General features: G+C 47.7%; 2 protein-coding genes across 2 annotated transcripts; one reads left to right on the top strand and one right to left on the bottom strand.

The window, feature by feature from the left end:
• Positions 1–3432: 3432 nt before the first annotated feature.
• Positions 3433–36968, top strand: BMP3 (bone morphogenetic protein 3). The gene is made up of 3 exons (XM_038758786.1): positions 3433–3682; positions 18500–21168; positions 35271–36968. The coding sequence occupies exons 1-3, from the start codon at positions 3433–3435 to the stop codon at positions 35460–35462; spliced, it is 3111 nt and encodes a 1036-aa protein (XP_038614714.1). The 3' UTR covers positions 35463–36968.
• Positions 36969–42867: 5899 nt separating this feature from the next.
• Positions 42868–101348, bottom strand: PRKG2 (protein kinase cGMP-dependent 2). The gene is made up of 18 exons (XM_038759648.1): positions 100951–101348; positions 93852–94018; positions 87923–88036; positions 85013–85118; positions 83769–83832; positions 76952–77029; positions 76033–76127; positions 72745–72813; positions 71760–71858; positions 66808–66949; positions 61832–61968; positions 59483–59572; positions 57823–57964; positions 48915–49078; positions 46311–46433; positions 45736–45798; positions 45248–45314; positions 42868–42963 (listed from the first exon to the last, which is right to left on the bottom strand). The coding sequence occupies exons 1-18, from the start codon at positions 101346–101348 to the stop codon at positions 42868–42870; spliced, it is 2214 nt and encodes a 737-aa protein (XP_038615576.1).
• Positions 101349–144179: the final 42831 nt, after the last annotated feature.

Below are 144179 nucleotides of genomic sequence, written 5' to 3'. Positions count from 1 at the left end.
AGGTTGTCCCACGGGGGGCTCACAGTCTAAATCCCCATTTTACAGATGAGGTAACGGAGGCCCAGAGAAGTGAAGTGACTTGCCCAAAGTCACACAGCTGACAATTGGCAGAGCCAGGATTTGAACCCATGACCTCTGACTCCAAAGCCCGGGCTCTTTCCACTGAGCCACGCTGCTGTGTGACCTGGGAAATTCCTGTATTTCCTGGCTGGGAAATAATAACGAGGATGATATTTGTTAAGCGCTTGCTAATAGCAATAATAACAATAATGGTATTTGTTAAGCACTTACTATGTGCCAAGCACTGGTCTAAGCGCTGAGGTAGACACAGGGTCATCAGGGTGTCCCACGTGGGGCTGGCACTTTTGATACCCATTTTACAGATGAGGGAACTGAGGCCCAGAGAAGTGAAGTGACTCGCCCAAAGTCACACAGCTGACAAGTTAGAAGCAGCGTGGCTCAGTGGAAAGAGCCCGGGTTTTGGAGTCAGAGGTCATGGGTTCAAATCCCGGCTCCGCCGCTTGTCAGCTGTGTGACTTTGGGCAGGTCACTTCACTTCTCTGGGCCTCAGTTCCCTCATCTGTAAAATGGGGATGAAGACTGTGAGCCCCCCTGTGGGACAACCTGATCACCTTGTAACCTCCCCAGTGCTTAGAACAGTGTTTTGCACATAGTAAGCACTTAATAAATGCCATTATTATTATTATTAAGTGGCGGAGCCAGGATTAGAACCCACAACATTTGATTCCCCAGCCCTGGCTCTTGCCACTGAGCCACGATAGCTGTCTACACATCATTAATACAAATAAACAGAGTAATAATAATGATGGCATTTGTTAAGCGCTTACTATGTGCCAAGCAATGTTCCAAGCGCTGGGGGGATACAAGGTGATCATTCATTCATTCATTCAATCGTATTTATTGAGCTCTTACTGTGTGCAGAGCACTGTACTAAGCGCTTGGGAAGTACAATTTGGCAACAGAGACGGTCCCTACCCAACAACGGGCTCACAGCCTAGAAGGGGGAGACAGACAACTAAACAAAACGTGATCAGGTTGTCCCACGTGGGGTTCCCAGTCTTCATCCCCATTTTACGGATGAGGTAAATGAGACACAGAGAATAATAATGATAATAATAATAATAATAATAATGGTATTTGTTAAGCGCTTACTATGTGCCAAGCACTGTTCTAAGCGCTGGGGGGGGGGCGGGGCGGGGATACAAGGTGATCAGGTTGTCCCACGTGGGGCTCCCAGTCTTCATCCTCATTTTACAGATGAGGTAACTGAGGCACAGAGAATAATAACAATAATATTGTTAAGCACGTACTATGTGCCAAGCACTGTTCTAAGCGCTGGCGGGGGGGGGATCCAAGGTGATCAGGTTGTCCCACGTGGAGCTCCCAGTCTTCATCCCCATTTTACAGATGAGGTAAATGAGGCACAGAGAATAATAACAATAATAATAATGATGATGGTATTTGTTAAGCACGTACTATGTGCCAAGCACTGTTCTAAGCGCTGGCGGGGGGGGATCCAAGGTGATCAGGTTGTCCCACGTGGCGCTCCCAGTCTTCATCCCCATTTTACAGATGAGGTAAATGAGGCACAGAGAATAATAACAATAATAATAATGATGATGGTATTTGTTAAGCGCTCACTATGTGCCAAGCACTGTTCTAAGCGCTGATGGGGGGGGGGGGGATACATGGTGATCAGGTTGCCCCACGTGGGGCTCCCAGTCTTCATCCCCATTTGACGGATGAGGTGGTAAGAAATATGCTCAAATAAAATCAACAGAATGAGAAATGTGTCCCAATATTAGACAAGTGCTGATGGGAGGGGAAGGAGGGAGGGATGAGAGGAGGGAGGGATTCATTCATTCATTCATTCAATCGTATTTATTGAGCGCTTACTGTGTGCAGAGCACTGGACTAAGCGCTTGGGAAGTCCAAGTTGGCAACCTCCTTCCCCTCCCCACAGCACCTGGGTATATGTATATATGTTTGTACGGATTTATTTTATTTGCATATATTTATTCTATTTTATTTTGTTTCTAGACTGTGAGCCCCCTTCTAGACTGAGCCCACTGTTGGGTAGGGACCGTCTCTATATGTTGCCAACTTGTACCTCCCAAGCGCTTAGTACAGCGCTCTGCACACAGTAGGCGCTCAATAAATATGATCGATTCATTGATTAATATGTTTTGTTGTCTGTCTCCCCCTTCTCGACTGTGAGCCCGCTGTGGGGTAGGGACCGTCTCTATTTGATGCCAACTTGTCCTTCCCAAGCGCTTAGCCCTGTGCTCTGCACACAGTAGGCGCTCAATCAATCATCAATCAATCAATCGTATTTATCGAGCGCTGACTGTGTGCAGAGCACTGTACTAAGCGCTTGGTCACGGGCACTGGAGTCAGAGGTCGTGGGTTCAAATGCCACCTCTGCCAATTGTCAGCTGTGTGACTTTGGGCGAGTCACTTCACTTCTCTAGGCCTCAGTTCCCTCCTCTGTCAAATGGGGATGAAGACTGTGAGCCCCACGTGGGACAACCTGATCACCTTGTATCCTCCCCAGCGCTCAGTACAGTGCTTGGCACACGGTAAGCGCTTAATAAATGCCGTTATTATTATAAACAGACAGAGACGGTCCCTACCCAACAGTGGGCTCCCAGTGGAGGAGATAAACAGGGTTGAATGAATGAAGAGGGAGGGATGAGAGGAGGAGGGAGGGGCGGGGTCCCGGGCCTGTGGGAGGGGTCCCGGGGGGCGTGGTGTCGGCCGTGGGGGTGCCCCAGCCACCCACCCAGCCACCCAGCCACCGAGCCCCCCAGCCGGCCCCCCAGCCAGCGTGGTCCGGGCCTGGCGGGGCCCCTGGCTTGCGGCTGCCGGGCCGGGCCCGCACCTTAAGAGGCAGGGGCTCCCGGGCCGGGCCGCTGCCCCCCACCCTTGCCCCCCCACCGGCTCCCCCCGGCCCGGACCCCCTCCCCCCCACAGCCCCCGGCCCGGGGGCGGCCCAGGGCACGGCTGGGCAACACCCCCCCCGGACCGGGCCAGGACCGGGACGGGACCGGGCCGGGACCGGGCCAGGACCGGGCAGCATCTCCGCGGGCCAGTGGGGGCCCCCGGCCCGCTCCTGGAGGAGACCCCCGGCCCCCAGCCCGGATTTTCGGACGCCCCCTCCCCACCCACTCCATCCTCCCCATCCTCCTCCTCTCCCTCTCCATCCATCCATCCTCCCCATCCTCCTCCTCTCCCTCTCCATCCATCCATCCTCCCCATCCTCCTCCTCTCCCTCTCCATCCATCCATCCTCCCCATCCTCCTCCTCTCCCTCTCCATCCATCCATCCATCCATCCTCCCCATCCTCCTCCTCCTCCTCTCCCTCTCCACCCATCCATCCACCCACCCACCCACCCACCGACCCACCGTCTCATGGGCCCCCTGGGCCGGCTGGGGCTGGTCCTGGGGCTGGCCCTGGGGCTGGCCCTGGGGCTGGCCTTGGGGCCGGCCCTGGCCCCGGGGGTCCCCGGGCCGGGCGGGCGGGCGGAGAGCCCTCCGGACCGGCTGGCGGCCCACATGCTGCTGCTGTACCACAGCTTCGGGGCCGGCCAGCCGGGCCCGCCCCTGCCCACCCGGGGCAACACCGTCCGCAGCTTCCGAGCCCGACCCCCGGGGACACCAGGTGAGTCCGACTGCCCCCCCCCCCCACCCAACCCCACAAACCCCCCCCCGGTCCTCCCACCTTGGGCGACCCTCATCATCACCCTTCACTTCTCTGGGCCTCAGTTCCCTCATCTGTCAAATGGGGCTGAAGACTGGGAGCCCCCCGTGGGACAGCCTGATCGCCTGGTATCCTCCCCAGCGCATAGTAACTGCTTAATAAATGCCATTATTAGTAGTAGTATTACTATTACTCTCCATGGGGATGAAGACTGGGAGCCCCCCGTGGGACAGCCTGATCGCCTTGTATCCTCCCCAGCGCATAGTTACTGCTTAATAAATGCCATTATTGGTAGTAGTATTACTATTAGTCTCCATGGGGCTGAAGACTGGGAGCCCCCCGTGGGCCAGCCTGATCACCTTGTATCCTCCCCAGCGCATGGTAACTGCTTAATAAATGCCATTATTAGTATTAGTCTCCGCTTCAGTTCCCTCATCTATCAAATGGGGCTGAAGACTGGGAGCCCCCCGTGGGACAGCCTGATCACCTGGTATCCTCCCCAGCGCATAGTAACTGCTTAATAAATGCCATTATTGGTAGTAGTATTAGTCTCCACTTCAGTTCCCTCATCTGTCAAATGGGGCTGAAGACTGGGAGCCCCCCGTGGGACAGCCTGATCACCTTGTAACCTCCCCAGCGCATAGTAACTGCTTAATAAATGCCATTATTAGTAGTAGTATTACTATTAGTCTCCATGGGGATGAAGACTGGGAGCCCCCCGTGGGACAGCCTGATCACCTGGTATCCTCCCCAGCGCATAGTAACTGCTTAATAAATGCCATTATTAGTATTAGTATTAGTCTCCACTTCAGTTCCCTCATCTGTCAAATGGGGCTGAAGACTGGGAGCCCCCCCGTGGGACAGCCTGATCACCTTGTAACCTCCCCAGCGCATAGTAACTGCTTAATAAATGCCATTATTAGTAGTAGTATTACTATTAGTCTCCATGGGGATGAAGACTGGGAACCCCCCGTGGGACAGCCTGATCACCTTGTATCCTCCCCAGCGCATGGTAACTGCTTAATAAATGCCATTATTAGTATTAGTCTCCTCTTCAGTTCCCTCATCTGTCAAATGGGGATGAAGACTGGGAGCCCCCCGTGGGACAGCCTGATCGCCTTGTATCCTCCCCAGCGCATAGTAACTGCTTAATAAATGCCATTATTAGTAGTAGTATTACTATTAGTCTCCATGGGGATGAAGACTGGGAGCCCCCCGTGGGACAGCCTGATCACCTGGTATCCTCCCCAGCGCATAGTAACTGCTTAATAAATGCCATTATTAGTAGTAGTAGTATTAGTCTCCGCTTCAGTTCCCTCATCTGTCAAGTGGGGCTGAAGACTGGGAGCCCCCCGTGGGACAGCCTGATCACCTTGTAACCTCCCCAGCGCATAGTAACTGCTTAATAAATGTCATTATCATTATTACTATTATTATTATTAGTCTCCACTTCAGTTCCCTTATCTGTAAAATGGGGATGAAGATTGGGAGCCCCCCGTGGGACAACCTGATCACCTTGTAACCTCCCCAGCGCATAGTAACTGCTTAATAAATGTCATTATCATTATTACTATTATTATTATTAGTCTCCACTTCAGTTCCCTTATCTGTAAAATGGGGATGAAGATTGGGAGCCCCCCGTGGGACAACCTGATCACCTTGTAACCTCCCCAGCGCATAGGAACTGCTTAATAAATGCCATTATTAGTGTTAGTATTAGTCTCCACTTCAGTTCCCTCATCTGTAAAATGGAGATGAAGACTGGGAGCCCCCCATGGGACAGCCTGATCACCTTGTAACCTCCCCAGCGCATAGTAACTGCTTAATAAATGCCATTATTAGTATTAGTGTTAGTCTCCGCTTCAGTTCCCTCATCTGTAAAATGGGGATGAAGACTGGGAGCCCCCCGTGGGACAACCTGATCACCTCGTAACCTCCCCAGCGCATAGTAACTGCTTAATAAATGCCATTATTACTATTATTATTATTAGTCTCCTCTTCAGTTCCCTTATCTGTAAAATGGGGATGAAGGCTGTGAGCCCCCCGTGGGACAGCCTGATCACCTTGTAACCTCCCCAGCACATAGTAACTGCTTAATAAATGCCATTACTATTATTAGTATTAGTCTCCGCTTCACTTCCCTCATTTGTAAAATGAGGATGAAGACTGGGAGACCCCCGTGGAACAGCCTGATCACCTTGTAACCTCCCCAACGCATAGTAACTGCTTAATAAATGCCATTATTAGTAGTAGTATTACTATTAGTCTCCATGGGGATGAAGACTGGGAGCCCCCCGTGGGACAACCTGATCACCTTGTAACCTCCCCAGCGCATAGTAACTGCTTAATAAATGCCATTATTCGTATTAGTATTAGTCTCCGCTTCACTTCCCTCATCTGTAAAATGGGGATGAAGACTGGGAGCCCCCCGTGGGACAGCCTGATCACCTTGTATCCCTCCCAGTGCTTAGAACAGTGCTTTGCACATAGTAAGCACTTAATAAATGCTATCATTATTATATAGAGACCGTCCCTACCCATCAACGGGCTCCCAGTCTAGAAGCGGGAGACAAACAAAACAAAACAGGTAGACAGGTGTCAAAATCGTCAGAACAAATAGAATTAAAGCTAGAGGCACATCATTAACAAAATAAATAGAATAGTAAATATGTACAAGCAAAATAAATAGAGTAATAAATTGTCAGCTGTGTGACTTGGGGCAAGTCACTTAACTTCCGCTATGCCTCAGTTGCATCATCTGGAAAATGGGGATTGACCGTGAGCCCCCCGTGGGACAACCTGATCACCTTGTAACCTCTTCAGCGCTTAGAACAGTGCTTGGCACATAGTAAGCGCTTAATAATAATAATGATGATGGTATTTGTTAAGCGCTTACTATGTGCCAAGCACTGTTCTAAGCACTGGAATAAATGCCATCATTATTAAATACCACAATTATTATTATTACTTCGCCCTACCTTTCCTACCTAAAATTCTCGTCCTCTTCATAGCCACTGGGCTACAGTACTCTCCCCAGACTCGAAGACCTCCTGGAAGGTCCGCCTCCTCCAGGGAGCCTTCCCTGGTTACTTCCCAACACCCCAAAAGCTTATCATTCACTCATTCATTCAGTCGTATTTACTGAGCGCTTACTGTGTGCAGAGCACTGGACTAAGTGCTTGGGAAGCACTTATTATTATTATTATTAGTCTCCACTTCAGTTCCCTTATCTGTAAAATGGGGATGAAGGCTGCGAGCCCCCCGTGGGACAGCCTGATCAACCTGTAACCTCCCCAGCGCATAGTAACTGCTTTGCTCTGCACATAGTAAGCACTCAATAAATACGATTGATGATGAAGTTGGCAACTACCCAACACAGTCTAGAAGGGGGAGACAGGCAACAAAACATGTGGACGGGTGTCAAGTTGTCAGAATAAATAGAAGTAAAGCAAGATGCACATCATTAACAAAATAAATAGTAAATATGGACAAGTTCATTCATTCATTCAATCGTATTTATTGAGCGCTTACTGTGTGCAGAGCACTGGACTAAGCACTTGGGAAGTACAAGTTGGCAACAAGTCAAATAAATGGAGTAATAAATCTGTCCAAACAGATATACAGGTGCTGTGGGGAGGGGAAGGAGGTAGGGCGGGGGAATGGGAAGGAAGGAGAGGAAAAAGGGGGTTCAGTCTGGGAAGGCCTCCTGGAGGAGGTGAGCTCTCAGTCCCCTCAACCCCCTTAGTATCTGAGTCAGCCACAGGTTGGCAGAATCTCTATCAATCCATAAACGCTACTAGGAGCCCGCCTGTTAATTCTGTTGTATGTTGCCAACTTGTACTTCCCAAGCGCTTAGTACAGTGCTCTGCACGCAGTAAGTGCTCAATAAATACGATTGATTGATTGATTGATTGAATTGTACTCTCCCAAGTGCTTACCAAAGTGTCCTACGCATAGTATTATTATTATTATTAAGTGCCGCCGAGTCGGTTCCGATTCATAGCGACTCCATTAGTACAGTGTTCTGCACACAGTAAGCGCTCAGTAAATACTATTGAATGAATGAATGGATATACTTTCTCCAGAACGTCCTGTCCTCCGCCATAATCCACACCTTTTCCAATGTTTCTTCCCTTCTCGTTGTTATGGTCTCTATCCATCTAGCTGTCGGTCTGCCTCTTCCGCATTTTCCCTGGAGCGTGGCTCAGTGGAAAGAGCCCGGGCTTTGGAGTCAGAGGTCATGGGTTCAGATCCCGGCTCCGCCAATTGTCTGCTGTGTGACTTTGGGCAAGTCGCTTCACTTCTCTGTGCCTCAGTTACCTCATCTATAAAATGGGGATGAAGACTGTGAGCCCCCCCGTGGGACAACTTGATCACCTTGTAACCTCCCCAGCGCTTAGAACAGTGCTTTGCACATAGTAAGCGCTTAGTAAATGCCATTATTATTATTATTATTCCTAGCATTAGTGTCTTCTCCAGAGACTTAGCCCTCCTGATTACGTGTCCTACATTCATTCATTCATTCAATCAATTGTATTTATTGAGCGCTTACTGTGTGCAGAGCACTGTACTAAGCGCTTGGGAAGTCCAAGTCGGCAACATATAGAGACGGTCCCTACCCGACAACGGCCTCCCAGTCTAGAAGGGGAGACAGACAAAAAATCAATCAGTCAATCAATCAATCGTATTTATTGAGCGCTTACTATGTGCAGAGCACTGTACTAAGCACTTGGGAAGTACAAATTGGCATCACATAGAGACAGTCCCTACCCAACAGTGGGCTCACAGTCTAAAAGACAAAACAGGTAGACAGGCACTCAATAAATACCATTTTTTGATGGATGGATTTACCCTTTTATTCATCTATTTTATTCTACCACACACCTGCTACTTCATTCAATCATTCAATCGTATTTATCGAGTGCTTACTGTGTGCAGAGCACTGCACTAAGCGCTTGGGGAGTACAAGTTGGCAACATATAAAGACGGTCCCTACCCAACAGCGGGCTCACAGGCTAGAAGACTCCCCGAGGGCAGGGACTGTGTCTTATAATAATAAAAATGATGGTATTTGTTAAGCGCTTACTATGTCAAAAGCACTGTTCTAAGTGCTGGGGAAGTTACAAGGTGATCACGTTGTCCCACGGGGGGCTCACAGTTTTAATCCCCATTTTACAGATGAGGTAACTGAGGCACAGCTGACTTGCCCAAAGTCACACTGCTGACAGTTGGTGGAGCCGGGATTTGAACCCATGACCTCTGACTCCAAAGCCCGGGCTCTTTCCACTGAGCCACGCTGCTTCTACTTCTGAGATACTTTGCCAAGCACAGCAGCAAGGTCAATATTCCCCCAAAATGTGGCCAAAAGCCCTCTCATCGGCTGATGATAATAATAATAATAATAATAATAATAATAATAATAATAATAATGGTATTTGTTAAGCGCTTACTATGTGCCAAGCACTGTTCTAAGCGCTGGGGTAGGTACAAGGTAATCACGTTGTCCCACGTGGGGCTCACAGTCTTAATCCCCATTTTACAGATAAGGTAACTGAGGCACAGAGAAGATAAGTGACTTGCCCAAGGTCATACGGCTGATCTGGCAGCTGCACTTTGATTTCTACAAGGTCACTACACTTCTCTGTGTCTCATCTGTAAAATGGGGGTGAAGACCGTGACCCCCGGGAGGACAACCCGATCACCTTGTAACCTCCCCAGCACTTAGAACAGTGCTTTGCACATAGTAAGCGCTTAATAAATACCATTATTATTATTATTATTATTATTATTATTATTATTATTATTATTATTATTAAATAAAGTTGTCATGCCATTCCCCTCTGGTTGTCCCCAACTGACAACCACGTAAACCCATCTCCTCGGCAGCATCCCCACCCTGCCTTTTTTATGATAGCCGTTAAGCATTTACTATGTGCCAGGCACTGTACTAAGCGCTGGGTAGCTACAAGCTAATCAGTTTGGACACAGCCCCCGCCCCACATAGGGTTCACGATCTTAATCCCCGTTTTATAGATGAAGGAATTGAGGCACAGAGAAGTGAAGTGCTTAGTGCAGTGCTCTGCACACAGTAAGCGCTCAATAAATACGACCGAATGACTGAAGTGACTTGCCCAAGGTCATACAGCAGACCTTCCCCACAGCACCTGTATATATGTATATATGTTTGTACATATTTATTCTATTTATTTTATTTTGTTAATCAATCAATCGTATTGATTGAGCGCTGTGTGCAGAGCACTGGACTAAGCGCTTGGGAAGTCCAAGTTGGCAACATATAGAGACAGTCAATCAATCAATCAATCAATCGTATTTATTGAGCGCTTACTGTGTGCAGAGCACTGTACTAAGCGCTTGAGAAGTCCAAGTTGGCAACATATAGAGACGGTCCCTACCCAACAGTGGGCTCACAGTCTAAAAGGGGGAGGCAGAGAACAAAACCAAACATACTAACAAAATAAAATAAATAGATATGTACAAGTGAAATAAATAAATACAGTAATAAATATGTACAAACATATATGCATATAATATGGTTGGTTTTATTCTCTGTCTCCCCCTTCTAGACTGTGAGCCCACTGGTGGGTAGGGACCGTCTCTATGTGTTGGCAACTTGGACTTCCGAAGCGCTTAGTCCAGTGCTCTGCGCACAGTAAGCGCTCAATAAATACGATTGATTGATTAATTGATTGATTGATTGAACTGGAATTAGAACCCAGGTCCTTCTGAATCCCAGGCTTGTGCGCTCTCCATTTAGGACACGCTGCTTCTCACTGAACTGGGCCCAGGAGCCTGGGTGTGGAGGCTACCTGTGGGCTTACCTGCCGGCAGGTGATCAGTCCGCTGGGGTCCTGAGGACTCGTGGGCGGCTTGGGAAGCCCAGACCGGCCAGCTTCTAGACCGTAAGCACGTTGTGGGCAGGGAATGTGTCTGTTTTTATTGTTATTATTATTATTATTATTATTAAGAATAATAATAATAATAATGACATTTATTAAGCGCTTACTATGTGCAAAGCACTGTTCTAAGCGCCGGGGAGGTTACAATAATAATAATAATAATAATGATGGCATTTATTAAGCGCTTACTATGTGCAAAGCACCGTTCTAAGCGCCGGGGAGGTTACAATAATAATAATAATAATAATGATGGCATTTATTAAGCACTTACTATGTGCAAAGCACCGTTCTAAGCGCTGGGGAGGTTACAATAATAATAATAATAATAATGGCATTTATTAAGTGCTTACTATGTGCAAAGCACCGTTCTAAGCGCCGGGGAGGTTACAATAATAATAATAATAATGATGGCATTTATTAATCGCTTACTATGTGCAAAGCACCGTTCTAAGCGCCAGGGAGGTTACAATAATAATAATAATAATGATGGCATTTATTAAGCACTTACTATGTGCAAAGCACCGTTCTAAGCGCCGGGGAGGTTACAATAATAGTAATAATAATAATGGCATTTATTAAGCACTTACTATGTGCAAAGCACCGTTCTAAGCGCTGGAGAGGTCACAAGGTGATCAGGTTGTCCCACGGGGGGCTCACAGTCTTCATCCCCATTTTCCAGATGAGGGAACGGAGGCCCAGAGAAGTGAAGTGGCTTGCCCAAAGTTCCACAGCTGAAAAGTGGAGGTCGGGATTTGAACCCGTGACCCCTGACTCCAAATCCCGGGCTCTTTAAAAATAATAATAATAATTTTGGTATTTGTTAAGCGCTTACTATGTGCAAGGCACTGTTCTAAGTGCTGGGGAGGTTACAATAATAATAATAATTATAATAATGATGGCCTTTATTAAGCACTTACTATGTGCAAAGCACCGTTCCAAGTGCTGGAGAGGTCACAAGGTGATCAGGTTGTCCCACGGGGGGCTCACAGTCTTCATCCCCATTTTCCAGATGAGGGAACGGAGGCCCAGAGAAGTGAAGTGGCTTGCCCAAAGTCCCACAGCTGAAAAGTGGCGGTAGGGATTTGAACCCATGACCTCTGACTCCAAAGCCCGGGCTCTTTAATAATAATAATAATAATTTTGGTATTTGTTAAGCGCTTACTATGTGCAAAGCATTGTTCTAAGCGCCGGGGAGGTCACAGGGTGATCAGGTTGTCCCACTTGGGCCTCACAGTCTTCATCCCCTTTTTCCAGATGAGGGAACGGAGGCCCAGAGAAGTGACGTGACTTGCCCAAAGTCCCACAGCTGAAAAGTGGCGGAGTTGGGCTTTGAACCCATGACCTCTGACTCCAAAGCCCAGGCTCTTTAATAATAATAATAATTTTGGTATTTGTTAAGCGCTTACTATGTGCAAAGCACTGTTCTAAGCACTGGGGAGGTTACAATAATAATAATAATAATAATAATGGCATTTATTAAGCGCTTACTATGTGCAAAGCACCGTTCCAGGTGCTGGGGAGGTCACAAGGTGATCAGGTTGTCCCACTTGAGCCTCACAGTCTTCATCCCCATTTTCCAGATGAGGTAACTGAGGCCCAGAGAAGTGAAGTGACTTGCCCAAAGTCCCACAGCTGAAAAGTGGCAGAGCGGGATTTGAACCCATGACCTCTGACTCCAAAGCCTGGGCTCTTTAATAATAATAATAATTTTGGTATTTGTTAAGCGCTTACTATGTGCCAAGCACTGTTCTAAGTGCTGGGGAAGATACAAGGTGATCAGGTTGCCCCATGTGGGGCTCACAATATTAATTCCCATATGACAGATGAGGTAACTGAGGCCCAGAGAAGTGAAGTGACTTGCCCAAAGTCACACAGCTGACAAGCAGCGGAGCCGGAACTTGAACCCATGACCTCTGACTCCGAAGCCCGGGCTCTTTCCACTGAAGCCACACTGCTGCTGCTTCTTCTTGTACTGCACTCTCCCAAAGGCTTAGTACAGTGCTGTGCACACAGTAAGCACTCAATTAAAGATGATTGACTAAATTAAAGTAACAAAACCTCAGCTCCAAAACCAGGTCTCTGAACCCTAAGAGTTCTGGATGGAGATGCTCTCATTCATTCATTCATTCAATCGTATTTATTGAGTACTTACTGTGTGCAGGGCACTGTACTAAGCGCTTGGGAAGTACAAGTCGGCAACATATAGAGACGGTCCCTACCCAATAACAGGCTCACAGTCTAGAAGGGGGAGACAGACAACAAAACAAAACATGTGGAAAGGTGTCAAGTCGTCAGAACAAATAGAATTAAAGCTATAGGCACATCATTAACAAAATAATAATAATAATAATAATGGCATTTATTAAGCGCTTACTATATGCCAAGCACTGTTCATTATTAAATCGTATTTCATAATGTTCTAAGAGCTGGGGAGGTACAAGGTGATCAGGTTGTTCATTCATTCATTCAATTGTATTTATTGAGCACTTACTGTGTGCAGAGCACTGTACTAAGCGCTTGGGAAGTACAAGTTGGCAACAAGTTGTCCCATGTGGGGCTCCCAGTCTTCATCCCCATTTTACAGATGAGGTCACTGAGGCGCAGAGAATAATAATAATGATGGTATTTGTTAGGCACTTACTATGTGCAAAGCACTGTTCTAAGCACTTGGGTGATACAAACTAATCAGGTTGTCCCACGTGGGGCTCCCAGTCTTCATCCCCATTTTACAGATGAGGTCACTGAGGCGCAGAGAATAATAATAATGATGGTATTTGTTAAGCGCTTACTATGTGCAAAGCACTGTTCTAAGCGCTTGGGTGATACAAAGTAATCAGGTTGTCCCACGTGGGGCTCCCAGTCTGCATCCCCATTTTACAGATGAGGTCACTGAGGCGCAGAGAATAATAATAATGATGGTATTTGTTAGGCGCTTACTATGTGCAAAGCACTGTTCTAAGCGCTTGGGTGATACAAAGTAATCAGGTTGTCCCACGTGGGGCTCCCAGTCTTCATCCCCATTTTACAGATGAGGTCACAGGCGCAGAGAATAATAATAATGATGGTGTTTGTTAGGCGCTTACTATGTGCAAAGCACTGTTCTAAGCGCTTGGGTAATACAAAGTAATCAGGTTTTCCCACGTGGGGCTCCCAGTCTTCATCCCCATTTTACAGATGAGGGAACTGAGGCGCAGAGAAGTGACGTGACTGGCCCAAAGTCCCCCAGCTGCCGGAATTGGAACCCGTGACCTCTGACTCCGAGGCCCGGGCTCTTTCCACCGAGCCGTGCTGCTTCTCTAGTAAATGGTAGAATTAGAATCGTAAATATGTACAAGTCAAATAAATAGGGTAATAAATCTGGACGAACGTCTATACAGGTGCTGTGGGAAGGGGAAGGAGGTAGGGCGGGGGGAATGGGGAGGAGGAGAGGGAAAAGGGGGTCAGGGTGGGAAGGCCTCCTGGAGGAGGTGAGCGCTCAGTAGGGATTTGAAGGGAGGAAGAGAGCCAGCTTGGCGGATGTGTGGAGGGACGGCATTCCGGGCCAGGGGGACGATGTCTCCTCATGGGAGACGGGAAAAGAGGGAAGGAGGAAAAGAGACAGGGAAGAGGAGGAGGATTGCACTGCAGGGCAGGTGCAGTGATGCAGTACTCCAGGGACAACTTGGGATTCCCGGGAGAAACCCGCCACCCTGCCACTGCAAGACTTCCCTTCTTCCGCAAATCCAACCCCAGGGCCCCCTTGGGAACAATACTAATAATAATTGTTAAGTGTGTACTCTGTGTGTACCAGATGGGGCTCACAATCTTAATCCCCCTTTCATAGATGAAGAAACTGAGGCCCGGAGAAGTGAAGTGACTCGCCCAAGGTCACACAGCAAACAAGCGGCAGGGTCGGAATTAGAACTCAGGTCCTTCTGACTGCGAGGCCCGTGCCCTAGCACTCTCTGATCAAGTGGCTCACTGGAAAGAGCCCGGGTTTGGGAGTCAGAGGTCGTGGGTTCTAATCCCGGCTCTGCCACTTGTCAGCTGGGTGACTTTGGGCGAGTCACTTCACTTCTCTGTGCCCCAGTTAACTCATCTGTAAAATGGGGATTAAGACTGTGAGCCCCATGTGGGACAACCTGATCACCTTGTAGCCTCCCCCGGCGCTTAGAACAGTGCTTTGCACCTAGTAAGCGCTTAATAAAAGCCATTATTATTATCTCTGCACACAGTAAGCACTCAATAAATACGATTGAATGAATGAATGAATTATCATTATTATAAGAGTTTTGGTTATGGCTCCAGGCCTCTAAGGCAGTAAACTCGGGATGGGCAGGGACCATTTCGGCCAATTCTGCTGTATTATACTCTCCCAAGCGCTTCGTCCAGTCCACGAGAAGCAGCGTGGCTCAGTGGAAAGAGCCCGGGCTTTGGAGCCAGAGGTCATGGGTTCAAATCCCGCCTCTGCCAATTGTCAGCCGTGTGACTTTGGGCAAGTCACTTCACTTCTCTGGGCCTCAGTTCCCTCATCTGGAAAACAGGGATGAAGACTGGGAGCCCCCCGGGATAACCTGATCACCTTGTAACCTCCCCAGCACTTAGAACAGCGCTTTGCACATAGTAAGTGCTTAATAAATGCCATCATTATTCTGATTATTATTATTGGTCGATTGATTGAGCTGAAGGGTGGAATCTGTTCATTCCCTAGCAGCTTCACCCTTTCTCCTCTCACGTCCTGGCATCTTTCCGGCTCCTGGGAGACTAAAGGCTGGGGGTTTGGCCTGTAGTTTTTGAGGAGGATTATCCAGGTCGTTGGGATGGGGATGGAGAGACAGAGGAAGATAACCACGGTGCTGAGTTCTGAACCTCCTTGTCTTTGGCCTGAGGCCGAGCCTGCAGAACTGAAAGAGAACAGCTCCATCCTCTGGTCATCTCATTTTGGAGATTTTAATTCACTCACAATAATAATAACAATGATAATAATAATAATGATGGCATTTATTAGCGATTACTATGGGCAAAGCACTGTTCTAAGCAGTGGGGAGGTTGCAAGGTGATCAGGTTGTCCCACGGGGGGCTCACAGTCTTCATCCCCATTTGACAGATAACTGAGGCCCAGAGAAGTGAAGTGACTCATTCATTCATTCATTCAATCGCATTTATTGAGCGCTTACTGTGTGCAGAGCGCTGTACTAAGCGCTTGGGAAGTCCAAGTCGGCAACATCTAGAGACGGTCCCTACCCAACAGCGGGCTCACAGTCGAGAAGGGGGAGACAGACAACAAAACAAAACATACTAACAAAATAAAATAAATAGAATATGTACAAATAAAATTAATAGAGTAATAAATACATACAAACATATATACATATATACAGGTGCTTTGGGGAGGGGAAGGAGGGGGAAGGAGGGGGAGAGGAAGGAGGGGGCTCAGTCTGGGAAGGCCTGCTGGAGGCCTTCATTCATTCAATCATTGAATTCATTCAATCATTCAATCCATTCATTCATGCAATCGTATTTATTGAGCGCTTACTGTTCATTCATTCAATCGTATTTATTGAGCACTTACTGTGTGCAGAGCACTGTACTACGTGCTTGGGAAGTCCAAGTCGGCCACACATAGAGACGGTCCCTACCCAACAGCGGGCTCACAGTCTAGAAGGGGGAGACGACAGACAGCAAAACATACTAACAAAATAAAATAAATAGAATAAATATGTACAAATAAAATTAATAGAGTAATAAATACATACAAACATATATACAGGTGCTTTGGGGAGGGGAAGGAGGGGGCTCAGTCTGGGAAGGCCTCCTGGAGGCCTTCATTCATTCAATCATTGAATTCATTCAATCATTCAATCCATTCATTCATGCAATCGTATTTATTGAGCGCTTAGTTAATTCATTCAATCGTATTTATTGAGCGCTTACTGTGTGCACAGAACTGTACTAAGCGCTTGGGAAGTCCAAGTCGGCAACACATAGAGATGGTCCCTACCCAACAGTGGGCTCACAGTCTAGAAGGGGGAGACGACAGACAACAAAACACACTAACAAAATAAAATAAATATGTACAAATAAAATTAATGAGTAATAAATACATACAAACATATATACAGGTGCGATGGGGAGGGGAAGGAGGGGGCTCAGTCTGGGAAGGCCTGCTGGAGGCCTTCATTCATTCAATCATTGAATTCATTCAATCATTCAATCCATTCATTCATGCAATCGTATTTATTGAGCGCTTACTGTGCATTCATTCAATCGTATTTATTGAGCGCTTACTGTGTGCAGAGCACTGTACTAAGCGCTTGGGAAGTCCCAGTCGGCAACACATAGAGACGGTCCCTACCCAACAGCGGACTCACAGTCTAGAAGGGGGAGACGACAGACAGCAAAACATACTAACAAAATAAAATAAATATGTACAAATAAAATTAATAGAGTAATAAATACATACAAACATATACACAGGTGCGATGGGGAGAGGAAAGAGGGGGCTCAGCCTGGGAAGGCCTGCTGGAGGCCTTCATTCATTCAATCATTGAATTCATTCAATCATTCAATCCATTCATTCATGCAATCGTATTTATTGAGCGCTTACTGTTCATTCATTCAATCGTATTTATTGAGCGCTTACTGTGTGCACAGAACTGTACTAAGCGCTTGGGAAGTCCCAGTCGGCAACACATAGAGACGGTCCCTACCCAACAGCGGACTCACAGTCTAGAAGGGGGAGACGACAGACAGCAAAACATACTAACAAAATAAAAGAAATATGTACAAATAAAATTAATAGAGTAATAAATACATACAAACATATACACAGGTGCGATGGGGAGAGGAAAGAGGGGGCTCAGCCTGGGAAGGCCTGCTGGAGGCCTTCATTCATTCAATCATTGAATTCATTCAATCATTCAATCCATTCATTCATGGAATCGTATTTATTGAGCGCTTACTGTGCATTCATTCATTCAATCGTATTTATTGAGCGCTTACTGTGCGCAGAGCACTGTACTAAGCGCTTGGGAAGTCCAAGTCGGCAACACATAGAGACAGTCCCTACCCAACAGCGGACTCACAGTCTAGAAGGGGGAGACGACAGACAGCAAAACATACTAACAAAATAAAAGAAATAGAATAAATATGTACAAATAAAATTAATAGAGTAATAAATACATACAAACATATATACAGGTGCTTTGGGGAGAAGAAAGAGGGGGCTCAGTCTGGGAAGACCTGCTGGAGGCCTTCATTCATTCAATCATTGAATTCATTCAATCCATTCATTCATGCAATCGTATTTATTGAGCGCTTACTGTTCATTCATTCATTCAATCGTATTTATTGAGCGCTTACTGTGTCCAGAGCACTGTACTAAGCGCTTGGGAAGTCCAAGTCGGCAACACATAGAGATGGTCCCTACCCAACAGTGGGCTCACAGTCTAGAAGGGGGAGACGACAGACAACAAAACATACCAACAAAAGAAACAGAATAAATATGTGCAAGTAAAATTAATATAATAATAAATACATACAAACATATATACAGGTGCGATGGGGAGAGGAAAGAGGGGGCTCAATCAATCAATCAATCGTATTTATTGAGCGCTTACTATGTGCAGAGCACTGTACTAAGCGCTTAGAGATGCTCAGTCTGGGCTCAGTCTGGGAAGGCCAGCTGGAGGCCTTCATTCATTCAATCATTGAATTTATTCCATCATACAATGCATTCATTGATTCAGTCGTATTTATTGAGCGCTTCCTGTGTGCAGAGCACTGTACTAAGCGCTTGGGAAGTCCAAGTTGGCAACATAGAGAGTCGGTCCCTACCCAACAGTAGTCAGTATGTGGACTACGAGCGTGTCCTCTCTTTCAGGGAAGCCGGGCGGGCCGGAGCTGCATGTTTTTAACCTGAGCTCCCTGAGCAAGTCCGAGGACATCTTGTCGGCCTGGCTGCATTACTCCACGGGGGACGTACTGGACGCCCAAGAGTCCTGCCGCCCACCCTGGGCCTGCTCCCGGCCCGGCCGGCTGCGCATCGCCCTGGCGGCCTGGAGCCCTTCCCGGCCCGGCCGCCAGAGGCCGCCGGCGAGCCGCCCCTTCCCCCTCGCCGCCACTGCGGCTGCGCGGGCCGAGCCGGGCTGGCAGGCGCGCGACATCACGCGGGCCCTGCGCGCGGCCACGGCCGCCGGCCGCCGCCTGCTGGGCGTCACCATCGCCGCCGGGGGGCGCCGCGGAGCCGCCCGGCCCCGGCCGCCCGCGCAGCCGCCCTACATCCTGGTGTTCGCCAACGACTCGGCCCTCTCCGGGCCGGCAGGGGGCGCTTCGGCCTGGCCGGGGCAATGGACTGGACGCCCTGACCCCCAGAAAGAGCCACACGGGACACCACAAGTGCCCCTCTCTGGGCCCAAGCAACACGTTGCATCCCTCTCCGGGCCCGAGCGACACAACCCCCCACAAGTGCCCCTCTCCGGGCCCGAGAAACACTGGCCACCACATGTGCTCCCCTCTGGGCTCGAGCGCCACGACCCGCCACACGTGCCCCTCTCCGGGCCTGAGCGCCACAACCCACCACAAGTGTCCCTCTCCGGGACCGAGCACCACAACCCGCCACAAGTGCCCCTCTCCGGGCCCGAGAAACACTGGCCACCACATGTGCTCCCCTCTGGGCTCGAGCACCACAACCCGCCACACGTGCCCCTCTCCGGGCCTGAGCACCACAACCCTCCACAAGTGCCCCTCTCTGGGCCCGAGCAACACGTTACATCCCTCTCCAGGCCCGAGCCACACGGGACACCACAAGTGCCCCTTTCTGGGCCCAAGCAACACGTTGCATCCCTCTCCGGGCCTGAGCGCCACAACCCGCCACAAGTGCCCCTCTCCGGGCCCGAGCGACCCTGGCCACCACATGTGCTCCCCTCTGGGCTCGAGCGCCACGACCCACCACACGTGCCCCTCTCCGGGCCTGAGCACCACAACCCTCCACAAGTGCCCCTCTCTGGGCCCGAGCAACACGTTACATCCCTCTCCGGGCCCGAGCGCCACAACCCACCACAAGTGCCCTTCTCCGGGCCCAAGCGACACGGGACACCACAAGTGCCCCTTTCTGGGCCCAAGCAACATGTTACATCCCTCTCTGGGCCCGAGCGCCACGTTACGTCCCTCTCCGGGCCTGAGCGCCACAACCCACCACAAGTGCCCCTCTCCGGGCCCGAGCGCCACGTTACATCCCTCTCCAGGCCCAAGCGCCACAGGACACCGCACGTGCCCCTTTCCGGGCCTGAACACCACATTACATCCCTCTCCGGGCCTGAGCACCACAACCCGCCACAAGTGTCCCTCTCCGGGCCCAAGCGCCACGTTACATCTCTCTCCAGGCCTGAGCGCCATGGGACACTGCACGTGCCCCTTTCCGGGCCCAAGCAACACATTACATCCCTCTCCGGGCCTGAGCGCCACAACCCGCCACAAGTGCCCCTCTCTGGGCCCAAGCGCCACGACCCGCCGCATGTGCTCACCTCCGGGCCCGAGCGCCACATTACATCCCTCTCCAGGCCCGAGCTCCATGGGCCACCACAAGTGCCCCTCTCCGGGCCCGAGAGCAACGGGACAGCCCTCTCTGGGCCCGAGCTCCACAGGCCACCACAAGTGCCCCTCTCCGGGGCCGAGCTCCACGGGCCACCACAAGTGCCCCTCTCCGGGCCTGAGCGCCAAATTACAGCCCTCTCTGGGCCCGAGCGCCACGGACCACCACACATGCCCCTCTCTGGGCCTGAGCGCCACGGGACATCCCTCTCCGGGCCCGAACGCCACGGACCACCACACGTGCTCCTCTCCGGGCCCGAGCACCACAACCCACCACACGTGCCCCTTTCCGGGCCCGAGCACCACGCTACATCCCTCTCCGGGCCCGAGTACCACAACCCGCCGCACGTGCTCCCCGCTGGGCTCAAGCGCCACGTTTCACCCACCTCCAGGCACAGGCACCACGGGCCACCACACGTTCACCTCTCCAGGCCCGAGCGCCACGACCCGCCGCACGTGCTCCCCTCCGGGCTCGAGCGCCACGTTACATCCCTCTCCAGGCCCAAGCGCCGTGGCCCACCACACGCGCATCTCCCCGGGCCCGAGCACCACGCGCTCTTCCGGGCTCCCCTCCCGGGGCCTCGACGTCGAAGACGCTCCACCGGCCCCGCGCAACCCCTGCAGGACAACGAGCTCCCGGGGACCGGGGTCCGGGGCGGCAGAGGCTGGGCCGGAGGCTGGGCCGGGGACGGGAAGCAGCCCTACCTGAGCCTGCAGGCCCAGCCCGGGAAGAGCAGGAAGAAGCCCAGGAAGAAGCAGGAGCGGAAGAGCCAGATCCTGCAGTTCGACGAACGGACCCTAACGCAGGCGCGGAGGAAGCAGTGGGATGAGCCGCGGAACTGCGCCCGCCGCTATCTCAAAGTGGATTTTGCCGACATCGGCTGGAGCGAGTGGATTATCTCCCCCAAGTCTTTCGACGCCTTCTACTGCGCCGGGGCCTGCCAGTTCCCCATGCCGAAGGTACGACCTCTGGCTGAACGAATCTCGGCAGACGGAGTAGTTCTCCCAGCGTTTAGGGCAGTGCGATGTGCTCAGATGCCATCGCTGCCATTGCTCCTCTCTGGGATGCGGGATGTGGGAGCTCCCGGGGACCGCAGGCCGGTTTCTGGAAGCGCTTAGTGCAGTGCTCTGCACAGAGTAAGTGCTCAATAAGTACGACTGAATGAACGCTTTGGCTCGCAACCCTCCGGTGAGGTCGGGGTTGGGGCCGACTCAGGGGTGTGGAAGTGTGGGAGGAAAAAGAGGGCAAGGAGAGGGCACTGGGTAGGCTGGCCAGGGCTTACTGAGATTTAAAACCCAGTGGGACCCTGGATTTTCACCCCATTCCCTCCCCGTTAATTCATTCATTCATTCGATCATATTTATTGAGTGCTTACTGTGTGCAGAGCAATCAATCAATTGTATTTATTGAGCGCTTACTATGTGCAGAGCACTGGACTAAGCACTTGGGAAGTACAAGTCGGCAACGTATAGACAGTCCCTACCCAACAGTAGGCTCACAGTCTAGAAGGGGGAGACAGAGAACAAGACAAAGCGTATTAACAAAATAAAATAAATAGGATAAATATGTACAAATAAAATAAACAAATAAATAGAGTAATACCTACAAACATATATACGTATATCCCCCCACCCTAAAGAATACGGAACTGTTGTTGCTCTCAAACGGGACGGTAGTTCTGCATTGGAAACGAGCCTGCTGGCCCCGACCCCTGAAAATGCGGACAAAAATAATGAGCCCATTTGGGGGTGAGCTTGCATCATCATCAATCGTATTTACTGAGCGCTTACTATGTGCAGAGCACTGTACTAAGCGCTTGGGAAGTACAAATTGGCAACATATAGAGACAGTCCCTACCCAACAGTGGGTGCACACACACAAGCGCAAGATCATACACACGTGCGCACACCGCAGAATCAGATTTGCACATGCCTGTCCATACCCATGATGATGATGATGATGGCATTCGAGGCAGCGTGGCTCGGTGGAAATCAATCAATCAATCAATCAATCAATCGTATTTATTGAGCGCTTACTATGTGCAGAGCACTGTACTAAGCGCTTGGGAAGTACAAATCGGCAACACATAGAGACAGTCCCTACCCAACAGTGGGCTCACAGTCTAAAAGGGGGAGACAGAGAACAGAACCAAACATACCAACAAAATAAAATAAATAGGATAGAAATGTACAAGTAAAATAAATAAATAGAGTAATAAATATGTACAACCATATATACATATATACAGGTGCTGTGGGGAGAATGGAAAGAATGCAGGCTTGGGAGTCAGAGGTCATGGGTTCGAATCCCAGCTCCACCACTTGTCAGCTGTGTGAACTTGGCCAAGCCACTTAGCTTCTCTGTGCCTCAGTGACCTCATCTGTAAAATGGGGATTAAGACTGTGAGCCCCAAGTGGGACAACCTGTTCACCTTGTATCCCCCCCAGCGCTTAGAACGGTGCTTTGCGGGACTTGGTGCCTTCCAGCCTGGGGTCACAGCCCTGAAGGGGCATGAGTTTCCCTAGTGCCCCTGCCCGGTGCCTGCTACCAGACCTGCCCACGGTGCCACATGGCCGCATCTTTGCCCTCCTTGGGCATCCTGGGGCTTTGACCGGCCAGTGGGCGGGAGGGAGAAGACTGACTTCCTGGCCAGAGGAAGTGCCATCCCTGCAGCACTGCAGTGGACGGTAACAATAATAATATTTATTAAGCGCTTACTATGTGCAAAGCACTGTTCTGGGCGCTGGGGAGGTACAAGGTGATCAGGTTGTCTCCTGGGGAGTTCACAGTCTTAATCCCCATTTTCCAGGTGAGGTCACTGGGGCCCAGAGAAGCGAAGTGACTTGCCCAAAATCACGCAGCTGACAATTGGCGGCGTCGGGATTTGAACCCCTGACCTCCGACTCCAAAGCCCGGGCTCTTTCCACTGAGCCACTCTGCTTCTCTGCCGCGGCAGGGACTACGGTAGAAACGTTCCCTGCCCTCGAGGAGCTGGCAGTCGTTGCCTGTTGGGGGGCAAGGAACCCTGTGGGAAAGAGACGGGGAAATAGAAGTCAGGAGGCCCAGGGAAATGGGGAAAGGGGCTGGAGAACTAGATAGGATTACGGTCTGGTGGTTAGAGAAGCGGTGTGGCTCAGTGGAAAGAGCCCGGGCTTGGGAGTCGGAGGTTGTGGGTTCTAATCCTAGCTCCGCCACTTGTCAGCTGTGCGACTTTTTTCCCCTTCTAGACTGTCCGCCCCCCTTCTAGACTGTGAGCCCGCTGTTGGGTAGGGACCGTCTCTATACGTTGCCAACTTGTACTTCCCAAGCACTTAGTCCAGTGCTCTGCACACAGTAAGCGCTCAATAAATACGATTGAATGAATGAATGAATGAATAGTAAGTGCTTAACAAATACCACCATTATTATTGTTATTATTTGTTAAGCACTTTCTCTGTGGCAGGCACTGTACTAAGCGCTGGGGTGGATTCGAGCAAATCGAGTTGGGCACAGTCCCCGTCCCATGTGGGGCTCACAGGCCTAGAATATGAAGCCAACTGCATCCACCGTCCTCCTCAGCTTGGGTGCCCAATGCCAAAGCGCCCCTGACTCCAGGGATTCATTCATTCATTCATTCAATCGTATTTATTGAGCGCTTCCTGTGTGCAGAGCCCTGTCCTAAGCGCTTGGGAAGTCCAAGTCGGCAACGTATAGAGACGGCCCCTACCCAACAGTGGGCTCACAGTCTAGAAGGGGGAGACAAGACAACAAAACAAAACATATTAACAAAATAGAATAAATAGGGATCTCACTCCGCTCTCTCCCGTGCTTCTTCATGTGTCCTCGTGCCCTGCCCCTGATGCTCTGCCTTGCACCCCCAAATTCCCCCACCTCTGAGCCCTCAAACCCGCTCCCCTGAGGAGCTCTGAAGCAGAGGAATCAGCACTTAATCAATCAATCAATCAATCAATCGTATTTATTGAGCGCTTACTGTGTGCAGAGCACTGGACTAAGCACTTGGGAAGTACAAGTTGGCAACATATAGAGACAGTCCCTACCCAACAGTGGGCTCACAGTCTAAAAGGGGGAGACAGAGAACAGAACCAAACATACCAACAAAATAGAATAAATAGATTAGATATGTACAAGTAAAATACATAAATAAATAGAGTAATAAATCTGTACATCCCCTCTCCATCCCCCCATCTTACCTCCTTCCCTTCCCCACAGCACCTGTATATATGTATATATGGTTGTACATATTTATTACTCTATTTATTTATTTATTTATTTATTTTACTTGTACATTTCTATCCTATTTATTTTATTTTGTTGGTATGTTTGGTTCCGTTCTCTGTCTCCCCCTTTTAGACTGTGAGCCCACTGTTGGGTAGGGACTGTCTCTATGTGTTGCCAATTTGTACTTCCCAAGCGCTTAGTACAGTGCTCTGCACATAGTAAGCGCTCAATAAATACGATTGATTGATTGATTGATTGATTGTACAAACATATATACATATATACAGGTGCTGTGGGGAAGGGAAGGAGGTAAGATGGGGGGGATGGAGAGGGGGACGAGGGGGTTAAGACATTGCCTGACCCTTAGACAGCGCTTAATAAAGACCACCGTTCGTATTGCTACGATGTGGGGCAGGGCAGAAGTTCAGTCTTTATTCATTCATTCAATCGCATTTATTATAATAATGATGACGGCATTTGTTAAGCGCTTACTATGTGCTAAGCACTGTTCTAAGCGCTGGGGAGGATACAAGGATAGCTGTAGGATAGGAGGATAGGATAGGAGGATAGCTGCTATTACAGAGAAGCAGTGTGGGTCAGTGGAAAGAGCACAGGCTTTGGCGTCCGAGGTCACGGGTTCAAATCCCGCCACTTCACTTCTCTGTGCCTCAGTTCCCTCATCTGTAAAACGGGGATTAAGACTGTGAGCCCCACATGGGACAACCTGATTACCTGGTAACCTCCCCAGCGCTTAGAACAGTGCTTTGCACATATAAATGCCATTATTATAGAGAAGCAGCGTGGCTCAGTGGAAAAAGCCCAGGCTTTGGAGTCAGAGGTCATGGGTTCAAATCCCGGCTCCACCACTTGTCAGCTGTGTGACTTTGGGCAAGTCACTTAACTGCTCTGGGCCTCAGTTCCCTCATCTGCAAAATGGGGATGAAGACTGTGAGCCCCCCGTGGGACAACCTGATCACCTTGTAAATTCCCCAGCGCTTAGAACAGTGCTCTGCACATAGTAAGCGCTTAATAAATGCCACTATTATTATTATTATAAGGTGATCAGGTTGTCCCACGGGGGGCTCATGGTCTTCATCCCCGTTTGACAGATGAGGTCACTGAGGCCCAGACTTGCCCAGAGTCACAGAGCTGCTAAGTGGCGGAGCCGGGATTAGAACCCATGACCTCTGACTCCCAGCCCGGGCTCTTGCCACTGAGCCACGCTGCTTCTCCGGGTGCGGAGCACTGTACTGAGCGCTTGGGAAGTACAAATCGGCAACATATAGAGATGGTTCCTACCCAACAATAATCATCATCAATCGTATTTATTGAGCGCTTACCGTGCGCAGAGCACTGTACTAAGCGCCTAATGATACGTGAAGCAACATGGCTTAGTGGAAAGAGCCCGGGCTTGGGAGTCAGAGGTCGTACGTTCCAATCCCAGCTCCACCACTTGTCAGCTGTGTGACTTTGGGCAGGTCACTTCACTTCTCTGGGCCTCAGTGACCTCATCTGGAAAATGGGGATGAAGACTGAGTCCCACGTGGGACAACCTACCTTGTATCTACCCCAATGCTTAGAACAGTGTTTTTTTTTTCATTCATTCGTATTTATTGAGCGCTTACTGTGTGCAGAGCACTGTACTAAGCGCTCGGGAAGTACAAATCAACAGCATACAGAGACGTCCGCCACCCAACAATGGGCTCACGGTCTAGAAGGGGGAGCAGATCAACCAAATGATCAGTTGGCTCACGGTACATGTCCTACATAGGGCTCGCACAGTCTTAATCCCATTTTGCAGATGTGGTAACTGAGGCACAGAGACGTTACCTGACTTGCCCAAGGTCACACACGAGGTGGTGAAGCAGGGATGGGCACATAGTAAGCGCTTAACAAATACTATTATTCTGAAACTATAGTATTATTCAGTAAGCGCTTAACAAATATTATGATTCTGAAAAGCAAAGCAATGGGTGGCTAGCCTAGTGATAACGAGAGCGCTTAGTCCAGTGCTCTGCACACAGTAAGCGCTCAATAAATACGATTGACTGAATGAGAGGGGAGAGGGGCAGTGCCGAGCTAAGGGGTCAGGTCTCCGCACTGTCTTGTGAGAAGACTGTCTTATGAGAAGCAGCGTGGCTCAGTGGAAAGAGCGCGGGTTTTGGAGTCAGAGGTCATGGGTTCAAATCCCGGCTCTGCCAATTGTCAGCTGTGTGACTTTGGGCAAGTCACTTCACTTCTCTGTGCCTCAGTTACCTCATCTGTAAAATGGGAATTAAGACTGTGAGCCCCCCATGGGACAACCTGATCACCTTGTAACCTCCCCAGCGCTTAGAACAGTGCTTTGCACATAGTAAGCGCTTAATAAATGCTATCATCATCATCATCTTGTCCACCTCCCCCAGCTCTGTTTTCCCTTGCCCCGGCCTCAGGGCCGCACACTGACGTCAAAGAACTCAGGGGCTCTCACACCCATGTTCATTCGTTCATTCAATTCACTCAATCGTATTTATTGAGCGCTTACTGTGTGCAGAGCACTGTATTAAGCGCTTGGGAAGCCCAAGTTGGCAACATATAGAGACGGTCCCTACCCAACAACAGGCTCCCAGTCTAGAAAGGGGAGACAGACGACAAAACAAAACATGTGGACAGGTGTCAAGTCGTCAGAACAAACAGAAATAAAGCTAGATTCATTCATTCATTCATTCGATCGTATTTATTGAGCGCTTACTGTGTGCAGAGCACTGGACTAAGCGCTTGGGAAGTCCAAGTTGGCAACATATAGAGATGGTCCCTACCCAACGACGGGCTCCCAGTCTAGAAGGGGGAGACAGACGACAAAACATGTGGACAGGTGTCAAGTCATCAGAACAAACAGAAATAAAGCTAGATGCACATCATTAACAAAATAAATAGAATAATAAATATGAACAAGCAAAATAAATGGAGTAATAAATCTGTACAAACATATTCATTCATTCAATCGTATTTATTGAGTGCTTACTGTGTGCAGAGCACTGTACTAAGCGCTTGGGAAGTCCAAGTTGGCAACATACAGAAACGGTCCCTACCCAATGATGGGCTCCCAGTCTAGAAGGGGGAGACAGATGACAAAACAAAACATGTGGACGGGGGTCAAGTCATCAGAACAAACAGAAATAAAGCTAGAAATAAATAAAGCTTTAGAAATAAAGCTTCCCCTCGTACCCCTCTCCATCCCCCCCATCTTACCTCCTTCCCTTCCCCACAGCACCTGTATATATGGATATATGGTTGTACAGATTTATTACTCTATTTATTTATTTATTTATTTTACTTGTCCCTATCTATTCTATTTATTTTATTTTGTTAGTATGTTTGGTTTTGTTCTCTGTCTTCCCCTTTTAGACTGTGAGCCCACTGTTGGGTAGGGGCCGTCTCTATATGTTGCCAACTTGGACTTCCCAAGCGCTTAGTACAGTGCTCTGCACACAGTAAGTGCTCAATAAATATGATTGATTGATTGATTGATTAGATGCACATCATTAACAAAATAAATAGAATAATAAATATGAACAAGTAAAATAGAGTAATAAATCTGTACAAATATATATAAGTGCTGTGGGGAGGGGAAGGAGGTAGGGCAGAGGGGAACGGGGAGGAGGAGAGGAAAAAGGGGGCTCAGTCTGGGAAGGCCTCCTGGAGGAGGGGAGCTCTCAGTGGGGAAACAAAACCTGTAGACAGGGGTCAAAATCGTCAGAACAAATGGAATTAAAGCTATATGCACATCATTAACTTCCCAAGCGCTTAGTACAGTGTTCTGCACACAGTAAGCGCTCAATAAATACGATTGAATGAATGAATTGAATGAATTAACGACATGAGAAGCAGCGTGACTCAGTGGAAAGAGCACGGGCTTTGGAGTCAGAGGTCATGGGTTCGAGTCCCGGCTCCGCCATACGTCTGCTGTGTGACCTTGGCCAAGTCACTTCACTTCTCGGAACCTCAGTTACCTCATCTGTAAAATGGAGATGATGGGGGTAAGCCCCACGTGAGACAGCCTGATCACCTTGTATCCCTCCCAGCGCTTAGAACAGTGCTTTGCACATAGTAAGCGCTTAACAAATGCCATCATTATTATTATTAACAAAATAAATAGAATAGTAAATACGGGCAAATAAATAGGGTGATAATCCCGACTCTGCCACTTTGTCTTCTGTTGTGCCCGCCTGGCTGAATCTGTTGGGTAGGGACCGTCTCTATATGTTGCCAACTTGTACTTCCCAAGCGCTTAGTACAGTGCTCTGCACACAGTAAGCGCTCAATAAATACGATTGATGATGCAGGGCAAGAAGTCACAAACCCCGTCCCCAGCGCAGGCCGGGAAAGGAGGCTCAGAGCTGACGTCTCACACACACACACACACACACACACACACACACACACACACACACACACACACACACACACACACACACACACACACACACACACACACACACACACACACACACACACACACACACACACACACACACACACACACACACACACACCCCTCCCTCCCCCAACTTTCCCCCCGTTTAGCCTGCACCCCATCCGCTGGCCATTCTTAGAGAAGCAGCGTGGCTCAGTGGAAAGAGCCCGGGCTTTGGAGTCAGAGGTCATGGGTTCAAATCCCGGCTCCGCCACTTGCCAGCCGGGTGACTCTGGGCAAGTCACTTCACTTCTCTGGGCCTCAGTTCCCTCATCTGGAAAATGGGGATGAAGACTGGGAGCCCCCCGTGGGACAACCTCATCACCTTGTAACCTCTCCAGCTCTTAGAACAGTGCTTTTGCACATAGTAAGCGCTTAATAAATGCTATCATTATTATTATTATTATTATTCAGGCTGGGAGAGCACGTGCATTGTGTGATCAGTAACCAGCCTCCCCACCTCTCTATCAATCCGAAGCAGCGTTGCTCAGCAGAAAGAGCCCGGGCTTGGGAGTCAGAGGTCATGGGTTCTAATCCCACCTCTCCCCCTCGTCTGCTGTGTGACTTCGGGCAAGCCATTTCACTTCTCTGTGCCTCAGTTACCTCATCTATAAAATGGGGATCAAGACTGTGAATCCCACATGAGACAACCTGATTACCTCCTATCTAACCCAGTGCTTAGCACAGCGCACTGCACACAGTAAGAGCTCAATAAATACGGCTGAATGAACGAACGACTGAATGAGTGCTTGGCAAATAGTAAGCGCTGAACAAATACCGTGATTATTACTATTATTATTATTATTCTAACCGACGGGCTGGGGATGGGGCTCCGGTTCTCATCCCGGCCCTGCCGCTTGTCAGCTGGGTGACTTTGGGCAAGTCACTTCACTTCTCTGGGCCTCAGTTCCCTCATCTGGAAAATGGGGATGAAGACTGTGAGCCCTATGTGGGACAACCTGATTACCTTGTATTCCCCCCAGCGTTTAGAACAGCGCTTAGAACAGAACATACCAAGTGCTTAACAATACCATCAGAATAAATAGAGTTATAGCTATATACCATCAGAATAAAGAGTTAGAGCTATATACACATCATTAATAAAATCAATATGTACAAATAAAATAGACTAATCAATATGTACCAATATATGCAAGTGCTGTGGGGAGGGGAAGGGGTAGGGCAGAGGGAGGGAGGGGGGCGATGGGGACCGAGGGAGGAGAGGAAAAAGGGAGGGTTCAGTCTGGGAAAGCCTCCTGGAGGAGGTGAGCTTCCTAGCGCTTACAACAGTGCTTTGCACATAGTGAGCACTTAATAAATGCCATCATCATTATTATTATTATAACTCCGCTGAAGCCTCAGCGCTGTTAGCCGAACTGGACTCCGGATGACCCTCCTGTGGGCCGGAAATCTTTCTGGTGGCGTCAACCCCAGGCCAGAGGAAATCACCAAACTGCAAACTGCTCATCATTCAGAGCCTGGCTGGGCAGCAGCTCAGAAGGCCCTGCGGATATATCATCATCATCAATCGTATTTATTGAGCGCTTACTGTGTGCAGAGCACTGTACTAAGCACTTGGGAAGTACAAATTGGTAACATATAGAGACAGTCCCTACCCAACAGTGGGCTCACAGTCTAAAAGGGATAAATCCAGGATTGGTGAGAACACAGGGACCCTGAGGGCTTTTTGACTCTTAACCACTAAATCTGAGTCCAAGCAAGGAAATGCCACATCGCCAAACAATAATATAAAAGTGGTATTTGTTAAGCGCTTACTCGGTACTGGGCGCTGTGCTGAGCGTTGGGACTCAGGCAACAAAACCAAACCGTCAGAATAGACAGATAAATAGACCTTGACTCCCCAAGGTCACACAGCAGACGATAATAATAATCATAATGGTATTTGTTAAGTGCTTACTTTGTGCCAAGCACTGTTCTAAGCGCTGGGGAGATACAAGGTGATCAGGTTGTCCCACGTGGGGCTCACAGTCTTCGTCCCCGTTTTCCAGATGAGGCAACTGAGGCCCAGAGAAGTGAAGTAATTTGCCTGGTCACACATTCATTCATTCATTCATTCAATCGTACTTATTGAGCGCTTACTGTGTGCAGAGCACTGGACTAAGCGCTTGGGAAGTCCAAGTTGGCAACATATAGAGACGGTCCCTACCCAACAGTGGGCTCATAGTCTAGAAGGGGGAGACAGAGAACAAAACAAGACATATTAACAAAATAAAATAAATAGAATATGTACAAGTGAAATAAATAAATAGAGTAATTGGGATGGACTCAGTCCCTGGCCCACACGGGGCTCACAGTCTTATTTTACTTGTACGTATTTACTATTCTATTTATTTTGTTAATGATGTGCATCTAGCTTTCCTTCTATTTGTTCTGACGACTTGACACCTGTCCATGTGTTTTGTTTTGTTGTCTGTCTCCCCCTTCGAGACTGTGAGCCCGTTGTTGGGTAGGGACCATCTCCATATGTTGCCAACTTGTACTTCTCAAGCGCTTCGTCCAGTGCTCTGCACACAGTAAGCGCTCAATAAATACTATTGAATGAATTGAATGAATTCAATTCATTCCTCTCCTCCTCCTCCCCCTCGCCATGCCCCCTGCCTTACCTCCTTCCCCTCCCCACAGCGTACATATGTATATATGTTTGTACGGATTTATTACTCTATTTTATTTGTACATATTCTATTTATTTTATTTTGTTAATATGTTTTGTTTTGTTCTCTGCCTCCCCCTTCTAGACTGGGAGCCCACTGTTGGGTAGGGACCGTCTCTATATGTTGCCAACTTGGACTTCCCAAGCGCTTAGTCCAGTGCTCTGCACACAGTAAGCGCTAAATAAATACGATTGTATGAATGAATGAATGAATGAATGAATTTGACAGGCGATGTAACTGAGGCCCAGAGAAGTGAAGTGACACATTCATTCATTCACTCAATCATATTTATTGAGCGCTTACTGTGTGCAGAGCACTGTACTAAGCGCTTAGGAAGTGCAAGTCAGCAACATATAGAGACAGTCCCTACCCAACGATGGGCTCACAGTCTAGACGGGGGAGATAGACAACAAAACAAAACAAGTAGACAGTTGTCAAAAACCATCAGAATAGATAGATAAATAGACCTTGACTCCCCAAGGTCACACAGCAGACAATAATAATAATAATAAGGGTATTTGTTAAGCACTTACTTTGTGCCAAGCACTGTTCTAAGCGCTGGGGAGATACAAGGTGATCAGGTTTTCCCAAGTGGGGCTCACCATCTTCATCCCCGTTTTCCAGAGGAGGCAACTGAGGCCCAGAGAAGTGAAGTAACTTGCCCGAAGTCACACAGCTGACAAGTAGCAGAGCCGAGATTAGAACCCACCACCTCTGACTTCCAAGCCCGGGCTCTTTCCACGGGGCCACGCCGCTTCTCCAGACAAGAGGCGGAGCCGGGTTTAGAACCCAGGTCCTTCTGACTCCGGGGCCCAGGCTCTATCCAGTAGTCCACGCTGCATCTCTCCTCTGTGGGGTCCCCATGCCTCAGTGCTGAGGACCTAAGGCCTTGGTGAAGTGGGTGGGCCACTCCAGGTGACACCTTCTTACTGATACTGATAGTAATGATGGCATTTATTAAGCGCTTACTATGTGCAAAGCACTGTTCTAAGCGCTGGGGAAGTTACAAGGTGAACAGGTTGTCCCCCGGGGGGCTCACAGTCTTAACCCACATTTTACAGATGAGGTCACTGAGGCCCAGAGAAGTGAAGCGACTTGCCCAAAGTCACACAGCTGACAATTGACGGAGCCGGGATTTGAACCCATGACCTCTGACTCCAAAGCCTGGGCTCTTTCCACTGAGCCACGCTGCTTCTCTAACCAACAGCGTTCAGTGGGGCCACTTTTCCCAGTGTAATTGGGGAACCAAGCTTTAAACTCGAAGTCCTTCCCAGGCACCGGGGCTGTAACGCGCTTAGTACGGCGCTTAGTACAGCGCTCTGCACACAGTAAGTGCTCAATAAATACGATTGAATGAATGAACGCTGCTGGGCCCGGAGGGCTGGGGGTGGGCGGGATGGCTGACCAGTCTGGGAAATGTCCTTCATCCCTCCTGGGGGAGACTGAGGCTACGGGGGCCTCCACTTCAGCTCCTGGGCTAGTGTTGAGCCCGTGGGCGTGTGTAGCCGAGCTCTGCAGCAGAGAAGCAGGAGGACAGGTTTTCCGGTCGCCTGGATTTTGTAAAACACGTAACGGAAAGCTCGAGAAGCGTCCCAGCTAGACGTCTCCCTCTGGGTCTTCAGGGACCCAGAAGCTGCCCTGCCTCCATCCGCTATGGACCATCCCACAGGGGCAGGGAAACAGAAATACTCCTCTCAGAACAGAAACTGCCCTACCTCCGTCCACCATAAGAGTCAGAGGTCAATCAATCAATCAATCATATTTATTGAGCGCTTACTGTGTGCAGAGCGCTGTACTAAGTGCTTGGGAAGTCCAAGTTGGCAACATCTAGAGACAGTCCCTACCCAACAGTGGGCTCACAGTCTGAAAGGGGGAGACAGAGAACAAAACCAAACATACTAACAAAATAAATAGAATAGATATATACAAGTAAAATAAATAGAGTAATAAATATGTACAAGCATATATACCTATATACAGGTGCTGTGGGGAAGGGAAGGAGGTAAGATGGGGGGATGGAGAGGGGGACGAGGGGGAGAGGAAGGAAGGGGCTCAGTGTGGGAAGGCCTCCTGGAGGAGGTGAGCTCTCAGTAGGGCCTTGAAGGGAGGAAGAGAGCCAGCTTGGTGGATGGGCAGAGGGATTGGGGGCATTCCAGGCCCGGGGGAGGACGTGGGCCGGGGGTCGATGGCGGGAAAGGCGAGAACGAGGTACGGGGAGGAGATTAGTGGCAGAGGAGAGGAGGGTGCGGGCTGGGCTGGAGAAGGACAGAAGGGAGATGAGGTAGGAGGGGGCGAGGGGTTGGACAGCCTTGAAGCCCAGGGTGAGGAGTTTCTTCCTGATGCGCAGATTGATTGGTAGCCACTGGAGTCGTGGGTTCTAATCCCGGCTCTGCCACTTGTCAGCTGTGTGACTTTGGGCAAGCCACTTCACTTCTCTGGGCCTCAGTTACCTCATCTTCTAGACTGTGAGCCCGTTGTTGGGTAGGGACCATTTCTGTATGTTGCCGACCTGTACTTCCCAAGCGCTTAGTACAGTGCTCTGCACACGGTAAGCACTCAATAAATACGATTGAATGAATGACTAAAATGTGGATGAAGACTGTGAGCCCCACGTGGGACAACCTGATCACCTTGAATCTACCCCGGCGCTTAGAACAGTCCTTGGCACATAGTAAGCGCTTAACAAATGCCAGCATCATCATCATCATCATCACCGTCCCACGGGGGCAGGGAGACGGGGGGACGGGGACACCGGTTTCAGAACAGCAACAGCCCCAGACATCTCTCAATTCCTCGTTTTCAAAGAAACAACATGACTGAGTGGAAAAAGCATGGGCCTGAGAGCCAGGAGACCGGGATTCTAATCCCAGTTCTGCCGTTTGCTTAATGATGTGGCGCAAACACATTAAAATCATCTGTGCCTCAGATTCCTCTTCCACAAAAAAAAGGATTAAAATGACCATTTTCCTTCCCTCTTAGGCGAGCCCTACCTGGATAGGGGCTGTACCCATTCTGCTTATATTGTATTTATCTCAGCGCTCAGTACGGCATTTGACGCATTGTAAGTAGTTAATATTCATTCATTCATTCAATCGTATTTATTGAGCACTTACTGTGTGCAGAGCACTGGACTAAGCGCTTGGGATGTCCAAGTTGGCAACATATGGAGACGGTCCCTACCCAACAGTGGGCTCACAGCCTAGAATGGGGAGACAGACAACAAAACAAAACATGTGGACAGGTGTTAAGTCTTCTAGACTGTGAGCCCGCTGTTGGGTAGGGGCCGTCTCTATATGTTGCCAACTTGTACTTCCCAAGCGCTTAGTACAGTGCTCTGCACACAGTGAGCGCTCAATAAGTACGACTGAATGAATGAATGAATCAGAACAAAACCAGACACCAGAAACAACAAACACCAGACCAGAAAAACAAGAAATCACTCCTGGCCATGGCTGGAGTCCACATTTCCCCTCTCGCTTGACTTTTCCTTTTTTTACCCTGAACCTGAGGGACTAGACCAGACCTAGGGATGGATTGTCTGTCTGCCCCAGGGACAGTTCCCAGCTGGAATGCTCCGAGGGCCTGGCCTCCTCCTGCTTTGAATTTGTAAAATGACCTGGCCTTTTCCTGAATCCCTCAAAACCAAGATCCCACCTACCTGCCTGTTTCTGTCTCCTCTCCTCATCCTCCTTCTTCCCCTCCTCCTCTCCTCTAGGCCCTAAAACCTTCCAACCACGCCACCATCCAGAGCATCGTGAGGGCCGTGGGTGTGGTCCCCGGCATTCCCGAGCCCTGCTGCGTGCCGGAGAGGATGTCTCCCCTCAGCATCCTCTTCTTCGACGAGAACAGGAACGTGGTACTGAAGCTCTACCCCAACATGACAGTGGAGTCGTGCGCTTGCAGATAGCCACGGGCCTGGCCGGGCTCTCTGAGGATACTATCGTCCTGCCCGCGTTTATCAACCCAGAAGGAGAAGACCGGCACCATCTGGCAGAGGAATTTGCTTTGCGCTTGTCCCAGGAAGGGACTGGGACAAGATGGATTATTCCTTTCGGGGACGGCGGCCTCACCCTCCCCAGAGATTTCTTAGAACAGTTGCGTGGACGTGGCAATCTATTTTTGTACAGAGCTCTGAAGTCCGCTCATAAACCAGCCGTAGCTGTTGATTTTTCTCTCTGCCTCTAGAGATTGGTAGGGAGGGGGGTTTCCACTTGGCGCATCCGACCAGAGCGTATTCCTTAGGTTACCGAAACCGTCAAGGGTTCGAATCGGGACTTCTCCTAAAAGCCCTAAAAAAAAGCCTTTAAGAGCCTTCCTCTGCCATGTTTTTGAAAAGGTGAACGGTCTGGGTGGGAGAGATTCGGTAGCGAGTGTGGAAGGGAGGGTTTATTTGCGAGTGAGTGGGGCTGGCTCTTGGACATCTTAGGGAGACTTTGACCTGGTCCCCTAAATCTGTCTGTCCACCTGCCTCAGTTTCTGCTTCTCATCATCATCAATCGTATTTATTGAGCGCTTACTATGTGCAGAGCACTGTACTAAATAGAACAGTTGAGCCAGGCTTCAGAAGGCCGAGAGCCTCCTCCCCACGTTTCCTGATGTCCTAGAGAGCTTGTCTGTGCCATATCAAAATCAAACAATCCCTCTCAGGCCATTAAACCCATTTCTAATCGTTCCTCTGCTCCTGGGGACCAGGATTTGGGGGGCGGCGATCTCAGCAATCATCAGAAGGTCACTGCATCCCGCTTAAGCGCTTAGTACAGTGCTCTGTACACAGTAAGCGCTCAATAGATACAACTGAATGAATCCCGACTCAGGTAACCAGATCCTAACCCTTCGCTGGCTTGTGGTGGTCTTAGAGAGGTCTCCTGCTGAAAAAGTTTCAAATCCTCCAACCACTGAACTGATGAGGATGTAGCGTGGCCTAATTGCTAGAGCACAACCCTGGAAGCCAGGAGACCCCCCCCAGCTCCGCCCCTGGCCCACTGGGTGACCTCAACCAAGTTTCGTGACCTCTCTCTGTGCCTCAGTTTTTTTAACCGTAAAATGGGGACAATAACCGCTTCCTCCCCGAATGTGGAGAGGATGAAATGAGGTCATTGCTGGGAAAGCATTTGGGAGATTGACAGTCCTGGGCACTTCAAGGGATTATTGTTGCCACTGGCATTGCCCGTTTGGCCCTGTTTGCTTGGCCTGTCAACTCTAAGCCCGGGCCCAGGGTTTAGAGTTCCAGGAAATAGAAGAGGGAGATGGAGGAGAGGACTGTCACCCCTGCCTGAAGAACAGGGAGACCCACGAGGAATGTCTTCAGCCAGTCAGCCGACAAGTTTCCTCCTCTGTATGCTGGGGATTCAAAACCTGTTGTCCCTTCTACTTAGACTGTGAGCCCCTTGTAAGACAGGGGCTCTGTCCGACTTGATTAATTTGTATCTACCCCAGCGCTTAGAACAGTGCTTGACCCATAGCAAGCGCTTAACAAATACCTGTGTTCCCAGATGCTTTCTGAGGGCCAAGCCGGGCCAGACCAATGCCGGTCCTCAGGACCTCTAAAGACAACTGGGCTCCTTCTTATGGCTTTTCAAATGTTGGGGAACAGGGGTGAGAGACAGTGGGCCCACAGCTCCGTACCCCAGAAAGGACATGGCACCCAACATCTGGGAAGTGGAAAACACAGGGCTCCGAGTGACTTCTAGGGCCCAGTTTTCAGTTTTCTCCCCTCTCCTATTTTGTCTTTAACGCCAATCTTTCCTACTTCGGACAGCCTCTTCCCATCTGCCCACCTGCCGCCCCGGGCTGTCCATTTTAGACCAAGATGCTGAACAGGCTATGTCCCCATTTCCCCTCTACTGCCTGAAGCAAACCTCCTCCGGGGTCCCACCGGGAAACTTCTGTGCCCACCTGCCAGCTCCAGAAATTCTAGCTGTGTGCGAGGGTTCCCCCATCACCACATCTGCCACGCTCCAACCATGGCCGAACCAAGCTCAAGGGGAGAGCGGCTCCCATGGAGTGATAGAGCACGGGCCCAGGAGTCGGAAGAACCTGGGATCTAACCCCAGCTCCGTCACTTGTCCGCTGTGTGACCTCGGCCAAGTCCCTTCACTTCTCCGTGCCTCAGTTATCTCATCAGTGAAATGGGGATGAAGACTGGGAGTCCTTGTTTTTCAAGGCTACAAACTAGGTATTTGGTGAATAAATGTTGCAGGTAATTAGTGGAGGCTTTCCCCTCAAACGATTCAACCTCCAAGGACAGGTGTTAATGGCACACAAAGGCTGATTTTCTTCTCATTTATAAAAGCCAATAAATCTTCATGCCATTTCTACCTTTTGTTCCTCTTTTTGTTCCCATGGGTATGCGGTTAAATTATTTTGAATCTTGTCCTTTGTAAAAATAATAATAATAAGTACCCAGCAGTACCTCTTGTGGCCCTGAATTGTGTAATCTGGTAATTCATCATTTTGCTAGAATGTCTGTAGGCAGAGGATACCAAGGAGGAATAAAATAGGCGAAGGGAACTCTGTGGGCCTGGAATTTCCTTATTTAGGGTGCCGTTAGTGTAGTGGTTTTGCATTGTAAATAAATCTCAATGCCGTCTGATGCCAGAGAGACTGGTCTGGCATTAGTTAAGTCCTTCATTTGACCGTCAGGTAGATGGTAAATGAGACCGCTACTCCAGTAGCATAGCAAGTTGTTATTTCTCTGAGGGCAATGCTTAGTAGTGTCTACCAACTGTTACGTTGCTCTCTCCCATGTGTTTAATCCAGTGCTCTGCACACAGTAAGCCTGTCTACTTGTTTTGCTGTCTGTCTCCCCCTTCTAGACTGTGAGCCCATTGTTGGGTAGGGACCGTCTCTATATGTTGCCTATTTGTACTCCCCAAGTGCTTAGTACAGTGCTCTGCACGCCATAAGCGCTTAATTAATACAATTGAATGAATGAATGAATGACAGGGACCGAGTCCAATCCGGTTAGTTTGTATCTACCCCGGCACTTTGAACAGTGCTTGACACATAGTAAGCACTTAACGGATACCATCATTAGAGGCAGAGAAACTCCCCTCCCTCCCTCAGCCCCAGCTGATGTTTGGTTTTGTTCTCTGTCTCCCCCTTTTAGACTGTGAGCCCACTGTTGGGTAGGGACTGTCTCTATATGTTGCCAATTTGTACTTCCCAAGCGCTTAGTACAGTGCTCTGCACACAGTAAGCGCTCAATAGATACGATTGATGATGATGATGATGATGAATAGCTCAGTCCTGAGCAGACCGGCCTGGCTCAGACAACTCCATTCTCCGCATGGGGTTGACCGTGCCGTCACGCACCTGGGTATCCGCTGGCCGCCAGCCCCGCTACTAGAGATGTGACCAGACAGATCCCACTGGACCTGTGGCCTCCTCCTCCTCCTCATCAGGGGGTCAACCGCTCCCTCCACCACCTCTGCTGGGCATCAATATATGCGAAGGGGCGGTCTCTCTGCCTCGACCCCTGCCTCTGTCAGAGGGGGTTTCCATTTTAGGACCGGCAAGGTGCATTTTCGTCATCCCAGACTTCTGCTACCTAGGCAGCACACTGGCCAACGATGCAGCGATGGACGAGGAAGTAGAGAACCAGATCAAGAAGACCTTCACATCCTTTGGGAGACTGGCAGAGTATGGCAGCCATCAACCTTCTCGACGGTTGTGAGACCTGGATTCCCCACAGGCCCCGCTAACCAATTCCTCGAGTCTTTCCATCACTGTCACTTACACTACATACATCGAATGGCCAGACAGGGTTCCAAATAATGAGATCCTCACCTTAAAGTCATGCTCAACGCAGCAGAGCTACGCTAGACAGGGCGCGTGAGGAGAGTGAACGACAGCAGGACACTCAAACAGCTGCTGTATGGGGAGCTAAAATTGAAAAACCCAACGATAGGGGAGCTGAGAAAATATTTTAAGGCTGCAGTAAATCAGAACTGGAAGACAACTGTGGCAGACAGACCGATATGACGCATAGCAACCCAGAAAAGAGCAACCTTTTTTAAAGCAGGGACTTTGAGAGGGTCATGACATGGAGGCCAACGAGGGGCTGTGAACCGTGCATACACAACACAAATTTGGGTGTGTTTTGGGAAGTTAAGATTTGGGGGCCACCTTGGCTTTTTTACCCATAGATGGAATTCAGCGTCAGTGTTGTTTCGGTAAGAAGGACATTATGTATTTATATGTAAATATCTAGCACTTGAATAGTGTATAAGCTGCCCTTTCAAATAAATTTTTTGAGGCCAAATGGGTGACAGCCCTGATCTCTTTGATAATAACATCCCAACTATTGCATGGATTTAAAATTTCCTCAAGTTCTGGCGCCTGTTTAAATTTTGTGTAAAATTTCCTCAAACTGCTCCCAAGGCCTGGCCTGGCCCATTCCCTTTGCAGACTGAGCCATTAAGAGGGGGTTCCTTGTTGTACTGAACTCCCCCAAATGCTCAGTACAGTGCTCTGCGTATCGTAAACGCTCAGTAAGCAAAGAAGCAGCACGGCCTAGTCAGAGGACTGCTCTGCCCCTTGTCTGCTGTGTGACCCTGGGCAAGACACTTAACGTCTCTGTGCCTCATTACCTCATCTGTAAAATGGGAATTAAGACTGTGAACCCCATGAAGGACAGGGACTGTGCCAATCAATATCAGCGGTATTTATTGGGCACTTACTGTGTGCAGAGCACTGTACTAAGCGCTGGGAAAGTACAATATAATAAAGTTAGTTGGTAGACATGATCCCTGCTTACAAGGAGCTGTGCCACATGGTTACCTGGTACTTTTGGATAATTCTGATTTATGGGGATGGTGATTAGATTTTGGTAATTAGCCAGTAGCTGGCTGTCTTCGGAGTAGAGAGGAAATTCCTATACCCCAATCTGTAAGCCCGAGAAATTACCCAATCATCTTGTATCTACCCCAGTGCTTAGAACAGTACTTGGCGCATAGTACTTAACAACACAATTATTATCAATAAATACCACTGATTGATTAATTGGATGAGAAGGACACAATTCAGCCTTGCTGAGGGAAGAAAGGGAAGTAGCCTGAAGGGTCCTTGTTTGCTGCCAGTTAATAATAATAATAATAATAATGGCATTTATTAAGCACTTACTATGTGCAAAGCACTGTTCTAAGCGCTGGGGAGGTTACAAGGCGTTTAGGTTGTCCCACGGGGGGCTCACAGTCTGCATCCCCATTTTACAGATGAGGTAACTTAGGCACAGAGAAGTTAAGTGACTTGCCCAAAGTCACACAGCTGACAATTGGCGGAGCTGGAATTTGAACCCATGACCTCTGACTCCAAAGCCCGGGCTCTTTCCACTGAGCCACGCTGCTTCTCAGTTGACGAAGTTCCTGGCCAAAGAGAGATTGATTGGCAGGTTCTTGATGATTCTCAACTTTGCCCTCTCCCTGCCCAGCGTGGCTCAGTGGAAAGAGCACGGGCTTGGGAGTCAGAGGTCATGGGTTCTAATCCTGACTTCCCCACATGTCTGCTGAGTGACTTTGGGCAAGTCACTTAACTTCTCTGAGCCTCAGTTACCTCATCTGTAAAATGGGGATTAAGACTGTGAGCCCCACGTGGGACAACGTGATCACCTTGTATCCTCCCCAGCGCTTAGACAGTGCTTTGCACTTAGCAAACGCCATCATTATTATTATTATTATTATTCCACCTCCCATGAACCACTTCTGGCTACCCGTGGCCCCTTTTTTTCTCCGCTGTCTGGCTCCGCTAGACCCCAGAAGGTGGGCCGGAAGGGGTAGCACCCGAGACTCTCAGCCCTGAGGCTTCCCAGCCTGGGACACTCTGCCAGCCAAGGGAGGACCTGCGGGCGGGTCAGGAGCATGACACCTCTTGGCTCTGCCACGGTTCCCTCATTGCACCCAGACCCCCACATCTGGGGTCTGTTGGAGGAGACACAGAGCCCCGGAGACCTGCCGCCGGGCAGCACGGCTCCAATCTTGGGGCTGATGACTTTGGCTCCAAGGCCTGGGGCGAGCAGCGAGGGCCGATGCCACTTGCTTCGCTGACCAGCCCCCGACCGGCCGTCCACCATCAGGCACTGCTTTAAAAAGCGGGCATCCTCTGGTTCCCACCCAGGATGGCGCAGAGGGGAAAGTCGATTCGATCCAGCCTGCCCTTCCAGGAGCTGCCGTTGAACCGGATTCTTTTTCCCACCTCAATACCCGGAGCCCTATATCCACTTCCCGGCCTGCACTCTCTATGCTGTTCTCCCCTCCCCTCCCGCCTCACCTCCCTCTGTTTACCGTGCCAGAGGGAAGACCACCTAGCCACGAACCCCCTGGGTCTCGGGTCTAGGAAAACTCCAGGTCTCCCCTCCTCTTTTCCGGCCTTTCCCGTTTCCTTCCCCGTGTCTCCACTTGACGGTTGCATTAGGGGGCTGAAAGGACCTGGCCTGGGGAGGAAATTGAAAAAATAGGCCAGATGAATCAGAGCCTTCGCTCTGGCGCGAATCTGGCTGGGTGTCCTTGCTTGTCCCTGAGAGAACGCAATTGGGCTATGGCTAATGTCCAAAGATGGGGCTGGTCTGAGCCAAGGCCCCTCATCTTTCTCAGCTCCTGTCTGCTAACGGGCCTCGACAGAAAAAGATTCAAACTCGCAGCCCACCTAAGCCTATCCCAGCCGGGCCTGAGACCACAGGCAGTGAGGCAGCAGGAAGCAGCAGGGCCTAGTGGAGAGGGCACAGGCCTGAGAGTCAGGAGGACCTGGGTTCTAATCCCGGCTCTCTCCTTGTCTGCTGTGTGACCTTGGGCAAGTCACTTCGCTTCTCTGGGCCTCATTTACCTCATCTATAAAAGAGGGATTGAGGCTGTTATCTTAATCCCCATTTTTTTACAGTTGAGGTAGCTGAGGCCCGCAGAAGTGGAGAGACTTGCCCAAGGCCACACAGTGGACACGTGGCGGAGCCGGGATTAGAACCCGGGTCCTCCTATCTCCCAGGCCCGTGCTCTATCCACTAAGCCACACTGCTTCTGAATAGCATACTCTCCCAAGTGCTTAGTACAGTGCTCTGCACGCAGTAAGCGCTACATAAATGCGATTGATTGAGAAGCCTAAGGGCCGAGGTGGACTGTCCGATGGAGCCGCCAGTTCTATCGGGCCTTGGGAGGGGTTTCCTCACGGCCTTCTGGTTTCACCATCTCGCCCTCCTTCCAAGACCTGAAGCCTTTGCGGGCGGCTGTCATGGGTGGAGCGGGTCCACGGGTCCTTTCAGGGCACATCTGGTCTGCCCTCCCCTCCTCCTCGGGGAACCGGAGGGCGGGGAATTCCTTGCTCCTTCAGAAGTCACGGTCCCAGCCGGAAAGTTCATCGGGAGGAGTGCCCTTGTCAGGAGGGTAGCTGTCGAAGTAGCTGTGATCCGTGGGTCCGCTGAGCTAGCACAGAGTGATGAACCAAGTCACGGAAGCGCTGATGGCCCACCCCCGCATCCCAGTCCACGGCCCGCACGTTCTCAGAGTTGGGAGCGACGGGGGGCATCCAGTCCTTCTCCCTGGCCCCACCCCAGGTCCCACCCCCCCAGGACTCACCTCCCCCTCTTTCCCCACCATATAATAATAATAATAATAATAATGATGGATACTTGTTAAGCGATTACTATGTGCCAGGCACCATAACTAATCAATCAATCAATCAATCGTATTTATTGAGCGCTTACTGTGTGCAGAGCACTGTACTAAGCTCTGGGGAAGTACGAGTTGGCAACATATAGAGACGGTCCCTACCCAACAGTGGGCTCTAAGCAATGTAGCCTAGTGGAAAGAGCACAGGGCAGGGAATAAGAGGATGTGGCTTCTAATCCCAGCTCTACCATGTATCTGCTAGGTGATCTTGGGCAAATCACTTCATTTCTCTGTGCCTCAATTACCTCATCTGTAAAATGGGGATTAAGAGTGTGAGCCCCACGTGGGACCCCCGCACTTAGAATAGTGTTTTCATACATAGTAAGCACTTAACGAGTACTATAATTATTATTCTAGACTGCGAGCCCGTTGTTGGGTAGGGACCGTCTCTATATGTTGCCAACTTGTACTTCCCAAGTGCTTAGTCCAGTGCTCTGCACTCAGTAAGCACTCAATAAATACGATTGAATGAATGCATAATGAATGAATAAATATGCTTGTACATATTTATTACTCTATTTATTTATTTATTTATTTTACTTGTACATATCTATTCCATTTATTTTATTTTGTTAGTATGTTTGGTTTTGTTCTCTGTCTCCCCCTTTTAGACTGTGAGCCCACTGTTGGGTAGGGACTGTCTCTATATGTTGCCAATTTGTACTTCCCAAGCGCTTAGTACAGTGCTCTGCACATAGTAACATGTCGAAGACTGAGCTCCTTGTCTTCCCTCCCAAACCTTGTCCTCTCCCTGACTTTCCCATCTCTGTTGACGGCACTACCATCCTTCCCGTCTCACAAGCCCGCAACCTTGGTGTCATCCTCGACTCCGCTCTCTCATTCACCCCTCACATCCAAGCCGTCACCAAAACCTGCCGGTCTCAGCTCCGCAACATTGCCAAGATCCGCCCTTTCCTCTCCATCCAAACCGCTACCCTGCTAATTCAAGCTCTCATCCTATCCCGTCTGGACTACTGCACTAGCCTTCTCTCTGATCTCCCATCCTCGTGTCTCTCTCCACTTCAATCCATACTTCATGCTGCTGCCCGGATTATCTTTGTCCAGAAACGCTCTGGACATATCACTCCCCTCCTCAAAAACCTCCAATGGCTACCGATCAATCTGCGCATCAGGCAGAAACTCCTCACCCTGGGCTTCAAGGCTCTCCATCCCCTCGCCCCCTCCTACCTCACCTCCCTTCTCTCCTTCTACTGCCCAGCCCGCACCCTCCGCTCCTCCACCACTAATCTCCTCACTGTACCTCGCTCTCGCCTGTCCCGCCATCGACCCCCGGCCCACGTCATCCCCCGGGCCTGGAATGCCCTCCCTCTGCCCATCCGCCAAGCTAGCTCTCTTCCTCCCTTCAAGGCCCTGCTGAGAGCTCACCTCCTCCAGGAGGCCTTCCCAGATTGAGCCCCTTCTTTCCTCTCCCCCTCGTCCCCCTCTCCATCCCCCCGCCTTACCGCCTTCCCCTCCCCACAGCACCTGTATATATGTATATATGGTTGTACATATTTATTACTCTGTTTATTTATTTATTTATTTATTTTACTTGTACATTTCTATCCTACTTATTTTATTTTGTTGGTATGTTTGGTTCTGTTCTCTGTCTCCCCCTTTTAGACTGTGAGCCCACTATCGGGTAGGGACTGTCTCTATGTGATGCCAATTTGTACTTCCCAAGCGCTTAGTACAGTGCTCTGCACATAGTAAGCGCTCAATAAATACGATTGATTGATTGATTGATTGATAGTAAGCACTCAATAAATACGATTGATGATGATGATGATGATGATGATGAATGAACGAATGCATGAATTAGTAGGAACAGGAGTAACAGTAGCATTAACTGATGGTGGAGATGATTCTCTAGGGGACCTGGACAGGGAGAATATTGTCCAATCCAGGAAAATCTCTTTCCCTGCACCAAGGACTCCAAGGGTGTGTGTGCATCTGTGTGTGCATATGGCGCTTGGGTAAACAACCAGATGCTGCAGAGAGGAGGCTGCTTCTCAGCCCCAGCGGGCACGAAACCTACCTCCCTCTTCAAAGGTGACCGGACACTCCTCGCCTTGAGTCCTTCCCAATTAAAACTATTCAGCCACCTGAGAAGGCAAGATTCCACTGTTAGCTCCCTTTCCTCCAGCATCCAAGTTTCCACTTCATTCATTCCTTCATTCAGTTGTATTTATTGAGCATTTACTGTGTGCAGAGCACTGTACTAAGCTCCTGGGAGAGTACAATAGAACAAAAAACAGATATTCCCTGTCCATGAGGAGCTTACGATCTGGAAGACATAGCACCATGGCAGAATTAAGCTTTAATCTCTGACCCTCACAACTGTTGCCCTGTACCAGGAGCAAAGAAAAGAATCAGTTGGAAATCTCTGGAGGCCACAAAGTAACCTTTGACCCATGCATTGAAGGCTCAGGGGGAGGTGAATTCATCCAAATTTTCCCAAATCTTGACTTTTCTAGGGAGAGGAAGAGAGAGAGAGGGAGGGAGGGAGAGAAAGAGGACTGATACCTGTGCTTTTTAATGCCAGAAATTCCATTCTTCAGGTTCCCCAGCCTTTCTGTGGGGCTCTGTCTAGGAAACACAGAAAAATTCACACATTCGGGCCGTTTTCACCTCCCGCTGCTCACGTTAGGGGTTTTCTGAGGTTCCGTGGGGGCAACGAGAGGTGGGCTGGCCCAGACTGAGCAGAGGAGAAGCCAGGGGTTTAGGCACTTGGGCAGTTAGGGCTGAAGCTCTTTTAATGGGTCCAGGGAGGGATTGTGAGGCTGTGAGAGCAGACTCCTTTCACCGTGTCAGGCCGAGGTGGCAAAGCGGGTAGAGGCAGGTGCCCTGGCCCCGGTTGGGAGGTGGCGGATGTGAACCAGCCCGGCCCGCGCCAACCCGCAGCTCGGCCTTCCCGAGGTCATGACCTTCCCTCTCCTCCGTCACCAACTGGGCATCCGGGCAGCCGGACACCCGGACCACTGTCATCAATCATCAATCGTATTTATTGAGCGCTTACTGTGTGCAGAGCACTGTACTAAGCGCTTGGCTGTCTGATGCCAAGACCCGATTCACCGTCCCGCCCCGCGGCGGCCTCTTACTTGCAAAGCCTGCGGATCAAATCTTCCGAGCGACGGCTGATATTTTTGGGAAAATCCATCTTTTCGATCCCTTTGAGAATCAAATTGTAGGTCATCATCTGGTCAGTCCCACAGAATGGGGGGCTGGGAAGACATCCGAGACAGGACGCGTTCAGAGAGCGGCAGGATAAGTGCACGAGCGGGAATCAGGATCCCCCCCCAGTCCCCGCTCCCAGGGATCATCATCAATCGTATTTATTGAGCGCTTACTATGTGCAGAGCACTGTACTAAGCGCTTGGGAAGTACAAATTGGCACCATATAGAGACAGTCCCTACCCAACAGTGGGCTCACAGTCTAAAAGATGTCACCCATACTGGAGCTAACTGGGGCTGCTCTGGGGAGAAGTGATGCCAGGGGGCTATTTTTTTCTTAAAGTTATTTGTTAAGCACTTACTATGTGCCAGACACTGTCCTAATTGCTGGGGTAGATACGAGCTAATCAAGTTGGTCACAGTCCCTGTCCCACATGGGGCTCACAGTCTCAATCTCCATTTTACAGATGAAGTAACTGAGGCACAGAAAAGTGAATAATAATAATAATAATAACAATGGCATTTGTTAAGCGCTTACTATGTGCAAAGCACTGTTCTAAGTGCTGGAGGAGCGGGAATACAAGGTGATCAGGTTGTCCCACGCGGGGCTCACAGTCTTAATCCCCATTTGTGATTTACCCGAGGACACATAGCAGACAAGTGGAGGAGCTGGATTAGAGAAGCAGCGTGGCTCAGTGGGAAGAGCCCGGGCTTTGGAGTCAGAGGTCATGGGTTCAAATCCCACCTCTACCACTTGTCAGCTGTGTGACTTTGGGCAAGTCACTTCACTTCTCTGGGCCTCAGTTCCCTCATCTGTAAAATGGGGATTAAGGCTGTATTACTCTATTTATTTGAAGCAGCGTGGCTCAGTGGAAAGAGCACGGGCTTTGGAGTCAGAGATCATGGGTTCAAATCCCACCTCTACCACTTGTCAATCAATCAATCGTATTTATTGAGCGCTTACTGTGTGCAAAGCACTGTACTAAGCGCTTGGGAAGTCCAAGTTGGCGACATATAGAGACGGTCCCTACCCAACAGTGGGCTCACAGTCTAGAAGGGGGAGACAGAGAACAAAAACTTTGGGCAAGTCACTTCACTTCTCTGGGCCTCAGTTCCCTCATCTGCAAAATGGGGATTAAGACTGCATTACTCTATTTATGCCAATTTGTACTTCCCAAGCGCTTAGCACAGTGCTCTGCACACAGTAAGCGCTCAATAAATACGATTGAATGAATGAATGAATGAAATGAATGAATGAACCCAGGTCCTCTGACTCCCAGCCCGTGCTTTATTCACTAGACCACGCTGCTTCTCTTCCTTGGGAGAAGAGGCCGACGAACCAGGGGGTTTATTCTACAGCCCTTTGGCAGCCTGCTAACCGAGGAGGGGACATCTCGGCACGATAAATAATAATAATGCCTTGATTACTACATCAGCCTCCTCGCTGACCTCCCTGCCTCCTGTCTCTCGCCACTCTTCACTCTGCTGTCCAGATCATTTTTCTACCAAGCCTTTCGGTCCGTGTTTCCCCATTCCTCGAGACCCTCCAGTGATTGCCCATCCACCTCTCTCCCCCTCCATGCCCCTCTCCCCCTCGTCCCCCTCTTCATCCCCCCCATCTTACCTCCTTCCCTTCCCCACAGCACCTGTATATATGTATATATGTTTGTACAGATTTATTACTCTATTTATTTATTTAATTTACTTGTACATATCTATTCTATTTATTTTATTTTGTTAGTATGCTTGGTTTTGTTCTCTGTCTCCCCCTTTTAGACCGTGAGCCCACTGTTGGGTAGGGACTGTCTCTATATGTTGCCAACTTGGACTTCCCAAGCACTTAGTACAGTGCTCTGCACACAGTAAGCGCTCAATAAATACGATTGATGATGATGATGATGATGATCCACCTCCGCTTTAAACAGAAACTCTTTACCGTTAGGTTTAAAGCAATCACCTTGCCCCCTCTTACCTCACCTCCTGATTTTCTACTCCGACCCAGCTAAAACACCTCACTCCTCTAATGCCAAACTACTCCCCGTACCTGGACGTCGTCTATCTCACTGCCGGCCTCTCGCCCACATCCCGCCTCTGGCCTGGAGAATCCTCCCTCTTCCTGCCCAACAGACGATCACTCTCCCCACCTTTAAAACCTTATTAAAATCCCATCTCCTCCAAGAGGTCTTCCCTGACTAATCCCTCATATATGCTTGTACATATTTATTACTCTATTTATTTATCTTACTTGTACATATGTATTCTATTTATTTTATTTTGTTAGTATGTTTGGTTTTGTTGTCTGTCTCCCCCTTCTAGACCGTGAGCCCACTGGTGGGTAGGGGCCGTCTCTGTGTGTTGCCGACTTGTACTTCCCAAGCGCTTAATCCAGTGCTCTGCACACAGTAAGTGCTCAATAAATACAATTGATTGATTGATTGATTGATAACAAACACCACAATTATGATTATTATTGTTACAGTATTACTCTCCTCCCGATCCCCATCAGCCCGTAGCCGGCGGCAGGCCCTTACTTGCCAGCGAGAAGTTCATACACCAGGACGCCCAGGGACCAGAAGTCCACACTGCAGTCGTGGCCCTTGTTGAGGATCACCTCAGGGGCCACGTATTCCGGAGTCCCACAGAATGTCCAGGTTTTTTGTCCAGATCCGATCTTCTTGGCAAATCCGAAATCCACCTGCCGAGGAATGGGCGAGCAGTTCAGAGAGACCCCCTTATGCCCCGGGCACGGAGAACAATCAATCGATCAATCCGTGGTCTTTATTAATAATAATAATGGCATCTATTAAGCGCTTACTAAGTGCAAAGAACTGTTCTAAGCGCTATGGAGGTTACAAGGTGATCAGTTTGTCCCACGGGGGGCTCACAGTCTTCATCCCCATTTTACGGATGAGGTGACTGAGGCTCAGAGAAGTGAAGTGACTTGCCCAAAGTCACACAGCTGACAATTGGCGGAGCTGGGGTTTGAACCCACGGCCTCTGACTCCAAAGCCCAGGCTCTTTCCACTGAGCCATGCTGCTTCTCTATTAAGTGCTTCCTATGTGCAGAGCGCTGCACTAAGTGTTTGGGAGAGTACAGTAAAACAGTCAGTGAGTCAATCGTATTTATTTGGTGCTTACTGTGTGCAGAGCACTGTACTAAGTGCTCGGGAGAGTATTATAGAATGATACGTGTGACTCTGGGCAAGTCACTTAACTTCTCTGGGCCTCAGTTCCCTCATTTGTAAAATGGGGATTAAGACTGCGAGCCCCACATGGGACAACCACATCACCTTATAACCTCCCCAGTGCTTAGAACAGTGCTTTGCACATAGTAATAATAATAATAATAATAATAATAATAATATTGGCATTTATTAAGTGCTTACTATGTGCAAAGCACTGTTCTAAGCGCTGGGGAGGTTACAAGGTGATCAGGTTGTCCCTCGGGGGGCTCACAGTCTTAATCCCCATTTTCCAGATGAGGTCACTGAGGCTCAGAGAAGTGCAGTGACTTGCCCAAAGTCACACAGCTGACAATTGGCGGAGCTGGGATTTGAACCCATGACCTCTGACTCCAAAGCCCGGGCTCTTTCCACTGAGCCATGCTGCTTCTCTATTAAGTACTTATTATGTGCAGAGCACTGCACTAAGCGTTTGGGAGAGTACAGTAAAACAGTCAGTGGGTCATTCATATTTATTTAGTGCTTACTGTGTGCAGAGCACCGTACCAAGCGCTTGGGAGAGTACTATAGAATCAATCCATCAATCAATCAATCAATCAATCAATCGTATTTATTGAGCACTTCCTGTGTGCACAGCACTGTACTAAGCACTTGGGAAGTACAAGTTGGCAACCTATAGAGACAGTCCCTACCCAACAGTGGGCTCACAGTCTAATGTGTGACTCTGGGCAAGTCACTTAATTTCTCTGGGCCTCAGTTCCCTCACCTGTAAAATGGGGATTAAGACTGCGAGCCCCACATGGGACAACCGCATCACCTTACAACCTCCCCAGCACTCAGAACAGTGCTTTGCACATAGTAATAATAATAATAATGGCATTTATTAAGCACTTACTATGTGCAAAGCACTGTTCTAAGCGCTGGGGAGGTTACAAGGTGATCAGTTTGTCCCACGGGGGGCTCACAGTCTTAACCCCCATTTTACAGATGAGGTAACTGAGGCACAGAAAAGTTAGCGCTTAAAAATGCTATTATTATTATTATTATCATTATTATTACAACAGATACATTCCCTGCCCACAGTGAGCTTACACTCTAGCAGGGGGGACAGCGGACATGTTCCCTGCCCTTAATGAGCTTATCAATCAATCAATCAATCATATTTATTGAGCACTTACTGTGTGCAGAGCACTGTACTAAGCGCTTGGGAAGTGCAAGTTGGTGGGGCTCCATTTCATTGTGGAGGCTGTAGGAAGCCATCCTCCAGATCAATTAATCATTTATTGAGCGCTTGCTGTGTGCAGAGCACTGTACTATGCACTTGGAAGAGGGCCTTCCTAGACCGAGCCCCCATTTTCCTCTCCTCCTCCCCATCCCTCCTGCCCTACCTCCTTCCCCTCCCCACAGCACCTGTATATATAGGGACCGTCTCTATATAATAATAATAATAATAATAATAATAATAATGGCATTTGTTAAGCGCTTACTATGTGCAGAGCACTGTTCTAAGTGCTGGCGGGGTTACAAGGTGATCAAGCTGTCCCATGTGGGGCTCACAGTCTTAACCCCCATTTTACAGATGAGGTAACTGAGGCTCAGAGAAGTTAAGTGACTTGCCCAAGGTCACACAGCAGACATGTGTTACCAACTTGTACTTCCCAAGCGCTTAGTACAGTGCTCTGCACACAGTAAGCGCTCAATAAATATGATTGAATGAATGAATATGTTTGTACAGATTTATTACTCTATTTATTTTACTTGTATATATTTACTATTCTGTTTATTTTGTTAATGATGTGCATCTAGCTTTATTTCTATTTATTCTGATGACTTGACACCTGTCCACATGCTTTGTTTTGTTGTCCGTCTCCCCCTTCTAGACTGTGAGCCCGTTGTTGGGTTGGGACCATCTCTATATGTTGCCAACTTGGACTTCCCAAGCGCTTAGCCCAGTGCTCTGCACACAGTAAGTGCTCAATAAATACGACTGAATGAATGACTATGTTTGTACAGATTTATTACTCTATTTTACTTGTCCACATTTACTATTCTATTTATTTTGTTAATGATGTGCATCTAGCTTTATTTCTATTTATTCTGACTACTTGACACCTGTCCACGTGTTTTGTTTTGTTGTCCGTCTCCCCCTTCTAGGCTGCGAGCCCGTTGTTGGGTAGGGACCGTCTCTAGATGTTGCCGACTTGGACTTCCCAAGCGCTTAGTCCAGTGCTCTGCACACAGTAAGTGCTTAATAAATACGATTGAATGAATGAATGAATAATATAATAATAAACTGATACATTTGCCACTATGAGGAGATAATGTGCTCCATTGCCTTCCAAAGAAATTTTCTCCTCCACTGGGCTATTTTCTTTGGGCTCTGCTGCTTCTCTGCCCTACTTGCCCTCCCTTCTGCTTTGCTATACACTTTGGTCTGTAATAATAATAACAATAATGGTATTTGATAAATGCTCACTATGTGGTGAACACTGTTCTAAGCGTCGGGATAGATACAAGCTAATCAGCCCCAGTCCCACATGGGCCTCACAGTCTTAATCCCCATTTTACAGGTGAGGTCACTGAGGCCCAGAGAAGTGAAGTGACTTGCCCAAGGTCACACAGCAGACAAGTGGAGGAGCCGGGAGTAGAACCCACGTCCTCTGACTTCCAAGCCCAGGCTCTTGACAATAGGTCAAACTGTACTCCTTAAGCAATACTAATAATAATAATAATGGCATTTATTAAGTGCTTACTATGTGCAAAGCACTGTTCTAAGCACTGGGGAGGTTACAAGGCGATCAGGTTGTCCCACGGGGGGCTCACAGTCCTCATCCCCATTTTACAGATGAGGTAACTGAGGCACAGAGAAGTGAAGTGACTTGCCCAAAGTCACACAGCTGACTAGTGGCAGAGCCGGGATTTGAACCCATGACCTCTGACTCCAAAGCCCGGGCTCTTTCCACTGAACCACGCTGCTTCTCAGCAATCTGATACCACCCCACCCCCAGCCTCACAGCACTTATGTGCGGCGCTTAGAACAGTGCTTTGCACATAGTAAGTGCTTAATAAATGCCATTATTATTATTATGTACATCTCCTTATACTCTGCGGCTTCCCCTCTTTGTCATTTTACTTTAATGTCTCCCTTCCCCTCAGAATGTAAGCTCCTTAATAATAATAATTAATAATGATAATTATTATTATGGCATTTGTTAAGTGCTTGGCATATAGTAAGCACTTAATCAATCAATCAACCATATTTATTGAGCACTTACTGTGTGCAGACCACTGTACTAAGCGCTTGGGAAGCACTTACTATGCTTACTATGTGCCAAGCACTGTTCTAAGCGCTGAGGTAGTTACAAGGTAATCATCATCAATCGTATTTATTGAGCGCTTACTATGTGCAGAGCGCTGTACTAAGCGCTTAGCACTGTACTAATCAGGTTGTCCCACGTGGGGCTCACAGTCTTAATCCCCATTTTACAGATGAGGGAACTGAGGCTCAGAGAAGTGACTTGTCCAAGGCCACACTTGCTGCTTGAGATTGTGTTGACCAACTCTATTGTACTTTATTCTCCCAAGTTCTTAAGTCGGTGCTCTCTGCCCTGTAGGTGCCCAAAAAATACCACTGATTGACTGATTAACTGATTGAACCGAAGAAGGAATGGTCAGGGCTCTTGCAACTTGGAGAAACCGAGGCCGAGACGGGACGTGATTGAAATTTCTAAAATGATTAAGGAGGTGCGCAAACGTGGAATTGTCGTTTACTACATCTCCGTCACAGGGGAAAGGACAGGCAATGGGGTAGTTTTTACTGTGATAGAGGTTTTTGCTGTTATTGATGCCGCGTACAATCAACCTCCTTAACTTCTCTCTGTTCCCTGCTTGGTGAGTGATGTAGCATTTCCTTTCATTCATTTTGAATTGACCATCCTCAAGCTGGTCCCGGTGGTAATAATAATAATAATAAATAATTATTAATTATTAATCTTTATTAATTATTATTAATATTAATTATTATATCTTTTATTATTATTGTGGTATTGGCTAAGCTGCTTACTATGTGCCAAACACCGTACTTAACTCTAAGGTAGAGAAGCAGTGTGGCTCAGTGGAAAGAGCCCAGGCTTGGGAGTCAGAGGTCATGGGTTCAAATCCCGGCTCCGCCACTTGTCAGCTGTGTGACTTTGGGCAAATCACTTAACTTCCCTGTGCCTCAGTCACCTCATCTGTAAAATGGGGATTAAGACTGTGAGCCCCACGTGGGACAACCTCATCACCTTGTAGCTTCCCCAGAGCTTAGAACAGCGCTTTGCACATAGTAAGTGCTTAATAAATGCCATTATTATTATTATTACAAGCTGCGTGACTCAGTGGAAAGAGCACAGGCTTGGGAGTCAGAGGTCATGGGTTCAAATCCCAGCTCCGCCAACTGTCAGCTGGGTGACTTTGGGCAAGTCACTTAACTTCTCTGGGCCTCAGTTACCTCATCTGTAAAATGGGGATTGACTGGGAGCGCCCTGTGGGACAACCTGATCACCTTGTAGCCTCCCCAGCACTTAGAACAGTGCTTTGTATATAGTAAGCACTTAATAAATGCCATCATTATTATTATACAAGGTAATCAGGTCCCACGTGAGACTTAGAATGTATGTAGGAGAGAGAACAGGCATTGAATCCGCATTTTGCAGATGAGAGAACGGGGGCACAGAAAAGTAAAGTGACTCGCCCAAAGTGCTTCTGATTTGTACTTTCCAAGCGCTTAGTACAGTGCTCTGCACACAGCAAGCACTTGATAACGCGATTGAATGAATGAATAAATGAATGAAGTGGCAGAGTGGGATTTCTAATCCCCAGGTCCTCTGATTCCCAAGGCTGTGCACTTTCCACTGGGCCACACTGCTCCTCTTTTTTTTTTTTAATGGCATTTATTAAGCGCTTCCTATGTGCAAAGCACAGTTTTCACTTAAAACTAGGCCTTGGCCAAGTCGCTTCACTTCTCTGTGCCTCGGTTCCCTCATCTGTAAAATGGGGATGAAGACTGTGAGCCTTATGTGGGACAGGGATTGTGTCCAACCTGATTAGCTTGGGGTCTACCCCAGCGTTTCGTACAGTGCCTGGCCCATAGTAAGCCCTTTACAAAGGCAACGATTTGTATCAGCTGTGTGACTTCGGGCAAGTCACTTCGCTTCTCTGGGCCTCAGTTCCCTCATCTGCAAAATGGGGATGAAGACTGTGAGCCTTATGTGGGACAGGGATTGTGTCCAACCTGATTAGCTTGGGTCTACCCCAGCGTTTCGTACAGTGCCTGGCCCATAGTAAGCCCTTTACAAAGGCAACGATTTGTATCAGCTGTGTGACTTCGGGCAAGTCACTTCGCTTCTCTGGGCCTCAGTTCCCTCATCTGTAAAATGGGGATGAAGACTGTGAGCCCCTCGTGGGACAGCCACTTAGAACAGTGCTTCGCACATAGTAAGCACTTAACAAATGCCATCATTATTATTATTATCATTATTATTGCTGTTGTTATTGTCATTAATATTATTTCTGAGGAAGGAGGGCTCTCTGCTGACTTGAAAGCCCGCAAAACCGCTTTATTTTCTTTTATTTTCTGACTGGCTTTGCTGCCACCTTGTGAGGAAACTGGATCGAGAACTGAATCGCAGTTTTGGCCTGGCTCATTTGAGAGGCCGCGAGGTAGAAACAAAAACCTGAGCTAATAATAATAATAATAATAATAATAATAATAATAGTATTTATTAAGTGCTTACTATGTGCAAAGCATTGTTCTAAGCACTGGGGAGGTTACAAGGTGATCAACTTGTCCCACGGGGGTCTCACAGTCTTAATCCCCATTTTTCCAATGAGGGAACTGAGGCGCAGAGAAGTGAAGTGACTTGCCCAAAGTCACCCAGCTGACAAGTGGCGGAGCCGGGATTTGAACCCATGACCTCTGACTCCAAAGCCCGGGCTTTTTCCACAGAGCCACGCTGCTTCTCATGGCCAACGAGCCAGCTTGGAGGGTAGAAGAGAGGTGGGCATTGCCCAGAGGCTGGCAGCTGTTGGAAAAGCTGCACTTTAGAAAGGAAAGTAGGACTGACCAGAAAGGATCTTTTTTAAAAAATGGTATTTGAGTGCTTACTATGTGCCAGGCATCGTACTAAGTGCTGGGACGGATTCTTTTAGACTGTGAGCCCACTGTTGGGTAGGGACCGTCTCTATATGTTGCCAACTTGTACTTCCCAAGCGCTTAGTACAGTGCTCTGCACACAGTGAGCGCTCAATAAATACGATTGATGATGATGGGACGGATAAAAGGGAATCAGGTTTGACACAGTCCCCGTCATTCATTCATTCACTCATATTTATTGAGTGCTTACTGTGTGCAGAGCACTGTACTAAGCGCTTGGGAAGTACAAGTTGGCAACATATAAAGATGGTCCCTAACAACAGCGGGCTCACAGTCTGTCCCACATAGGGTTCACAGTTTTAATCCCCATTTTACAGGTGGGGGGAACTGAGGCACAGAATAGTTAAGTGACTCTGCTCAAGGTCATTTAGCAGACAAATGGTGGTGCCAGGATTAGAACACAGGTCCTCAGACTCCCGGGCCAATGCTCTTTCCATTAAGCCACGCTGCTCTTCATGGAAGCAGCGTGGTTCAGTGGAAAGAGCCCGGGCTTTGGAGTCAGAGGTCATGGGTTCAAATCCCGGCTCCTCCAATTGTCAGCTGGGTGACTTTGGGCAAGTCACTTCGCTTCTCTGGGCCTCAGTTCCCTCATCTGTCAAATGGGGATGAAGACTGCGAGTCCCCCGTGGGACAACCTGATCACCTTGTAACCTCCCCAGCGCTTAGAATAGTGCTTTGCACATAGTAAGCGCTTAATAAATGCCATCATCATCATCGTCATGGAAGCAATATGAAGGCAAGGTCTGGGAAAGACTCTCAGTGAATCAAGGAATCAGTAGCATTCACTGCGTACTTATTACAAGCCCAGCACTATACAAAAATGCTTGGGAGAATAACAGAATTAGTATGCCCACTGCTGGGTAGGGACTATCTCTATATGTTGCCAATTTGTACTTCCCAAGCGCTTAGTACAGTGCTCTGCACACAGTAAGTGCTCAATAAATACGATTGATGATGATGATGATACAACAATCAATTAATGATATTTGTTGAGCACTTTGTGCTGAGTTTATGATTAAATACTTGAGACACTACAATAGAATAAGTACTTGTGATCGCTCTATGCGAAGACCATTGTGATCATCATCAATCGTATTTATTGAGCACTTACTATGTGCAGAGCACTGTACTAAGCGCTTGGGAAGTACAAATTGGCAACATATAGAGACGGTCCCTACCCAACAGTGGGCTCACAGTCTAAAAGGGGGAGACAGGAAATATGTCTGCTTTTCTGTTGTATTCTCTCAAGCGCTTCGTACAATGCTTTGTACACAGTAAGTGCTCGATAAATTAATTCATTATCGTATTTATTGAGTGCTTACTGTGTGCAGAGCACTGTACTAAGCTCTTGGGAAGTACAAGTCGGCAACATATATGACTGAATGAAGGAATGGAGGTATCACTCAATGCTCCAGCTGTTGTGAGCAAGGGAATGTGTCTGTTATATTGTTATACATTTATTTATTTTACTTGTACATATCTATTCTATTTATTTTATTTTGTTAGTACGTTTGGTTTTGTTCTCTGTCTCCCCCTTTTAGACTGTGAGCTCACTGTTGGGTAGGGACTGTCTCTATATGTTGCCAATTTGTACTTCCCAAGCGCTTAGTACAGTGCTCTGCACACAGTAAGCGCTCAATAAATACGATTGATGATGTTGATGATGATGATACTGTACTCGAGCGCTTAGTACAGTGTCCTGCGCATGGTAAGCGCACGGTAAATACGATTGACGGACTGTCACGTCGCTGTTCTGCACCTCCCAAGCACCTACTAATGATAATAATAATGATGATGATGGCATTTGTTAAACGCTCACTGTTCTAAGCGCTGGTACAATGCACCACCCCTCTAGACTGTGAGCTCCTTGTGGGCAGGGAATGTGTCGGTTTGTTGTTTTAGCGTCCTCTCCTGAGTGCTCAGTACAGTGCTCTGCACACAGTAAGCGCTCAAACTACACGAGCGAATGACGAATGAATGAATGAGGTGGGCACCCAACAAATACTCCTACTTACTATCGCCACCCTTGATCTGGCTTCACCCAGGAGACCGTTTTCACCTTACCAACTTGAGATAGCCCGCGCTGTCCAAAATCAAATTCTCTGGTTTCAGGTCCCTGTAGATAACTCCCATCTGATGCAGATAATCCAACGCCTCTGTCACACAGGCAACACAGAACTTGGAGGTGGGTTCGTCAAAGCTACCCCTGCAAAGGGAAGAGAAGCAGCGTGACTCAGTGGAAAGAGCCCGGGCTTGGGAGCCGGAGGTTGTGGGTTCTAATCATTCCTTCATTCAATCGTATTTATTGAGCGCTTACAGTGTGCAGAGCACTGTACTAAGTGCTTGGGAAGTACAAGTTGGAAACACATAGAGACGGTCCCTACCCAAGAGCGGGCTCACAGTCTAGAAGGGGGAGACAGACGACGAAACAAAACATATTAACAAAATAAAATAGAATAAGTATGTACAAATAAAATAATAGAGTAAGAAATACGTACAATCATATACATATATACAGGTGGTGTGGGGAGGGGAAGGAGGTAAGGTGGGGGTGATGGGGAAGTGGAGGAAGGGGAGAGGAAAGACGGGGCTCGGTCTGGGAAGGCCTCCTGGAGAAGGTGAGCTCTCAGTAGGCTCAGTGGAAAGAGCACGGGCTTTGGACGCTTGTCAGCTGTGTGACTTTGGGGAAGTCACTTCTCTGGGCCTCAGTTACCTCATGTGGAAAGTGGGGGTGAAGACTGGGAGCCCCCCGTGGGACAACCTGATCATCTTGTATCCACCCCAGCACTTAGAACAGGGCTTCGTACATAGTAAGTGCTTAACAAATGCCATTATTATTATTAAAGAATAAAGGTTTTTTATCCATTCAGTCATTCGAGCGTATTTATTGAGCACTTAGTGTGCAGAGCACTGTACTAAGCACCTGGGAGAGTACAACAATACCCTTCCCCTTCTAGACTGTGAGCCCACTGTTGGGTAGGGACCGCCTCTATATGTTGCCAACGTGTACTTCCCAAGCGCTTAGTACAGTGATCTGCACACAGTAAGTGCTCAATAAATACGATTGAATGAATGAATGAATGAACAATAAGCAGACACATTCCCTGCCCACGGTGAGTTGATGGTCTCGGCTGGGCATGAATCCTCAGACTAATAATAATAATAGTAATAATAATGGTATTTGTTAAGCGCTTACTATGGGCCAGGCACTGTACTAAGCACTGGGGTGGATACAAGCAAATCGGGCTGGACATAATCCCTGTCCTTCATGGGGCTCACAGTATTAATCCACATTTTACAGATGAGGGAACTGAGGCAGAGGCCACACAGCAGACAAGTGGCGGAACATCCTTTCTCTGTGCCTCAGTTCCTTCATCTGGAAAATGTAGATTAAGACTGTGAGCCCCATTTGGGATAAGGACTGGGTCCAACCTGATTAACCACCCCGGCGCTTACATAGCTATTCTATTTATTTTATTTTGTTAGTATGTTTGGTTTTGATCTCTGTCTCCCCCTTTTAGACTGTGAGCCCACTGTTGGGTAGGGACTGTCTCTATATGTTGCCAATTTGTACTTCCCAAGCGCTTAGTACAGTGCTCTGCACATAGTAAGCGCTCAATAAATACGATTGATGATGATGATGATGACAGTGCTTGGCACATAATAAGCGCTCAACAAATACCCCAATGAGGCCAGCTGCTGATTATTGGCTTGTTGATGATACCTGTCCCTGAGGATACTCCAAAGCTCTCCACCCAAGCAGGCTTCCAGCAGCATGTACACGTACTTATTGTCCTTGAAGGTACGATACAATCTGGGGAAACAGAGGCAAACGGGAATATTAGAACTGCCAGATTCAGGGATCCAGGAGTCCCAGTTCAGCCCAGTCAGGCCTGCTTTGGGGGTCCTGGCCTGAATCGATCGAGCGATCGATCGTATTTAATCATCATCAATCGTATTTATTGAGCGCTTACTATGTGCAGAGCACTGTACTAAGCGCTTGGGAAGTACAAATTGGCAACATATAGAGACAGTCCCTACCAAACAGTGGGCTCACAGTAATGAGCACTTACCGTATACAGAGCACTGTACTAAGCACTTGGGCGAGTACAGCTAGTAGACACGTTCCCAGCCCTTAGCGAGCTTACAATCTATCAATCAATCGTATTTATTGAGCGCTTGCTGTGGGCAGAGCACTGTACTAAGCGCTTGGGAAGTCCAAGTTGGCAACATATAGAGACAGTCCCTACCCAACAGCGGGCTCACAGTCTAGAAGGGGGAGACAGAGAACAAAACCAAACATATTAACAGAATAAAATAAATAGTATCTATCTAGAGGGGGAGACGGACAGTAATATAGATAAATAAATTATGGCTAGGTACATAATTCATTTTCTCAGTTGTATTTGTTGAGCTCTTACTGGGTGCAGAGCCCTGGGGACAGTACGATAGAACAATAAACAGACACATTCCCCGTCCACAACGAGCTTACAGTCTAGAAGGAGAGACAGACATTAATAGAGATAAATATATTCCAGGTACGGACATAAACGCTAGTACAGTGCTCTGCATGCAGTAAACGCTCAATAAATACGATTGATTGGTTGAGGGGGGCGGTGAGTGAACGGAGCAAGTCAGGGCGACGCAGAAGGGAGTGAGAGAAGAGGAGAGCTTCGTCCGGGAAGGCCTCTTGGAGGAGGCGGGCGTTCAATAAGGTGATGGACTGCTTTGAGCCAATGGTGAGGAGATTGTGTTTAATGCGGAGGTGGACGGGCAACCATTGGTGTTTCCTGAGGAGAGGGAAAACCCGGACCGAACATTTTTGTAGAAAAATGAGCCGGGCAGCAGAGTGAAGTATGGAGTGGGGCGTAAGGTCTGGATGCAAACAGACCAGCTTTGGAGTGAAACAATCAGGAAAGAGCCCAGGCCTGGAAATCAGAGCACGTGGGTTCATGGCTCAGTGAAAAAGAGCCCGGGCTTTGGAGTCAGAGGTCATGGGTTCAAATCCCGGCTCCACCGATCGTCAGCTGTGTGATTATGGGCAAGTCACTTCACTTCTCTGTGCCTCATCTGTAAAATGGAGATGAAGACTGTGAGCCCCCCGTGGGCCAACCTGATCACCTTGTAACCTCCCCAGAGCTTAGAACAGTGCTTTGCACACAGTAAGCACTTAATAAATGTCATCATAAATAAAATAAGTCACTTAACTTCTCTGGGCCTCAGTTACCTGATCTGGAAAATGGGGATTAAGACTGTGAGCCCCCCGTGGGACAACCTGATCACCTTGTAACCTCCCCAGTGCTTAGAACAGTGCTTTGCACATAGTAAGCGCTTAATAAATGCCATCATAAATAAAATAAGTCACAACTTCTCTGGGCCTCAGTCGCCTCATCTGGAAAATGGGGATTAAGACTGTGAGCCCCCCATGGGACAAACTGATCACCTTGTAACCTCCCCAGAGCTTAGAACAGTGCTTTGCACAAAGTAAGCACTTAATAAATGCCATTAGTATTATTATTTTTATTCTAATCCCAGCTCCATCACTTGTCTGCTACGTGACCTTGGGCAAACCACGTTGCTTCTCTGCCCCTCAGTTCCCTCATCTTTAAAATGGGGATGAAGACTGCGAGCCCCATGTGGAACACTGACTGTGTCCCACCTGATTAATCTCGTATCTCCCCCAGCGCTTAGGACAGTGCCTGACAAACAGTATGCCCTAACAAAAACAATTTAAAAAAATAAATCAATTTCCGGAGCCCTTGGTAGGCCTGGTCCCACTTACTTCATTCATTCAATTGTATTTATTGAGCACTGTGTGCAGAGGACTGTACTAAGTGCTTGGGAAGTCCAAGTTGGCAACATATAGAGACGGTCCCTACCCAACAGCGGGCTCACAGTCTAGAAGGGGGAGACAGACAACAAAACAAAACATAGTAGCAAAATAAAATAGAGTAAATACGTACAAGTAAAATAAATGAATAAATAGAGTAATAAATTCGAACAAACATATATACAGGTGCTGTGGGGAGGGGAAGGAGGGGGAGAGGAAGGAGGGAGCTCAGTCTGTCCTTACTTCACAACAAACGGAGAGCTCGCCTCTTCCAGAATCCGCTTTTCCGAGTAGATGTGTTCCTGCTGCTTCATGTCTACGATGTGCTTCTTCTTCACGCACTTCATGGCAAAGGCAACATTCTCATTCTTGACCTTCACCTTCGAAGAGAAAAGAGAAGGGAATTCGACTTCCGTCCCTACCGAAGGGGTAGGTATCTGAATATTCCGATGGACGAGACCAGCTCTGCTGTCGGGCACACTTTATTTATTTATTTTATTCGTTATTACTCTGTTTATTTTATTTGTACGTATTTATTCTATTTATTTTATTTTGTTAATATGTTTTGTTGTCTGTCTCCCCCCTCTAGACTGTGAGCCCGCTGTTGGGTAGGGACCGTCTCTAGATGTTGCCAACTTGGACTTCCCAAGCGTTTAGTCCAGCGCTCTGCACACAGTAAGAGCTCAATAAATATGATTGAATGAATTAATAAATTAATGAAAAGCCAAACCCTCGGCGGGGGGGGGCAAAAATCTCTTCCCGTTCACTGCAAGAGACATTCACACCAATCCATTAGCGGGGATGCAGAGCACTGCTGGATGCCTAGGTATCCTTGTGTAGGCACAAGCTAATCAGTTGGGACACAGTCCCTGTCCCCCATGGGGCTCCCGGCCTTAATCCCCCTTTTACAGATGAGGTAACCGAGGCCCAGAGAAGTGACTTACTCAAGGTCGCCCAGCGGACAAGTGGCTGAGCTAGGATTAGAACCCGGGTCCTCCTGACTCTCAAGCCTGGGCTGGTCCTCAGTTTCCCCAGGGGGGTAAGTGGCCCCCAGGGTGGGTTTAGCCCATCTCCATTCTTCTCTCTCTCCAACTTGGAGCTTTCCCTCTGTCCTCAGGACAACCGGGAGCACCGCTTCTTTGGGGGCAGGGATCCGATCCCTTAGACAGAGCTTGTCTGCGGACAAGACTAAGAGCACCATCATCATCATCATCATCAATCATATTTATTGAGCGCTTACTATGTGCAGAGCACTGTACTAAGCGCTTGGGAAGTACAAATTGGCAACATATAGAGACAGTCCCTACCCGACAGTGGGCTCACGGTCTAAAAGGGGGGAGACAGAGAACAAAACCAAACATACTAACAAAATAAAATAAATAGAATAGATATGTACAAATAAAATAAATAAATAAATAGAGTAATAAATCTGTATAAACATATATACATATAGACAGGTGCTGTGGGGAAGGGAAGGAGGTAAGATGGGGGGGATGGAGAGGGGGACGAGGGGGAGCCTCGTCCAAGGCGCCAGCGCAACGAGACTCCGCTTGGCGTCGGCGAAGCTCAGAAAGGAGCAGTATGTGCAAGCGAAACAGCGTGGCTCAGTGGAAAGAGCACAGCCCTAGGAGTCAGAGGTCATGGGTTCAAATCCCAGCTCTGCCGCTCATCACCTGTATGACTTTGGGCAAGCCACTTCACTTCTCTGGGCCTCCGTTATCTGTAAAATGGGGATTAAGATTGTGAGCCTCACGTGGGACAACCTGATCACCTTGTGTCCTGCCCAGCGCTTAGAACTGTGCTTTGCACCTAGTAAGCGCTTAACAAATGCCAAAATTATTATTATTATTATTATTATCATAATTATTATTAAGCAGCCATTGCTGGGGCAGGATCATTAAAATGAAAGCTAGAAACAAAACCTGATGTTTTAAGAACGTAAAACCTTATATTTACCGAAACTTAAAAAATAGAAAATTGCTCCCTGAAATAGGTATTTTTTCAACATCGAAAATCCATGCCTTTATTGTCATTTACACACATACATACACACACTTCCCATATATATATACACACACACACATTCACTTACACTTCACGTGCATACATACAGGCACATCCTCCATGCAGCCGCGCTTAGAACAGTGCTTTGCACATAGTAAGCGCTTAATAAATGCCATCATTATTATTATCATTATTATCCCACATGTACAAGCAGGCATGTACATACACATAATAATAATAATAATAATAATAATGGCATTTATTAAGCACTTACTAGGTGCAAAGCTCTGTTCTAAGCGCTGGGGAGGTTACAAGGTGATCAGACTGTCCCACGGGGGGCTCACAGTCTTAATACCCATTTTCCAGATGAGGTCACTGAGCCCCAGAGAAGTGAAGTGACTTGCCCAAAGTCACACAGCTGGCAGTTGGCGGAGTCAGGATTTGAACCCATGACCTCTGACTCCAAAGCCCGGGCTCTTTCCACTGAGCCATGCTGCTTCTCTATGCATCTGTAAAATGGGGATGAAGATTGTGAGCCTCACATGGGACAATCTGATCACACATGCATCATATATACATATCCCCATACTCATACATACACGTGAGAAGCAGCACGGCTCAGTGGAAAGAGCCCGGGCTTTGGAGTCAGAGGTCAGGGGTTCAAATGCCGGCTCCGCCAATTGTCAGCTGTGTGACTTTGGGCAAGTCACTTCACTTCTCTGAGCCTCAGTTACCTCATCTGGAAAATGGGGATGAAGACTGTGTGCCCCCCGTGGGACGACCTGATCACCTTGTAACCTCCCCAGTGCTTAGAACAGTACTTGGCACATAGTAAGCGCTTAACAAATACCATTATTATTATTATATACAACACATGCATACAACCCTATACCCTTCCACTCACACACTCACTCACCCACTCACACACTCACATATGCTCATAAAATGGGGATTAAGACTGTAAGCCCCACGTGGGACAACCTGATCACCTTGTATCCCCCAAGTGCTTAGAACAGTGCTTTGCACATAGCGCTTAACAAATACCATCACTATTATTATTATTATTATTATTATGCCCCACATGCCTTCATAAATTCATTCATTCAGTCATTATTTACTGAGGGCTTACCGTGTGCAAAGCACTGTACTAAGCGCTTGGGAGAGTACAATATAGCAATAAACAGACCCATTCCCTGTTCACAATGACAAACTTACAGTCTATGCACATCCCCCACACAATCACACACATAACACACATCCCACATGGGCACATAATAATGATGGTATTTGTTAAGCACTTACTCTGTGCAAAGCACTGTTCTAAGCTCTGGGGAGGTTACAAGATGATCAGGTTGTCCCACGGGGGGCTCACTGTTTTAATCCCCATTTTACAGATGAGGTAACTGAGGCAAAGAGAAGTTAAGTGAGTTGCCCAAAGTCACACAGCTGACAGTTGACGGAGTCGGAATTTGAACCCATGACCTCTGACTCCAAAGCCTGGGCTCTTTCCACTGAGCAACACTGCTTCTCCAAATGTCCAGATCCCCTACCTGCCCATATCCAGTCACTGTTCTACTCTGAAAGGTAAACATAGGCAGTGAGCAAAATCCTCGCTCACTCCTGAACAAAAGGAATTTTTTTAAATGGTGTTTATTAAGTGCTTACTATGTGCAAAGCACTGTTCTAAGCGCTGGGGAGGTTACAAGGTGATCAGGTTGTCCCACGGGGGGCTCACAGTCTTCATTCCCATTTGACAGATGAGGGAACTGAGGCACAGAGAAGTGAAGTGACTTGCCCAAAGTCACACAGCTGACAATTGGCGGAGCCGGGATTCGAACACATGAACTCTGACTCCAAAGCCCGGGCTCTTCCACTGAGCCATGCTGCTTCCCGGAAGCAGCATATAAGTAGCAAATAAAGAATTTGGTCTTTATTCCGTCGAGGATTCAAACAATAACAAAATAAATCAGAATCTCAGTGGGCCCTGAAGTAAACTCAGAATATGAAAATCATATCAGCTTTCGAAAGCAGAGGGTAACGTGTTCCAATCAATCAAGAGTATTTATTGAGCACCCATTAAGCACTTTAAATGCTTGGGCGGCAAGGAACGTGTCTACTACTGCTATTGTGCACTCCCAAGCATTCAGTACAGTACTCTGCACAGAGCAAGCGCTCAAGAGATACTATCAGCTAATGGGTTGAGAGTTCGAGGGTGCTGGACCTGTATATATGTATATCACCTGTATATATGTTTATATGTTTGTACATATTTATTACTCTATTTATTTTACTTGTACATATCTATTCTATTTATTTTATTTGGTTAGTATGTTTGGTTTTGTTCTCTGTCTCCCCCTTCTAGACTGTGAGCCCACTGTTGGGTAGGGACTGTCTCTAGATGTTGCCAACTTGTACTTCCCAAGCGCTTAGTCCAGTGCTCTGCACACAGTAAGCGCTCAATAAATACGATTGATTGATTGATTGATTGAAGTGACTTGCTCGTATTTATTGAGCGCTTACTGTGTGCAGAGCACTGTACTAAGCGATTGGAAAGTACAAGTTGGCAACATGTGGAGACGGTCCCTACCCAACAGTGGGCTCACAGTCTAGAAGGGGGAGACAGACAAGGAACTGAGGCAACTGAGGCACAGAGAAGTGTGACAGCTGACAAGCGGCGGAGCTGGGATTTGAACCCATGACCTGCCCCAGTTCTTTCCACACTGCTTCCTCACATGCATATACGCACACACCCAGCTACACAATACACAGACACACACACCCCATTACTCCTCCCCAGCAAACTCACAACAACACACACCCTACATATACACGTACATGTGCATCTCACAAACATACACACACACTACATGCACACCCCCCACTACTCCTCCCCAGCCCACTCACATTCATTCATTCATTCATTCAGTCGTATTTATTGAGCACTTACTGTGTGCAGAGCACTGGACTAATCAATCAATCAATCGTATTTATTGAGCGCTTACTGTGTGCAGAGCACTGTACTAAGCGCTTGGGAAGCCCAACCACTCACACCCCACGTAGACACCTACATGCGCATCACACACCACGCGTACACCCACGCCCAGCCCCCTCCCATATCAGCAAGGGAACCACCATTCTTACAGGAGGGCCGAGGCCCGGCAAGCATTAAATCTCAAAAGGCTTTTCTGAAATGTTTGAAACGTAAAACCCCTTACGAGCTCGACTCTTCCGAACCCACCAACGCCCAGTGTGGCGACAATCTCCAGGTGCTGGAACGGAGCCGAGGAGGGGAAATGAGCCACCTTCTCCTGCAGCTCGATCATCTCCAGGGACAGGGAACCGCCTCCCGTGGACCTCCTGCGGAAAGAAACCTTGACTACTCCACCATCCTCGGGGACCCAGGGGGACAAGGATCACTCCTTCTGTCCTTCTCCAGCCCAGCCCGCACCCTCCGCTCCTCTGCCGCCGCTCACCTCCTCGCTAGGCCTCGTTCTCTAATGTCCCGTTGTCGACCCCCGGCCCACATCAATCAATCAATCGTATTTATTGAGTGCTTACTGTGTGCAGAGCACTGGACTAAGCGCTTGGGAAGTCCAAGTTGGCAACATCTAGAGACGGTCCCTACCCAACAGTGGGCTCACAGTCTAAAAGGGGGAGACAGAGAACAAAACCAAACATACTAAATAAAATAAATAGAATAGATATGTACAAGTAAAATAAAAAGAGTAATAAATCTGTACAAACATATATCCATATATACAGGTGCTGTGGGGAAGAGAAGGAGGTAAGATGGGGGGATGGAGAGGGGGACGAGGGGGAGAGGAAGGAAGGGGCTCAGTCTGGGAAGGCCTCCTGGAGGAGGGGAGCTCTCAGTAGGAATGCCCGGAATGCCCTCCCTCTGCACATCCGCCAAGCTCGCTCTCTTCCTCCCTTCAAAGCCCTACTGAGCGCTCACCTCCTCCAGGAGGCCTTCCCACACTCAGCCCCCTTTTTCCTTTCCTCCTCCCCATCCCTCCCCACAGCACCTGTATATATGTTTGTCCAGATTTATTACTCTATTTTACTTGTCCGTATTTACTCTTCTATTTATTTTGTTAATGATGCACTTCTAGCTTTCCTTCTATTTATTCTGATAATAATAATAATAATAATAATGGCATTTATTAAGTGCTTACTATGTGCAAAGCACTGTTCTAAGCACTGGGGAGGTTACAAGGTGATCAGGTTGTCCCACGGGGGGCTCACAGTCAATCCCCATTTTACAGATGAGGGAACTGAGGCACAGAGAAGTTAAGTGACTTGTCCAAAGTCACACAGCTGACAAGTGGCGGAGCCGGGGCGACTTGACACCTGTCCACATGTTTTGTTTTGTTGTCTGTCTTCCCCTTCTAGACTGTGAGCCCGCTGTTGGGTAGGGACCGTCTTTATATGTCGCCAACTTGTACTTCCCAAGAGCTTAGTACAGTGCTCTGCACACAGTAAACGCTCAATAAATACGATTGAATGAATATATTCTGTCACTCCCCAGACAGCTCTGGAGATCTCTGGGCTCCAGCACCTACCAAACGCTCCCCTCTCCCCGCACCCGGAGCATGGAAAAGGCAGTGCCAAACAGCCCAGTTCGGGACAAGTGAGATTCATTCATTCATTCAATCGTATTTATTGAGCGCTTACTGTGTGCAGAGCAATGTACTAAGCACTTGAAGAACTCCTGGGAGGAGATTTCCACTCATCCATTAGGGGACTGTCACCCTGAAAGCCCTGAGGCCCAGCACTGTCTACAAAACTGAGGTCCAGAGAGGTGAAGTGACTGACCCAAGGTCACACAGCAAATCAGTGGTAGAACTTGGATTAGAACATGGTTGTCCTCGCCCCACAACGTCGTGCTCTTTCTAATAGAGAAGCAGCGTGGCTCAGTGGAAAGAGCCTGGGCTTTGGAGTCAGAGGTCATGGGTTCAAATTCCAGCTCTGCCAATTGTCAGCTGGGTGACTTTGGGCAAGTCACTTCACATCTCTGGGCCTCAGTTCCCTCATCTGTAAAATGGGGATTAAGACTGTGAGCCCCACGTGGGACAACTTGATCACCTTGTAACCTCCCCAGCGCTTAGAACAGTGCTTTGCACATAGTAAGCGCTTAACAAATACCATCATTATTATTACCCTATAAATGCGGGAGATAGAAAGACTTTCAGAGTTTGCTCCTTGGAAGTCTCAGATATCCGTGGCTACTCACTCACTCATTTATTCATTCATTCTATCGTATTTAAGCAGCGTGGCTCAGTGGAAAGAGCCTGGGCTTTGGAGTCAAAGGTCATGGGTTCAAATTCCAGCTCTGCCAATTGTCAGCTGGGTGACTTTGGGCAAGTCACTTCACATCTCTGGGCCTCATTTCCCTCATCTGGAAAATAGGGATGAAGACTGTGAGTCCCCCGTGGGACAACCTGATCACCTTGTAACCTCCCCAGCACTTAGAACAGTGCTTTGCACATAGTAAGTGCTTAAGAAATGTCATCATTATTATTATTATTATTAATGGGCCACACTGCTTCCCTATAGTTCTGATCCCATTAATAATAATAATGCTGGCATTTGTTAAGCACTTACTATGTGCACAGCACTGTTCCAAGCACTGGGGAGGATACAAGGCGATCAGGTTGTCCCATGTGGGGCTCACAGTCTTCATCCCCATTTTCCAGATGAGGGAAATGAGGCCCAGAGAAGTTAAGTGACTCACCCAAGGTCGCACAGCTGACAATTGGCAGAGCCCGGATTTGAACCCATGACCTCTGACTCCCAAGTCCAGTCTCTTTCCATTGAGCCACGCTGCTTCTCTATTTTGTCCATTCCACTGTACCCTCCCTTTCCTCTTCTTGGGTAAGGGCTACAGAGACAATCCCTCACTCCCCGTCCCATCACTCGGATTGTAGGATATTTAAGGAAGGACAGGGACCCACATGCCTGCTTGGGAAAAGCCGGGCTTATTTTCAAAATACTTTTAATGGATGGTTGTTAATAGGCCATGGTTATTAATAGGCCATGGCCATGGTTGTTAATTCTCCCCCTTTTATACTGTGAGCCCACTGTTGGGTAGGGACTGTCTCTATATGTTGCCAACTTGTACTTCCCAAGCGCTTAGTACAGTGCTCTGCACACAGAAAGTGCTCAATAAATACGATTGATTGATTGATTGATTGTTAAGGTGCACGCTCAGATGGACTTATCGCTCGGGGAGCAGAAGCTGGCTTGTTTGGCGTTAAGAAGAGGCACAGTCATTCGGAAGAAAGTGTTAAGTGGACAAGTGGAAACACTCCGATCATTCTCCCTAGGGAAACAACCAGTCAATTGTATGAATTTATTACTCTATTTATCTATTTATTTTACTTGTGCATATTTATTCAATTTATTTTATTTTGTTAATATGTTTTGTTTTGGTCTCTGTCTCCCCTTTCTAGGCTGTGAGCCCACTGTTGGGTAGGGACCGTTTCTATATGTTGCCAACTTGGACTTCTCAAGCGCTTAGTACAGTGCTCTGCACACAGTAAGTGCTCAGTAAATACGATTGAATGAATGAATGAATGAATAATAACTGGGGTATTCGTTAAGGGCTTACTACATCCCAAGCACTGTTCTAAACACCAGGTAGATAGAAGATAATCTGGTTTGACACAGTCCCTGTCCTACATGGTCCTCACAGTCTTAATCCCCATGTTACAGATGAGGAAACTGAGGCACAGAGCAGTGAAGTGACTTGCCCAAGGTCACACAGCAGATATGTGGTGGAGCAGGATTAGAACCCACATCCTCTGACCCAGGCCCGTGCTCTATCTACTAGTCCCCCCCGCTCATTGAGTACGCGCTCAATAAATACCCCTTATTGAGCAAGTGCTCAATAAATACTAATGAATGAATGAATGCTTCAGAATCCCATTATCCTTATTTCCTTCTCTCCAACCCAAACGCTGGTTAAGATGCCATGTTTGGGTCACTGCACTTACGTTTTCCAGGAGTTTTCCTGGTTTTCTGGGAGGCACACAACCTCGGCCTCTTCCAGAACGTGTCTACCAACTAATATATTGTCCTCCCCCGAGCGCTTCCTACAGTGCTTTGCACACAATGAGCGCTCAGTAAGTACCAGCAATTGATAAATTCTCCCTTCAATGGTGAAAATTCCAAACGTTTTTGAAATACCGTCTGAATTCAGAATACCATGATTGCCAAGTCCATTTTTAGACTCTCATGGAACTTTAATGTCAGGATAAAATAATTTATTTGAATCTAACACTTCTGCTAGAATCCAGCCCTGCAGTAGCATGATCTGTAGAGAAGAGAGTCGTATGATGCAGTAGAGAAGCAGCATGGAAGGTCTCAGGCCTGAGGGTCAGTGGACCTGGGTTCTAATTCTGGCTCCACCACATGCCTGCTGTGTGACCTTGGGCAAGATGCTCCACTTCTCTGTGCCTCAGTCCCCTCACCTGCATAATGGGGGTTCAATCCCTGTTCTCCCTTCTACTTAGACTATAAGCCCCATGTGGGACCTGACCATCTTGTGTCCAGCGCTCAGTACAGTGCTAGACACATAGCAAATGCTTAACAAATATCACAATTATTATTAATATTACTTAGACTGTGAGCCCCATGTAGGAAATGATAATCTTGTACCCACTCCAGCGCTCAGTGCAGTGCTCTGCACACAGTAAGCGCTCAGTAAATACGATTGAACGAACGATTGAATAATAATAATAATAATAATAATAATAATGGCATTTGTTAAGCGCTTACTATGTGCGGAGCACTGTTCTAAGCACTGGGGGGATACAAGGTGATCAAGTTGTCCCACGTGGGGCTCACAGTCTTAATCCCCATTTTACAGATGAGGGAACTGAGGCTCAGAGAAGTTAAGTGACTTGCCCAAGGTCACACAGCAGACATGTGGCGGAGCCGGGATTCAAACCCATGACCTCTGACTCCAAAGCCCGTGCTCTTTCCAATGAGCCACGCTGCTTCAATCAGCCACTCTGCTGATTGAATGAATAGTAAGCGCTCAACAAAGACCACAATTATTTAGATTATTATCTAGAACACAGTAATTCCGATTTCCGGCTTCCTCCTTCTAGATGAGCGGCCAGCAGAGAGGGAAGACTGAACGGGAGACTGCGACCCAACTTACTTGATGTGCCTTCTCTCGTCATCTCGGTCCAGGTCGGCTACGTACCCTTCCAGATACTTCTGCAGCTCCTCCAAGGTGCCCACTGTCTGGTTGAATGTCCTGAAAAAAAATCAACCCATCCATTCAGTGACATAGTAGACGTACATTCATACACACAATTAAAAACTAGTATTTCTTAATCCCTTATTAAGCACTGGGGTAGATATAATAATAACAATGGGATTTGTTAAGCACTATGACCTAGGCACTGTAAGAATAACTGTTACTATTTGTTAAGCACTGACTGTGTGCCAGGCACTGTACTAAGCGCTGGGGTGGATACAAGCAAATCAGGTTGGACAGAGTCCCTGTCCCATGTGGGACTCACAGTCTCAATCCCCGTGTTGGAGAAGCCGCGTGGCTCAGTGTTAAGAGCCCGGGCTTTGGAGTCAGAGGTCATGGGTTCAAATCCCAGCTCCGCCAATTGTCAGCTGTGTGACTTTGGGCAAGTCACTTCACTTCTCTGAGCCTCAGTCACCTTCATCTGTAAAATGGGGATTAAGACTGTGAACCCCAAGTGGGACAACCTGATCACCTTGTATCCTCCCCAGCGCTTAGAACAGTGCTTTGCACATAGTAAGCGCTTAACAAATGCCATCACTATTATTATTATTATTCAAATCCCAGCTCTGCCAATTGTCAGCTGCGTGACTTTGGGCAAGTCACTTCACTTCTCTGGGCCTGAGTTACCTCATCTGGAAAATGGGGATGAAGACCGTGAGCCCCTGTGGGACAACCTGATCACCTTGTAACCTTCCCAGCGCTTAGAACAGTGCTGTGCACATAGTAAGCGCTTAATAAATGCCATCATTATTATTATTATTTTACAGATGAGGTAATTGAGGCACAGCAAAGTGAAGTGACTTGCCCAAGGCCACACAGCAGAAGAGTGGCAGAGCCAGGATTAGAACCTAGGCCTGTGCTAAAATGAGGCTCTGGTACTCACTCGCGGTCTATGACCAGGCACGCCACACCATTTTCTTCTGCGATGATGTTAGCCGACCGGACGTCATCGCTGAGGAGGCAAACAGACAAAAATAAAAAATTTCCCCTATGCGAGGACTCCCCCTCCCGATGGGCGAGGCTGAAATCTCTTCAAAACCTGTCAAATGGCCACCCAAAACCTTGTGGCACACATAATAATAGTAATAATAATAATAATGATAACTGTGGTACTTGTTACATGTTTACTATGTGCCGGGCACTGTATTAAACTCCAGGGTGGATGCAAGCAAATCAGGTTGGACACGGTCCCTGTCCCACATGGGGATCACCGCCCCATTTTGCAGATGAGGTAATTGAGGCCCAGAGAAGTGAAGTGACTTTCCCGAGGTCACAGAGCAGACAGGCAGTGGAGCCAGGATTAGAACCCAGGTCCTTCTGACTCCGTGCTCATCCACTAGGCCACGTTTCTTCTCTTGTGGCCCCTGTTAAATACTTACTATGTGCCAAACACTGTCCTAAGCACGGGGGTACCTACAACACGATTGGGTTGGACACAGTCCCCTTCCCTCCTGGGACTGACAGTGTCTTATGTGTTTAATCTCCATTTCACAAATGAGGCAACTGAGGCACTGAGAATTTAAGTGATCTGCCTAAGGTCATAAAACAGGCAAGGGATGGAGCTGAATTAGAACCCGTAACTCCTGACTCCCAGTCCTGTGCTCTATCCATTAGATAGCGCATCCATCTACCCCCTCTTCTCAGTTGCCCCACTGCACCTCTCCTAATAATAATAATAATAATAATAATGGCATTTGTTAAGCACTTACTATGTGCAAAGCACTGTTCTAAGCTCTGATAACCCACTGAAGGTCATGGCGACCATATAAGGCAGAGGTGAAAATATCAACGCCTGTGCCTCCTTCCTAGATGCCCACCCCAAAATGCTAGGCTGCAGCCGAGGGTAAGGAGGAGGAGGAGGAAGATGAAAAGGAGGAGGAGAAGGAGAAAATGGAGGAGTGAGAAGAGGAAGAGAAGGGAGGAGAAAGAAGAGGGGGAGGGGGAGGAAGAGGGGGAGGAGGAGGAAGAGGGGGAGGAGGAGTAGAAAGGAGGAGGAAGAGGAGAAAGGGAAGGAGAAAGAAGAGGAGGACGAGAAGGAAGAGGTGAAAGAAGAGGAGCGAGAGGAGGAGGAGAAAGGTGAGGAGAGAGAGAGGAGAAGGAGAGGAGGAGGAAAGAGAGGAGGAGAAGGAGAAAATGGAGGAGGAGTGAGAAGAGGAAGAAAAGGGAGGTGAAAGAAGAGGGGGAGGAGGAGGAGCAGAAAGGAGGAGGAAGGGGAGAAAGGGAAGAAGAAAGAAGAGGAGGAGGAAGAGATGAAAGAAGACGAGTGGGAGGAGGAGGAGAGAGAGGAGGAGAGAGGAGGAGAAAGAAGAGGAGGAGGAAAGAGAGGAGGAGAAGGAGAAAACGGAGGAGGAGTGAGAAGAGGAAGAGAAGGGAGGAGAAAGAAGAGGGGGAGGAGAAGGAAGAGGAGCAGAAAGAAGGAGGAAGAGGAGAAAGGGAAGGAGAAAGAAGAGGAGGAGGAGGAGGAGGAGGAAGAGATGAAAGAAGACGAGTGGGAGGAGGAGAGAGAGAGGAGGAGAAAAAAGAGGAGAAAGAGGAGGAGGAAAGAGATGAGGAGAAGGAGAAAATGGAGGAGTGAGAAGAGGAAGAGAAGGGAGGCGAAAGAAGAGGGGGAGGAGGAGGAGCAGAAAGGAGGAGGAAGAGGAGAAAGGGAAGGAGAAAGAAGAGGAGGAGGAGAAGGAAGAGATGAAAGAAGAGGAGCGGGAGGAGGAGGAGAAAGGTGAGGAGGAGAGAGAGAGGAGAAGGAGAGAGAGGAGGAGAAAAAAAGAGGAGAAAGAAGAGGAGGAAAGAGAGGAGGAGAAGGAGAAAACGGAGGAGGAGTGAGAAGAGGAAGAGAAGGGAGGAGAAAGAAGAGGGGGAGAAGGAGGAAGAGGAGGAGGAGCAGAAAGGAGGAGGAAGAGGAGAAAAGGAAGGAGAAGAGGAGGAGGAGAAGGAAGAGATGAAAGAAGAGGAGTGGGAGGAGGAGGAGAAAGGTGAGGAGAAGGAGAGAGAGGAGGAGAAAAAAGAGGAGAAAGAGGAGGAGGAAAGAGAGGAGGAGAAGGAGAAAATGGAGGAGGAGTGAGAAGAGGAAGAGAAGGGAGGAGAAAGAAGAGGGGGAGGAGGAGCAGAAAGGAGGAGGAAGAGGAGAAAGGGAAGGAGAAGAGGAGGAGGAGAAGGAAGAGATTAAACAAGAGTGGGAGGAGGAGGAGAAAGGTCAGGAGGAGAGAGAGAGAAGAAGGAGAGAGAGGAGGAGAAAAAAGAGGAGAAAGAAGAGGAGGAGGAAAGAGAGGAGGAGAGAGAGGAGGAGGAGCAGGACAGAGGAAAAGGAGAAAGCTTAGCCAGCCATCACCACCATCTCTACAAGCAATCAATCACATTGGCAGATCACTCTACTAAGTGCTTGGGAGAGTACAACAGAACAGAGTCGGTAAACTCAAGCCCTGCCCACAGTAAGCTTACAGTCTAGAGGGGGAGATACAGAATATAAATAGATCAGATGATGATGATGATGGCATTTGTTAAGCACTTACTATGTGCGAAGCACTGGTCTAAGTGCTGGGGGATACAAGGTGGTCAGGTTGTCCCATGGGGGGGGGTCATAGTCTTAATCCCCATTTAACAGATGAGGGAACTGCGGCACAGAGAAGTTAAGTGACTTGCCTAAAGTCACACAGCTGACAAGTGGCAGAGTCAGGATTAGAACCCATTAACTCTGGCTCTCAAGCCCGGGCTCTTTCCACTGAGCCACGCTGCTTCTCATGACAGATATGTACATAATCAATGGTATTTATTGAGCGCTTACTGTGTCCAAAGCACTGTACTGAGCGCTTGGGAGAGTACAGTATAAAAGAGTCAGAAGACACGTGCCCTGCCCACAGCGAACTCATAGTCTAGAGACCTCCCACGGCCCAAGCGTCCCGATCAGGCCTTGTGGGTTCATTCATTCAATCGTATTTATTGAGCGCTTACTGGGCGCAGAGCACTGTACTAAGCGCTTGGGAAGTCCAAGTTGGCAACATATAGAGATGGTCCCAACCCAACAGCGGGCTCACAGTCTAGAAGGGGGCTTCATTGGAGGCGTTTCGGGGCATCCCAAAGAGCGTCACTGTCCCACCCACATCGGGACGTTGTGGTCACCTGGCCGCTTAAAGGCCGACCCACATTTGCGTCTGAAATCCAGAAACGTGGAGCTAACCTGATGAGCGCTTTCTCCCCAAAGTAATCACCCTTCTGCAGCACCTTAATCACTTGCGGTTGATCGTGGTCTTCCGTACTCTGAGTGACTTTCACCTGAGGGGTGCGAAAACACAGAAAAACCCCAAACCCCGACCCGACTAGGCCGCAGGTCAAGCTGTCCCTTCAAGAGCAGTAACAGGGTGACCCGAGCCTGGGGGAGAGGGGACTGAGAGAGTGACCCATGGTCCGATCAAGGCTGGTGTGGGGGTGGAGGAAGTAGACTGCAGTAATAATAATAATAATAATAATGGCATTTGTTAAGCGCTTACTATGTGCAAAGCACTGTTCTAAGCACTGGGGAGGTTATAATAATAATAATAATAATGGCATTTATTAAGCGCTTACTATGTGCAAAGCACTGTTCTAAGTGCTGGGGAGGATCAGGTTGTCCCCCGGGGGGCTCACAGTCTTCACCCCCATTTTACAGATGAGGTGACTGAGGCACAGAGAAGTTAAGTGACTTGCCCCAAGTCACACAGCTGACAGTTGGCGGAGCCGGGATCTGAACCCATGACCTCTGATTCCACAGCCCGGGCTCTTTCCACTGGGCCACGCTGCTCCTCTGGTGATCAGTTTGTCCCACGTGGGGCTCACGGTTTTAATCCCCATTTTACAGATGAGGGAACTGAGGCCTAGAGAAGTGAAGTGACTTGCCCAAAGTCACCCAGCTGACAGTTGGCGGAGTCGGGATTTGAACCCATGACCTCTGACTCCAAAGCCCGGGCTCCTTCCACTGAGCCAAGCTGCTTCTCAGGATAACTCGGCACCCAAGAACCGCTAGCTCACCCGGACCTCGCATCCCACCCACCTGCCCACCGGGGAAGTAATTAGTGCCGCAGGCTGCAGACCATGCTCAAATTGGCAATTTTCCATTTTACCTTTCCTTTGGCCAAGATGAAAAAGGTATTTCCTTCCTCCCCCTCTCGGATGATGAAGTCCCCTTGGTCATAGAATTCCTGGGGGAGAAGGATATGCAATTTGGTTTTATTGTTTTAATGGCATTTGTTAAGCGCTCACTTAGTGGCAAGAACCCAGGCTTGGGTGTCAGAGGTTGTGGGTTCCCATCCCAGCTCCACCACTTGTCAGCTGTGTGACTTTGGGCAAGTCACTTCACTTCTCTGGGCCTCAGTGACCTCATCTGGAAAATGGGGATCAATCAATCAATCAATCAATCGTATTTATTGAGCGCTTACTGTGTGCAGAGCACTGTGCTAAGCGCTTGGGAAGTACAAGTTGGCAACATATAGAGACAGTCCCTACCCAACAGTGGGCTCACAGTCTAAAAGGGGATGAAGACTATGAGCCCCTCGGGGGACAACCTGATGACCTTGTTATCTCCCCCAGTGCTTAGAACAGTGCTGGGCACATAGTAAGCACTTTACAAATACCATTATTATTATTATTATTATTATTAATAGGTCACACTGCTTCCCTAAATTTCTGATCCCATTAATAATAATAATAATAATAATGACATTTGTTAAGCACTTACTATGTGCAAAGCACTGTTCCAAGCACTGGGGAGGATACAAGGTGATCGGGTTGTCCCACGTGGGGCTCACAGTCTTAACCCCCATTTTACCCATGAGGTAACCGAGGCACAGAGAAGTAGAGTGACTTGTCCATGGTCACACAGCAGACAAGTGGTGGAGCAGGGATTAGAACCCAGGTCCTTCTGGCTCCCAGGCCTACGGTCTATCCATGAGGCCGCGCTGCTTATCACAACACCAGGTCCCTGTGTTTCTTATCCCTGGGGTCAATCAATCAATCACTTTTCTGAGCGCTTACTGTGTGCAGGGCACTGTACTAAGCCCTTGGGGGAGTACAGCGCAACAATATAACAGACACATTCCCTGCCCACGACGAGCTTACAGTCTACAGGGTCTCTAGAAAAGGAATGGTCACTATGGATGGTCAGTAACACTCTCCTCTGGGCATTTGGGGTTGAAAACTTGCTTGAAACTAGATTCCACCCACAGACGAGAGGCCTACAGGAGACAAAACCAAAAATCATCATCATCATCATCAATCGTATTTATTGAGCGCTTACTGTGTGCAGAGCACTGTACTAAGCGCTTGGGAAGTACAAGTTGGCAACATATAGAGACAGTCCCTACCCAACAGTGGGCTCACAGTCTAAAAGGGGGAGACAGAGAACAAAACCAAACATACTAACAAAATAAAATAAATAGAATAGATATGTACAAGTAAAATAAATAAATAGTGTAATAAATATGTACAAACATATATACATATATACAGGTGCTGTGGGGAGGGGAAGGAGGTAAGATGGGGCCGATGGAGAGGGGGACGAGGGGGAGAGGAAGGAAGGGGCTCAGTCTGGGAAGGCCTCCTGGAGGAGGTGAGCTCTCAGTAGGGCCTTGAAGGGAGGAAGAGAGAGAGCTTGGCGGATGGGCAGAGGGATTGGGGGCATTCCAGGCCCGGGGGATGACGTGGGCCGGGGGTCGATGGCGGGACAGGCGAGAACGAGGCCTAACGGTGAGGAGATTAGCGGCGGAGGAGCGGAGGGTGTGGGCTGCGATGGAGAAGGAGAGAAGGGAGGTGAGGGAGGAGGGGGCGAGGGGATGGACAGCCTTGAAGCCCAGGGTGAGGAGTTTCTGCCTGATGCGCAGATTGATTGGTAGCCACTGGAGATTTTTGAGGAGGGGAGTAACATGCCCAGAGTGTTTCTGGACAAAGATAATCTGGGCAGCAGCATGAAGTATGGATTGAAGTGGGGAGAGACACGAGGATGGGAGATCAGTGGGAAGGCTGATGCAGTAGTCCAGACGGGATAGGATGAGAGCTTGAATGAGCAGGGTAGCGGTATGGATGGAGAGGAAAGGGCGGCCATCATCATCACCCATAACTCAGAGGGGGGATTGTACTGTGCATCTACTGTATGCAAAGCTCTGAACTCTGCCCAAACTATGTGGTAGAGCACTGTACTGGACCCCTCCATGTGCAACGGCCCATACTCGACTAGAAGCAGCGTGGCTTAGTGGAAAGTGCACAGGCTTGGGAGTCAGGGGTCGTGGGTTCTAATCCAGGCTCCTCCACTTGTCAGCTTTGTGACTCTGGGCAAATCCCTTAACAATAATAATAATAATAATAATGGCATTTATTAAGCACTTACTATGTGCAAAGCACTGTTCTAAGCGCTGGGGAGGTTACAAAGTGATCAGGTTGTCCCACAGGGGGCTCACAGCCTTAATCCCCATTTTACAGATGCGGTAACTGAGGCCCAGAGAAGTTAAGTGACTTGCCCAAAGTCACACAGCTGACAATTGGCGGAGCGGAATATGAACCCACAACCTGTGACTCCAAAGCCCAGGCTCTTTCCACAGAGCCATGCTGCTCTCTGGGCCTCAGTTACCTCATCTGGAAAATGGGGATGAAGACTGTGAGCCCCACGTGGGATGACCAGATAACTGTATCTACCCCAGCGCTTAGAACAGTACTTGGCACATAGTAAGCGCTTAACAAACACCATCATTATCACTAGACACATACTGTATGCAGAGCATTGAACTAGGCTCCTATTGTGGTCAGGGCACTAGACTAAATGGTTACTGTGTTCAGTTATATTCTGGGAGTCAATCAATCAATCAATCAATTGTATTTATTGAGCGCTTACTGTGTGCAGAGCACTGTACTAAGCGCTTGGGAAGTCCAAGTTGGCAACATATAGAGACAGTCCCTACCCAACAGTGGGATCACAGTCTAGAAGGGGAAGGGGGACACAGAGTATGAGCAGAGAACTGTACTAGGTGACCCTACAGTGGACGCCCATGACTCTACAGTGGACACCCAGTACAGTACTCTGCTCACGGTGGATGCTCAGAATAGATGCCTATAACTGTTTTATTATTATTATTATTATCATTAATAGTAATAATAACAATAATTGTTCAGTGCTTACTACGTGCCAAGCACGGTACTAAGCTCTAGGGTAGATACAATAATTATTATATAAGAAAATCAGATCCCCGCTGGGGTTCACAGTCTGAGTAGCGGGGAAATGGGTATTGAATCCCCATTTATCAGATGAGGGAACTGAGGCCCAGAGAGGATAAGGGAGTTGGGATTAGAACCCAGGTCATTCTCATTCCCAGGCCCGTGCTTTTTCCATTAGGCCACACTAGTGCGGAAAAATCAATCGTATTTATTGAGCGCTTACTGTGTGCAGAGCACTGAACAAAGCACCTGCCGTGGGCCACTCACTGTATCACTCACTACAAACTATATGCATGTTCGTACAGATTTATTACTCTATTTTACTTGCACATATTTACTATTCTATTTATTTTGTTAATGATGTGCATCTAGCTTTACTCCTGTTTATCCGTTTTGTTGTCCATCTCCCTCTTCTAGACTGTGAGCCCGTTGTTGGGTAGAGACCGTCTCTATATATTGCCAACTTGTACTTCCCAAGCGCTTAGTACAGTGCTCTGCACACAGTAAGTGCTCAATAAAAGCGACTGAATGAATGAATGAATATCTTGCCCCTATGGGAAGTAGAGTCCCTTATTCTGCCCTAGGAAACATGCACTGGATGTACGACACAGACTCTGCTCCTCAAGCAGACACAAATTGCAAGCATATAATGAGCAAAAGAGTAAGAGCATAGATATCAATGATAAAAATGCAAGGATCACATTGCAAGTAGCCATTTAATACTTAATAATTCAATTCAATTCAATTCAGTCGTATTTATTGAGCGCGTACTGTGTGCAGAGCACTGTATTAAGTGCTTGGGAAGTCCAAGTTGGCAACACAGAGAGATGGTCCCTACCCAACAGCGGGCTCACAGTCTAGAAGGGGGAGACAGACAACAAAACAGAACCTATTCGCAAAATAAAATAAATAGAATAAATATGTACAAATAAAATAGAGTAATGAGTGCCTCCCGCCCTCCCCATTAATACTTAATTTAAGACTGCAAAATGCGAGGGTTAAAATCCCATCTCCTCCAAGAGGCCTTCCCCGATTAAGCCCTCTTTTCCCCTCCTTCCTCTCCCTTCTGCGTCACCTGGGCATTTGGATTTGTCCCCTTTTAAGCTGTTCAACCCACCCTCAGCCCCACAGCACTTATATACATAGCCATAATTTATTTAATGTCCGTTTCCCCCTTTACAATGTAAGCTCCAAACTCTATTGTGTTGTAATAATAATAATAATAATGGCATTTATTAAGCACTTACTATGTGCAAAGCAGTGTTCTAAGCGTTGAGGAGGTTACAAGGTGATCAGGTTGTCCCATGTGGGGCTCACAGTCTTCATCCCCATTTTACAGATGAGGGAACTGAGGCCCAGAGAAGTGAAGTGACTTGCCCAAAGTCACCCAGCTGACAAGTGGTGGAGCCGGGATTTGAACCCGTGACCTCTGACTCCAAAGCCTGGGCTCTTTCCACTGAGCCACAAGGATTTAGTACAGTACTCTGTACACAGTAAGCACTCGATAAACGTCGATATTTGATTGGGTGTTAGAACATCAAACAGGTAGATATACTCGTGGGTGGAAAGATGTGGGAATGGGATGCCAAGAGCAAGAAGGGAATTGAGGAATGCTTCTTAGAGGAGGTGGCTTTTTATATATGTATATATGTTTGTACGTATTTATTACTCTATTTATTTATTTTACTTGTACATATCTATTCTATTTATTTTATTTTGTTAATATGCTTGGTTTTGTTCTCTGTCTCCCCCTTTTAGACTGTGAGCCCACTGTTGGGGTAGGGACCGTCTCTATATGTTGCCGACTTGTACTTCCCAAGCGCTTAGTCCAGTGCTCTGCACACAGTAAGCGCTCAATAAATGCGATTGATTGATTGATTGATTTTTAGGAGGGCTCTGAAGGTGGGGAGGGATAGGGTTGGTGTTTTGGAGGGGGGAGAGAGTTCTATGCCAGAGGAAAAGTGGAAGCAATGGATAGGAGACAGGAGAGTCCCAAGAGAGACAAAGTGAAGGAGGCTTGAAGGAGTGAGGAATGTAGGAGTGGAGAAATAGGAGGAGAAGTCACTTCACTTCTCTGGGCCTCAGTTCCCTCGTCTGTAAAATGGGGATGAAGACTGTGAGCCCCACGTGGGACAACCTGATCACCTTGTAACCTCCTCAGCGCTTAGAACAGTGCTTTGCACATAGTAACTGCTTAATAAATGCCATTATTATTATTATTATTACAACACAATAGAGTTTGGAGCTTACATTGTAAAGGGGGAAACTGACATTAAATAAATAGAGAGACTGCTAGCAGAGGGCCTTAAATCCATTAGAGATGGAGAAGCAGCGTGGCTCAGTGGAAAAAGCCCGGGCTTTGGAGTCAGAGGTCATGGGTTCAAATCCCACCTCCGCCAATTGTCAGCTGTGTGACTTTGGGCAAGTCACTTCACTTCTCTGGGCCTCAGTTCCCTCATCTGTACAATGGGGATTAACCGTGAACCCCATGTGGGACAACCTGATCACCTTGTAACCTCCCCAGCGCTTAGAACAGTGCTTTGCACATTGTAAGCGCTTAATAAATGCCATCATTATTATTATTAGCCTGGAGCTTTCATTGAGGTGACAAGAAATGGGGAAGATCGTGAGGAGGAATGATATGCTTCGAATGATGTTCTAAAATGATCTACAAAATTTGGGAAACGACTTGGCCTAGAGGAAAGAACATAAGCCTGGGAGCCAGAAGACCCGGGTTCTAATCCTGACCCCACCGTTTGTCTCCTGGGTGACCTTGAACAAATCACTTCACTTCTCTTTGGCTCAGCTACCTCATCTGTAAAATGGGGATTAAGATCGTGAGTCCCATGTGGGACCTGGATGGGTCCAACCTGAAAGAGCCCGGGCTTCGGAGTCAGAGGTCATGGGTTCAAATCCCGGCTCCGCCAACTGTCAGCTGTGTGACTTTGGGCAAGTCACTTCACTTCTCTGGGCCTCAGTTCCCTCATCTGGAAAATGGGGATGAAGATTGGGAGCCCCCAGTGGGACAACCTGATCACCTTGTAACCTCCCCAGAGCTTAGAACAGTGCTTTGCACATAGTAAGCGCTTAATAAGATGCCATCATTATTATTATTATTATTACCCCAGTGCTTAGTTCAGTGCCTGGCATAGAGTAAGCTCAACAGATAGCATTAAAAAATGTTTCCTTATCTTTTAATCCTCACATTCAGCGTGTCACAAAGTCCTCCACTCCTTTTTCACCACTCAAACAGTCACAACCCTGATTCAGGGCCTCTTCACCTCCCAGCAAAAACAATTTCAAAAGTGTAATATCATTTATTCAAGAAAAGGTTTTTTCATTCATTATATACGTCTGGAAAGTAGAAAAAGTCCTTGTTCCGTGGGTAAACTCCACGCTTTATATATGCACCGCTAAATTAAGGCACTGAGGATAAGGTTAAGATTTGAAGGATCGGAAAAAAAAAAAGGAAGTGAAGTACATTTAAAAGAGAAAGCTCTCTTTAGCTGAATGAACCGCCACTCAAACCCTCTGTGCCTCTGATTTATCTTATCATCATCATCATCATCAATCGTATTTATTGAGCGCTTACTGTGTGCAGAGCACTGTACTAAGCGCTTGGGAAGTCCAAGTTGGCAACATATAGAGACAGTCCCTACCCAACAGTGGGCTTATGACTCAGAGACCTTAAAATACGCATTGGATGGGTGTGATTAATCTTATTGTAAAATATCTTACCACTTCCAAACAGTCTATGATCTTGGTTAATTTATCTTCAGGTAAATTCTTCAACAAGGAGACGCTTCAGAGGTAAAAATAAAACCATTAATATGCATAAAGTATATTTGGGCCATTACTTTCATTCATTCATTCATTCATTCATTCAATCAACATACAACAGAACAACATACAACATTCAACATACAACATACAACATTCAATCGTATTTATTGAGCGCATACTGTGCACAGACCACTGTATAACATGCATACAACATTCATTCAATCAACATACAACAGAACAACATACAACATTCAACATACAACATACAACATTCAATCGTATTTATTGAGCGCATACTGTGCACAGACCACTGTATAATATGCACACAACATTCATTCAATCAACATACAACAGAACAACATACAACATTCAACATACAACATACAACATTCAATCGTATTTATTGAGCGCTTACTGTGCATAGACCACTGTATAATATGCATAAAGTATATTTGGGCCATTACTTTCATTCATTCATTCATTCAATCATATTTATTGAGCGCTTACTGTGCACAGAGCACGGTATAATATGCATAAAGTATATTTGGGCCATTACTTGCATAAAGTACGTGTGGGTCATATACCCTTTCCAGGATGTCATTTTACTTTTCAAATTTCCTTTCTAGAAAGCAAAACCAATACTTTTTTTTTCTATAGCATTTGCTAAGTATTCACTATGTGCCAGGCACTATACTAAGCACTGGGGTCGATATAAACTAATCGGTCTGGAAACAGTGCGTGTCCCACACAGGGCTCTCAGTCTTCATCCCCATTTTATTTATTATTATATTTATTATATTATATTTTTTATTATATCCCCTATTTATTTTATTTTGTTAGTATGTTTGGTTTTGTCTCCCCCTTTTAGACTGTGAGCCCACTGTTGGGTAGGGACTGTCTCTATATGTTGCCAATTTGTACTTTCCAAGTGCTTAGTACAGTGCTCTGCACACAGTAAGTGCTCAATAAATACGATTGATGATGATGATGATGATTTTATAGATGAGGGGACTGAGGCCCAGAGAAGTGAAGTGATTTGCCCAAGGTCACACAGCAGATAAATGGGCAGGCAACGTGCCTGCTAATTCTGTTGTACTGTCTCAGACACTTAGTACAGTGCTTGGCACGTAGTAAGCACTCAGTAAATAGGATTGATTATTGATTGATTGATCCTCGCTGGGTGAGAACGGTGATTTTACCTCCTGAGGAAGTTTCTGTACTGTTCGTCTCTGGCCTGGGCCGCCTTCCGCATGATATTCTGGAAAACCTCTCTCTCCAGGGCCCAGGTCTTCGTGTCAGTGACAGCTTCAGGCACAGAAAGAAAAAATTACAATAAATCAATCAATTAATCGTATTTATTGAGCGCTTACTGTGTGCAGAGCACTGTACTAAGCGCTTGGGAAGTACAAGTTGGCAACATCTAAAGACAGTCCCTACCCAACGGTGGGCTCACAGTCTAAAAGGGGGAGACAGAGAACAAACCCAAACATACTAACAAAATAAAATAAATAGAAAGCACAATTTGAATCTCGGAAACTCTAAACTCGTCTCAAAGCTGAGTGTCCCTTATCCATCCCAGGGATCTGCTGGGAGAGATGCTACTCAATTCTTTTTTTTTAATGGCGTTGGTTAAGCGCTTACTATGTGCCAGGCACTGTACTAAAGCACTGGGGCAGCTACGAGGTAATCAGGTTGTGAACAGACCCTGAGAAGCAGCATGGCTCAGTGGAAAAAGCCCGGGCTTGGGAGTCAGAAGTCATGGGTTCTAATCCCGGCTCGGCCACATGTCTGCTGTGTGACCTTGGGCAAGTCACTTCACTTCTCTGAGCCTCAGTTCCCTCATCTGTAAAATGGGGATTAAGACTGTCAGCCCCACGTGGGACAACCTGATCTCCTTGTAACCTCCCCAGCGCTTAGAACAGTGCTTTGCACATAGTAAGTGCTTAATAAATGCCATTATTATTATTATTATTATTATTATTAACTTCTCTGAGCCTCAGTTCCCTCATCTGTAAAATGGGGATTAAGACTGTGAGCCCCACGTGGGATGACCTGCTCACCTTGTATCCCCCCCAGCACAGCTTCGCACATAGTAAGCGCTTAACAAATGCCATCATTATTATTATAGGGCTTAGAGTCTTAATCCCCATTTTACAGATGAGGGAAGCGAGGCCCAGAGAAGTGAAGTGACTTGCCCCATGGTCCCACAGCAGACAAGCTCCTCCATCCCTGCCGACCCGAGGGTTGTGTGTTCTACTTCAAAGCACTCAGGGAGACTTCTGTACCTGTGGATTACTGCCTTTTCCATTTTTTGCAAATGGTATTTGCTTCGCCTTCACTATTTGCCTGGGTCGGTACAAGATCACCCTATTGGACAAAATCCCTACCCCACGTGGGATTTACAATTTAACGGGGAGGGAGACCTGGTATTGAATCCCCATTTTGCAGATGAGGAAACTGAGGCATGGAGAAGGTGAGTGACTTTACCAAGGTCACCCAGCAGGCACGGGGCAGTGCTGAGATTAGAACCCAGGTCCGCCCACTAGGCAATGCTGCTTCTGCCTTTGCTTTACCAGTCAGGCAGAAAGTCTGTGTTGGGGAAATTTTCTTTTCTGTTAGTGAATGGAAAGTAATTCTAAACATGGGATGTGATTCTATTTATTTTATTTTGTTAGTATGTTTGGTTTTCTCTGTCTCCCCCTTTTAGACTGTGAGCCCACTGTTGGGTAGGGACCGTCTCTATATGTTGCCAACTTGTACTTCCCAAGCGCTTAGTACAGTGCTCTGCACACAGTAAGCGCTCAATAAATGTGATTGATTGATTGATTGATTGACTCCAAAAGGAGGAAGACCTTAATGGGTCCGTTCCTCGCACCCAGAACCACCGATGGGGAAAGCCCTTTCACAGAAATGCGGTGAACTAAAGGACCCGACGCAGACATGGCGCAGTTTTTCCTGCTAATGTCTTCTGAGGAAGCATTTGGTTTCCCTGATACTGGGGCCCAGACCCCATTTGTGGTTTCTCACTACCTCAGTTTCCCGCGGGTGACACAAGTAGCAAGGGTGGAATCTAGCAAACATTCGGATTCCATTTTGTGTATGTGTGGTGGTTGTTTGGGTACTTGTTAGGGTGATGTATGGCATGGAGTAGGAGTTTAACTAGTAGCATAATTATTATTATTATCTATTATTCTTATTAGTTGGAAAGGAGCACTTCAGAGTACAGAGGAAAGGAAGTCACCCCAAGAAAAGTAGGGCTGGCCAGAAAATGTTTTTTGGTTTTTTTTTTAAATGGCATTGGTAATAATAATAATAATAATAATAACAGTGCTCTAAGCACTTAGTACAGTGCTCTGCACACAGTAAGTGCTCAATAAATACGACTGAATGGATGAATAATAATAATAGCAATGACATTTATTAAGTGCTTACTATGTGCAAAGCACTGTTCTAAGCTCTGGGGAGGTTACAAGGTGATCAGGTTGTCCCACGTGGGGCTCACAGTCTTAATCCCCATTTTACAGGTGAGGGAACTGAGGCACAGTTAAGTGACTTGCCCAAAGTCACACAGCTGACAAGTGGCGGGGCAGGGATTCGAACCCATGACCTCTGACTCCAAAGCCCATGCTCTTTTCACTGAGCCACACTTCTCTATACTATCAATCAATCGTGTTTATTGAGCACTTACTGTGTGCAGAGCACTGTACTAAGTGCTTAAGCGCTTATACTAAGCACTGGTGTAGCTACAAATTAATCAGATTGAACACAATCACGCTGCTTCCCAGCGTTTGAAAACTCCCAAGCTCAACGACAATCTCCTATTCCAGGAGAAGCAGCGTGGCTCAGTGGAAAGAGCCCGGGCTTGGGAGTCAGAGGTCACGGGTTCTAATCCCGGCTCCGCCACTTGTCAGTTCTGTGACTTTGGGCAAGTCACTTCACTTCTCTGTGCCTCAGTTACCTCATCTGGAAAACGGGGACGAAGACTATGAGCCCCACATGGGACAACCTGATTACCTTGAATCCACCCCAGTGCTTAGAAGAGTGCTCAGCACATAGTAGGCGCTTAACAAATACCATCATTATGATTATTACTGGGGGCCGGCCCTCACCTTTCACGGAGGCCGTCCTGGTGCAGTTGTACAGGATGGCGAGTTCTCCAAACGTCGTCCACTCGGGGATGGAGGTCAGCAGCATGTTCCCCTGAAACACCTCCACGCTCCCCTCTGGAAAAAAACCAACAAAGAACATCGGGACTAAGTTTCTCGTGGGTGGGAATGTTTCTGTTTATCGTTATAGCGTACTCTCCTAAGCGCTTAGTACAATGCTCTGCGCACCGCAAGCTCTCAATAAATACAACTGAATGACTGAGCCGATGAACGGATGATTCTAGACTGTGAGCCCACTGTTGGGTAGGGACTGTCTTTATATGTTGCCAACTTGTACTTCCCAAGCGCTTAGTAATAATAATAATAATATAATAATAATAATGGCGTTAGTTAAGCGCATACTATGTGCAAAGCACTGTTCTAAGCGCTGGGGGGATACAAGGTGATCAGGTTGTCCCACGTGGGGCTCACAGTCTTAATCCCCATTTTGCAGGTGAGATGATTCTAGACTGTGAGCCCACTGTTGGGTAGGAACTGTCTTTATATGTTGCCAACTTGTACTTCCCAAGTGCTTAGTACAGTGCTCTGCACACAGTAAGCGCTCAATAAATACGATTGAATGAATGAATGACTCCAACTGGACAGTACCCATAGGCCTTATGGCCTTAGTACTTAACACTAAGCGCTTAGTCCAGTGCTCTGCACACAGTAAGAGCTCAATAAATATGATTGAATATCAGACAGGGAGGGGCCTTTCAGATGTGCTCTGGGACCCAGGACAGAACGCAAAGCAGGGACCGTCTCTATCTGTTGCCGACTTGTACTTCCCAAGCGCTTAGTACAGTGCTCTGCACACAGTAAGCGCTCTATAAATACGATTGAATGAATGTTCCCCCAATTCTGGGGTGGGGCAGGGGGAAATGTTCAATTTTCCCCCCCATACCCAGCCTCTCCTTCTCTAGACTGTAAACTCTTTATGGGCTGGGAATATGTCTAACAATCTTGTTATATTCTACCCTCCCGAGTGCTTTGTACAGTGCTCCGTGCATATTAAGCGCTCAATAAATTCCATGGATTGACTGGCTGCAGCCCTCTCACTTAGTGGAAAGAGCCCGGGCTTGGGGGTCAGAGGTCGTGGGTTCTAATCCCGGCTCTGCCACTTGTCAGCTGTGTGACCTTGGGCAAGTCACTTCACTTCTCCGTGCCTCAGTTCCCTCTTCTGTCGAATGGGGAAAAAGACTGGGAGCCCCACGTGGGACAACCTGATTAACTTGTAACTGCCCCAGTGTTTAGGACATTGCTTGGCACATAGTAAGCGCTTAACAACTACCATCATTATTATTATGATGGTACTTGGGCACTTCTCTGTGCCTCAGTTCCCTCTTCTGTCAAATGGGGAAGAAGACTGGGAGCCCCACGTGGGACAACCTGATTAACTTGTAACTGCCCCAGTGTTTAGGACATTGCTTGGCACATAGTAAGCGCTTAACAAATACCATCATTATTATTATGATGGTACTTGGGCACTTCTCTGTGCCTCAGTTCCCTCTTCTGTCAAATGGGGAAGAAGACTGGGAGCCCCACGTGGGACAACCTGATTAACTTGTAACCGCCCCAGTGTTTAGGACATTGCTTGGCACATAGTAAGCGCTTAACAAATATCATCATTATTATTATTATTACCAATTTTATTGTACTGTACCCTCCCAAATGCTTAGTACAGTGGTCTGCACACAATAAGCGCTTTGCAGACAGTAATTGCTCAATAAACACTATGATTGATAGCTGTCCCAAGCTAAAGGAGCTGATTCCAACAATAATAATAATAATGATGGCATTTGTTAAGCACTTACTATGTGCAAAGCACTGTTCTAAGCGCTGGTGGGGGGGATACAAGGTGATCAGGTTGTCCTATGTGGGGCTCCCACTCGATCCCCATTTTACAGATGAGGTAATTGAGGCTCAGAGAAGTTAAGTGACTTGCTCAAGGTCACACAGCAGACACTTGTACTTCCCAAGTGCTTAGTTCAGTTCTCTGCACACAGTAAGCACTAATAAATACGATTGAATGAATGAATGAATGTGGCGGAGCCGGGATTTGAACCCATGACCTCTGACTCCAAAGCCCGGGCTCTTTCCACTGGGCCACGCTGCTTCTCGTGGAAGAGAAGTGAAGTGACTTGTCCAAGGTCACACGGCAGACAAGTGGCACAGTCGGGATTTAGATGCCACATCCTTCTGACTTAAAGTGGCCTTTCTGAGGGCTCCATTTCCCTTCAAGCCCTGAACTGAGAAGATAAAACCTGTTGTTCCCCTGGAGGGCCTCATGACCCTGAGAATCAATCAATCAATTAATCAATCAATCATATTTGCTGAGCGCTTACTGTGTGCAGAGCACTGCACTGTACTGTATTTATTTTACTTGTACATATCTATTCTATTTATTTTATTTTGTTAGTATGTTTGGTTTTGTTCTCTGTCTCCCCCTTTTAGACTGTGAGCCCACTGTTGGGTAGGGACCGTCTCTATATGTTGCCAATTTGTACTTCCCAAGCGCTTAGTCCAGTGCTCTGCACATAGTAAGCGCTCAATAAATACGATTGATGATGATGATGATGATGTACTAAGCGCTTGGGAAGTACAAGTTGGCAACATATAGAGACAGTCCCTACCCAACAGTGGGCTCACAGTCTAAATGGGGGGGAGAAGCAGAAAGGCCTAGATCAAAAAGCCCAGGCTTCAGAGTCAAAGGACCAGGGTTCTAATCTCACTCCGCCACTTGGTGCTGTGTAACTTGGCCAAGTCACTTCACTTCTCTGTGCCTCAGTTTTTTCATTTGTAATAATAATGATGGCATTTGTTAAGCGCTTACTATGTGCAGAGCACTGTTCTAAGCGCTGGCTGGGGGGGGGGGATACAAGGTGATCAAGTTGTCCCATGAGGGGCTCACAGTCTTCATCCCCATTTTACAGATGAGGTAACTGAGGCTCAGAGAAGTGAAGTGACTTGCCCAAGATCACACAGCAGACCAGCGTGGCTCAGTGGAAAGAGCCTGGGCTTTGGAGTCAGAGGTCATGGGGTCAAATCCCGGCTCTGCCAACTGTCAGCTGTGTGACTTTGGGCAAGTCACTTCACTTCTCTGGGCCTTAGTTCCCTCATCTGTAAAATGGGGATGAAGACTGTGAGCCCCCCGTGGGCCAACCTGATCTCCTTGTAACCTCCCCAGTGCTTAGAACAGGGCTTTGCGCATAGTAAGCGCTTAATAAATGCCATCATTATTATTATGATTATGTGGCAGAGTCGGGATTCGAACCCATGACCTCTGACTCCAAAGCCCGTGCTCTTTCCACTGAGCCATGCTGCTTCTCTAAAGTGGGGAATAAATCCTACTCCCTCCTATTTAAACTGCGGGCCCTTTAGACTGTAGACTCGCTGTGGGCAGGGATTGTATCTGTTATATTGTACTCTCCCAAGCGCTTAGTACATGGTCGTGCACCCAGTAAGAGCGTGATAAATATGACTGGCTGACTCTTTTCCAGACACACCGGGCTGGTGAGACGGCTGGGCCAGTGGTGGCCCTCGCGGTTGCCCCTCCTGCTTACCCCCAGATGCTGACTCCATGCAGAGACACCTGGGGAGAATAAATAATAAATAATGATGGCATTTATCAAGCGCTTACTATGTGCAGAACCCCCTTCTAAGCGCTACAGAGGTTCCAAAGTGATCAGGTTGTCCCACGGGGGGCTCCCAGTCTTAATCCCCATTTTACAGATGAGGCAACTGAGGCACAGCGAAGTGAAGCGACTTGCCCGAAGTCACACAGCTGACAGTTGGCGGAGCCGGGGTTTGAACCCATGACCTCTGACTCCAAATAATAATAATAATAATAATAATACTGATAGCATTTGTTAAGTGTTTACTATGTGCAAAGCACTGTTCTAAGCGCTGGGGAGGTTACAAGGTGATCAGGTTGTCCCATGAAGAAGCAGCATGGCTCAGTGGAAAGAGCACAGACTTGGGAGTCAGAGGTCAGGGGTTCAAATCCTGGCTCCGCCAATTGTCAGCTGTGTGACTTTGGGCAAGTCGCTTCACTTCTCTGTGCCTCAGTTACCTCATCTGTAAAATGGGGATTAAGATTGTGAGCCCCACATGGGACAGCCCGATCACCTTGCATCCCCCCCAGCGCTTAGAACAGTGCTTTGCACATAGTAAGTGCTTAACAAATACCAAAATTATTATTATTATCAATCCCCATTTTCCAGACGAGGTAACTGAGGCGTAGAGAAGTGAAGTGACTTGCCCGAAGTCACACAGCCGACAAGTGGCGGAGCTGGGATTTGAACCCATGACCTCTGACTCCAAAGCCCACTGAGCCATGCTGCTGGAGGAGGACTGGGTGGAGTCTCCTGAGGGAAAATCCTGCTCTGCCCAGACTGGACGAGGGGCTATTTCTGCAAGTCCCCCTCCAGCAGCATGGCTCAGTGGGCTTTGGAGTCAGAGGTCACGGGTTCAAATCCCAGCTCCACCACTTGTCGGCTGTGTGACTTCGGGCAAGTCACTTCACTTCTCTACGCCTCAGTTACCTCATCTGGAAATTGGGGATTGATAATAATAATAATTTTGGCATTTGTTAAGCACTTACTATGTGCAAAGCACTGTTCTAAGCGCTGGGGAGGATGCAAGGAGATCGGGTTGTCCCATGTGGGGCTCACAGTCTTAATCCCCATTTTACAGGTGAGGGAACTGAGGCGCAGAGAAGTGAAGCGACTTGCCCGAAGTCACACAGCCGACAAGTGACGGAGCTGGGATTTGAACCCGTGACCTCTGACTCCAAAGCCCACTGAGCCATGCTGCTGGAGGGGGACTGGGTGGAGTCTCCCGAGGGAAAATCCTGCTCGGCCCGGAACGGACGAGGGGCTATTTCTGCAAGTCCCCCTCCAGCAGCATGGCTCAGTGGGCTTTGGAGTCAGAGGTCACGGGTTCAAATCCCAGCTCCGCCACTTGTCGGCTGCGTGACTTCAGTCAAGTCACTTCTCTACGCCTCAGTTACCTCATCTGGAAAATGGGGATTGATGATAATAATAATTTTGGCATTTGTTAAGCACTTCCTATGTGCAAAGCACTGCTCTAAGTGCTGGGGAGGATGCAAGGAGATTGGGTTGTCCCATGTGGGGCTCACAGTCTTAATCCCCATTTTACAGATGAGGGAACTGAGGCCCAGAGAAGTGAAGCGACTTGCCCGAAGTCACACAGCCGACAAGTGGCGGAGCTGGGATTTGAACCCATGACCTCTGATTCCAAAGCCCACTGAGCCATGCTGCTGGAGGAGGACTGGGTGGAGTCTCCCGAGGGAAAATCCTGCTCTGCCCAGAATGGACGAGGGGCTATTTCTGCAAGTCCCCCTCCAGCAGCATGGCTCAGTGGGCTTTGGAGTCAGAGGTCACGGGTTCAAATCCCAGCTCCGCCACTTGTCGGCTGTGTGACTTCGAGCAAGTCACTTCACTTCTCTACGCCTCAGTTACCTCATCTGGAAATTGGGGATTGATAATAATAATAATTTTGGCATTTGTTAAGCACTTACTATGTGCAAAGCACTGCTCTAAGCGCTGGGGAGGATGCAAGGAGATCGGGTTGTCCCATGTGGGGCTCACAATCTTAATCCCCATTTTCCAGATGAGGTAACTGAGGCGTAGAGAAGTGAAGCGACTTGCCCGAAGTCACACAGCCGACAAGTGGCGGAGCTGGGATTTGAACCCGTGACCTCTGACTCCAAAGCCCACTGAGCCATGCTGCTGGAGGAGGACTGGGTGGAGTCTCCCAGGGGAAAATCCTGCTCGGCCCAGAATGGACGAGGGGCTATTTCTGCAAGTCCCCAAACACGGAGGACTTGTGAGAGCCGGGGCGTTTGCCACCGCCTCGTCCTCAATCGTACCTGCCAGGACAAAGATGTGGTTTCCCGGCTCCCCTTGCTGGAGGATGTAACTTCCTTCTGCGTAATCTCTCCGCCGCATGCACTCCGCCATGGCCCTCAGCTGCTGGGGCTCCAGTCTCTTCAGAAACTGATTTTTGTTCAGCGCGTCCGTGATGAGCTGCTTTTCCCTGGGGACGAGGAGGGGAAAAGTTATCGGCCGAGGAAGGGCCGGGAGATCCAGTCCCGGCCCTGTCCCGACGACGAGTGACCCGGCAGAAAGAGCACGGGCCCAGAAGACAAGGGACATAATAATCATCATGATGATGATGATGGTATTTGTTAAAGGTGCTTACTATGTGCCAGGCACTGTACTAACTGGGGTGGGTACTAGAAACCCACAGAAACATGAGTTCTGATCCCAGCTCTCCCCCTTCATTCTTTCAATTTGTAACCTCCCCGGCGCTTGGCTCGGTGGGAAGAGCGCAGGACTGGGAGTCAGAGGGCATGGGTTCGAATCCCGGCTCAGCCACTTGTCAGCTGTATGACCTTGGGCAAATCACTTAGCTTCTCTGTGCCTCAGTGGCCTCATCTGTAAAATGGGGATGAAGACTGTGAGCCCCCCGTGGGACAGCCTGATCACCTTGTAACCTCCCCAGCACTTAGCATGTAGTAAGCATTTAATAAATGCCATTATTATTATTAGAGAAGCAGCGTGGCTCAGTGGAAAGAGCGCGGGCTTGGGAGTCAGAGGTCATGGGTTCGTATCACGCCTCCCCCACGTCTGCTGTGTGACCTTGGGCAAGTCACTTCACTTCTCTGTGCCTCAGTTCCCTCATCTGTAAAATGGGGATTAAGACTGTGAGCCCCACATGGGACAACCTCATCTCCTTGTGTTCCCCCCAGGGCTTAGAACAGTGCTTTGCACATAGTAAGCGCTTAACAAATACCAACATTATTATTATTATTTCAATTGTATTTATTGAGCGCTTACTGTATGCAGAGCACTGGACTAAGCGCTTGCCTGCTGCTTAAAATGGGCAAGTCACTTAATTTCTCTGGGGCCCAGATTCCTCTTCTGTAAAGTAGGGATTAAACACCTGTTTTCCCTCCTACTTAGACAGCGAGTCCCATGTGGAACAGGGATTGGCAGCGTGGCTCAGTGGAAAGAGCCCAGGCTTTGGAGTCAGAGGTCATGGGTTCAAATCCCAGCTCCTCCAGCTGTCAGCTGTGCGACTTTGGGCATGTCACTTGACTTCTTTGGGCCTCACTTACCTCATCTGGAAAATGGGGATGAAGACTGTGAGTCCCCCGTGGGACAACCTGATCACCTTGTAACCTCTCCGGTGCTTAGAACAGTGCTTTGCACATAGTAAGTGCTTAACAAATACCATCATTATTATTATTATCTGATTATATAGTTGTCCACCTGAGTGCTTAGTACAGAGCTTAGCACACAGCAGGTGTTTAACAAATACCACAAATTATTATTATCATTATACCACAAATTATTATCATTATTATCATTACAATTCGCAGCGTGGCTCATTGGGAAGAGCACGGGCTTTGGAGTCAGTGGTCATGGGTTCAAATTCCAGCTCTGCCAATTGTCAGCTGTGTGACTTTGGGCAAGTCACTTAACTTCTCTGGGCCTCAGTTACCTCAACTGCAAAATGGGGATTAAGACTGTGAGCCCCAAGTGGGACAACCTGATCACCTTGTATCCTCCCCAGTGCTTAGAACAGTGCTTTGCACATACTAAGCACTTAACAAATGCCATTATTATTATTATTATTATTCATTGTCTAGAGGTAAGTTCAATGCAGCCGGAAAGGTGTCTGCCAACTCTTGTATTTTGCTCTCCCAAGTGTTTAGTATAATAATAATAATAATAATAATAATAATAATAATAATAAGGATGGTATTTGTTAAGCGCTTACTATGTGCAAAGCACTGTTCTAAGCGCTGGGGGGATGCAAGGTGATCAGGTTGTCATTCATTCATTCATTCAATTGTATTTATTGAGCGCTTACTGTGTGCAGAGCACTGTCCTAAGCGCTTGGGAAGTACAAGTTGGCAACATATAGAGACGGTCCCTACCCAACAACGGGCTCACCCCATGAGGGGCTTACAGTCTTAATCCCCATTTGACATATGAGGGAACTGAGGCCCAGAGAAGTTAAGCGACTTGCCCACAGTCATATAGCTGACAATTGGCGGAGCCGGGATTTGAACCCCTGACGTCTGGCTCCAAAGCCCGCGCTCTTTCCACTGAGCCACGCTGCTTCTCAAGTATAGTATAGTAGTAAGCACTCAATAAAGACCATCAATGATGATATTATTATTATTATTACTGCTATTATTATTCCCCCAGCTCCTTTTCACCCAGCCGCCACCGGCCAAATCTCTGTGGGGAGTTGTTGGGCCGGGCCTGGAGGACCATCCCAGGATCTTCTACGGCAGGCTCCAAATCCTCCATGTTAGTACTGATGGCTGCCCAATCACTACTGGAATTCCTGACCCTTCTTAAATGCTCTCCTGCAAATCTCATTCCCCTCCAGGACCCCGTAGGCAGGAAAGACAGAATTCAGATGTTCAGTTAAGCCATCAAACTCTTCCCCCTGAGCGTCAGTTGAAGAGAAGCCACGGAGGATCCAGGACGGGTTGGGGAGTTCTGCCCCTACTTCCTTTTGGCAGCCTCGATTGTCGCCACCCTTTCCCGGGACAATCAATCAATCAATCGTATTTATTGAGCACTTACTGTGTGCAGAGTATTGTACTAAATGCTTGGGAAGTATTGGGCAAGTTGCTTCGCTTCTCTTTGCCTCAGTTACCCATCTGGAAAATGGGGGTGATGACTGTGAGCTGCACATGGGATAATGATAATTATGGATTTGTTAAGCAGTTATGTTGCCAACTTGTACTTCCCAAGCGCTTAGTACAGTGCTCTGCACACAGTAAGCACTCAATAAATACAACTGATTGATTGATTAAGCGTTGACTATGTGCCAAGCACCGTTTTAAGCACTAGGGTAAATACAGGGTAAGCAGGTTGTCCCTTGTGGGGCTCACAGTGGGACAACCTGATGGCCTTGTATCTCCCCCGGCGCTTAGAACAGTGGTTGGTACATAGTAAGCGCTTACCAAATAACATCATCATCATGGATGATGTATATGTATATGTATATATGTTTATACATATTTATTACTTTATTTATTTACTTATCTTGTACATATCTATTCTATTTATTTTATTTTGTTAGTATGTTTGATTTTGTTCTCTGTCTCCCGCTTCTAGACTGTGAGCCCGCTGTTGGGTAGGGACTGTCTCTATGTGTTGCCGACTTGTACTTCCCAAGCGCTTAGTCCAGTGCTCTGCACACAGTAAGCGCTCAATAAATGCGATTGATTGATTGATTGATTGAAGTACAAGTTGGCAACATAATTGGCAATCAATCAATCAACTGACAATCAATCCCGGCCTCTGAGAATAGCGAGCGGCAGGGGAGAAAGAGAGGAGACCCCAAGTGAGGAAGGACCCCAGAAGGTGGCAAAGCCAGAGAAGGGGACAGAAGTACAGAAGCGCTTAGTTGCGAAGCAGCGTGGCTCAGTGGAAAGAGCCCGGGCTTTGGAATCAGAGGTCATGGGTTCAAATCCCTGCTCTGCCAATTGTCAGCTGCGTGACTTTGGACAAGTCACTTCTCTTCTCTGGGCCTCAGTTACCTCATCTGGAAAATGAGGATTAAGACTGTGAGTCCCCAGTGGGACAACCTGATCACCTTGTAACCTCCCCCGCACATAGAACAGTGCTTTGCACATAGTAAGTGCTTAATAAATGCTATTATTATTATTAGAATGGAGTCAAGGAAATGGAGAAAGGGTTAGGGACCTTGAGGGAGGAAGGGGACAGGGGAATTCAAATACTTTTAGTCAGTCTCCCCAAGTTGGGTTTGAGCCCTTTATGGACAAGGAGAATATGTCTGCTGCTGTATTCTCTCAGGCCTTCAGCACACTGGCTAGCAGCTCAATTAATGCCATTGATTAGTGAGAGCTCACTTCCTCCAGGAGGCCTTCCCAGGCTGAGCCCCCTTTTACCTCTCCTCCTTCCATCCCCCCGCCCTACCTCCTTCCCCTCCCCACAGCACCTGTATATATGTTTGTACGGATTTATTACCCTATTTATTTTACTTATACACATTCACTATTCTATTTATTTCATTAATGATGTGCACAGAGCTGTAATTCTATTTATTCTGACAGTTGTGACACCCGTGTACATGTTTCGTTTTGTTGTCTGTCTCCCCCTTCTAGACTGTGAGCCCGTTGTTGGATAGGAACCATCTCTATAGGTTGCCGATTAGTACTTCTCAAGTGCTTAGTTCAGTGCTCGGCACACAGTAAGCGCTCAATAAATACGATTGAATGAATGAAGGAATCACAGGCTAAGGGAGATAAAACAGAGACCAGGAGGGGTAAGGAGAAGGCACATTGGACGATGCCTACCTGGGCCTATTTGCTGCTTAAATACACAACGATTATCCCTGTTAGATCTGAGCACAGCCTTTACCCTCCCCACAAACCCCAACTCCTTCCTGCCCTCCAAAAAAAAAAACCCTGCAGCTGATTCCACTCAACTTACCTCCGCCTTACCTCCTTCCCTTCCCCACAGCACCTGTATATATGTATATATGTTTATATGTATTTATTACCTTATTTATTTATTTTACTTGTACATATTTATTCTACTTATTTTATTTTGTTAATATGTTTTGTTTTGTTGTATGTCTCCCCCTTCTAGACTGTGAGCCCACTGTTGGGTAGGGACCATCGCTATATGTTGCCAACTTGTACTTCCCAAGCGCTTAGTACAGTGCTCTGCACACAGTAAGTGCTCAATAAATACGATTGAATGAATGAACTGGGGTATCATTAGCCAGATTCTCTGTGATCTCAGGCTACTCCTGCAGTGGGGTTGCTAGGCCCCTCTGTCCCATGAGCCACCTGATTTCTTCTCTAAGTCCCCATAGTCCAGTGCTCTGCACACAGTAAGCACTCAATAAATACGATTGAATGAATTAATTAAACTTGTCTCAGCAGCTGCTGGCAAATCTACAACTCTCAAAACCTGGGGCAGGAGCAAAGTTGCAGCCTTGTTCGCGTTCCCATAATTTCAAGCAGCTGCACGGAGCTTCTGGGACTACACTAGCCAAGTGGCCCTTCTTTGGATGTACTTCCCAATTTACTGATTTGGATGAAATTCATTTATATTAATGTCTGTCTCTCCCACTAGACGGTAAGCTCCTGTAGCCAGGGACTGTGTCTACCAACTCTGTTGTATTGTACTCTCCCAAGTGCTTGGTACACTCAATAATAATAATAATTTGTGGTATTTGTTAAGTGCTTGCTAGGTTCCGGGCACTGTACTAAGCACCGGGGTGGATACAAGCAAATTGGGTTGGACACAGACCCTGACCTAAGTGGGGCTCACAGTCTCAATCCACTTTTTACAGATGAGGTAACTGAGGCACAGAGAAGTGAAATGACTTGCCCAAGGTCACACAGAAGACAAGTGGCAGAACTGGAATTAGAACCCAGGCCCGTGCTCTATCCAGGCTGCCATGCTGCAATAAATACCATCGATTGATTAATTACAAGTTTCTGGACTCTTTGAAATATCTAGTGATTGTGGTGCACCTGAACTGACGTCTGCCCTGCTTTGGTCAGGGTCTTCGTCCCCATTTTATGGAGGAAGGAACAGAAGCTCAGAGAAGCGAAATGACTTCCCCAAGGTCACACAGCAGACACGTGGCGGAACTGGGATTAGAACCCAGGTCCTTCTGAGTCCCAGGCCTGTGATCTATCCATTAAGGCCAGGCTGCTCAGTAAGTGCTTAACAAATACCATTAAAAATAAAGAAGGGACAGGAGGGTGGGAGAAGCAAGTGGAGAGGGAGCAAGGGGGCACAGGGTGGGGAGCGATAGCAGAGGAGCAGAAGTGGCTGCCAGTCAACCTACGCATCAAGCAAAAACTCCTCACTCTCAGCTTCAAGGCTGTCCATCACCTCGCCCCCTCCTACTTCACCTCCCTTCTCTCCTTCTCCAGCCCAACCCGCACCCCCCGCTCCTCTGCCACCGCTAATCTCCTCACCGGGCCTCGTTCTCGCCCGTCCCGCCGTCGACCCCCGGCCCACGTCCTCCCCCTGGCCCGGAATGCCCTCCCTCCGCACATCCGCCAAACTCGCTCTCTTCCTCCCTTCAAAAGCCTTCTGAGAGCTCACCTCCTCCAGGAGGCCTTCCCACACTGAGCCCCCTCCTTCCTCTCCCCTTCCTCCCTGCCTTACCTCCTTCCCCTCCCCACAGCACCTGTATATACGTTTGTACAGACATCACTCTATTTTACCTGTCCATATTTACCATTCTATTTATTTTGTTAATGAAGTGCACTCAGCTTTAATTCTATTTGTTCTGACGACTTGACACCCGTCCACGTGTTTTGTTTTGTTGTCCGTCTCCACCTTCTAGACTGTGAGCCCGCTGCCGGTTGGGACCGTCTCTCTATGTTGCCGACTTGTACTTCCCAAGCGCTTAGTACAGTGCCCTGCACACAGTAAGTGCTCAGTAATAATAATAATAATAATGATAGCATTTGTTAAGCGCTTACTATGTGCAAAGCACTGTTCTAAGCGCTGGGGGGTTACAAGGTGATCAGGTTGTCCCACAGGGGACTCCCAGTCTTCATCCCCATTTTCCAGATGAGGGAACTGAGGCCCAGAGAAGTGAAGTGACTTGCCCAAAGTCACACAGCTGACAGTTGGCGGAGCTGGGATTTGAACCCACGACCTCTGACTCCAAAGCCCGGGCTCTTTCCACTGAGCTACGCTGCTTCCCAATAAATACGACTGAATTGTTAGTATGTTTGGTTTTGTTCTCTGTCTCCCCCTTTTAGACTGCGAGCCCGCCGTTGGGTAGGGACCGTCTCTAGATGTTGCCAGTTTGTACTTCCCAAGCGCTTAGTACAGTGCTCAGCACATAGTAAGCGCTCAATAAATGCGATTGATGATGATGATGAATGAATGATCGAAAAGAGGTCAAGAAGACGGAAAGCCGGAGCGAGGCGAGCTTACCCGGAGGTCTTCCTGACCCTCGCCTTCTCGAAGGAAAACTCGGCTGGCCGGCCCGGGTCAGAGGTCGTGGCGGTGGGCTCGGCGGACACGCCCTCCCTGGCCCCCCGACGGCTCTTGCACGCTGCCGGGGCATGGCTGGGGGGTCCCGGCTCGGGGGCCGCGGCCTGCAGCCGGTTGAGCCGGACACACTTGGCGTGGAGCTGGTCGGTGAGGTGGGCCAGGGCCCGGCTCTGGTGGGCCAGCTGCTCCTGCAACTCCCGCACTTGGCGTTCCCGCTCCCGCAGCGCCTCGCCCTGCGCCTGCAGCGCCCGCTCCAGCTCGGACACTCGCCGCCGCAGGCCTTCCGGCCGGCCGGACGCGTGCTTTCCCACCTTCAGCTTCATCGACCCGTTTCCCATGTCGCCCGGTCACCTGCTGGACAATACAAAATTCACTGGGGGGGCTCGGCACTTATGTCCGTATCGGTAATTTATTTATGATGATGATGATGGCATTTATTAAGCGCTTACTATGTGCAAAGCACTGTTCTAAGCGCTGGGGTAGATACGAGGTAATCAAGTTGTCCCACATGGGGCTCACAGACTTAATCCCCACTTTCCAGATGAGGGAGCTGAGGCCCAGAGAAGTGAAGTGACTTGCCCAAAGCCACACAGCTGACAAGTGGCGGAGCCGGGATTTGAACCCATGACCTCTGACTCCAAAGCCTGAGCTCTTTCCACTGAGCCACGCTGTCTGCCTCCCCCTCTAGACTGTAAGCTCACTGCGGGCAGAGAACGTGTCTGTGTTATTTTGTCCCCTCCCAAGCACTTAGCACGGTGCTCTGCACACAGTAAATGCGCAATAAATACATTTGAATACACTTTTAGACTGTGAGCCCACTGTTGGGTAGGGACTGTCTCTATATGTTGCCAATTTGTACTTCCCAAGCGCTTAGTACAGTGCTCTGCACACAGTAAGCGCTCAATAAATACGATTGATGATTTGAATGAATGAATTAATCTATTCCCAAGGCCTTTCCCACCCTCTTGTGGGGTCGATTTTTTGGACCCCTTTCCATGTTCTCAGGCGTCAGTTCTCGGGGCCTTTCCTGATCACCTTGCAACCTCCCCAGCGCTTCGAACAGTGCTTTGCATATAGTAAGCGCTTAATAAATGCCATTATTATTATTATTATTTATTATTTTCCACTCTCCCAGGTATCAAGTCTCAGGGCCTTTTCCATGCTCCCAGGTGTCAATTCTTGCAACCTTTTCCATGATCCCGCGGATCGATTCGCGGGTTATTTTTCATGCTCCAAGGGATTAATTAATTAATTAATGATGGCATTTGTTAACTGCTTACTATGTGCAAAGCACTGTTCTAAGCGCTGGGGGGGATACAAGGTGATCAGGTTGTCCCACGGGGGGCTCACGGTCTTCATCCCCATTTTATAGACGAGGTAACAGAGGCTCCGAGGAGTGACGTGACTTGCCGAAGGTCACACAGCAGACGTGGCGGAGCCGGGATGTGAAACCATGACCTCTGGCTCCAAAGCCCGGGCTCTTTCCACTGAGCCACGCTATTTCCTCCCACTGCATCATCCCCACCCCGGGATCGATTCCCCCGGCCTTTTCCACGCTCCCAGGGGGTCGTTAGACTGTGAGCCCACTGTTGGGTAGGGACTGTCTCTATATGTTGCCAATTTGTACTTCCCAAGCGCTTAGTCCAGTGCTCTGCACACAGTAAGCGCTCAATAAATACGATTGATGATGATGATGATGATTCCCAGCACTGGCACGCACGGATTTTCCTTGGCCCTCCGGGAAGGGGAAGTGGTGTTTGTAATGCTTTGTCCCTTCCAACCCAGCAGGGTGGCCCAGGGGCTCACAAGGGGACCATCATCATCATCATCGATCGTATTTATTGAGCGCTTACTATGTGCAGAGCACTGTACTAAGCGCTTGGGAAGTACAAATTGGCAACATATAGAGACAGTCCCTACGCAACAGTGGGCTCACAGTCTAAAAGGTGGGTGGGGGGGTGGGAGCAGCCTGGCAGAGATGCCCTATGCAAAGGGGTCGGGGTGGGGGACAACTTGGCAGAGATACCCTGCACTCCAGCCCCCCAAACATACCCACTGATTCACATCCACCCTCATCCCAGTCAAAGAGGGACGCCTACACGGATGGGAAGCAGCCTCAGGGTGACCCTTACCCACCTCCCACCCTGGAAGAAGGTCTGCGACCCATCAAAATCAGCCAAAGTCGGGAGTCACCAACTAAGCCCTGAGTTTTGCGAGAGAAACTGCCACCCTGGAAACCATGAAAAAGGGAAAAACACCTGGGCCTGGCTTTTTTTTTTCTTTTGGTATCTGTTGAGCGCTTATTATATGCCAGCCCCTGTACTAAGCTCAAAGGTAGGTACCAGCTCATCATCACCACCATCATCACAATCGTATTTATTGAGCGCTTACTATGTGCAGAGCACTGTACTAAGCGCTTGGGAAGTACAAATTGGCAACATATAGAGACAGTCCCTACCCAACGGTGGGCTCACAGTCTAAAAGGGGGAGACAGACAACAAAACCAAACATACTAACAAAATAAAATAAATAGAATAGATAGGTACAAGTAAAATAAATAAATAGAGTAATATGTACAAACATATATACATATATACAGGTGCTGTGGGGAAGGGAAGGAGGTAAGATGGGGGGGATGGAGAGGGGGACGAGGGGGAGAGGAAGGAAGGGGCTCATGAAGTCAGACCCAGTGCCCGTCCCACATGGGGCTCACAGTCTTGATCCCCTATTTACAGATGAGGGAACTGAGGCACGGAGAAGTGAAGCAACTGGAGGAGATGTGACCTTAATGAGGTTTTGAAGATGGGGGAAGCAGTGGGGTGGCATAAGTGGAGGGGGTCGGAGTTCCACACTAGAGGGAGGATGGGGGAAAGGGGTCGATGGCGAGATAGATGAAATCGGGGTGCCGGGAGGAAGCTGGCATTGGAGGATTGAAGCGTGCCAGCTGAGATGTAGTAGGAGATCGATAAAGGCAAGGTTGTAAGGGGTGAGTGGATTGTTTTGTTTTGTCGTCTGTCTCCCCCTTCTAGACTGTGAGCCCATCGTTGGGTAGGGATTGTCTCTTATCTGTTGCCATATTGTAATAATAATAACAATAATGACATTTATTAAGCATTTACTATGTGCAAAGCACGGTTCTTTTAGACTGTGAGCTTTTAGACTGTGAGCCCACTGTTGGGTTGGGACTGTCTGCATATGTTGCCAACTTGTACTTCCCAAGCACTTAGTACAGTGCTCTGCACACAGTAAGCCCTCAATAAATACGATTGATTGATTGAGTCTAAGCACTGGGGAGGTTACAAGGTGATCAGGTTGTCCCACGGGGGGGGCTAACAGTCTTAATCCCCATTTTACAGATGAGGTAACTGAGGCACAGAAAAGTTAGCGCCTAAAAATGCTATTATTATCATTATTATTATTATCATTATTACAGACACATTCCCTGCCCACAACGAGCTTACACTCTAGCAGGGGAGACAGCAGACACGTTCCCTGCCCTTAACAAGCTTATCAATCAATCAATCAGTTGTATTTATTGAGCATTTACTGTGTGCAGAGCACTGTACTAAGCGCTTGGGAAGTACAAGTTGGAGGGGCTCCATTTCACTGTGGAGGCTGTAGGAAGCAGTCTTAATCCCCATTTTACAGATGAGGTAACTGAGGCCCAGAGAAGCGAAGTGACTTGCCCAAAGTCACACAGCTGACAATTGGTGGAGCCGGGATTTGAACGCATGACCTCTGACTCCAAAGCCCGGGCTCTTTCCACTGAACCACGCTGCTTCTCTACTTTGTACTTGTACTTTCCAAGCGCTTAATACAGTGGTCTGCACACAGTAAGCGCTCAAACAAATACGATTGAATGAATGAATGAATGAACTGATTGTTTTAAAACCAATGGTAGAGAGTTTCTGTTGGAAGGAATCGATGAATCTGTGGTATTAATTGAGCATTTATTGTCTGCTGGACAATATACTAGGTGCTTGGAAGAGCACAATACAGTAGAATCGAACTGTGGTCAGAGCATTCCCTAACCAGAAGGAGCTCACGGTTTAGAGGGGGAGGCAGACAGTAAATTAAGTTACAAATAAGGGAAGGAACAGAATATAAGGAGCTGTACATTCATAAGTGCTTTGGGGGTCGGGGTGGGGTATCATAGGGTTTCAGGGATACAGACCCAAGTGCCTAGGTGACGCAGCATGGAGGGCCATTTATCAATCAATCAATCAATCGTATTTATTGAGCGCTTACTGTGTGCAGAGCACTGGACTAAGTGCTTGGGAAGTCCAAGTTGGCAACACATAGAAACGGTCCCTACCCAACAGTGGGCTCACAGTCTAGAAGGGGGAGACAGAGAACAAAACCAAACATATTAACAAACTAAAATAAATAGAATAGAAATGTACAAGTAAAATAAATAAATAGAGTAATAAATATGTACAAACATATATACATCTATACAGGTGCTGTAGGGAAGGGAAGGAGGTAAGACGGAGGGGATGGAGAGGGGGACGAGGGGGAGAGGAAGGAAGGGGCTCAGTCTGGGAAGGCATCCTGGAGGAGGTGAGCTCTCAGCAGGGCCTTGAAGGGAGGAAGAGAGCTAGCTTGGCGGATGGGCAGAGGGAGGGCATTCCAGGCCCGGGGGATGACGTGGGCCGGGGGTCGATGGCGGGACAGGCGGAAACGAGGTACGGTGAGGAGATTAGCGGCGGAGGAGCGGAGGGTGCTGGCTGGGCTGGAGAAGGATAATGATGGCATTTGTTAAGCGCTTACTATGTGCAAAGCACTGTTCTAAGCGCTGGGGAGGATACAAGGTGATCAGGTTGTCCCACTTGGGGCTCACAGTCTTAATCCCCATTTTCCAGATGAGGTAACTGAGGCCCAGAGAAGTTAAGTGACTTGCCCAAAGTCACACAGCTGACAATTGGTGGAGCCGGGATTTGAACCCATGACCTCTGACGCCAAAGCCCGTGCTCTTTCCAATGAGCCACGCTGCTTCTCTGTATTAAGCGCTTGGGCAGTACAAGGCCAATGGGGTGATCTCCCATCCGACCCTTTCTCCATCCACATTTCGGAGTGGTAGGGATTCCGCTTTTCCATATAAACCAGAACCCAAAACTCCAGCCCCTCTCCTTGGCCGGAACAAAGCGGCCCTGTTCGGCCTCGTGTTTGGGGTTTTTCAGCAGACGCTGGTTTGGCCCTGGGCAGCCGCAACCTCGCTAAAAACTGGTTCGACTTATTGCACGGTGGGTGAAGTTAGAGACGCCATCGCCTCCGCCGGCTCCTCCTCGTCTCCCAGAAAGCTGGGCCCCCCGAGGTCAGGGTTTCCTCAGGTTAAACCCAGCCGAAATCCTCCAACCCTTCTATCTTCCCAAACCTGAACTGCCCTGGGGTCCAGGCTTTTCCCAGCACAGGCCTGACAGTAAGAAGGACGTGGGTTCTAATCCTGCCTCCGTCACTTTTCTGCTGTGCGGCCTGGTCAAGTCACTTCACTTCTCTGTGCCTCAGTTACCTCATCTGGAAATTGGGGATAAAGATTGTTTAGCCCCATGTGGGACGGAGACAGTGTCCAACCCAATCTGCTTGCATCCTCCCCAGCATTTAAAGCAGTGCCGAGCACGTAGTGAACGTTGTACAAATACCAAAATAATAATCATTATTAGTATTATTACTTCCCATCAGTCTCAGATACTAGGTAGGATTCTAGCCATCATCATCATCAATCGTATTTATTGAGCGCTTACTATGTGCAGCCCCTTCTTTCCTCTCCCCCTCGTCCCCCTCTCCATCCCCCCGTCTTACCTCCTTCCCTTCCCCACAGCACCTGTATATATGTATATATGGTTGTACATATTTATTACTCTATTTATTTATTTATTTATTTTACTTGTACATTTCTATCCTACTTATTTTATTTTGTTGGTATGTTTGGTTCTGTTCTCTGTCTCCCCCTTTTAGACTGTGAGCCCACTGTTGGGTAGGGACTGTCTCTATGTGATGCCAATTTGTACTTCCCAAGCGCTTAGTACAGTGCTCTGCACATAGTAAGCGCTCAATAAATACGATTGATTGATTGATTGATTGATTGCAGAGCACTGTACTAAGCGCTTAGTAGCCAGGATTCTGTCTCACGAGTAGGCAGGCCAGAATGGCAGGACAGAGATACCGGGCAGGTCTGAGTTCTCATAACAAATATATTCATTTTTTATGGTAATCATTAAGCTCCTACTACGTGTCCAACACTGTTCTAAGCACTGGGGTAAGTAGAAGAAAATGGGCTCCTCCTGTTCCTCCTCCTGAATCCAATCCTGCTATCTTAATTCTTACCCCTACCCTAACCGACTCCAAATCAACGTGCAGACAGACAAGGGCAACATTCATCCATTCATTCAATCGTATTTATTGAGCGCTTACTGTGTGCAGAGCACTGGACTAAGCGCTTGGGAAGTCCAAGTTGGCAACATATAGAGACGGTCCCTACCCAACAGAGAGCCAGTAATGAGGCAGCTGCGTTTAACTTTGGTAAGAGGACCTGGGTTCTAATCCCGGCTCTGACACCTGCCTGCTGAGGAAACTTGGACGGTCATTTAATTTTCCTGTGCCTTGATTACCTCATCTATAAAATGTGTAAAATCTTACTGAGACTGTGAGCCCCGTGTGGGACAAGGACTGCGTCTGACCTGTTGATCTTCTGTCTAACCCAGCGTTTAGTATATAGTGCTTGGCCCCCAGTCAGCACTTCATAATAAAGCATTTCATTAATATCATCGATAGGAACATTGATATCATTAATATTGATGATAGTAACTTAAAGGACCTTACCCACCAAGGACAGGCTTGGAGTTAGGGATCATTGGGGGCAGGGAGTGTCACTGTTTATTGTGGTATTGGACTCTCCTAAGCGCTCAGTACAGTGACCTGCACACAGTAAGCCCTTCATAATAAAGCATTTCATTAATATCATTGATATGATCATTGATATCATTAATATTGATGTTAGTAACTTAAAGGACCTTATCCACCAAGGACGGGCTTGGAGATAGGGGCTCATTGGAGGCAGGGAGTGTCACTGTTTATTGTGGTATTGGACTCTCCTAAGCTCTCAGTACAGTGACCTGCACACAGTAAGCCCTTCGTAATAAAGCATTTCATTAATATCATTGATATGATCATTGATATAATTAATATTTATGTTAGTAACTTAAAGGACCTTACCCACCAAGGACAGGCTTGGAGATAGGGGCTCATTGAGGGCAGGGAATGTCACTGTTTATTGTGGTATTGGACTCTCCTAAGCGCTCAGTACAGTGACCTGCACACAGTAAGCCCTTCGTAATAAAGCATTTTATTAATATCATCGATATGATCATTGATATCATTAATATTGATGTTAGTAACTTAAAGGACCTTACCCACCAAGGACGGGCTTGGAGATAGGGGCTCATTGGGGGCAGGGAGTGTCACTGTTTATTGTGGTGTTGGACTCTCCTAAGCGCTCAGTACAGTGACCTGCACACAGAAAGCCCTCAATAAATATGACTGAATGAATGAGTGGGGTAGGAGAAGTGGGTGGGAGTGAAAAAGCAGTCTGCTCACAATGCAAACTCTATTCATTCATTCATTCATTCATTCAATCGTATTTATTGAGTGCTTACTGTGTGCAGAGCACTGTACTGAGCGCTTGGGAAGTACAAGTTGGCAACATATAGAGACGGTCCCTATAAAAGTCATCCAAAAGTTCTTCCCTCCTCCCAGCCCCACAGACACAGTCCATATCTGTAATTTACTTACTGCTATTAATGTCTGTCTCTCCAACTCTAGACTATAATCTCCTTGTGGGCAGGGAATGTGTCTGTTTATTGTTCTGTTGTACTGGTGGCTCAGTGGAAAGTGTACGGGCTTTGGAGTCAGAGGTCCTGGGTTCTAATTCCGGCTCCGCCACTTGTCAGCTGTGTGACTTTGGGCAAGTCACTTAACTTCTCTGTGCCTCAGTTCCCTCATCTATAAAATGGGGATGAAGACTGCGAGCCCCCCATGGGACAACCTGATCACCTTGTAGCCTCCCCAGGGCTTAGAACAGTGCTTTGCACATAGTAAGCACTTAATAAATGTTATCATTATTATAAGCGCTTAGTACAGTGCTCTGCACACAGTAAGCACTCAATAAATACGATTGATTGATTATTACTACTCTCCCAAGCACTTTGTACAGTGCTCTACATTCAGTAAGCTCTCAATTCATTCATTCATTTAATCATATTTATTGAGCGCTTACTGTGTGCAGAGCACTGTACTAAGCTCTTGGGAAACACAAGTTGGTAACATATAGAGACGGTCCCTACCCAATAGCGGGCTCACAGTCTAGAAGTTAAATTTGATTGAACGAATGAATAATAATTGTGGTATTTGGTAAGCACTTATTTGGTGCCAGGTACTGAACTAAGCGCTGGGGTGAATACAAGCAAATCAGGTTGAGAACAATCCCTGTCCCACATGGGGTTCACAGTCTTCACCCCCATTTTAGAGATGAGGGAACTGAGGCACGGAGAAGTAAAGTGACTCTCCCAAGGCCACACGGAATGAATGAGTTTGCCCACAGAGCCCCGAGTCCACCCAGTCGGGAATCAATCAATCATTCATTCAATCGTATTTATTGAGCGCTTACTGTGTGCAGAGCACCGTACTAAGCGCTTGGGAATCAATCAATCGTATTTATTGAGCGCTTACTGTGTGCAGAGCACTGTACTAAGCGCTTGGGAAGTCCAATTTGGCAACATCTAGAGACAGTCCCTACCCAACAGCGGGCTCACAGTCTAAAAGGGGGAGACAGAGAACAAAACCAAACATACTAACAAAATAAAATAAATAGAATAGATATGTACAAGTAAAATAAATAGAGTAATAAATATGTACAAACCTATATACAGGTGCTGTGGGGAAGGGAAGGAGGTAAGATGGGGGGGATGGAGAGGGGGACGAGGGGGAGAGGAAGGAAGGGGCTCAGTCTGGGAAGGCCTCCTGGAGGAGGTGAGCTCTCAGTAGGGAATCAATGCAGGCATTTTCCTTTTCCTCCTCAGGTCACAGCCTGGGATTTTTTTCCTTTGACTCTGGCCCGTCCCTAGGTAATTGTATGTCTGGAGCGGCTGCGGGAAGCCACGGTCTAAGAATTGCCCGGACTCTGGGCAGAGAGCCCGGTGTGGTCTGTCGCTTCCAGCCTCGGCCCGAGAACCACTTGGGTGGTCATTCCGTGCCCATGGAAACCATCTCCCCTTCCCCTGGCTGACCCCCCCCGTCTGGGACAAATTTGGTCTCAAAGAGGCAGGGATCAGTCAGTCGGTCATATTTATTGAGCGCTTACTGTGGGCAGAGCACTGTACTAAGCGCTTGGGAGAGGTAGCACGGTCTAGTGGAGAGAGGACGGGCCTGGGAGTTGGAAGGCCATGGATTCTAATCCCGGTCCCGCCACTTGTCTGCTGCGTGGTCTTGGGCCAGTCACTTAAGAATAATAATAATAATGACGGCATTTGTTAAGCGCTTACTATGTGCAAAGCACTCTTCTAAGTGCTGGGGAGGATACAAGGTGATCAGGTTGTCCCACGTGGGGCTCACATTCTTAACCCCCATTTTACAGATGAGGGAACTGAGGCCCAGAGAAGTCAAGTGACTTGCCCAAAGTCACACAGCAGACAAGTGGTGGAGCCGGGATTAGAACCCACGACCTCTGACTCCCAAACCCGGGCTCTTTCCACCGAGCCACGCTGCATCTCCACTTCACTTCTCTGGGTCTCGGTCACCTCTTCTGTAAAATGGGGGTTAAGGCCGTGAGCTCTATGCGGGACAGGGACTGGATGCAACCCGATTTGCTTGTATCCAACCCAGAGCTCAGTACAGTGCCTGGCACATAGTAAGCGCTTAACAAATACCATAATTATTATTATTATTACAATAGAACAATAGGACAGACACATTATCTTGTTCACATTCTTCTAGACTGTGAGCCCACTGTTGGGTAGGGACTGTCTCTATATGTTGCCAACTTGTACTTCCCAAGCGCTTAGTACAGTGCTCTGCACACAGTAAGCGCTCAATAAATGCGATTGAATGAATGAATGAAATTCTCTGCCCACAGTGAGCTTAAAGTCTAGCTCAGTCTTTATCATCTGTAAAACGGGGATTAAGACTGGGAGCCCCATGTGGGACAACCTGATCACCTTGTAACCTCCCCAGTGCTTAGAACAGTGCTTTGCACATAGTAAGAGCTTAATAAATGCCATTATTATGATGATGATGACGATGATGATGATGACTCCCATTCCCATGCTCTATCCACTAGACAACATTGCTTCTCTTCTGTACATAGCCATAATTTGCTTGCTTAGACTGCTGTCTCCCCGTCTAGACTGTAAGCTCATTGCGGACAGGGAAACTGTCTACCAATTCCGTTGTACTGGACTCTCCCAAGCTCTTAGACCAGCGCTCTGCACACAGTGATTGCTCAGTTGATCAACTGACGCAAAGAGACGCAGGAAGCCCTGGAGGGTTTTGAGGAGAGGAGATGTGTCAGCGGAGCGGGGCCACGAGAAGATAATCCAGTTTGTTGTGGGCAGGGAATGGGTCTGTTTACTGTTGTGTCGTACTCTCCCAAGTGCTTACTGTGGGCTGTACACTGTACTAAGCGCTTGGGAGAATACAATATAAAAGGTGGTAGACATGTTCCCTGCCCACAAGGAGCTTACGGTTTTGAGGAAGGAGCTTAGTTCACAATAAAACACTAATAAGTAATAAGCAAATATAAAATAAATCACTCTCCCCACCTTCTCAACCTTATTAAAAGCATGTCTTCCTCCCTTCAAGGCCCTACTGAGAGCTCACCTCCTCCAGGAGGCCTTCCCAGACTGAGCCCCTTCCTTCCTCTCCCCCTCGTCCCCCCTCCATCCCCCCCATCTTACCTCCTTCCCTTCCCCACTGTACCTGTATAGATGGATATATGTTTGTACATATGTGTTACTCTATTTATTTATTTATTTTACTGGTACCTATCTATTCTATTTATTTTATTTTGTTAGTATGTTTGGCTTTGTTCTCTGTCTCCCCCTTTTCGACTGTGAGCCCACTGTTGGGTAGGGACTGTCTCTAGATGTTGCCAACTTGTACTTCCCAAGTGCTTAGTACAGTGCTCTGCACACAATAAGCGCTCAATAAATATGATTGATGATGATGATGATGATGTCCAAGGAGGAGTCCAAGAAGCTGAGCCCGAATTTCCATTTCTCCCACTCCCTTCTGCATGGCCCCCGCACTTGGATTGGTGCTCATCATCAATCGTATTTATTGAGCGCTTACTGTGTGCAGGGCACTGTACTAAGCGCTTGGGAAGTACAGATTGGCAACATATAGAGACGGTCCCTACCCAACAGTGGGCTCACAGTCCAGAAGGGGGAGACAAGATAATCAGGCTGGATACAGTCCTCCACAATAATAATAATAATGGCATCTATTAAGCACTTACTATGTGCAAAGCACTGTTCTAAGCACTGGGGAGGTTCCAAGGTAATCAGGGTGTCCCACGGGGGGCTCACAGTCTTAATCCCCATTTTACAGATGAGGTAACTGAGGCACAGAGAGGTTAAGTGACTTGCCCAAAGTCACCCAGCTGACAATTGGTGGAGCCGGGATTTGAACCCATGACCTCTGCCTCCAAAGCCCAGGCTCTTTCCACTGAGCCATGCTGCTTCTCTGCTTCACAGTGATTGTAGCTCTAGACTGTAAGCCAGTTAAAGACATTCATTCATTCATTCAATTGTATTTATTGAGCACCTACTGGGTGCAGAGCACTGTACTAAGCCCAGGGGTAAATGCAAGATAATAGGGCGGGGCACAGTCCTCCACAATAATAATAATAATGGCATTTATTAAGCACTTACTATGTGCAAAGCACAGTTCTAAGCGCTGGGGAGGTTCCAAGGTAATCAGGGTGTCCCACGGGGGGCTCACAGTCTTAATCCCCATTTTACAGATGAGGTAACTGAGGCACAGAGAGGTTAAGTGATTTGCCCAAAGTCACCCAGCTGACAATTGGCGGAGCCGGGATTTGAACCCATGACCTCTGACTCCAAAGCCCGGGCTCTTTCCACTGAGCCATGCTGCTTCTCTGCTTCACAATGATTGTAGCTCTAGACTGTAAGCCAGTTAAGGGCATTCATTCATTCATTCAATCGTATTTATTGAGCGCCTACTGTGTGCAGAGCACTGTACTAAGCGCTTGGAGAGCACAATTCAGCAATAAAGAGAAACAATCCCTGCCCATGCCGGGCTTACAGTCTAGAATACAACTCTGTGGTATTGCCCTATCCTAAACGCTTAGTACAGTGCTCCGCACACAGTAAGCGCTCTCTAAATACCACTGGTGATGATGACGACTTCTCTGAAAGGCTTCTCTGAAATAAAACTATTTATTTTATTTTGTCTATTTATTTTATTTTGTTAGTATGTTTGGTTTTGTTCTCTGTCTCCCCCTTCTAGACTGTGAGCCCGCTGTTGGGTAAGGACTGTCTCTATGTGTTGCCTACTTGTACTTCCCAAGCGCTTAGTCCAGTGCTCTGCACACAGTAAGCGCTCAATAAATATGATTGATTGATTGATTGATTGATTGATTGATTGAAAGTGCACGCTCTCAAGAAGACAGGACCGTGAATCACTTCTCAAAATTAGCAAAGCGCTGCCAGTCTTAAGACCCAAAAGAAGGGACCAGTTGGTTTATATTAGACTCTAATGCCCAGCAAAACCTAGTGGAAAGAGCACAGGCCTGGGAGTAAGAGGACCTGGGTTCTAATCCCAAGCGCTTAGTACAGTGCTCTGCACACAGTAAGCGCTCAATAAATACGATTGAGTGAATGAATAATCCCAGCTTTGTCAACTGCTTGCAGGGTGACCTTGGGTGAGTCACTTAACTTCCTGGGCCTCTTCCCTTTACTACTGGAGAAGCGGCGTGGTTCAATCAATCAATCAATCAATCAATCGTATTTATTGAGCGCTTACTGTGTGCAGAGCACTGTACTAAGCGCTTGGGAAGTACAAGTTGGCAACATATACAGACAGTCCCTACCCAACAGTGGGCTCACAGACTAAAAGAGTTCAGTGGGAACAGCATGGGCTTTGGAGTCAGAGGTCATGCGTTTAAGTCCCGGCTCTGCCAATTCATTCATTCAATCGTATTTATTGAGCGCTTACTGTGTGCAGAGCACTGGACTAAGCGCTTGCGAAGTCCAAGTTGGCAACATAGAGAGACGGCCCCTACCCAATGACGGGCTCACAGTCTAGAAGCCGACTGTCAACTGTGTGACTTTGGGCAAGTCACTTAACTTCTCTGTGCCTCGGTTACCTCATCTGTAAAATGGGGATTAACACTATGAGTCCCCCGTTGGACAACCTGATAACCTGGTAACCACCCCAGCGCTTAGAACAGTGCTTTGCACATAGTAAGCGCTTAATAAATGCCATCATTATTATTATTATTTACTGTAAAATTAGGGATTCAATCCCTGGCTCCCCTCCTACTCAAAATGTGAGCTCCATATGGGACTCATTTATTACTCCATGAGTAATAAATATTACTCTATTTATTTATTTTGCTTGTACATATCTATTCTATTTATTTTATTTTGTTAGTATGTTTGGTTTTGGTCTCTGTCTCCCCCTTTTAGACTGTGAGCCCACTGTTGGGCAGGGACCGTCTCTATATGTTGCCAATTTGTACTTCTCAAGCGCTTAGTAAAGTGTTCTGCACACAGTAAGTGCTCAATAAATACAATTGATGATGATGATGATGATGACAGGGACTGTGTCCCACCTGGTGAGTTTGTGTCCATCTCAACACTTTGAACAGTGCTTGACACACAGTAATTGCTTTAACAAGTATAATAATTAACAGTAATGCATCATTCGGCCCCTGCCTCTCCACTCCTCAAAAGTCTCCAGTGGAAACCTACTTTTTCTCACACCAAACAAAAATCCCCGACCACTGGCTTCAAGAGTTTCCACTAGCTTTCTCTTTCTTTCTTGCCTTTCTACTCTCTTCCCTCCCCAGTTTGCTCCAAATTACCTCCTTTTTTTTATAATGGCATTTATTAAGCGCTTACTATGTGCAAAGCACTGTTCTAAGCGCTGCTTTCTGAACCCCACTCTGGACTCTCCCACCTCCAGATTCCTTGTGTGTGCAATTCTCCCTTCCTGGAATTCCTTCCTCCGTACATATCTATTCTATTTATTTTATTTTATTTATTTTGTTAATATGTTTTGTGGTCTGTCTCCCCCTTCTAGACTGCGAGCCCGCTGTTGGGTAGGGACGTCTCTAGGTGTTGCCAACTTGGACTTCCCAAGCGCTTAGTACAGTGCTCTGCACACAGTAAGCGCTCAATAAATACGATTGATTGATTGATTGATTGATTGATTGATTGATTCAAACTCACCCCACCGCAACCTTCTCCATTTTCAAAGCTTTCCTGAAATCCTACCTCCACTGGGAAGCCTTCCAGTCAATCCATCCACCACTCAGTCGTTCATATTTTCCAAGAACTTACTGTGTACGGAGCACCGTCCTAAGTGCTTGGGGAAATGCAATATAACAGAGAAGCAGCGCGGCTCAGTGGAAAACAGCCCGGGCTTTGGAGTCAGAGGTCATGGGTTCAAATCCCGGCTCCACCAATTGTCAGCTTTGTGACTTTGGGCAAGTCACTTAACTTCTCTGTGCCTCAGTTCCCTCATCTGTAAAATGGGGATGAAGACTGTGAGCCCCCTGTGGGACAACCTGATCACCTTGTAACCTCCCCAGTGCTTAGAACAGTGCTTTGCACATAGTAAGCACTTAATAAATGCCATAATAATAATAATAATAATAACAGAGCTGGTGGATATGTTCCCTGCCCATAAAGGGCTTATGAGAAGCAGCGTGGCTCAGTGGAAAGAGCCCGGGCTTTGGAGTCAGAGGTCACGGGTTCAAATCCCGGCTCCACCAAGCATCAGCTGGGTGACTTTGGGCAAGTCCCTTCACTTCTCTGGGCCTCAGTTCCCTCATCTGTAAATGGGGATGAAGACTGTGAGTCCCCCGTGGGACAACCTGATCACCTTGTAACCTCCCCAGAACTTAGAACAGTGCTTTGCACATAGCAAGCACTTAATAAATGCCATTATTATTATTACAGTCTAAAAGGGTGATAGACACCAATACAAACAATAATAATAAATTACAGATCAATCTATCAGTGGTATTTACCCTCCCCCCCCCCCCCCGCCCCGCCCTGCCCCGACTTTGAGCTTGTTTTGGGCAGCGATTGTCTGTCTTTATCATTAATAATAATAATAATAATGGCATTTATTAAGTGCTTACTAAGTGCAAAGCACTGTTCTAAGCGCTGGGGAGGTTACAAGGTGATCAGGTTGTCCCATGAGGGGCTCACAGTCTTAATCCCCATTTTATCATCATCATCATCATCATCAATCATATTTATTGAGCGCTTACTATGTGCAGAGCACTGTACTAAGCGCTTGGGAAGTACAAATTGGCATTTTACAGATGAGGTAACAGGTACAGAGAAGTTAATAATTATAATAATAATAATGATGGCATTTGTTAAGTGCTTACTATGTGCAAAAGTGCTTGCTGTATTCTACTTTCCCAAGCGCTCAGTACAGTGCTCTGCGCACAGTAAGCACTCAGAAAATATGACTGAATGAACTGAGTGGTTACCGTGTGCGGAGCAGTGTGCTAAAGCGCTTAGGAGAGGACAGTACACCAGAGTTGGTAGACACATTCCCTGGCCCACAAGGAGCTTACTGTCTAGAGGATTGATCAATTCCTGGATTAATTCCCAAAACTCCAAGACGGGTCACCTCAACCGCAACTCTTTAAACAAATTCCATTATTTATTCTGCCTTTCAGCCTATTACACACATTTATTACTCTATTTATTTATTTTACTTGTACATATCTATTCTATTTATTTTATTTTGTTAGTATGTTTGGTTTTGTTCTCTGTCTCCCCCTTTTAGACTGTGAGCCCACTGCTGGGTAGGGACTGTCTCTATATGTTGCCAATTTGGACTTCCCAAGCGCTTAGTACAGTGCTCTGCACACAGTAAGCGCTCAATAAATATGATTGATGATGATGATGATGATGATAAGGGTACATACACATAAAATAATAATAATAATAACAAATAATATTCTTTAATTAATGAATTCGAACATTCATAAATGACGTTCTAAGTCCCGGACTAGATATGAGATAATCAGGTTGGACATAGTCCCTGCATAGGGCTTAATCCCCATTTCACAGACGAGGGGACGGAGGCCCAGAGAAGTGAAGTGACTTGTCCAAGGTCACACAGCAGAGAGGTAGCGGAGTCGGTTTAGAACCCATGACCTTCTGACACCCAAGACTGTGCTGTAGACACTCTATGGCCCAGGCACGCACACAAACACACACACACACACACACAACACAAACACACCCCCTCATCCCCGGCCTACCATTCATTCATTCACTCATTCATTCATTCATTCATATTTCTTTAGCGCTACCTGTAATAATAATAATAATTTTGGTATTTGTTAAGCGCTTACTATGTGCAAAGCACTGTTCTAAGCGCTGGGGAGGATACAAGGTGATCAGGTTGTCCCTTGTGGGGCTCACAATCTTAATCCCCATTTTACAGATGAGGTAACTGAGGCACAGAGAAGTTAAGTGACTTGCCCGAAGTCACACAGCTGACACATTCCCTTCCCACAATGTGCAGAGCACTGTGCTAAGCACTTGGGAAAGGACACTGCGGCAATAAAGAGAGACAATCCCTGCCCGCAACGAGCTCACAGTCCGGGAGGCGGGGAGACAGACAGCAATACAAGTAAACAGGCATCGATATAAATAAGTGAAATTAAAGTTATAATCAAGAAAATTAGCGGCATCGATGTAAATAGATGAAATTGCGGGATACTATCGCTAAAATGAGCGGCAGCGAGGTAAATAAAGGAAATTACAGATATTATCAATAAAATTATGGGCATCGAGGTAAATAAATGAAATTAAAGATATTATCAATAAAATTACCGGCATGGATGTAAATTAATGAAATTACAGAGATCACCGATAAAATTACCGGCATCGATGTAAATAAATGAAATTACAGATATCATCGTCGATAAAATTACCGGCATCGATGTAAATAAATGCAAATACAAATATTATCAATGAAATGTCAGGCATCGATATAAATCAATTAAATTACAGAGATCACCAATAAAATTGCCGGCATCGATGTAAATAAATGCAAATACAAATATTGTCAATGAAATTTCAGGCATCGATATAAATCAATGAAATTACAGAGACCATCGATAAAATTACCGGCATCGATGTAAATAAATGCAATTGCAGAGATCACCGATAAAATTACCGGCATCGATGTAAATAAATGCAAATACAAATACTGTCAATGAAATTTCAGGCATCGATATAAATCAATGAAATTCCAGAGATCATCGATAAAATTACCGGCATCGATGCAAATAAATGCAATTCCAGAGGTCATCGATAAAATTGCCGGCATCGATGTAAATAAATGCAATTCCAGAGATCATCGATAAAATTACCGGCATCGATGCAAATAGATGCAATTCCCGAGATGATTAGTAAAATTACCGGCATCGATAGAAATAAATGCAGTTACAGAGACGATGGCTGCGTCCAGCTGGCCTGTCCGTCCCGCGGCCGCGTACAATCCGCACTGTTACTCCGCGGCCCTGTCCGGCCCGCCCTGCTGTCCCCGCCTCCGACCGTCCCCCCATCTGTCCCCCTGTCTGGCCCCTTGTCTGTGCCCTCTCTGTCCCCCCTTCTGCCCCCTGATCTGTCCCCCTGCCTGTCCCCCAGTCTGTCCCCCGGTCTGTCCCCTCTCTGTCCCTCTCTCTGTCCCCCCTGTCTGTCCCCTGATCTGTCCCCCTGTCTGTCCCCTCTCGGTCCCCCTCTCTGTCCTCCTTTCTGTCCCCCGATCTGTCCCTCCTCTGTCCCCAGTCTGTCCCCCTCTCTGTCCCCCTTTCTGTCCCCTGATCTGTCCCCCTGTCCGTCCCCTCTCGGTCCCCCTCTCTGTCCTCCTTTCTGTCCCCTGATCTGTCCCCCTGTCTGTCCCCTCTCGACCCCCCGGACTGTTCCCTGATCTGTCCCCCTGTCTGTCCCCTCCTCTGTCTCCCTGTCTGTCTCCCAGTCTGTCCCCCAGTCTGTACCCTTCGTCTGTCCCCCTTTCTGTCCCCTGATCTTCTCCCCCATCTGTCCCCCTGTTTGTCCCCCTGTCTGTCCCCTCTCGGTCCCCCTCTCTGTCCCCCTTTCTGTCCCCTGATCTGTCCCCTGATCTGTCCCCCTATCTTTCCCCCCGTCTGTCCCCCTGTCTGTTCCCTCTCGGTCCCCCTTTCTGTCCCCCTTTCTGTCCCCTGATCTTCTCCCCCTATCTGTCCCCCTTTTGTCCCCCTGTCTGTCCCCTCTCGGTCCCCCTCTCTGTCCCCCTTTCTGTCCCCTGATCTGTCCCCTGAACTGTCCCCCTATCTTTCCCCCTGTTTGTCCCCCTGTCTGTCCCCTCTCAGTCCCCCTCTCTGCCCTCCTTTCTGTCCCCTGATCTGTCTCCCTGTCTGTCCCCTCTCGATCCCCCAGCCTGTTCCCTGATCTGTCCCCCGTCTGTCCCCCCTCTGTCTCCCTGTCTGTCTCCCAGTCTGTCCCCCCATCTGTCCCCTTCGTCCGTCCCCCTGTCTGTCCCCCCATCTGCCCCCCGTGTGTTTCCTCTCGGTCCCCCTCTCTGTCCCCCTTTCTGTCCCTCTGTCTATCCCCTTTCTGTCCCCCCCTCCCCCCCCCCCCGTCTGTCCCCCTGCCTGTTCCCTCTCGGTCCCCCGGCCTATTCCCCGATCTGTCCCCCTGTCTCTCCCCTCTCGGTCCCCCGTCTCTCCCCTCTCGGTCCCCCTGTCTGTCCACCGGCCTGTCTCATTATCTGTCCCCCCATATCTGTCCCCCTCTCTGTCCCCCTTTCTGTCCCCTGACCTGTCCCCCCTCTGTCCCCTCTCTCTCTGTCCTCCTGCCTATCCTTCTGTCTGTCCCCTCTCTGTCTCCCGTCTTTCCCGGGTCTGTCTCCTGTCTGACCCTCATCTGTCCCCCGGTCGTCTGTCCCCCGATCTGTCCCCCGGTCTACCCCCTCTCTGTCCCACATATTTCCCGGGTCTGTCCCCCGTCTGTCCCCCTGCCTATCCTCCCGTCTTCCCCCTCTCTTTCCCCCGTCTTTCCCGGGTCTGTCCCCTGTCTGTCCCTCATCTGTCCCCTGGTCTTTTCCCTCTCTGTCCGCCGGTCCGTCCCCTCTCTGCCCCCCTCTCTGTCCTCCGGTCTGTCCCCCTGTCTTTCCCTCTCTCTATCCCCCTCTCTGTCCCCTCTCTCTCTGTCCCCCTGCCTATCCTTCTGTCTGTCCCCTCTCTGTCCCCCGTCTTTCCCGGGTCTGTCCCCTGTCTGTCCCCCATTTGTCCCCTGGTCTTTCCCCTGTCAGTGCCCCCATCTGTCCCCCTCGTCTGTCCCCAGTCTGTCCCCCTGTCTGTCCCCTCTCTGTCCCCTTGTCTGTCCCCCCATCTGTCCCCTATCTGTCCCCCCTCTCCCTATCCTCCCATCTGTCCCCTCTCTTTCCCGGGCCTGTCCACCTCGTCTGTCCCTCATCTGTCCCCTGATCTTTTCCCGGTCTGTCCCCCCATCTGTCCCCGAGTCTGTCCCCCCAACTGTCCCCCGGTCTGTCCCCCTACCTGCCCCCGACCTGTGGCGTATGTCTGCCTCTGATCTGTCCTGCCCGGTGAGGCGCCGGACCAGAGGACGGAGGAAAGAGGGAGATCAGGAGGGAGATGGTCACACGCGCACTCACAGCCATATCTGCACCTGCTCACAGAGTGGCGCACACACACACACACACACACACACACACACACACACACACACACACACACACACCCCTACTTATCAACCCTCATCCACACACTCTCCTATACATGTACACAGATGCCCTACCCTTGTTCAGACACACCCCTACACTCAAACCTAAATAATAATAAAGACGATGGCATTTATTAAGCACTTACTACATGCAAAGCACTGTTGTAAGCGCTGGGGAGGTTACAAGGTGATCAGGTTGTGCCACGGGGGGCTCACAGTCTTCATCCCCATTTTCCAGGTGAGGGAACTGAGGCCCAGAGAAGTGAAGTGACTTGCCCAAAGTCACCCAGCTGGCAATTGGCAGGTCGGGATTTGAACCCGTGACCTCTGATTCCAAAGCCCGGGCTCTTTCCACTGAGCCACGCTGCTTCTCTAATCAGTGTGCGACCTCCGTTGCACACATAACCTTCAGACCCAAACTCACACACCAGTGTACTAATCTGTACGTGCGCTCACAATCACATTTACATACACGTGTCCCTTCCTCTCTCACCCACACACTACCCTGAACTGGCGCCCACCCTCAAATTCCCCCTTATTCCCGCCTCCGAATGTCAACCCTCACTTACACGCCTATGCCCAAACTCACACATATTCCCCCGTGTACAAACCCTTGCACACTCGCAGTTCCTCGACACACGTTCAATCACGCCTAAACTACCTTCGGCCTCACTCCAACATTTGCACGCTTACGCACCTACACGCCTACACATATGCCGGTCTGTGCTTTCTCCCTTTCGTTCATTTTCACCCACATGCACACCCACATCCATGCATGCACACGTAAGTCCCCACACGTCTGTCGCCACACGTGAGCCCAGGACTTCTGGATGTGAAACCAAATTACCTTAACTTGAATCCAGTGCCCCAGGACCCTGCTTAGTTTCCGAAAGGCAGGGAGGACAAAAAGGAAAGGTTCGCGCTTCCAAACTTCAGTTTCCTTTCCCTGGGCGAGTGGACCCAGGGCACCTTCTTTACTGCCAGCTTTCCTGTCTGTGGTGACCGCTTTAGTTCCCGCCCAGGCTCCAGGCTTCGTGGGCGAAGCCGAGAGGCGGGCAGGCTGGGCACTGTTCCTGGAAGATGCTTTGGACTGACCGGGGCACTAGCACGTAGAGCCCAGGCCTGGGATTCAGAGGACCTGCTTCTTAATTTCGGCCTCCATCACTTGTCCGCGGTGTGACCTTGGGCAAGTATCTGTGCCTCAGTTACCTCATCTGTAAAGTGGGGAATAAGACCGGGAGCGAGCCCCATGTGGGACAGGGACTGTGTCCAACCTTGTATCTATCCCACTGCCTGATACAGAGCTTGGCACATAGTAATAATAATAATAATTATTATTATTATCCAACTTACCCTCTTCGGAGGTCGGCCTGGCCCAGGGACACAGCATGGACCACGGTCGTTGCGGCACTGAGCTGCTTCCTGGGCCCTGGGCCCGTTCGACTGGTCCCGATACTGTCCTCTCCCAAGCGCTTGGTACAGTGCTTTGCGCGCAGTAAGCGCTCAATCATCATCAATCATATTTATTGAGCGCTTACTATGTGCAGAGCACTGTACTAAGCGCTTGGGAAGTACAAATTGGCAACAATCAATCCCATCAATCAATCCCAATCAATCCCATCTCCATTCATTCATTCAATCATATTGATGGAGCGCTTACTGCGTGCAGAATACTGTATTAAGAGCTCGGGAGAGTCCGATACAACAATAAACAGACACATTCCCTGCCCACAAGGACTTGACAGTCTCGACTGGGGGCAAGACAGACATGGATACAAATCAATAAATTACAGAGAGCAGGAAATGTCTCTCTGGCCCCCGGACGGGGTCACCAATCTGCCAGAGAGGAGGAGCTGGACTTTTAAAAGTGATTTCTGTCCTTCCGCAGTCGGGCGTGCCAGGGTTAACTGAATCTCCCCCCGGGTCCAGTTTATTTTTTCCCCTGCGGCCACGCTTCTGCAAACACTTAGCCCACCTGGCCGCCTCCGCCCAAAGCCCGATGACAATCTTGCCCTTGTACCTTGTATAGATCATCATCAATCGTATTTACTGAGCGCTTACTGTGTGCAGAGCACTGTACTAAGCGCTTGGGAAGTACAAGTTGGCAACATATAGAGACAGTCCCTACCCAACAGTGGGCTCACAGTCTAAAAGATGTATAGATGCCACCCTCTGCCCTCTGCTCCCTTCAAAGCCCTACTGAGAGCTCACCTCCTCCGGGAGGCCTTCCCGCACTGAGCCCCCTTTTTCCTCTCCTCCTCCCCATCCCCCCGCCCTACCTCCTTCCCCTCCCCACAGCACCTGTATATATTTATTACTCTATTTATTTTACTTGTCCATATTTACTATTCTATTTATTTTGTTAATGGTGTGCCTCTAGCTTTAATTCTATTTGTTCAGACGACTTGACACCCGTCCACATGTTTTGTTTTGTTGTCCGTCTCCCCCTTCTAGCCTGTGAGCCCACCGTTGGGTAGGGACTGTCGCTATATGTTGCCAACTTGTACTTCCCAAGCGCTTAGTACAGTGCTCTGCACATAGTAAGCGCTCAATAAATAAGATTGATGATGATGATGATGTGAGCCCCTTGTTGGGTAGGGACCATCCCTACGTGTTGCCGACTTGTATTTCCCAAGCGCTTAGTCCAGTGCTCAGCACACAGTAAGCGCTCAATAAATACAATTGAATGACCGCCGGCCCGTCCTCCCCTTCCTTCCTGACCGGGCTGTCACCTGAAGCAGCGTGGCTCAGTGAAAAGAGCACGGGCTTGGGAGTCAGAGGTCATGGGTTCGAATCCCGGCTCTGCCAATTGTCTGTTGTGTGACTTTGGGCAAGTCACTTAACTTCTCTGGGCCTCAGTTCCCTCAGCTGTAAAATGGGGATTAAGACTGTGAGCCCCCCCTGGGACAACCTGATCAGCTTGTAACCTCCCCAGTGCTTAGAACAGTGCTTTGCACATAGTAAGCGCTTAATAAATGCCATTATTATTATTATTATTATTATTATTATTAGTCAACCTTGCCTGGTGGATGGCTCTTTCCATCATGGGCCTCGGCTGAGTTGGTGTAGTTTCCCTGGGCTCGGGGATTGCAGCTGCCACTTTATCGGAATCTGGTTCAGCTCCTGCCCTACATTTATTCATTCATTCAATCGTATTTATCGAGAGCTTAACTGCACGCAGAGCACTGCATTAAGCGCTTGGGAGAGTACACTATAATAGACACATTCCCTGCCCTTCCCCATCCAACATCTTCCAACCTCAGTTCTCCAGCCGCTACCTGTTCCCTTCACATTTTCTTTTTCTGATTTGCCTTTTTATCATTTTTATCAGTGCGAGACACTGTACTAAGTTCTGGGGATGATCAGTCAATCCTTAGCATTTATTGAGCACTTACTGGACTAAGAATTGGGAGAGAACAATACAGCAGAATTAGCAGACGTTCCCTGCCCATAACGAGTTTACAGTCTAGAGAAGCAGCGTGGCTTAGTGGAAAGAGCACGGGCTTTGGAGTCAGGGGTCATGGGTTCAAATCCCTGCTCTGCCAATTGTCCGCTGTGTGACTTTGGACAAGTCACTTAACTTCTCTACGCCTCAGTGACCTCATCTGTAAAATGGAGATTAAGACTGTGAGCCCCCCGTGGGACAACCTGGTCACCTTGTAACCTCCCCAGCCCTTAGAACAGTGCTTTGCACATAGTAAGCGCTTAATAAATGCCATCATTATTATTAGAGGGGGAGACAGACATTAATATGAATCAGTGTTTTATAATATATCATTTAAAGATCCATATATCTGTATCAGTATAATTTAAAGATCTGTAATATATAATATAAAGATCTGTAAAGGCTGTGGATTACAACAGCCTAAAATGGGGATTACGACTGTGAGCCCTATAATAATAATAATGATGGCATTTATTAAGCGCTTACTATGTGCAATGCACTGCTCTAAGCGCTGGGAAGGTTATAAGGTGATCAGGTTGTCCCACAGAGGACTCACAGTCTTAATCCCCATTTTACAGATGCGGTAACTGAGGGCCGGAGAAGTTAAGTGACTTGCCCTAAGTTACACAGTTGGCAATTGGTGGAGCTGGGATTTGAACCCATGACCTCTGACTCCAAAGCTCGGGCTCTTTCCACAGTACCACGCTGCTTCTCTGCTTCTCTGATTTATGGAGCGCTTACATGTGCAGAGCGCTATATTAAGCTCTTGGGAGAGTAGCGGCATGACTTAGTGGATCGAGCCCCGGCCTGAGAGTCAGACGTTCTAATCCCGGCTCCACCACTTGTCTGCTGTGTGACCTTGGGCAAGTCACTTCACTTCTCTGGGCCTCAGTTCCCTCATCCGGAAAATGGGGATTAAGCCCTATAATAAAAATAGCGGTATTTGTTAAGCGCTTACTATGTGCGAAGCACTGTTCTCAGCGCTCGGGGGGATACAAAGTGATCAGGTTGTCCCACATGGGGCTCACAGCCTTAATCCCCATTTTACAGATGGGGTAACTGAGGCCCAGAGAAGTTAAGTGGCTTACCCAAGATCACACAGATGACAAGTGGCGGAGGTGGGATTTGAACCCCTGACCGCTGACTCCAAAGCCCGGGCTCTTTCCACTGAGCCACGCTGCTTCTCTTTCTCAGGCTCATTCTCCAAGGGGTAACCAAGGACAGTATGGAGCATGATTTTGATAGATTTTGATAGAGAAGCAGCGTGGCTCAGTGGAAAGAGCCCGGGCTTTGGAGTCAGCGGTCAGGGGTTCAAATCCCAGCTCCGCCAGTTGTCAGCTGTGTGACTTTGGGCAAGTCACTTAACTTCTCTGGGCCTCAGTGACCTCATCTGTAAAATGGGGATTAAGACTGTGAGCCCCATGTAGGACAACCTGATCATCTTGCATCCCCCCCCAATGCTTAGAACAGTGCTTTGCACATAGTAAGCGCTTAACAAATACCATTATTATTATTATTATTATTATTATTATTATTGTCAATCTAACTATCTTGGCTCTACCGCAGTGCTTAGCACATGGTAAGTCCCCCATGATTATAGTGTTACCTCGTGGCTCAGTGGAAAGAGCCCGGGGTTTGGAGTCAGAGGTCATGGGTTCAAATCCCGGCCCCGACACTTGTCAGCTGTGTGACCTTGGGCAAGTCACTTCACTTCTCTGGGCCTCAGTTCCCACATCTGTAAAATGGGGATTAAGACTGTGAGCCCCACTGTGGGACAACCTGATCACCTTGTAACTTCCCCAGAGCTTAGAATAGTGCTTTGCACATAGTAAGTGCTTAATAAATGCCATCATTGTTGATTGGAGAAGCAGCGTGGCTCAGTGGAAAGAGCATGGGCTTGGGAGTCAGAGGTCATGGGTTCAAATCCCACCTCCGCCAAGTGTCAGCTGTGTGACTTTGGGCAACTCACTTAACTTCTCTGTGCCTCAGTTCCCTCACCTGTAAAATGGGGATTAAAGCTGTGTCCCCACGTGGGACAACTTGATCACCTTGTATCCTCCCCAGTGCCTAGAACAGTGCTTTGCACATAGTAAGCATTTAACAAATACCATCATTATTATTATTATTATTACCAAGGTAACATAATTCCATGCAGAATTCTGCATTGCAAATGAGTTCTTTCTTAACGCTTAGTACAGTGCCAGGCACTTAGTACAGTGCTCTGCACACAGTAAGTCCTCAATAAGTACAATCGATTGACTGATTATGTGAGGTATGTAGGATTTTCCTGGGGTAAGCCGTCCTATTATCTCAGTTTACTTCTGGCTTCTTGTTCAATCAAATAAATCTACCCATGGTATTTATTGAGCGCTCACTGTAAGTCCTCAATAAGTACAATTGATTGACTGATTATGTGAGGCCCCATCTTATTATCTCAGTTTACTTCTGGCTTCTTGTTCAATCAATCAACCTATCCATGGTATTTATTGAGCGCTCACTGTGTGAAGCCCACTATATTAAGCACTTGGGAGAGTACACTATAACTTTACTTCTATTTATTCCGATGACTTCACACCCGTCCACGTGTTTTGTTTTATTGTCCATCTCCCCCTTCTAGACGGTGAGCCTATCGTTGGGTAGGGACCATCTCTATATGTCGCCAACTTGTACTTCCCAAGCGCTTAGTACAGTGCTCTGCGCACCATAAGCGCTCAATAAATACGATTGAGTGAATGAATAACAGAATTGGTAGACACATTCCCTATGCATTCATTCATTCATTCAAGTGAGAGCTTACAGTGTCCAGAGCACTGTACTAAGCGCTTGGGAGAGTACAATATAACAATAAACAGACCCAATCCCTGCCCACAATGAAGTTACAGTCTAGAGGGGGAGATAGACAATAATAAAAATACAGAAATTATGGCTATCATCATCAATCGTACTTATTGAGCGCTTACTATGTGCAGAGCACTGTACTAAGCGCTTGGGAAGTACAAATTGGCAACATATAGAGACCCAACAGTGAGCTCACAGTCCACAGTCCAGATGAGGGAACTGAGGCACAGAGAAGTGAAGTGACTAGCCCCAAGTCACCCAGCTGACAGTTGGCCGAGTCGGGATTTGAACCCATGACCTCAGACTCCAAAGCCCGGGCTCTTTCCACTGAGCCACGCTGCTTCTCAGCATGTACTAAGCGCTGTACTAAGCGCTTGGGAAAGTACGCTACAACAAGAAACAATCACCTTCATGCTCTGAGGTATGGCAGGGTTAGGGCCCAAAGAGCCGTGGGGCTGAGGGTGCGGTGAGTAAAGAGAACAAATCCAAGCGTGAGAGTGATGCAGAAGGGAGAGGGAATCAACCATTCGTATTTATTGAGCATTTACTGCGTGCAGAGGACTGTACTAAGTTCTTGGGAAAGTATAATATAAAAAGATAACAGACACATTCCCTGCCCATAACGAGCTTACTGTCTAGAGGGGGAGAAAAGCATGAATATGCTTTCTCTCTCCCCCTCGCCCCCCTCTCCATCCCCCCATCTTACCTCCTTCCCTTTCCCACAGCACCTGTATATATGTATATATGGTTGTACATATTTATTACTCTATTTATTTATTTATTTATTTATTTTACTTGTACATTTCTATCCTATTTATTTTATTTTGTTGGTATGTTTGGTTCTGTTCTCTGTCTCCCCCTTTTAGACTGTGAGCCCACTGTTGGGTAGGGACTGTCTCTATGTGTTGCCAATTTGTACTTCCCAAGCGCTTAGTACAGTGCTCTGCACATAGTAAGCGCTCAATAAATACGATTGATTGATTGATTGATTGATTGATGAATATAAATCAAAAATTTAGGCCTCCCATCCCCTGACTGTGAGTATCCCACAAAGCTCTGCCCTGGGTCCTCTATTCTTCTCATTTTACACCCACGCTCTTGGCGAGGTCATAATAATCCTAATGACCGTAATAATCATAATAATCACAAACATAATCATAGTAATGGTATTTCTTAAACCTCTGTGTTTTGTGTCTAGGCTTCTAGACTGTGAGCCCGTTGTTGGGTAGGGACCGTCTCTATATGTTGCCGACTTTATTTATTTTACTTGTACATATCTATTCTATTTATTTTATTTTGTTAGTATGTTTGGTTTTGTTCTCTGTCTCCCCCTTTTAGACCGTGACCCCGCTGTTGGGTAGGGACTGTCTCTATATGTTGCCAACTTGTACTTCCCAAGCGCTTAGTACAGTGCTCTGCACACAGTAAATGCTCAATAAATATGATTGATTGATTGATTATCCTTCCCAAGTGCTTAGTCCGGTACTCTGCACACGGTAAGCGCTCAATAAATATGATTGAGTGAATGAATAACAGAACTGGTAGACACATTCCCTATGCATTCATTCATTCATTCATTCATTCAAGTGAGAGCTTACAGTGTCCAGAGCACTGTACTAAGCGCTTGGGAGAGTACAATATAACAATAAATAATAATAATGACAATAATAACAATAAATAATAAACAGACCCAATCCCTGCCCACAACAAAGTTACAGTCTAGAGGGGGAGATAGACAATAATAAAAATACAGAAATTATGGCTATGGACCAGAGAGCCGTGGGGCTGAGGGTGGGGTGAGAAAAGAGAACAAATCCAAGCGCGAGAGTGACGCAGAAGGGAGAGGGAATCAACCATTCGTATTTATTGAGCATTTACTGTGTGCAGAGTACTGTACTAAGTTCTTGGGAAAGTATAATATAAAAAGATAACAGACACATTCCCTGCCCATAACGAGCTTACAGTCTAGAGGGGGAGACAAGAATGAATATAAATCAAAAATTTAGACCTCCCATCCTCTGACTGTGAGTATCTCACAAAGCTCTGCCCTGGGTCCTCTATTCTTCTCATTTTACACCCACGCTCTTGGCGAGGTCATAATAATCCTAATGACCGTAATAATCATAATAATCACAAACATAATCATAGTAATGGTATTTCTTAAGCCTCTGTGTTTTGTGTCTAGGCTTCTAGACTGTGAGCCCGTTGTTGGGTAGGGACCGTCTCTATATGTTGCCGACTTTATTTATTTATTTTACTTGTACATATCTATTCTATTTATTTTATTTTGTTAGTATGTTTGGTTTTGTTCCCTGTCTCCCCCTTTTAGACTGTGAGCCCACTGTTGGGTAGGGACTGTCTCTATATGTTGCCAACTTGGACTTCCCAAGCGCTTAGTACAGTGCTCTGCACACAGTAAGCGCTCAATAAATACGATTGATTGATTGATTATACTTCCCAAGCGCTTAGTCCGGTGCTGTGCACACGGTAAGCGCTCAGTAAATACGATTGAATGAAATGAATGAAAGTAAGCGCTCAATAAATATGACTGAATGAATGTCTAGAGACGGTCAGAGCACGCCCTGACCCTGCCACACCTCAGAGCATGAAGGTGATTGTTTATTGTTATAGCGTACTTTCCCAAGCGCTTAGTACACGCTGAGAAGCAGTGTGGCTCAGCGGAAAGAGCCCGGGCTTTGGAGTCAGAGGTCATGGGTTCAAATCCCGACTCTGCCAACCGTCAGCTGTGTGACTTGGGGCTAGTCACTTTACTTCTCTGTGCCTCAGTTCCCTCATCTGTAAAATGGGGATGAAGACTGTGAGCCCCCTGTGGGACAACCCGATCACCTTGTAACCTCCCCAGCGCTTAGAACAATGCTTTGCACATAGTAAGCACTTAATAAATGCCATTATTATTATTATTAATTCAGTGCTCTGCACATAGTAATGCTCAATAAATATGATTGAATGAAATGAATGAAAGTAAGCGCTCAATAAATACGATTGAATGAATGTCTAGAGATGGTCAGAGCACGTCCTAACCCTGCCACACCTCAGAGCATGAAGGTGATTGTTTATTGTTATAGCGTACTTTCCCAAGCGCTTAGTACAGCGCTTAGTACACGCTGAGAAGCAGCGTGGCTCAGTGGAAAGAGCCCGGGCTTTGGAGTCAGAGGTCATGGGTTCAAATCCCGACTCTGCCAACTGTCAGCTGTGTGATGGGGCAAGTCACTTAACTTCTCTGTGCCTCAGTTCCCTCATCTGTAAAATGGGGATGAAGACTGTGAGCCCCCTGTGGGACAACCCGATCACCTTGTAACCTCCCCAGCACATAGAACAATGTTTTGCACATAGTAAGCGCTTAATAAATGCCATTATTATTATTATTAATCCAGTGCTCTGCACACAGTAAGTGCTCAATAAATACAATTGAGTGAAATGAATGAAAGTAAGCGCTCAATAAATACGATTGAATGAATGTCTAGAGACGGTCAGAGCCCGCCCTAACCCTGCCACACCTCAGAGCATGAAGGTGATTGTTTATTGTTATAGCGTACTTTCCCAAGCGCTTAGTACAGCGCTTAGTACACGCTGAGAAGCAGCGTGGCTCAGTGGAAAGAGCCCGGGCTTTGGAGTCAGAGGTCATGGGTTCAAATCCCGACTCTGCCAACTGTCAGCTGTGTGATGGGGCAAGTCACTTCACTTCTCTGTGCCTCAGTTCCCTCATCTGTAAAATGGGGATGAAGACTGTGAGCCCCCTGTGGGACAACCTGATCACCTTGTAACCTCCCCAGCACATAGAACAATGTTTTGCACATAGTAAGCGCTTAATAAATGCCATTATTATTATTATTATTAATCCAGTGCTCTGCACACAGTAAGTGCTCAATAAATACAATTGAGTGAAATGAATGAAAGTAAGCGCTCAATAAATACGATTGAATGAATGTCTAGAGACGGTCAGAGCCCGCCCTAACCCTGCCACACCTCAGAGCATGACGGTGATTATTGTTATAGCGTACTTTCCCAAGCGCTTAGTACAGCGCTTAGTACATGCTGAGAAGCAGCGTGGCTCAGTGGAAAGAGCCCGGGCTTTGGAGTCAGAGGTCATGGGTTCAAATCCCGACTCTGCCAACTGTCAGCTGTGTGACTTGAGGCTAGTCACTTTACTTCTCTGTGCCTCAGTTCCCTCATCTGTAAAATGGGGATGAAGACTGTGAGCCCCCCGTGGGACAACCTGATCACCTTGTAACCTCCCCAGCGTTTAGAACAGTGCTTGCACACAGTAAGCGCTTAATAAATGCTATCATTATTATTATTATTATTATCATTACGGTGCTGCACGTAGTAAACGCTCAAGAAATACTATGCTGCAGCTTTAGTTAGGGCTTATCATGAGGCTTGGGTAAACAAGGACTGCGCCTTCAAGGGCTGAAGATACAACTTTGGGGACTGTATCATTCATTCATTCATTCAATCGTATTTATTGAGCGCTTACTGTGTGTAGAGCACCATACTAAGCGCTTGATAAGAGGATAGTATATAGTATATTACACTATAGTATAATACAGTATAGCAAAGCAGTGTGGTTCAGTGACAAGAGCCCGGGCTTTCGAGTCAGACGTCAGGGGTTCAAATCCCGCTCCACCGCTTGTCACCTGTGTGACCTTGGGCAAGTCACTTCACTTCTCTGGGCCTCAGTTACCTCCTCTGTAAAAGGGGGATTAAGACCGTGAGCCCCACGTGGGACAACCTGATCACCTTGTAAATTCCCCAGAGCTTAGTACAGTGCTTTGCACATAGTAAGTGCTTAATAAATGCCATCATTATTATTAGTATTATTATTATTATTATTATTATTATTATTATTATTAAACAGAAAGACCTCTAGATGGTAGGCTATTTGTGGGCCGGGGATGTGCTTACCAACCCTGTTATGTTGACTCTCCCTCCCATAGTCAAAACTGGTGGAATACTGAGCAGAGTAGGATAGCTCACACCACCCTAAAGTGTGTCTTTTCTGGTTCAGGCCACTAAGAAAAAAACAATTACCTAAAAGTAGAAAGAGAATGGAAAAGAAAGACAGCTTTTGCTCACTTCTCAGATTTCCCCCTCTCTTGGGTCATCACGATCATCATCAGAATATCATCATTATCATCACATGTCTACCAACTCTATTATACTCTATTATACTCTACCAAGAGTGTGATGAGAACTCATATTTATTTTATTTTGTGAATATGTTCTGTTTTGTTCTCTGTCTCCCCCTTCTAGACTGTGAGCCCGCTGTTGGGTAGGGACCGTCTCTAGATGTTGCCAACTTGGACTTCCCAAGTGCTTAGTTCAGTGCTCTGCACACAGGAAGCGCTCAATAAATACGATCGAATGAATGAATGAATGAATGAATGAACTCATTTGCTCTCCTGGCTTCAACTACCATCTCTATGTGGACGATTCCCAAATCTACATCTCCAACCTTGATCTCCCTTCTTCTCTGCAGTCTCCTACTTCCTCCTGCCTCAGGACATCTCGACTTGGATGTCTCGCCAACACCCCGAACTTAACATGTCCAAAACAAAACTCCTCATATTCCTGCCCAAACCCTGCTCCCGCCAACTTTTCCATCACTGTAGACGGCATCACCATCCCTCCTGTCTCACAACCCCCTAACCTTGGCGTTATCTTCGACTCATCTCTCTCATTCAAACCACATATTCAGTCTGTCACTAAATCCTGTCGGTTCGACCTCCACGACATCGCTAAAATCCACCCTTTCCTCTCCATCCAAACCGCTACCACGTTAACGCAAGCGCTTATCATATCCCGCCTTGATTTTTGCCTCAGCCTCCTTTCTGACCTCCCAGCCTCTCCCCGCTTCAGTCATTCAATCATATTTGTTGAGCGCTTACTGTGTGCGGACCACTTTACTAAGCACTTGGGAGAGTACAATAGAATAATAATAATAATAATAATAATAATAATGGCATTTATTAAGTGCTTACTATGTGCAAAGCACTGTTCTAAGCGCTGGGGAGGTTACAAGGTGATCAGGTTGTCCCACGGGGCCTCACAGTCTTAATCCCCATTTTACAGATGAGGTAACTGTGGCCCAGAGAAGTTAAGTGACTTGCCCAAAGTCACACAGCTGACAATTGACAGAGCCGGGATTTGAACCCATGACCTCTGACTCCAAAGCCCGGGCTCTTTCCACTGAGCCACGCTGCTTCCCAACAATAGAACAATAAACAGACACAGTCCCTGCCCACAACTGGCTTCTTCACTCTGTTGCAGTATCATTTTTCTACAAAATCATTCAGTCCATAATAATAATAATAATGTTGGTATTTGTTAAGCGCTTACTATGTGCCAAGCACTGGTCTAAGCACTGGGGGGATACAAGGTAATCAAGGTTGTCCCATGTGGGGCTCACAGTCTTAATCCCCATTTTACAGATGAGGTAACTGAGGCACAGAGACGCTAAGTGACTTGCCCCAAGTCACACAGCTGAGAATTGGTGGAGCCAGGATTTGAATCCATGACCTCTGACTCCAGAGGTCGTGCTTTTCCCACTGAGCCACACTGCTTCTCTACTTTTAATGTCTGTCTTCCCCTTTGGACTGCAAACTCATTGTGGGCAGGGATCATGCCACTGACTCTGCTATATTGTATTCTCCCAAGTACTTAGGATAGTGTTCCACACACAGTAAACACTCAACCAACTTGGACTTCCCAAGCTCTTAGTACAGTGCTCTGCAGACCGTAAGCGCTCAATAAATACGATTGAATGAATGAATGAATCAATCAATACCATCGATTAACTGATCACTGAAAATACTGATTGAGAACCTCCGGTGAACTGGAAGCCTACTCTGTGCAAAGTTCTCTACCTATTTTAGGCAGAGCACTGTACTGAGAGCAGACTGTGTACTGAGCACTGTACTTGGTACTTAAGGGAGCAGCAAAAGAAGTAAAAATATCACAATCCCTACCCTAATAATAATAACACTAATGATGGCATTTATTAAGCGCTTACTATGTGCAAAGCACTGTTCTATGCACTGGAGAGGTTACAAGGTGATCAGTTTGTCCCACGGGGGACTCACAGTCTTAATCCCCATTTTACAGATGAGGGAACTGAGGCCCAGAGAAGTGAAGTGACTTGCCCAAAGTCACACAGCTGACAACTGGCGGAGCCGGGATTTGAACCCCTGACCTCTGACTCCAAAGCCCGGGCTCTTTCCACTGAGCCACGCTGCTTCTCGGTGGAGTCCAGTCTAATGGGAGATCGAGCCCACGGTTGGGTAGGGACCGTCTCTATATGTTGCCAACTTGGACTTCCCAAGCGCTTAGTCCAGTGCTCTGCACACAGTAAGCGCTCAATAAATACGATTGAATGAATGAATGAATGAATCAGCAGGCATAAAGGAACAATTATAAACTAGTTAAAATGAACTGGACGCGGAAGGGAGTGGGAGACGAGGAAAGGAGTCAGGGAAGGCCTCTTGGAAGAGATGAGCCCGGGGAGAGTCATGGTCTGTCAGAACTTTTCCGGAGACTTAACCAGGGCCATGTGGCTGACTTCATCCGGACTAAAATCTTGGCTAATATCTGCTGCAATTTATTTATATATCTGTAATTTAGTTATATCTGTAATTATTTATATTCATGTCCATCTCCCCCTCTACACTGTAAGCTCTTTGTGGGGAGGGAATGCGTCTGTTTATTGCTCTCCTGGACTCTCCCAAGCGCTTAGTACAGTACTCTGTACGGAGAAGAAAGTAAAATTTAGCTCCAGGCACTGCCTCCTGTTTCCTAGGCAAGTGGGTTCCTCCTGACCTGCGTCCCCAAAGCCTCCTCACCTTACCAGAAGCTAGAATGGGTGACTTAGAGAGGAGGGTTAGGAGAGAGGAAAGTCATTCGTTCATTCAATCGTATTTATTGAGCACTTACTGTGTGCAGAGTACTGTACTAAGCGCTTGGGGAAGTGCAATACAGCAATAAAGAGAGACAATCCCTGCCCTGGTAAACCGAGTCGGTGGTGGAAGCAATTCCAGAGGATAATTGGGCTGAACCCAAGACCATCCCAGGGACCAGATTTTTGCCTTTCACCTTTCTTTGCTTGTGTTAAATTGTCAGATAATAATAATAATAATAATAATTTTGGTATTTGTTAAGTGCTTACTATGTGCAAAGCACTGTTCTAAGCGCTGGGGAGGTTACAAAGTGATCGGTTTGTCCCACGGGGGGTTCACAGTCTTAATCCCCATTTTACAGATGAGGGAACTGAGGCCCAGAGAAGTTAAGTGACTTGCCCAAAGTCACACAGCTGACCATTGGCGGAGCCTGGATTTGAACCCGTGATCTCTGACTCCAAAGCCCGGGGTTTTTTCCACTGAGCCACGCTGCTTCTCCTTCTGCTTCTCCTGAAGAATCTAATTCTTCAGATTATTCTATGGTAAACTCTCTGAGGACAGCGAACGTGTGTCTTGTCTCTGTTACCCCCTCCCACGTGCTCAGTAGTGTACTTAGCACTCAGTAGGTGTTCAGTAAATACCACGGACTAATTATTGAGAAGCAGTACGACCTAGTGGAAAGAACACAGGACTGAGAGATAGGAGAACTGGGTTCTAATCCCAGGCCCACCATTGGCTTGCTGTGACATTTTGGGCAAGTAACTTAATTTCTCTGTGCCTCAACTTTCTCATCGGTAAAATGGGGACTTTTTAAAAATACCGGTGCTTCCTCCTCCTTTGACTGCAAGCCCCATGAGGAGCAGGACTTTATCTGCTCTGCTCTCCCAGTGCTTAGTACAGTGCTTGATCCATAGTAAGCGCTCGACGAGCGCCACAATTAGTATTATTATTGGCCCGTCGATGCAAGCTCTATTCCCGAATGGATCGAAACAAATCTCACTCCTGCTGCTTGTAGCACGTTTAAAGGAAAATGAGCACGAGCTAAATATTGAAATGATCATTTCCTCTCCGAGGAAACACTTTTGCGTAAAAAAGACCGATATTCTGACTTGCTTGCTAGTGAGAGAACGGGTTCTGGACTTAGCAGAATTGAGATTTACTTGTAGTTGTTGGGCCTGAGAGAGATCAAAACGTTGCTTTTCCGAATGACATCTTTAAATCCCTGGAGCCTTGTAATACCAGACAGGGGCCTCCCTACCCAATAGTGATTCCTGGAATCTTTTCTCTGGTGGTGAAGAGACACAGTGTCTTGGGGAGAGCGGGGAACTACGTGTACGAACGCTTTCAGCTGGCACATCATTCATGTTACAGGAATAAACTCAGACCCTTTCAGGGAAATTAGACGGGCACATGAGATGGGTAGTAGAGAGAGGAATCTCAGAGTAAAATTGACCTCACCCAACCCAGTCCCGAAAGGCTGTTTGCGGAAAGATGACTGTAAACCTAAGAATGGATCCGGCGGGAGAGGAGCGAGAAATAGCCGACGGGAGAATCCCGCCGGCAAACCCGGCTGACTCGGGAAGAGCAGGAGCCAGTCCAGTTCCAACGTGGCCAGAAAGCCTCGTGGGTAGAGCCCTGCCCTGGCCAGGATGACCCACCCAACCACTAAACATTCATTCATTCGATCATATTTATTGAGCGCTTTCTGTGCAGAGCCCTGAACTAAGCGCTTGGGAGAGAACGATAGAACAATATAACAGACACATTCCCTGCTCACAAGGAGCTTACAGATTTTCATATAAATAAATGACAGGTAGGGACATAAGTGGTGTGGGGCTGGGAGGGGGGATGAATAAAGGGAGCAAGTCAGGGCGATGCAGAAGGGAATGGGAGAAGAAGAAAGGAGGGTTTAGTCGAGGAAGGCCTCTCGGAGGAGATGGGCCTTCAGTAAGGCTTTGCCGGGGGAGACTAATTTCTGTCAGATTTGAGGATGTGAGCGAGGGGCTGGCAGCGAGATAAGACGAGATGGAGGCACGGTGAGAAGGTTAGCCTTAGAGGAGCAAAGTTTGGAGGAGTAGGAGAGTAGCGAGGTGAGGTAGGAGGAGGCGAGGGGATTGATGGCTTTAAGCCTCACGTCCCCAGCCCCCAAACAAATCACAGGTGGCCGTTATCTTGGAAACAGCTGCCCCATCGCTCCCATGCTGCTTCTGGCCCAGCCTCCTCCACCTGGTCTGCCTGTCCATCAACCTCTCAGCATTTGCTTCCCGATCTAGGCCTGCCCCTGGCTTCCTCTCCCTCTACTAGCCCTCCAGCCCCCCGCCTCCTCAGCAAAGGGAGCCATATTGCTTGAGTTGAATTTAGAAAAAGTAGGCTATGGACGTTAGATACCTCCTTCCCTTCCCCACAGCACCTGTATAGATGTATATATGTTTGTACATATTTATTACTCTATTTATTTATTTATTTTACTTGTACATATCTATTCTATTTCTTTTATTTTGTTAGTATGTTCGGTTTCGTTCTCTGTCTCCCCCTTTTAGACTGTGAGCCCACTGTTGGGTAGGGACTGTCTCTATATGCTGCCAACTCGTACTTCCCAAGCGCTTAGTACAGTGCTCTGCACACAGTAAGCGCTCAATAAATACGATTGATTGGTCTGGGTGAATTCTCTATTTTTATGGTATTTGTTGAGAGCTTACTTGTTGCAGGGCACTGTATTAAGCACTGGGATAGTTGGAAGCTAATCAGGTTGGACGTAGTCCCTGGGCCACGTGGGGCTCACAGCCTTGATCCTTATTTTGTAGGCGAGGAAGCTGAGGTACAGGAAAGTGAAATGACTTGCACAGGGTCATACAGCAAGTAACCAACGGGGCCAGAGTTAGAAACCAGGTCCTTTTAATTCCCAGGTCCGTGCTGTATTCATTAGGCCAAGCTTTTTCTCTTTCGCCTATCTCTCTCTCTCGTTCTCCCCCCTTCTTCATTCCCACTCCTTTTCCCTCATCACTGTCCTTCTTTTCATTATTATGGTGTTTGCTAAGTGCTAACTGTGTGCTAAGCACCGTATAAAAGCTCTAGATCAGCAGGTCGGACACTGTCCCTGTCCCTGTCACAGTCTTAATCCTCATTTTACAGATGAAGTGAGGCACAGAGAAGTGAAGTGATTTGCCCAAAGCCACACAGCTGGCAACTGGCGGAGCTGGGATTTGAACCCCTGACCTCTGACTCCAAAGCCCGGGCTCTTTCCACTGAGCCACACGGCTTCTCAGTGGAGTCCAGTCTAACGGGAGATCAGCAGACATAAAGGAACAATTATAAATTAGTCCTCCCTGTCAAGCGGGGAGGAAAAATGTCCTGACCAGCAGAGTTCCCCAAATCCCGGACAAGGGTCTGTGAGATAACAATGACACAAGGAATGGGATGGAGACCATTTTTTCCCTGCCTCTGAGAGGCCAGTTGTCCAAAGGCGGTAGTATCCATCTTCCCCTCTAGACCGTAAGCGCGTTGTGGGCAGGGAACATAGTAGGAAGCAGCCTGGCACCCTCCTCGAAGTCAGAAGGACCTGAGTTCTAACTCTGGCTCTGCCACTTGTCTGCTGTGTGACCTTGGGCAAGTTACTTCACTTCTCTGGGCCCTCAGTTACCTCATCTGGAAAATGGGGATTGAGACTGTGAGCCCCACTTGGGACAGGGACTGTGTCCAGCCTGATTAACTTGTATCTACCCCAGTGCTTAGAACGGTACTTGGCACATAATAAGTGCTTACCAAGTACCATAATAATAATAATTATTATTATTATTATGATTATTATTATCAATCTACACCAGCACTTAGAATTGCCTGGCACATAGTATTTTATGATGTTTAATAAACACCATAAAAAAAAGTGTCTGCCAGCTTTGTTATACTGTATTCTCCAAACAGTACAGCGCTCTGCATCCAACAAAGGCTCAATAAATATGATTAATTGGGTCCTGGTTCTACCCGCTCCAGGCCCTGTGAATAATAATGGTATTTGTTAAGTGCTTACTATGTGCCAAGCACTGTTCTAAGCACAAGGTCATTAAGTTGTCCCACATGAGGCTCCCAGACTTAATCCCCATTTTCCAGATGAGGGAACTGAGGCCCAGAGAAGTGAAGTGACTTGCCCAAAGTCACACGGCTGACAAGTGGCGGAGCTGGGATTAGAATCCACCACCTCTGCCTCCCAAGCCCGGGCTCTTTCCACTAAGCCACGCTGCTTCTCTAAGCAGTGTGAAGCCAGGGTAAAATCTGCTGACGGATTTCCCTACCATCATCCAAGGAAAAGGACAAGCCCCTTCCTTCCTCTCCCCCTCGTCCCCCTCTCCATCCCCCCCATCTTACCTCCTTCCCTTCCCCACAGCACCTGTATATATGTATATATGTTTGTACAGATTTATTACTCTATTTATTTATTTATTTTACTTGTACATATCTATTCTATGTATTTTATTTTGTTAGTATGTTTGGTTTTGTTCTGTCTCCCCCTTTTAGACTGTGAGCCCACTGTTGGGTAGGGACTGTCTCTATATGCTGCCAACTTGTACTTCCCAAGCGCTTAGTACAGTGCTCTGCACACAGTAAGCGCTCAATAAATACGATTGATTGATTGATTGATTGATTGACAAATTCTATTTATTTTATTTTGTTAGTATGCTTGGTTTTGTTCTCTGTCTCCCCCTTTTAGACTGTGAGCCCACTGTTGGGTAGGGACCGTCTCTATATGCTGCCAACTTGTACTTCCCAAGCGCTTAGTCCAGTGCTCTGCACACAGTAAGTGCTCAATAAATACGTTTGATTGATTGATTGACAAGGATCTTTCCCCCCGACACAGAAGCAGCCCAATCCTCAGTGGGGCGGCTCGCTGATCCCTCCCTGAGAGAGCAGACCAACAACCTAATGGAAGCGGCGGCCTCTATTTAACAAGTTCCAAAGTACAAGGTATCGAACCCCGTTGGACTTCAGGTGAGTCAAGAGGAGAGAACATTCCTGCCCAGTAAATTCCTCTCCAGAGAGCTATTTCCTTCTGCAGAAACTCCCAGGGAGGGAGGCAAAAACCAGATTTTGCAAGTGTTTCAAGCTAACACCTGTGGACCCTTCCATCCCATCACTCACACCTTTCCTTCCAGGCCTCCCTCACCCTCGAAATTTTTTAAACCTCATCTTTTCCCATCTTCAAAACCTTCTGGAAATCCCACTACCTCCAGGAGGCATTCCCGGATCAGTCCTTTCTCCTGGTTAAATTCTAATAACAATGATGGCATTTGTTAAGCGCTTACTAGCTCCCCTCCAACCGCTCACCCACATCTTGCCTCTGGCCTGGAATACCCTCCCTCCTTCATATTCATTCATTCATTCATTCATTCATTCATTCAATTGTATTTATTGAGCGCTTACTGTGTGCAGAGCACTGGACTAAGCACTTGGGAAGTACAAGTTGGCGTATAACAATAATAATAATAATGATGGTATTGGTTAAGCACTTACTATGTGCCAAGCACTGTTCTAAGCACTGGGGGGGATACAAGGTGATCAGGTTGCCCCACCTGGGGCTCACAGTCTTTGTCCCCATTTTACAGATGAGGGAACTGAGGCTCAGAGAAGTGAAGTGATTTGCCCAAGGTCACACAGCAGACATGTGGCGTAGTCAGGATTAGAACCCATGACCTCTGACTCCCAAGCCCGGGCTCTATCCAATGAGCCACGATATCATCCCATCAGCCACCATAAATACTCACGAATATCAATCAATCGATCATATTTATTGAGTGTTTACTATTCATTCAATTGTATTTATTGAGCACTTACTGTGTGCAGAGTAGACTGTGAGCCCGCTGTTGGGTAGGGACCATCTCTATATGTTGCCAACTTGTACTTCCCAAGCGCTTAGTCCAGTGCTCTGCACACAGTAAGCACTCAATAAATACAATTGAATGAATGAATGCAGAGCACTATACTAAGCGCTTGGGAGAGTACAACCCCTGAGAAGCAGCGTGGCTCAGTGGAAAGAGCCCGGGCTTTGGAGTCAGAGGTCATGGGTTTAAATCCGGGCTCTGCCAATTGTCAGCTGTGTGACTTTGGGCAAGTCACTTCACTTCTCTGGGCCTCGGTGACCTCATCTGTAAAATGGGAATGAAGACCGGGAGCCCCCCGGGGGGACAACCTGATCACCTTGTAACCTCCCCAGCGCTTAGAAAGTGCTTGGCACATAGTAAGTGCTTAACAAATGCCATTATTATCATTACAACCGAATTGGCAGATATGTTCCCTATAACGAGCTTGCAGTCTGGAGATGAGTTTACAGTCTAAAGGATATATTGGTTGATCTGTTTGACTTCCTCATTCACGGCGTTTCAGCTTTCCGTTGTCCACAACTACATCTTTGTTTTCTCTCTTTTTCCCACGGCCTGTGTCAGCTTGCCTCCTTCCTTAGATTGTAAACTCCGTGTCTGTGCTCTGCAATCAATCAATCAATCAATCAATCGTATTTATTGAGCGCTTACTGTGTGCAGAGCACTGTACTAAGCGCTTGGGAAGTACAAGTTGGCAAGATATAGAGACGGTCCCTACCCAACAGTGGGCTCACAGTCTAGTCACACTCTGCACACAGTAAGCTCTCAATAAATATGATTGAATGAATTGAATGAATTAATGAATGTCTTTTATTCATTCAATGGTATTTATTGAGTGCTTATTGTGTGCCGAGCACTACTTCTACTCTGTGTTCCCAAGCACCAGGCATGGGGTTTTTTGTAATTTTTTTTTAATGGCATTTGATAAACATTTACTAAGTGCCAGGCACTGTACTAAGCTCTGGGGTAGATACAAACTAGTCAGGTTGGACACGATCCATGTGGTAATAATGCCACCATCTAAAACTCAATATGTCCAAGACTGAACTCCTTATCTTCCCTCCCAAACCCTGCCCTCTCCCTGACTTTCCCATCACTGTAGACGGCACTACCATCCTTCCCGTCTCACAAGCCCGCAACCTTGGTGTCATCCTCCACTCCGCTCTGTCGTTCACCCCTCACATCCAAGCCGTCACCAAAACCTGCCGGTCTCAGCTCTGCAACATCGCCAAGATCCGCCCTTTCCTCTCCATCCAAACCACTACCCTGCTTGTTCAAGCTCTCATCCTATCCCATCTGGACTACTGCATCAGCCTCCTCTCTGATCTCCCATCCTCGTGTCTCTCCCCACTTCAATCTATACTTCATGCTGCTGCCCGGATCGTCTTGGTGCAGAAATGCTCTGGGCATGTTACTCCCCTCCACAAAAATCTCCAGTGGCTACCAATCAATCTGCGCATCAGGCAGAAACTCCTCACCCTGGGCTTCCAGGCTGTCCATCCCCTCAGCCCCTCCTACCTCACCTCCCTTCTGTCCTTCCCCAGCCCAGCCCGCACCCTCCGCTCCTCTGCCCCCGCTAACCTCCTCGCCGGGCCTCGTTCTCGCCTGTCCCGTCGTCGACCCCCGGCCCCCATCCTCCCCCTGGCCCGGAATGCCGTCCCTTCCAACATCCGCCAAGCTAGCTCTCTTCCTCCCTTCAAAGCCCTACTGAGAGCTCACCTCCTCCAGGAGGCCTTCCCACACTGAGTCCCCTCCTTCCTTTTCCTCTCCTCCCCCACCCCATCCCCCTGCCTTACCTCCTTCCCTTCCCCTGTATATATGTATATGTTTGTACAGATTTATTACTCTATTTATTTAGTTTATTTTACGTGTACATATTTATTCTATTTATTTTATTTTGTTAATATGTTTTGTTTTGCTGTCTGTCTCCCCCTTCTAGACTGTGAGCCCGCTGTTGGGTAGGGACCGTCTCTCTATGTTGCCAACTTGGACTTCCCAAGTGCTTAGTCCAGTGCTCTGCACACAGTAAGTGCTCAATAAATACAATTGAATGAATAAATGAATAATAATAATAATAATGGCAGTTGTTAAGCGCTTACTATGTGCAGAGCACTGTTTTAAGCGCTGGAGGGGATACAAGGTGATCAGGTTGTTCCACGTGGGGCTCACAGTCTCAACCCCCATTTGACAGATGAGGTAATTGAGGCTCAGAGAAGTTAAGGGACTTGCCCAAGGTCACACAGTAGACATGTGGCAGAGCCGGGATTAGAACCCATGACCTCTGACTCCCAAGCCCGGGCTCTTTCCACTGAGCCATGCTACATTTAACATGTTCAAAACTGAACTCATTTTCTCACCCAAACCATGTCCTTCCCATGACTTTCCCATCACTGTAGACAGCAACACTATCCTCCCTGTCTCACAAATTCATAAGCTAGACTGTGAACCCACTGTGGGTAGGGATTGTCTCTATTTCTTGCTGAATTGTACTTTCCAAGAGCTTAGTACAGTGCTCTGCACTCAATAAATACGACTGAACGAATGAATGATATCCTTGACTCATCAATCAATGATATTTACTGAACACTTACAATGAGAGGGGCCCTATACTGAGCACTTGGGGGAGTTTTAATCCCCATTTTACAGTTTTAATCCCCATTTTACAGATGAGTGACTTGCCCAAAGTCACACAGCTGACAGTTGGTGGAGCCGGGATTTGAACCCACAACCTCCAGGTCCAAAGCTCTTTCCACTGAGCCACGCTGCTTCTCCTAAGTACTAAGTACTCTCCTAAGTGCCGAGAACGGTGCTCTGTATACAGTTAGTGCCCAATAAATATATAAATAGATAAATATCTATTTATCTATTTATTTTATTTTGTTAGTATGTTTGGTTTTGTTCTCTATCTCCCCCTTTTAGACTGTGAGCCCACCGTTGGGTAGGGGCTGTCTCTATATGTTGCCAATTTGTACTTCTCAAGCGCTTAGTACAGTGCTCTGCACATAGTAAGCACTCAATAAATACGATTGATGATGACGATGATGATGACTGATTGATACAGTGTTTGCTACATAGTAAGCGCTTAGCAAATACCACAGTTATGATT

This window comes from Tachyglossus aculeatus, chromosome 17 (assembly GCF_015852505.1).
Source record: "Tachyglossus aculeatus isolate mTacAcu1 chromosome 17, mTacAcu1.pri, whole genome shotgun sequence".
Lineage (NCBI taxonomy): Eukaryota > Metazoa > Chordata > Mammalia > Monotremata > Tachyglossidae > Tachyglossus > Tachyglossus aculeatus.
This window is presented reverse-complemented; position numbering and strand designations above follow the sequence as displayed.

What these genes read in the sequence shown, in the direction of transcription:
- BMP3 (XM_038758786.1), top strand. Translation starts at nt 3,433, where the DNA reads ATGGGCCCCCTGGGCCGGCTGGGGCTGGTCCTGGGGCTGGCCCTGGGG. An exon ending in CCGACCCCCGGGGACACCAG is followed by an intron (nt 3,683 to 18,499) that starts GTGAGTCCGACT and finishes CCTCTCTTTCAG; the next exon opens with GGAAGCCGGGCGGGCCGGAG. An exon ending in GCCAGTTCCCCATGCCGAAG is followed by an intron (nt 21,169 to 35,270) that starts GTACGACCTCTG and finishes CCTCTCCTCTAG; the next exon opens with GCCCTAAAACCTTCCAACCA.
- PRKG2 (XM_038759648.1), bottom strand. Translation starts at nt 101,348, where the DNA reads ATGGGAAACGGGTCGATGAAGCTGAAGGTGGGAAAGCACGCGTCCGGC. An exon ending in TCATCTTGGCCAAAGGAAAG is followed by an intron (nt 76,128 to 76,951) that starts GTAAAATGGAAA and finishes CGCACCCCTCAG; the next exon opens with GTGAAAGTCACTCAGAGTAC. An exon ending in TTGATCCGCAGGCTTTGCAA is followed by an intron (nt 45,799 to 46,310) that starts GTAAGAGGCCGC and finishes TGTGTTTCCTAG; the next exon opens with ACAGAGCCCCACAGAAAGGC.